Source organism: Pipistrellus kuhlii, unplaced genomic scaffold (assembly GCF_014108245.1).
Source record: "Pipistrellus kuhlii isolate mPipKuh1 unplaced genomic scaffold, mPipKuh1.p scaffold_m20_p_3, whole genome shotgun sequence".
Taxonomy (NCBI): domain Eukaryota; kingdom Metazoa; phylum Chordata; class Mammalia; order Chiroptera; family Vespertilionidae; genus Pipistrellus; species Pipistrellus kuhlii.
In genome coordinates this window covers 29,365,162-29,509,340 of record NW_023425529.1, presented here as the reverse complement: position 1 = coordinate 29,509,340, position 144,179 = coordinate 29,365,162, and the positions used below count along the sequence as shown (strand labels likewise).

The 144,179-nt window shown below is 38.7% G+C and overlaps 4 protein-coding genes and 3 non-coding genes across 15 annotated transcripts; 3 read left to right on the top strand and 4 right to left on the bottom strand.

Moving 5' to 3' along the window:
* Positions 1-31,971: 31,971 nt before the first annotated feature.
* On the bottom strand, positions 31,972-32,078 carry LOC118730949. Its single transcript, XR_004991676.1, has one exon. It is a non-coding gene; the product is annotated as a U6 spliceosomal RNA (small nuclear RNA).
* Positions 32,079-40,358: 8,280 nt separating this feature from the next.
* On the bottom strand, positions 40,359-46,725 carry MED21 (mediator complex subunit 21). The gene is made up of 4 exons (XM_036459188.2): positions 46,611-46,725; positions 42,501-42,615; positions 41,609-41,709; positions 40,359-40,836 (listed from the first exon to the last, which is right to left on the bottom strand). Exons 1-4 carry the CDS (start codon positions 46,650-46,652, stop codon positions 40,660-40,662), a joined length of 435 nt encoding a protein of 144 aa, XP_036315081.1. The 5' UTR covers positions 46,653-46,725; the 3' UTR covers positions 40,359-40,659.
* Positions 46,726-51,913: 5,188 nt separating this feature from the next.
* Positions 51,914-79,556, top strand: TM7SF3 (transmembrane 7 superfamily member 3). Of its 5 annotated transcripts, none has more exons than XM_036459174.2 (12): positions 51,914-52,043; positions 59,715-59,873; positions 63,092-63,242; positions 64,874-64,994; positions 65,522-65,693; positions 70,140-70,317; positions 71,649-71,735; positions 73,086-73,166; positions 73,820-73,972; positions 76,561-76,658; positions 77,485-77,647; positions 79,106-79,556. In XM_036459174.2, exons 1-12 carry the CDS (start codon positions 51,957-51,959, stop codon positions 79,366-79,368), a joined length of 1,713 nt encoding a protein of 570 aa, XP_036315067.1. In that variant the 5' UTR covers positions 51,914-51,956; the 3' UTR covers positions 79,369-79,556. The 5 variants fall into 5 exon arrangements, with proteins under 5 accessions (XP_036315067.1, XP_045443824.1, XP_045443823.1 ...); XM_045587868.1 differs by having other exon boundaries at positions 51,921-52,050; positions 59,719-59,873; positions 73,101-73,166; XM_045587867.1 differs by having other exon boundaries at positions 51,921-52,050; positions 59,719-59,873.
* Positions 79,557-80,651: 1,095 nt separating this feature from the next.
* On the bottom strand, positions 80,652-103,361 carry FGFR1OP2 (FGFR1 oncogene partner 2). 3 transcript variants are annotated; one of them, XR_006742811.1, is made up of 8 exons: positions 103,109-103,361; positions 97,531-97,679; positions 94,999-95,116; positions 93,386-93,528; positions 90,807-90,920; positions 89,134-89,164; positions 88,138-88,251; positions 84,708-84,768 (listed from the first exon to the last, which is right to left on the bottom strand). XR_006742811.1 is itself a non-coding variant. In XM_036459185.2 (7 exons), exons 2-7 carry the CDS (start codon positions 97,663-97,665, stop codon positions 84,631-84,633), a joined length of 762 nt encoding a protein of 253 aa, XP_036315078.1. In that variant the 5' UTR covers positions 97,666-97,679; positions 103,109-103,360; the 3' UTR covers positions 80,652-84,630. The 3 variants fall into 3 exon arrangements, 2 of the variants coding, with proteins under 2 accessions (XP_036315078.1, XP_036315079.1); XM_036459185.2 differs by lacking the exon at positions 89,134-89,164 and having other exon boundaries at positions 80,652-84,768; positions 103,109-103,360; XM_036459186.2 differs by lacking the exons at positions 89,134-89,164; positions 90,807-90,920 and having other exon boundaries at positions 80,652-84,768; positions 103,109-103,359.
* On the bottom strand, positions 87,867-87,973 carry LOC118730943. The gene has a single exon (XR_004991670.1). It is a non-coding gene; the product is annotated as a U6 spliceosomal RNA (small nuclear RNA).
* A 180-nt stretch (positions 103,362-103,541) lies between the features above and the next one.
* INTS13 (integrator complex subunit 13) lies at positions 103,542-130,530 on the top strand. 3 transcript variants are annotated; one of them, XM_045587866.1, is made up of 17 exons: positions 103,542-104,108; positions 105,114-105,349; positions 107,164-107,238; positions 107,841-108,043; positions 108,388-108,468; positions 111,632-111,722; positions 114,305-114,433; positions 115,971-116,055; positions 122,695-122,769; positions 122,920-123,027; positions 124,568-124,746; positions 125,572-125,742; positions 125,990-126,144; positions 126,433-126,663; positions 128,140-128,279; positions 129,311-129,446; positions 130,186-130,530. In XM_045587866.1, exons 2-17 carry the CDS (start codon positions 105,125-105,127, stop codon positions 130,223-130,225), a joined length of 2,124 nt encoding a protein of 707 aa, XP_045443822.1. In that variant the 5' UTR covers positions 103,542-104,108; positions 105,114-105,124; the 3' UTR covers positions 130,226-130,530. The 3 variants fall into 3 exon arrangements, with proteins under 3 accessions (XP_045443822.1, XP_045443821.1, XP_045443820.1); XM_045587865.1 differs by lacking the exon at positions 103,542-104,108 and adding an exon at positions 114,557-114,580 and having other exon boundaries at positions 122,938-123,027; XM_045587864.1 differs by lacking the exon at positions 103,542-104,108 and adding an exon at positions 114,557-114,580.
* A 6,498-nt stretch (positions 130,531-137,028) lies between these two features.
* LOC118730944 lies at positions 137,029-137,136 on the top strand. The gene has a single exon (XR_004991671.1). It is a non-coding gene; the product is annotated as a U6 spliceosomal RNA (small nuclear RNA).
* Positions 137,137-144,179: the final 7,043 nt, after the last annotated feature.

The following is a 144,179-nucleotide window of genomic DNA, read 5'->3' as shown; positions in this document are numbered from 1 at the left end:
CTGGCAAAGATTTTTTTAAATTGCTCAAACTCACACATTGACAAGTTTGGGAGAACTGTCTACTTTGTGTTCTTCCTGAGGACACTGTAAAATAATGCAACTTTTCCAGAGGGTGATCTGACAAGAACTACTAAGACATAAGATGTACATACTCTTTGTGGCAACAATTCTATTTGTAGAACTTTACTTCAAGGAGATACTACACAAATTTGAAAGGATGTATTCACACTTGTTCATAATTTTGGAAAAATAGGAGACAGTATGCCCAGGTAGTGAGTGGTTACGTACATGTGGGTCAGCATCCATGAAATACTATACAGCCCTTAAAAAGAATAATGTAACTCTATACAGATGCAGAAGCATGGCTTCAACTATTGGTTCTTTGAAGTCCATGCCAGGCAATTGGATCTTGCCTTCTCAGCAACATTTGACTCTGCAGATTAGTTTCACCCTTGAGCTTCCATGATATCTAATTATTTTAGGTTTTCTCTTTCTTTCTGGCTACTTCCCCTCAGTGTCTGTATTTGTCTCTTAAACACTGCTGTCCTCAGCTCTCCAATATTCTCCATCAGTTGTCCCATTAACTTCCACACTTCTAATTACCATGCCATGATGGAGGACTCCTAGATCTACAGAAAAAGCCCAGATTTCTCTGCTGAGCTCCAGACCTAAAAATGCATTTGCTTAATGCAGACACTCAATTCTGTCAGTTTGGCCAAGTAAACTTTCCTTAACCTTTGTTGAGATGAGATGTTGGCAGATGGAGGGAGAGTCAGAGTGGTGAGGCTTATCTAACAGTAATTCCAATAAAAACAACCGCTGTCTGTAGCAAAGAGGAAGGGCTTTCTCAATCCAGCACCTTTTTTGGGAATCTCTCACGTCACTCCACAAGGCCAGTTACCCACTCCACCCAACTGATGTCTGCTGGATTCTGCCTCATATCATTGGCACATCCTGTGCTTGCTGGAAGAGCCAGGAAACCATTTTGACTAGCTTGTCTGCTCCTCAGTTACAGTGTGTGGTGATATTTGTCTTAAGAAAGTAATCAGTGCCGAAACCAGTTTGGCTCAGTGGATAGAGCGTCAGCCTGCGGACTAAAAGGTCCCAGGTTTGATTCTGGTCAAGGGCATGTGCCTTGGTTGTGGGCACATCCCCAGTATCAGGTGTGCAAGAGGCAGCTGATCAATGATTCTTTCTCATTGATGTTTCCAACTCTCTATCCCCCTCTCTTCCTCTCTGTAAAAAATCAATAAAATATATATATATATATATATATATATATATATATATATATATATTTAAATGTTTTTATTAAATTATTATCTTTGTACATATACCATTGCCCCCCCATACATGCCCTCCCTCCCTAGAGTTTTGTGTCCATTAATCATATATATATATATATATATATATATATATATATATATTTTTTTTTTTTTTTTTTTTTTTTTTTAAAGAAAGTAATCAGTCCTAGGGCATGATTTCAAAATTCTGCTCAATTGTAATTGCTCTTGATAGATAGGTAATAGTTCTCTTTGCTCCATAATTATGATAGTCAATAGGAGAACTCTGAAACTGAAAAGAAAGGCAAAACACAGAAGAAAGAGTGAAACTGCATGACAATTATACATAGTTCATGGCTATAGCCACCCCACATAAAATGTGTAGTATGGTGGTGGTGGTGGTGTGTATGTGTGTTTACCACCAAGCTTTTATTTCTATTAGGAGGAGACATAAGGGACTATTCATCCAACAGTGATTCATGTTATTATTACAATAGGTTTTAATCAGAGCAAAAGTCAAATTTGTGTTGCCTTAAATAGTATGGTTAAAGTCTCTGAAGTGAGAAACATTAGCTTGGAATCTTTGTGTCAACAATGAGCAACTTGTGTTGTCTAGCCTGCAAGCCTCAAAGAGCAATTATTTGATTTCCAAGCCTCAAACTCATTTATCAGTTGTAGTTTATAAACTTGGTGATGCAATTTGTGAAACTGAGGTCATGCTTCCAGCAGGGTGGCTTGGAAACGATCCAGCCATATGGGGATTCATGCTCAGTGGAGAGAGTGAAAGGCATAGAATTAAAGCAATACCTGAGCTCCTTCATCTGGGGAGATCTGGGTGTTTGAAAGTTCATTGTGTCTTGAGTGGAGGACTTCATTGATCTCATATCAGAGTGAGTTTGATTTTAAAGATTCATATTTGCAGGGAGCACACACAGCATGGAAATGTTTATGACGGGGATCTTGCTTTGTCACCTGGTTTTTCCTCGGTGCTCAGAATAGTGGCTGGCACATGCGAGCTTTCAGAAAATTTTTGTTGACTAAATTGTCAGTACTTAAACTGTGTGCAAAGGAGAAAGAAGAAATCAATAAGTATTCAATTGTCAATAATTCCAGGGCAGTCTGGGTAATAATGTCACAACTCAGACTTAGTCACACAGTCTACTTGATCACAGCAAAATAAAAGAGAGACTGGGAGAAAACAGGAATCAGGAGAATAAGGACAGAGGGGACAACCTACTTAGCTCTGGAAACTATCCATGGTCCAGGCCCAGTGTGGGTTGGTCTAATCTGAAGGGTGGGGCATGACAGTGGGAGTCCCGGCGACAGGCTAGACTCAAAGTTAGGTGGATAGAGAGCAGTCCAGTCCTAGCAGAATTCAGTCAATGACTGAAGCTAACAAGAGAAAGGATTTGGTCTTATAGGAGAGGGACTGGGTAAAAACTAATCAGGGTAAAAAGGTCCAAATACCAGCAAAGAACTAGAACACATGACAATGCAACTAAGAGCAAAGCCCAAACTTACTAGACTAACATGGTATGAAGAAAGAAAGAAGCAGGGCCTCCCCATGGAAGAGGCTTGAGAAAGAAGAGATTGGTCCTGTGACTAACCTTGCTTATATCCCAACAGTATTTCTCACCCTCTACTTCTTATTTCCTTACAACGGTCAGAACTCGCATAGGGGAGAAGGGAAGCAGAGCAGGGTCATGACCTTCCTTGAAGAGCAAGCTCAAGGGGACAGCTTTGCCATGCTGACACTTTTACCCTTGACCAACACCAGATATTCTGCTGCAATTATTAATTTTACTCTTTGAATAGTGTGTTTTCATGGTAGCACTGTCCTCTACACCAGTGTTTCCCAAACTTTTGACATATGTGTACCCCTTGTACTCATGAGAACGTAGAATTAGGAGCAGCTAAGCACGGTGCAGTGCATATCCCCACGAAACTCCAGTGCAATGCGTATCCCCATTAAACTCTTCCCATACCCCTGGGGGTACGCTTCCACACTTTGGGAAACACTGCTCTACACCAAAGAAGAAAGCTACTGAAGCAGGGTGAGTTTCAGGTAGAGGAAAAGTGAGGAATAGAGAAAGGAAAAGAAGAAAAGTAAAACATCCAATTACCATTTGTGTCAGGACTGGATTTGAGTTTCTAATTGCCCCACTTCCAAGTCACTGCTCCCACCTCCCCTTCTGACTTCCACTCTCTTACCTGCCTGCGGCAGCTGTGACAAACCAAAACCCCGGGAGAGCCATCCTAAAGAAGGGAACCTGCCCACCACATGCCCACCACAGGCCAGCACAACAGCCACCTTGTTCTGATGTCCTGACTTCCATGCCCCGTACAATAAAGTTCTGTTGTGGTTGCTGACCTTTTAGAGCTTTTTTCTCTATTGCCTGAGCATCCTAGCCAAGCTGAGAGGTCTTACACTCTAGAGTAGGGGTGTCGAACTCAATCAGAGAAGGGGCCGGGCCAAATGGTTTACTGAACAGTCATAAACTGTCATTGTGATGGAAACGCAGCGGAGTGCAGTGATGACAGCGCGGTGCGGGCCACATTGCAAGGCCTGGCGGGACGGATTTGGCCCGCGGGCCTTGTGTTTGACACATGTGCTCTAGAGCAGCGTTTTTCAACCGCTGTTCCGCGGCACACTCGTGTGCCGCGAGATGTTGCCTGGTGTGCCGTAGGTGCAGACAAGACAAGAATTTTATAATTTTTCACTATTTTGTTTACTTAATATTTCATAATAAAGTAATTATAAAATACTTTCTTTGTGTTTATTTGATTCCTATTCAAGAGAATTACTTTATATATAGTCAATATAGGCACAGAGTTACATTTTTTAACATTTTCTAATGGTGGTGTGCCTCGTGATTTTTTTCATGAAACAAGTGTGCCTTTGCCCAAAAAAGGTTGAAAAACACTGCTCTAGAGGGTCTCTTGAACCAACACTAATATACAACCGCAAGAGGGTGGATGGTAGAGAGAAAGAAAGACTCTCTGTGTATATGTGTATTTTTAAACTAATGGGAAAAAGATTATAAATAGAATTCCAACAGGACAAAGTCCCACCCATCAGGATATGGTAAGTGGTTCTAAAAAATACCAAAGAACGTAAGCTGTCTACTGAAAAACCAAGGAATGACATCATCACCTCTAAAAAGACTTGGCATCTAAAAAAAAAGAATACACTGGCCCATGAAGCAAACAGATGACCGGAGCATATCTGGAATGTGGAATTCTTTGCCCCATATTTTTACATCAAATAAAAATAAAGGATTTCAAGCAAAATTCTAAGATGGGAGGGGAAAAACTAGCAGAAGAAATTTCCAGAAGGGGAAACTCTAACATATATGGAAAGGACAAGAATATCAGTACCTCATTCAGATGTATTGGTCTCTTAGAAAGGACAGGGTTTTGATTTTTCCTCATACATAGCATCTTCTTCTGGTAAAGTTAGTGTTCCCTGGCCCCCATATGGGAAGCAAAGCAGTTAGAACTTCCAGCAAGGTCCACTCAGTGAGACAAGTGGTCTTAGAGTCAAGCTCTGGGCTCTGTTACCAGTTACTCTTTCAGGAAAAATAATGCTGGTTAGAGGATCTGGCATAGAGAAGAGAGATAAAGTACCAGTGGGTTGAAATACACTTTGAGAACTTCATCGATACAGTAATTACCCTCATGATACGCTGTTGGGTAAGGGACATAATTTCTCTTTGAATGATATTTATACAGAAATATCTAATTGTTGTACAAAGGAGGTATGAACACATGCCCCTTAGGGCTACACAACACAAATGCAAAATATAGTTTAGGGGGGGAACCTTATAAGCATAGAAGTAGCAGAGTTCACAATCCCCCAAATATCTCCCCCTAGGAAAGCATTCTTAGGCTGAGACCAGACAGATCTATTCACAGGGACCTGCTGTACATTATTCTGTATACTTACAGAGAAGGTGATTGTGTAACGATGGAAGCTTCCAGTTCATGCTGTTAGGAGGGTAGCTGTCCCTCATCTCTAAGAAAAGATAACAATAGTATCTATCTCATAAGACTATTAGGAAGATTAAGATAATTAATACTTAGCTGACACTGGTTTGGCTCAGTGGATAGAGCATCGGTGTGTGAACTGAAGGGTCCCAGGTTCGATTCCGGTCAAGGGCATGTACCTTGGTTGCGGGCACATCCCCAGTGGGGGGGCGTGCAAGAGGCAGCTGATCGATGTTTCTCATTGATGTTTCTAACTCTTTGTCCCTCTCTCTTCCTCTCTGTAAAAAATCAATAAAAAATATATATATTTTTAAAAAAGATAATTAATACTTATAAACCAAGTAGAACACGACTTAACCAAAACCCCAGGACAGCCATCTTAGAGCAGGGAGCCTGCCCACCACATGCCACCACAGGCCAGCACAGCAGCCACCTTGTTCTGACCTCCTGACTTCCGTGCCCCCTACATTAACGTTCTGTTGTGGTTGCTGACTTTTCAGGGCTTCTTTCTTTGTTGCCAGAGCATCCTAACCAAGCTGAGAAGTCTTACACTCTACAATGTCTCTGGAACCAAAGCCAATACACAACTGAAATAGGGAGGATGGTAGGGAGAAAGGAAGACACTCTGGGTATATGTGCATTTTTAAACTAATGGGAAAACCATAAGAAGCTTTTTATTTTTATTTTTTTATTATTTTTATTTTTTCTCCATTTTTAAATTAAGGTATTATATGTGTACATATCTTATCATTGCCTCCCCCCCCAAGCTTTTTATTTTTAAATTAAAAGGCATGTATCAAGTGCCAACTATGAACCAAATGCTGTTTTAGGTGTTTAAAGTATAATGGTGAACATGGAACTTCTATCCCGGTGGAATAAGAGATAATAAGCCAGTAAACAACACAGCCTATAATACAATGGTATGCAAAAATAAGCACTCCAAAGAAAATAAAGTGACAAGAATGCCTTTGTTATGTGGGGCGGGAAGGAAAGGCCTCTATGAGGAACTGATACTTGACAAAGATCTGCAAGGGGTGAGGACACAAATCACAGGTTATCTAGTGGGAAGAGTATTCTCTGCAAAGGAAATAGCATATACAACGGTATAGAGGCAGAGTCATACTGGGGTGTTCACAAGAAAGCAAGAAGGCGTGTGTGGTTCGAGAGGTGTAAAGGGGATATGGTAGGAAATGAAATCACAGAAGTAGGCAGGAGCCAGATCACAGAGTCTTGCAGGCAATGGTTTTGTTTAGATTACTTGTAAGTCATTGAGGAGGAAAGTGGCATTATCTGAATCATCTGTAGAAGAATTGTGAGGGTAAGAAAGAAAGCTAGGCCAAAACCGGTTTGGCTCAGTGGTAGAGTGTCGGTCTGCAGACTGAAAGGTCCCGGGTTCGATTCCGGTCAAGGGCATGAACATTGGTTGCGGGCACATCCCCAGTGGGGGGTGTGCAAGAGGCGGCTGGTTGATGTTTCTCTCTCATTGACGTTTCTGGCTCTCTGTCTCCCTCCCTTCATCTCGGTAAAAATCAATAAAATATATTAAAAAAAAAAAAAAAAGAAAGAAAGTTAGGAGAGATTCTTGGAGGCAATACTCCAGATGTGAGATGCTGGAGCCTTAGACAGTGTCAGTAGAGACGGTGAGAAGAAGTTGGATTTGAAGGAAGAAGTTGTAAGTCTTGTTGTCAGGTTGAACACAAGGTGTTAGAGAAAGAGGAATCACTAAAGTTGTTTGAACAACTTGGGAGAATGGCGTCACCATTCACTGAGAGAAGCGTCACTCAGCGAGGAGCTGTTGGGGTGAGGGTGGGTACATGAAAAGTTTGGTCTTGGACATGTTGATTTTGAAATACAAATTAGACATCCAAATCCACTGGGCAGAAACAATGAGAATTTGTAGTGGGACATTAACTGTGACTGCAGCAAGCACTTCCGGAGACATTTGAGTAGTCGGAGAGAAGGTAGGAGCCACTTTGGCAAAGAAGAGGACTGAAGGCTCAGAGTCCCTCCTGGACTGATGTGGAGGACTGTACTAGCGAAGTGACAGTGGCAGCATTTGGGCAGAGAGAGGAAGGGGGTTTCTTAACAAGACTTAAATAGCTCCAGTGTCTCAGTTGTTGTTCCCCCATCTACAGATTCTGAGGTCAAGGGTACGGGGCAAAGATAATTTATTTACATTTCTAAGCCTCTTGTTTTTATCTGTACAGTAAGGAAGTAGACTGCTAATACTTATTCTTTTTCTAGATGCCAGGCCCTGTACTCATCACTTCATAAGCATTGTCTCATTTAGCTGTCACAAGAACTCTAGGGTGACAGATGTCATTTTGCACAGGATTCTAGATTTAGAAAGATCAAGTAACTTCCCCAGGGTCATATGATTTGTAAGTGGTTAAAGGACAGAGACCAGGATTGAAATCAAGACAGTCTGACTCTAGAGCCTGCTAAATGGTCTGCTTCCAGCTCTCATGCTCTATTACTGTAGAATAAAAATTCCACCTCAAATATGGAGTCTGTTACAAAGCAGGCTTGAGAAGCACTGGCATGTTGACTTAGGGAACTTTAGGGCAGTAGCAGCTGGCGAACATAAAGAGGAATGGTTGGCTACATGGCCCGCCTCTGCCCCACTCTAGTGGACATTAGGATGTCCGCATCCTCATCTCTGGAACCTGTGACTGTTACATTTGATGGCAAAGGGATTTTGCAGATGTGACTTCATTGGGGATCTTAAGATTGGAAGATGGTCCTGGATTAGCCCTCTGGGCCCGATACAATCTCAAGGATTCTTATAACAGAGAAGATAAAGTAAAGATGGAAGTAGAGATTGAAGTTTGAAGAAAGGTTCATGGGCTAAAAAATACATTCCTAGAAGCTCCAGGCAAGATTTTTCCCTACAGTTTCCAGAAAAAAAGCAGTCCTGCTGACACCTTGCTTTAGTCCAATGAAATTTTGCATGTCTGGCCTCCAGAATTATAAGAGAATAAATCTGGATTGTTTTTGAAATGGTCAGGTTTATGGCAGTTTGTTACAGTTGCAACAGGAAATTAATACGAACAGGGTAAAGTGGCAAGCATAGCAGCTAACGGACAAAGACCCGAGAGAGATCTAGAATCGGGGAGGTGTTGAACGTTCCTGGGTATCATCAAGGGTAGGATAGTCTGTGAGAAAAATGCTACAAAGTGGCCTCAAGCTGGGGATGACTGTAATTTCCAACACAACCCATGGAGGACCGGGCTAGCAGAAGATCAGGACCTGATTCCAGGCTATTAAAAGGTGTGTTGAATTAAAGCAATCTCTGTTGGTCTGACCAGGCTTCTTTCCAGGTTGTAGGCTGACACTTCCACCAGGTGAGATGGGATCCCAGACTTTGGGGGCCAAGGAATGGCACTTTGGCTCAGCACCTGGCACAGTGCCTTGTACGTACAGGGCTCCAGTAAAGTTGTTCCCTTGCTTTGTCTTGGATAATGTGGCTCATAAACAAGAAACATATGCTTATCCATATATAATTAACACATGGTTTCTCACTTTATATTTCCAAACGAAATAAAATTCTAGGTAAAAATGTCTACCCAAATTTAAAGGATTAAGGAAAATAATAAGACACAGGGAGTGGCTGTGATTCTAAGGAAATTCAGGCCATTTTTCACAGATATCCAGACTCCTAAGCACCCATAGAAGTAAAAAATGTCAGCACCCTATATAATACTAATAAAAGGCTAATATGCAAATTGTCCCCTCAGGAGTTTGACCGACCAGAAGTTTGACCGCTTGCTATGATGTGCATGGACCACTAGGGTGCAGCGTTGAACAAAGGAAGGCCCGGGTTGGCATCCAGAAGGCTCCAATCGGCCCTGATCACTGGCCAGGCCTAGGGACCCTACCCATGCATGAATTTTTATTTTTATTTTATTTTTTTAAATAAGTTTTTATTGTTCATATTATTACAAATGTTCCCCCCCCCCACATCATGCATGAATTTTGTGCACCAGGCCCCTAGTTTTCAATAATAAGTTACCGCCACACCTGATTTATCTCTGGTTTTGAGGTAACTGCAAACATATGTAATAATGATTTCATTTTAATTGACCATGGTATATATAACTAATTGAAATACCAATGCCTTACCATTTTTAATCAGGACAATCTAAATTTCCTAAAGTTGGCCCCTATAAAGGCTGTTTGCCAAATGCTTGGACAGAGACCAGGATTGAAATCAAGTTTGGGCCGGGACCGGTTTGGCTCAGTGGATAGAGCGTCGGCTTGGGGACTGAAGGGTCCCGGGTTCGATTCCGGTCAAGGGCATGTACCTTGGTTGCGGGCATATCCCCAGTTGGGGATGTGCAGGAGGCAGCTGATCGATGACACTCTCTCATCGATGTTTCTAACTCTCTATCTCTCTCCCTTCCTCTCTGTATAAAATCAATAAAATATATTAAAAAAAAAAAAAGAAATCAAGTTTGGAGTATGGCTTGAATTGCTCTCAAGGAAAGCATTAATCACAGAATGACACTATAGCCTCTCAGATCTTTGAGGATCTTTAAAAGGCTTCAAAGACTATTGTTTGAGTGACAATAAGTCAGATTTCAATAGGTTTGGGCCTATAGTCATCAGAATTTACAAATGAGACACCAGATACAGTATCGTTTTTATTATTAACATTTTTTTTACTATTAAAATTCATGCATGTCATTGTAAGAAAATTTAAGAATATAGAAAACTGAACAAGAAAATACAAATGACCCATAATATAACTACGTAGATATAGCAATAGCATCTTACTGTATTATTAAATGTATTTTATTTCCAGAAAATTTTAAATATATACCATATTAATGTGTGTGTGTGCTTCCTTTTTACAAAATTCAGATCACACTGAAAAAAACACAGCCTGAATTTCTATTATACCATAAACATTATTACAAGTTATTAAATATTGTTGAAAAATATGAGTTCACTGGCTATAGCATATAGATTTACCATACCTTATTAATAAGTCTACATTAGTAGATATTTTTTAATTTAATAAATCGTTATTCAGATTATTACAATTGTTCCTCTTTCCCCCCCCCATAGCTCCCCTCTACCCAGTTCCCACCCCATCCTCTGCCCTTATTCCCTCCCCACACCCCCACAGTCCTCATCATAGGTGTATGATTTCATTAGTAGATATTTTGATTGTTTCTCCAAGATTCAATAGAATATTGTACTTAAATGTTTGTGAAGTTTTGTAATTATTTCACTAGCTTAATTCTTAGAATTGTTACTTTAAAGAATTGTAATTTTAAAGGTTCCGATACAGAAGGGCTCTAACAATTTACATTATCTTGTTTAAATTAAAACGATGAATTATCTGAGCCACTAGCCAGGTGGAAGGAAGGAGATCCTTAAAAATCAACTTCATTACCGAAACCGGTTTGGCTCGGTGGATAGAGCGTCAGCCTGAGGACTGAAAGTTCCCGGGTCCAATTCCGGTCAAGGGCATGTACCTTGGTTGCAGGCACATCCCCATTGGGGGATGTGCAGGAGGCAGCTGATCAATGTTTCTCTCATTGATGTTTCTATCTTTCACCCTTCCTCTCTGTAAAAAAAATCAATAAAATATATATATTTTTTAAAATCAACTTTATTCACCATGTGTTGGTAGAAAGACATCTTTCTGAGTCCTCATTTCGTAGCCTATTAAACAAACACTCCCCACTACCAGTACTGTGTTCCCTTTCTAGGAGAAATGTCTGTAGAGTTTCTTTCCAGAGTGAAGATCTCCTCTCTATACTGGAAACTGACATTACTATGCTGTTTTGACAATGTTATTCATTCATTTAGTCAATAAAAATTTTTTGAACACTTGCTATGTTTCAGACATTGTCCTGGGAACTTCGGATTTAGCCATGAACCAAAGAAACAAGACAAGCTCTCATGGACCTTAAATTTTTAAAGAAGGAATGATTCAGTGAATAAAAAAATGAGTGAACAAGGTAATTTCAGGTATTGCTATGAAAAATATATAACCCTGTAATATCCTAAAGAATGCCTGGGGGCTACTGTAGTCTTGATGCCACTCCTCTCCTGGTCTGACAAGGAGGGGTTGCGAAAACAAGTAGGACGTTTCTATGTAATATGCTAAAGCCTTCTTCGATGGGAGGAGGGATGGGAAATAACCTGAGAGAGATCCTTTGGATGTGAACTGATGTTTCCCCCCATTCCTTTTGATTGGAGCCAAGAGAGATGTCAGTACCCCGGATATCAGGAAGCAGGCAGCCACCATAGCAAATTACCTCAAACTGAGTGGCTTGAAACGGAAACTTATTCTCTCACAGTTCTAGAGGCTAAATGTTCAAAATTAAGGTGCTGGCAGGGTCACGTTCCCTCTGTCCTAGTGAAGAATTCTTCTTTGCCACTTCATAGCTCTGGGGGTTGCCAGTGATTGTGGGTGTGCCTGGACTTGTGGCGACATAACTTAAATCCCTGTCTCAGTCTTCGTACATCTTCTCCCCTGTGTTTCCTCTCTGTCTCTGTGTCCAAATTTCCGTCTTTTTTATGAAGACACTTGTCATTGGATTTAGGATCTACCCTAATCATATATAACCTCATCTTAACTTGACTGCATCTGTAAAACCTTATTCCAAATAATGTCTGGGTAGACATGAATTTTGGAGAGGGTACTAGTCAACCCACAAAAGACAGAGTCAACTGGAACTCTCATCAGTGGGAGGAAATATACCCCAGCAAGCTGCTGCCATCCAGGAGCTAAAGAGATCATAGTAGCTGAGAGAAGCAATGGCTACCCAGCAAAGATTGATCACCAGTCTTGATTTGAGATGACAGTGAAAACCAGGACTACCTGGGTGTCCTCAGAAATGCCTGGAGACAGAATCTTTAATACTGCAGGGTTCATTCACTCACCTGACAACATTCATCGAACACCTGTCATATGCCAAGTACCTTGTTAGTGTGGGGGATAAAATGCTGAACAAAAGGAAACTGGCCTCTGCTCTTGAGAATTTCCTTGTCATCAAGGAGGATGAGGATTTGAAGGGTATTATTTGGATATAAAGTAAAATGCGATCCCAGAGAGCTGAGTTGAAGACACATGGCTTACACTGAGTATAGAGTGATTGATAGTGCAACAAATGTTTGTGGATTGCCTTCCACATGCCACTGTGCTAGGTACTGGCATTCAGGAGCAGCATTCTCCTTGAGCCCTCTCCATCACTTTTCCCTTCCCTGTTCCATGGAATCTTTAGACACAACAAATCTACAAGGTACTGATATCCCTATGACCTTTCCAAATAATAGTTTATTTGATTGGTGTACTTCATTTGGAAATAGCCCCATAATAATATCAAATATCAGACACTTGGTTATTTTCCAGCATGAAAAAACCAAGTCAGTGTCTCACTGTCCCTCTCCTTAACTTCTGTTTAAATCCTATACCACTACACAAAAACACACAGCAAAACATTCACTAATTCACAGTTACTGAACATCTACCGTTTCTTTCCTAAATAAGTATTGCATATTTGCTTGCTGATCAAATGAATTTAGTATAAAATAAATAGAATTCTGATATGGGCTCTCATTATAATTTAGCCAAAGAAACAATCAGCCGAAACCAGCTTGGCTCAGTGGATAGAGCGTCGGCCTGCGGACTGAAGGGTCCTGGGTTTGATTCCGGTCAAGGGCATGTACCTTGGTTGTGAGCACATACCCGGTAGCGGGTGTGCAGGAGGCAGCTGGTCGATGTTTCTCTCTCATCGATGTTGCTAGCTCTTTATCCCTCTTCCTTTCTCTCTGTGAAAAATCAATAAAAAATATATATTTTTAAAAAGAAACAATCATTACAGTTCAAAATTTCAGAAAAGTTATGCTTTCTCAAGATCTTATAAGAACCTACCTCAAGCTCTTCTTTTAAGTTTCAATTTCCCTTCAGACATTGTTCCTGCTATACAATGCTCCTTTGTTCTTTCCTTTTTGACCTTTTTCTCTGAGCACTCATCAAGGGTAAAGAATCACTTACTATTAAGTTTAGTTGACCACATGCAATGTTTAATATGTAACTCTAAATATAAGTTAGATGAGTCATTTATATCTATCTTATAAGAGCTTCTAAAAACGAAAGTCTAGGCCATGCCTTGTGAATATACCTAATATGACTTGGTTCACCTTTCTTTTACAATTATGGCCCCAGGATATTTTGGAGATGACAGCATAATATGGTTAAAGACCACAGGCTTTGAGGGCAAGTGTGGTTTTTGAGTCCCTACTCTTCCATTTGCTGCCTGAGTGAACATAAGCAAATTACTTTTTTTTTTTTTTTCATATAGACACCATAGCTACATTTTTGGGCTACAGTGAGAAATAGAAATAATATTTGAAAATTGGCAAACACTAGGCACTTGATTCATAGAAGTTGTTACCATTAATCTAGTCATGCTCAGGAATCTACATAATCTCTTGGATCTATTTATGGTTGCTTTTGACATTTCCACTTTGGGCTTTTTTATATCATCTATGCATGTCCTTATAAATATATAGGCCTAATGTTTTCCCATTGTGAAAGGGGGAAAACCCAATTAAGATTAATTGCATTAAAGTGAGTGTGCTGAAATTCAAGTGGTGAGATATTAAACACATTAACTACCATGGGCTGGGGGTGAGGTCATAAGCCTAAAATAATTTGGCAGAGCTAAACCAGACTAGCACAGACAGACTTCTGAATTGGCACATACCACAAAAGGTAATTCTCCTTATGCCCAAATATAGATGTTGACTCATGCAGTCTGGGTAAAACATCTGAGGAACAAAGTGATATCATCCAAGAAGGCAGGATGACATCATTCTGCAAATGTTTCTCATCTGTCTGGTTTTTGGCATTACATTTTTTTTATCTCCTAATTCTCACAGTTTCCAGCAGCTGCTCTTAAAAACTACCCTCCTTGAGGGAGGCAACATCAACTCCTGCCTATCTTTAAATTTCCTATACATTATAAACATTTTTCCATGTCTGACACAGTCTCTGGCTCCCACTCTGCTTATTCTATTGAAACCGGCCTCAAAGAGTCACTAAAAATAGTCTAGTTGCCCAATCCAATGGGTTCTTTTTCGTTTCCTTCCCACTGGAACTGTGTGCAGTGGTTGACACTGCTGATGAATGCCTCATCCTTGCCCCACTCTTTCTGGGCTTCCTTATACTTGTCTCATGATTCTCTTAATTCTGAGGATCACTTCTTACCAGCCTCCTCCACTTGTTTCTCTTCTATACCTAACCCTTAGGTGTTCTCCAGAGCTCTCATTCTAGCTTCCTCCAGGCCACAGCCCTCCTTGGCAAGCTCATCCCCTAGCTCCTCACTCTCAGTCACTGCTTCTGCAATGGCCATCTCAAAACCAAATGTGTTCAGGTCACAGCCCCAACTAAGAATCATTTTCACTGCTGCTTTCACATTCTAGGAAGACTGTTAACCTTTCATACCCTGGACCTCCCAAATCTTTTCAGCTTCATCTCCCCACACTGAGCTTCTCTTCCTCTATGCATGCTATTTCTTTATTTCTCTACTCTCTGCCTTTAAATATCTTAGAGATCCTTTAAAATCCAATTCAAATCTCACTTCTGGGATGGGGGGGAATGTCTCTTCTGCAAAGTCTTTCTTAGCACCTTCATCCCTGCAACCCTGGGAGAATTAGTGGCTTCCTAAGAATTTCTATAACATAGTTTGTATACTACTATAGAAGTTACCACATTTTATTACTGATCATCTGTTTCCTTAGTGGTGAGTTCCAAAGAGCAGTGACAGAACATTCTTTGCCTCATTATTCACACCACCCAGCATAGTGCCTTGCAGATAATTACATTCTCAATAAATAGTTCTCCATTTAAACTAAATCTATTTTTCAAAGATGGTCTGATAATCAGGTTCAGTTGAGAGAGAGAGAGAGAGAGAGAGAGAGAGAGAGAGAGAGAGAGAATCTCTGCCATATATTTAATGTATTTTAGGCCATAGTAGGCTTTCATGGCAAAACTCCCACTCTTCTATATAATTAAACTGTGGTCAAAAGATAAGTGTCCCATGTTTTATATGCACAGTCAACTCTCAGGTCAGCTAGATTTCAATGCAGAATCACCAGAAAGAACCAGAATGCCAATTCTACTCTATGCAAGTAACGAACCTACTGAATTAAGTTGAGTAAGCTCTTCTAGGACACCAGTGGGTCATTTAGTAAATTTCTTCTCTCAGAAGATTAAATAAGGCCTGGTTATATGTTATAATAAATACCCATGAGCTCTAATTTTGTTCAGGGGCAAAAAAAGGTTACTTAAAACTAAGCCTGGATCAACTCAAATGTATCATGTGGCCAACCCAGACAGAAATAAGGCTCATTATAATAGCTGTGAAGAGCACTGTTTTTCTTCTTTCACCTGCTCTATTCAGTCAAGATCTACTTCACCAATGCTGTCTCAGTTGGAATATATAGTGGTGTTCTTTGGCTCAGATTTCCTAAAGGCAACAGAAAATTTATTATAAATAACTGAATGGCCACTGCTCAATAAGGGTGCGTACAATTTACAATATGTATTTCTATAAAAAATAATGGACAACATACATTAAGCATGTATATGCCAAACGCTGGTTGTATAACTTATATGGATTATGTGATTTCCCTAAAATCACCCTATGAGGTAAGAACTATTATTATCTCCATTTTATAGATGAGGAACTGAAGTTCAAAAAGGTCAAGTAACTTCCTAATGTCACAGAGTTACTGAGCAGCGAGAGAGAAATCAAAGACTAAGTGTGACGCTTGTGAATTTAGAGCACGTAGGATATTTTTAATGTCAGTTACTGGTACCTGTTCATGAAGGGAATGATGACAACCCATAAGCAATGTGGATAAGGAAATGCGAGCAGTTCAGTCTTAATCTTCTTGCACTTTCTTCTAGCCCAGTCTTAAGGACTGAGGAATGGAGAAGGGAGGAGTGCCAAAGAAGTTAAATTGCAAGAATACACAGTTTCCTGCTCAAACTTCAGCTCACTAGTATACCCATGTGTGGATAAGTGGAGGCTGTGTTCAAAATCCCTTAAGTCCTTCACAGCAGGTCTGACTGCACCTTAGCAGACCATTCGACCATTACCTGGATCTCTCCACCTTCCCAGGGAGCTCTGTAGCATGGAGCCCAGGGCACTCTAGTTCACGATTGTCAAGCACTGTGGCACAATCACTGAATTTATATGGACAAAGCTTTTGTAAACCAACATTTCTCTTTCACTTTTTCCAGTATCTATTGGAAAAAATACCCCCATATTCCTTTGGAATTGGAAGAGCCAAAATTAGTTACCTAACTAATTCCATTCTCAGCAGAAATCTTATAAACAATTCTGTGACCTCCCACTTCCATGGTAGGCTATCTGCAAATGTTTCTTTTCAGTTGCTAGTTTTTATGCTCCTGGCATGATCAGTCTGCTCCTGAGAAAGGTGGCTTCCTACATTGTATCTCCAAGAATAACTGTAACTGTTGCTCAAAACAGTCACTTAGAGGCTATCATTTAAAATAAATTATAATAATAATTATTAAATGTAATAATAAATTCTATTGGCTAAAATTGCATTTAAAGATCTTAACAGTCATTAACAATGATGGTATGTCAAAACAAAGCATTTGATAACACTATACTGCTAAGGGTGTGAGAAAACAGACATTCTTACATATTGCTAGTAGGAGTATCAATTGATGGAACTTTTCTTAGGCAGCAATTTGGCAATAACTATTGAAATTACAAATACATTTACACATGATTCATAGGTGACTCATTGTAGCATTGTTTTGTAGCAGCAAAAGACTGCTGTTTAAACATCCATCAGTAAAGTACATACAAGGCAAACCTAAAAAAAGATTGAGAAAGCTCTACTGGTGATATTGATGATATCTGAACTGTGTGTGTGTGTGTGTGTGTGTGTGTGTGTGTGTATACTGTAGTGTGCTGGTCAAAGTTCAAGGATCAGCTCCCCAAATTATAGTTCCAGGACTGATTATTGACAAGTAAGATGAAAATAAAACACTGAAGATATATTGGGGAGCTTCACTGGTTCATCAACGATGTGAGTAACTTCTACATTGAGTGGCCAGATTATTATGATCTCTGAACACATAATAATCTGGCAAATCAGAATATATATTAGAGGCCCAGTGCATGAATTCGTGCATGGGTGGGGTCCGGCCAGTCTGGCCAGGGGAAGGGGACATGGGCGGTTGGCCAGCCTGCCTGCTGGTTGAACTCCTGGTCAAGAGGACAATTTGCATATTAACCTTTTATTACATAGGATATACACTGAGTGGCCAGATTATTATGCATTCAGAGATCATAATAATCTGGCCACTCAAAGTATATTGAACTGGATAATGATTTTAAATACTGGAAGAGCATTTCCTTATTTTTGTTGTTGTTATATTCACAATGATAAACTTTTAGGTTTAACAAATATTAACATTTTTACCATTATTTTTATCCAAATATATATCTTTTTTCTTTCAGAAAGAAAGGGAGAGAGAAGAGAGAGAGAGAGAGAGAAACATCAATGATGAGAGAGAATTATTGATTGGCTGCCTCCTGCATGCCTCCCCACTGGAGATCCAGGCCAGGAATCAAACCATGACCTCCTGGTTCATAGGTCAACACTCAACCATGGAACCATGCTAGTCGGGCAGATAATTTTCTTAAGTCTAGACAATTAATGAAACAAAAAGTTAAGTCCTGATTTGTATCATTGCTGATTTCTTTGGTGGAAATATTCCTATAGCAGTTTCAAGATACTAATGTGACGCCACTGAATACAGAGTTGGGAAGAAATGCACTCTTCTATATGCACATTGTTATACGGTATTTCCACCATACAGATACAGCAGACACACATAATCTCAAGATATATAGATAACAGCAAAATATAGTAAAATAATTAAAAAATAATCATTTTTAGTATTTATTACCTTTTTTATAATTTATTGAATTTTAGCAACATCTAAAAGCAGCCTTGCTGCTCGGGTCCTACAACCCAGCAGATCCCATGGTAGCAGGGGTACCTGCAGAAGAAAAAATGCCATATGGGTTCTTTGGCAAGTCCCAAAGGGAGGATTGCAATGCAGACCTTTAGGGCTCTCAAAACAAGGCGGTGACATCTGCTGCAGAAAACTATACTTCGTTGCAAATGCAGCTCCTGGCAGGCCCTGATATAGCCTAAGGACTTCATCACAGACATCATGTGATCCTGTGTCCAAAACTGCTCAGCAAGAGCTGGATGCTCTCAGATCCCCAAGTGATAAGGATAGGTGGGCCCAGCAACAATCTACTGTAAGCACACTGGAGAATCTACTGTAAGCACACTGGAGAATCTACTGTAAGCACACTGGAGCATGTGCTTGAGCAGGTGCAGAAGGCAAAAAGAAGCTGCAGGAAAAATGACTCAAGACCCTGGGATCCCCCTGCTATTACACTGACTGGCATATTTTCCTCAGTTCACACCTATGACCTCATGGTAGTTTCCTATGACCAGCTAACAGGAAGAAAAACCCAAGCTTGGTTCAGTTGATCACTGAAAAAACCCAAGATAGATCAGCTTGGCAAAGTTGATCATAAAAGGAAGGGCATGTCTCTGATAGCATCTGCTTTCCCCAAAAGCCACAGGGCTGGGATCTGCCTTACATCTGGCTGTTGCTGGTACCTAGTACCACTTAATAAAATGTTTGCTGAATAATTGATTGAATGAATGAATGAGTGGAAGGATAAATTTACTTTTTTTTCATTTTACAAAGTAACAGCAATAAAAGCATCTTTGAAAATATCTGTTTAAAGCCCTTCATGACTTCTTCCCATATGTGGGTTCCAGTTTGCCAGTTCTCACAATGGGTTTTCTGTCAGTTTTTGAGACTACCTGTGGAGTAAATCTAGGTCAATGGTCAGAATATGCTGCTTCAACTGTTTTAGTGTTAAAGAGACAATCCCCAAATAGTGACACGAAGCAATGACACCTTCACAGGTTCTCCAAGCTTGTCTCATAGTCATGTTTACCATGTAATCAAACTATGCCTTTGGGTGGGCAGAAGTGAAACTATGCCACCCATGTATGTTACATTGATCATTAAATCTGATCATTTAGAGGTTTCTCAGCTGAGACTGTCATCACTTGGTTCTTTACATTAAGCTTGCTGAACTGTATGGTCAATGAGGACAGCTTTAAGGTAGAATAGAGAGAAATTGCCAGTGGAGATAAGTTTCTGTGGGAGAGGAACCCCTTTCTGGCTCCTTCTCCGTGTGCAATGGAGAGTCAAACCCCCCTCGGATGCTCAGCAGAAAAGTAAAGTTCTAGAACCATCCTCTTGAGTGATCAAAAGGGAATGTGATGAGGTATTATGGAAACCAAGTCTTCCCCCTAAACAAAACTTCCAATGAAATCTAGCAAAATAATGTGTTCAGTTTGGCAAATGTAATGTCCCTGTAGTTGCCTCTGATTTAGTATAAGTGGTCTGAACGAACTCTAAAATATGATACAATATGATATAATTTGAAATATGATATGATATGATATGATATGATATGATATATAAACTATGAGATGCTTTACTCCTGTTGGTCATTTATTTTGTTTGTGCTCCCTCACCTATTCCATTGCCTGGTTAAATTCCTCTCTTTCTCTTGATTCACCATGGTCTGGCTTTATTAACTTTAAACTTTACATTTTGTGCTGATAATTTTAAACAGCATTGAGAACTCTAGGCCCTATAAATAAAACAGGTTAAAAAAAAAAAAAAAAAAAAAGCTATAGCAAACTTCCCCACAGAAGGGCAGCCTCGGTGAGGATTAGAAGGGGCCTTTATTCTTTCTCAGAACCATTTTTTTGCTAACTTTGCCTTCCATGCAATCCCAGAGACTTCCAAAGAGCTTTGTTCTTGAAACTCTTTAGTTGCTCCTAAACTTGTTTCCTGTCACAGGGAGCCAGGTCTTTTGCTGATTTTAGTTGCCTGTTTTAAGGTTGCTTTTAAGGTAGACTGGTCCCCCCCAACCCCTTACCTCCGATTGCAATTTACATTCAATATCGTTTTTATTAGTTTCAGGTGTTCAGATAGTGGTTACACTATCATATACTTTATAAAATGTCCCTCCTAATATTACCAGTATCCACCTGGCACCACACCTAGTTATTACAATACTAAAGGTCGGGTGCACGGATTCATGCCCTGGTGGGGTCCCTGGGCCTGGCCTGTGGGGATCAGGCTGAAACCGGCTTTCCAACATCTACAAGTCACCGCAGCTCACAGCTTCTGCATTGAATGTCTGCCCCCTGGTGGTCATTGTAATCATAGCTACAGTTAGACAGTCAGATGGTCGGACGGTTGCTTAGGTTTTTATATGTATAGATTAATAACTATATTCCCTATGCTGTACTTACAAGACTATTTTGTAACTACCAATCTGTATTTCTTAATCCCTTCACCTTTTTCACCCAATCCTTCAAACCCCCTTCCCTCTAGCAACCTCAGTCTGTTCTCTGTATCTATGAGTCTGTTTCAATTTATCCAATAGTTTGTAGGATAAGCTATTTTTTAATTAATCTTCATATTCACTAACTTTGATGGAAACAAGTGGTAGTATACTGTCATTTCTTTATGAGATCTGTATTAGAATAGGATTTCTTAGAATTAATTATTTTAAAACCCAGATAGCAAACTTTTGGGGCATTTAAGAGAGCACGTCTCTTTTATGAAGAAAATTATATTTACTTCACAGTAATATGGTGAAAGGAAGAAGGAAAAAAAATCACATTCTGCATAATATTTATGTTTTGGAACGCTTCATTATAAATTCATGGAAGATTTGAAGAGTTGGTGATACAGATTTCTTTAGATAAAGCTTTGCATTGTTGCTCCTAACAAAATAATGGATGCCTGGCATTCTGTTCCTGATCTAAAAACTTCAAGGTTTCTTTAATTTCAAAAATATTGAGTAAGACTTATCCCATTCCCAGTTTTCCTCAGTGAAAAAAATCTTCCAGCATTTCCCCCAAAAGCTATAAGATGGTAGGGGGAAAGAGTATACATTTTTTTCTCATTTAGTATTGAGTAAAAGACATAAAAGATGTCAAAAATGTTACTTAGAAAATCTACCAACCCAGAATCAGTAGAGAAAGCCCAGAAAACTACAAAAAGGTTTTTAAAAAGAAAAAAAAATTAAGGCAAGGCCTCTTTTTCCTATAATCAAATTTCTCTATTTACTGAAAGGTTCAATGAGTCTTTCTTGTTGCAAAACAAAGACAGTTTCTTAACCAGTGATACTAAGTTAGGAAAATATTTATTTAAGAAATCAGACAGCCCTTTAATGCCATTTAAAAAGACAATGAGCCCTAACCGGTTTGGCTCAGTGGATAGAATGTTGGCCTGCAGATTGAAAGGTCCCAGGTTCAATTCCGGTCAAGGGCATGTACCTTGGTTGCGGGCACATTCCCAATAGTGGGTGTTCAGGAGGCAGCTGATCAATGTTTCTAATTCTCTATCCCTCTCCCTTCCTCTCTGTAGAAAATTAATAAAACATATTTTCTTAAAAATAAAAAGACAATGATATTTTAGAAAAACACTAATTGAGCTCAGAATAGAAAGTATTAAACTCTTCATATCTATATAAAGAATTTATGAGATATTTCTGGGAAGTTGAGATTTTCTATTCTTTCTCATATGCTGTTTTCCTTTAACTTATTGGTATTTTCTCTCCTGCTGCCAAATCTACAAGAAAGATGTTAAAGCTATTCTTTCATAGTACCTAAAAAGTTAACTCCAAATTTCTTTCTACTGCCCCCTCCCTACTCCTATGAATCTATTCTAATTACTTCCATGTAAAATTTTTCATTCACTATTTATTTATTCAACCAATACTTTGAGTGCTCACTATGCTCCAGTCAGTGGGTTAGGTTCTGGGGATGCTATGGAGAACATAAGCAGACATAAGCCCTACATTTTTGGAGCTGATCATTAAAAAGGCATGCCGATGCCCTAGCTGGTTTGGCTCAGTGGATAGAGCGTTAACCTGCGAACTGAAGGGTCCCGGGTTCGATTCCAGCCAAGGACACATGCCTGGGTTGCAGACTCCATCCCCAGTGAGGGGCATGCAGGTCGCGTGGGGCAACCAGGCCGGCAGAGGGGTTAGTGAGGGTCTACAGAACCACTGGAAAGCAGGCTGTGTGGACTTCTTGTTAAACTGTGACAATAGGGGGCGCTAGAGAGAGGCTGAAGGGCTGGCTGGAGGAGGAAGAAGGGACTGGCTACTTTATCTATCTATCTATCTATCTATCTATCTATCTATCTATCTACAGTATATTGTTTATTGTTTAACATATTACATGAGTCTCCCTTTCCCCCATTGACCTCTCTCCAGCCGCCCCCAACCCCAGCACATACCCTCACCCTGCTACTGTCTGGGTCCATTAGTTATGCTCAGATGCATGCAAACAGGGACTGGCTCCTTCTGAGCTTCGGTTCCGCTGTAGTTCTTGCCAGTGACAGCCGTTTAACATTTTTACACCGGAACAGCAAGTCCCCGTTTGCAGTTTCCCCAGTCCTTGCAGTTTCCTTCAACAGCACCAGGTCCCAGACCCTTCCTCCGAGGTGGGTCACCACCCAATGATGCACCTTTTCCAAACTAGGAGATGCCAACTCTAGCTGAACCACACGCAGCTCCTCAGACCGCTGAGTTTCAGCCCCGCCGGGCACCTTCTCCAAGGCTCTACGTTTTCATTATTCCACCTCTTGACTTTGTTCCCTCAACCCTGGAGGTCATTAAGTTTCCCACAGTTGCTATCGCTGTGATATTTTTCTCTCTCTCTTTTAAAAAAAAAATATATATATATATTTTATTGATTTTTTTTACAGAGAGGAAGGGAAGGGATAGAGAGTTTAGAAATATCCACGAGAAAGAAACATTCATCAGCTGCCTCCTGCACCCCCCACTGGGGATGTGCCCGCAACCAAGGTACATGCCCTTGACCGGAATCGAACCTGGGACCCTTCAGTCCGCAGGACGACGCTCTATCCACTGAGCCAAACCAGTCAACGATATTTCTCTTTTTATCTTTAGTGGGTGGGTGGGGAGTAGAAATTGAGTAAACTGATAATAATAAAGTTCTACATGTGGTAAGAACCATGGGTCCTTTGTCTTGAGGTTTTATCTCTTTCAGGAGGGTTTCAGCAGAATAGTCACCAGTCTTCTGTGCTCCTTCAGGGTCATAATGTCGGGTCAGGGGTCCTTAGTCATTGCAGCTGGTCTTGGTGTCCCCCATCTGGTTTTGTTGCTTTTCTGGGTCAGGAGCTGACGTATAACTGAGGGCGAGATGTTATCTCTAGGGGGGGGCGGGGGGAGGGTGACCTATACCTACTGCAAATTGCTCAGCCAGCTTATCAGCTATCTGTCTCAGTTTCCCTATTCCACTTGTCCTGGCTTGCTGGCCTGTCTCAGTAGTGGCAAGACAATTACCAGCTACAACAACAGCAATCGCAGCAAAACTATCCGTGAAAACGGGGCTGTGGCTTCGAGAAACTGGAACCATCACCGGGACTCTGTGCAGCTTCCTGCCAAGCAGCAGCTGCGGTGGTTCTAACGGCAGCAATGACAACAGTGGAGTTCGGAAGCCTCAGCAGGATGGTGGGCTGGGCAACACCCTTTTCCCTTTTGCTCCTCCAGGCTCAGGGGTTGGCAGCTGCCTATAATTACTGATATCTGGATAGCGTCCTTTCACATCTTTGCCTGTTCAGGCCTTCTAACGCTTTTGCAAGCAAGTCTCTGTATTAAAGGCTAAAGATTAGAAATACCGAGGGAGGGTATGTATGGGGAGGGGGGCAATGTTAAAATATGTACACAGATAATAATTAAAAAAAAAAAAAGAAATACCTAGAGTTGTTGCTATTGTTCTGACTAGCCCCCAGAAGATACAAACATGGCATTACCCTCCTCCTACAGAAAACATAAAATCTTTCATGGCTGCAGTATTCTGCATGACATAGTTTAGGAAATGCAGACAGCCCAAAACCTATCTACCTTTCTTCTATTTTCTAATTGTTGTTTATTCTTCAAATGGACACTTGACTAATTACAGTACTTATTAATTAAAATGTAATTGTTCCTTACATCTTATTATATATTATGACCTATTACTTAAAACCTAAGTATTATACCTATCAGATCAAGTACAAAGCTAATTTTGTTTACCATCATTCTGTGCACTAATATAGAAATATAACTATCAACCAACTTATTTATTTATTTTGGAGATAACTTACATGCAGTAAAATGTACAAATCTTAAGCATACAGCTTAATGAACTTTTCATATAAATGTAATATATTGTAGTTTACACATGCATGCATTATACTACCCATTGTATAAGCATCAGCTAAAGATATACAATACTAGAGGCCCAGTGCACAAAATTTGGGTCCCAAGACCTGGCCTTTGATGGAGCAACTGGAGGGGTGATTGGGGGCCCCCTCTGGCATATGCCTTGGCCAGCTTAACACCGCCCACTCACCAGTGTGCCGCGCGCCCCCCCCCCCCCCCCCCCCCCCCGCCTGCCAGTCCTCTCTCTGTGGGACAATCAGCAGAACGACCAGTGGGGTGATCAGGAGGCCCCCACTGGCACCCACCTTTGCTGGCCTGGGGCCTACGGGCTGTGGGCAGCTCCTGTGTTGAGCGTCTGCTCCCTGGTGGTCAGTACATGTCATATTGACTGGCCGTTCAGCTGGTTGTTCCTCGGTCCAGTCAATTTGCATAGTAGTCTTTTATTATATATCGTAGGATTTCCAGCATCCCAGAAACTTTCCTCATGCCACTCTGCCAATACTCCATTAAAGTTAGTGAGTATTTTTCTGTTTTCTTGAGTAATCTATTTGACCAAAGATTCATGTCTTTGATAATCTCAAATGAATTAATTAGGTAGGGATGAGGGTTAATTTTTTTCATATGGGAATTCATTGGACTTGACACCATTTATTGAAACAAGCATCCTTTTTTTTCTGTTGAACTGCAGGGATCTCTTTGTAAATCATGCGACTATATATACATAGATCAGCATCCTATTTGTCTATTCTTGCACTAATATTTACACTGTCTTAGTTATTGTAGCTTTCAAGTTTAGTTCTGACATGTGATCATTTAAATTAGTCCAGTTTTTTCCTCTCCATGATTTCCTTCTTTATTCTTGGCCCTTTGCCTTTCCATATATACTTTTTAAAGAGAGTCTTTAGCCCAATTTAATGTAATTATTGAAGTGCTAGGATTTCCAAGAACAACTATATGCCAACAAACTTGACAACCTGGATAAAATGGAAATTTTCCTGGAAATATATAATTTTCCAAAACTGAATCAGAAAATCTGAATAGGCCAATAACAACTGATGAAATTGAAGCAGTAATCAAAATACCCCCCAGCAAACAAAAGCCCTGGTCTGTTGGCTTCACAGGGGAGTTTAACCAAACATTCAAAGAACTAACACTTATCCTCCTCAAGCTATTTCAAAAACTCCAATAGGAAAGAACACTTCTAATAAGATATTTTACAAGTCGAGCATTATCCTAAATCCAAAATCAGATAAAGATACTACAAAGAAAATTATAGGCTGATATCACTAATCATCAGAGAGATGCAAATTAAAACGACAATGAGGTACCACCTCACACCTGCCAGAATGCCTACCATCAATAAATCAACAAACAAGTGCTGGAGAGGATGTGAAGAAAAAGGAACACCAGTACATTGCTGTTGGGAATGCAAGCTGGTGCAGCCACTATAGAAAAGAGTGTGGAGTCATTTCCTGAAAAAGAAAACCCACACCCTTTAGTCATCACCCTCTCATCCCTCATATCCCAGCCCTGGGCAACCACTAATCTATCGATACTTTCTGTTTCTATAGATTTGCCTATGTTGGACACTTCATATAAATGTTTGAAAAAATGCTCTCAGTATGAGTGTGGTATTGTGTGTGTGTGTGTGTGTGTGTGTGTGTGTGTGTGTGTGTGTAAGAAAGGAAAAGAAGGAAAAGAGCAAGTTGTGAATAATACATTGAGTTAGAGAAAATGGGAAGAAATTAAAAGTAGAGAGAGGATGGGATTTTATATTTTCTTGGTAATTGACAATCATGTGTGCTTAAAGATCAGATTTACAAATAAGGACACAGAATTATAGGTCCTAGGTGAAGTTTACGAGAAACTAATATTTCACAGATGAACTAATGATCCTAAGTAAACAAGTTTTGGTTCTCAAATATCTGCTGCAGAAAGATTATGCATATTTTAGTACTGCAAAAAGGGACAACAAGCTGAAACCAGTTTTTTCCTTCAAAGTACTTCAAAGGAAAGGTGTACCTCAGCCACTCCTATCCTTATTTCTAAAAGGTAAATAATGGTGACTAATACAATTGGTGAGCCAAAGCTTGTATTTTTCTTAAATGGACAAAAAGGACCTTATGAGAATTTTGGGTTTCATTACTTATAACAAATCCTTTTTACTCCTATAGCATGCCAAGCTTGTTCCCCCCTTGAATTTTTTGAACTTTCTGTTTCCACTGCCTGAGCCTTGGCTCATGGCTCAGCTGGTTCTCTCCAATGATCAAAGTCTCAGCTCAAATACCACAGACAGGCCTTCCCAGACAACTTACCTGAGATTTCCCGCCTCTCCTCACTGTCTCTCCCCATCAGTCTGTATTGACTTCTCAGTTCTCACTTATGCTATCTAAATTACGTTTTTAATGTATTTATTTGTCAATTGCTCATCTCCTTCTCCATAATGTAATCTCTATAAGAGCAAAGACCTGGTCTGGTGTATTCATTGCTGTATCCCATGGAAGTAAATGCCTACAGTGGGGGTGCAATAAATATTTGCTGGGTGAATAAATAAATAAATGAACTCCTATAGTATGCTCAGTTCTTCAGGCCACTATGCTAGATTCTCTGCAATGTAAAGCTAGTCTCTGCCCTCTAGAACTTTGAGAAACTACCATGTCAAGCGTGAGCCAATGTTCCTAAGTGTAAAAAAAATGTGGTCCATAAATGTGATATCTACTGAAGAAAAATATATTTTAATATCATGTCAAGGAAATAAAATACACTCAACAGAAAATTGAATAAACCCAATAATTAAATAATATAAGCTTTGTTCACAGTTCAAAGTTCAAGTTTATTTACTTATCTAAACTCTATAAATCCTTTGAACTTATTAATGAGGCCTAAGACTATGTAAGTATGATTCCTATGCTTGTAAAAAATGAATACAATATATATATTTAGGATGGAGTGTGGGGGAATGCCCTGAGTTTGGAATCAAAGGGCCTTCCATAGGGTGAACAATTAACTTCTGAGTCTCAGTTTACCCTCAGAGTTAGCAATATCTACTCCCACAATAATCACAGGGATGTTGTGAGGCCCAAGGAGAAAAAGGAAACCAACTGTAGATAACATTTATTGGCCATTTTATATCAGACTAAATACTTTACATTTATTATTCCTATCAACCACATAATCCTATCAGTAGGGCATTATTACTATCTTACAAATACAGCATCTGAGCCTTGGAGTGGTGATGTGACTTAGTCACATGGCTTGTAAGGGGGATAGCCAGGATTCAAATCCAGAGCCTGTGCTCTAAAGTCTAAACCATTTTGTCATGTCCTTCAAAGAGCAGAGAGTTGTTCAAAGCTGTTGCATCAATACTCTTTCAACCAAGAAGTTCTTACAGCAATATTCAGGAGACTACATAATGAGTCCCGCGGCTATAATCAGGAGACTATAGGCTAAGTGTCTGCCTTTCCTAAACTCAGCTTGTGCCTCCTGAGCCTAAACCCAATGCCCCTGGTATCTTCAGTGGCTGCATCTAATTTCCAGCAAAATCATGGGAGTCACATTCAATCCTGAGTCACCATATAAGTCCTGGATTCTGCCTAGCATGCTTTAGTTGGCAACTATTCCTTTGTTTTCATTTAACCAAACTGAAAAAAAAAAGAAAAAAGGATGACATTGAATTTGCATCTCAAAAATGGTAAAGCCTTTGTGAATTCCTACACATCAACCATTGTTAGAAAGAATTAGTACAGATGAAGGGAATTAAGTTTAATCCCTCTGGTAAATAAAGAGAACCTCAGCCAGGGTGAGGGAGAAATCTCTTCCAGCGCCTCTCTGCGCTTACAGGATGGGGATTTACTGGTACTGTTTTGTGTTCTTTGCTGAAGCATTTAGAATAAGCCGCTGTCCACTGTCCAAGAGAGCGCATGGTATGCCAGGATGGAACTTAACCCTTTTAATATTACAGTCCATATTCAATCTTTATTGGATTTTTCCCTTTGGAAAAAGACTTGTTTTTATTTCCTTAATGTGAGTTGAGAACAATAATGTCAAGATCATAAATATGACCAGGATGTCTAAGGATGTTCTGAAATTTTAAACTCTGGTAGAAAAATATTTGTAATTTAAGAAGAAAAAAATCTTCCAATATTAGCCAATCATTGTAAATAGTCTGGATTAGGGGTGTCGAACTCAATCAGAGAAGGGGCCAAAACCTAAAATCCAGCCTAAATCGCGGGCCGAATGGTTTACTGAACAGTCATAAACTGTCATTGTGATGGAAACGCAGCGGAGTGCAGTGATGACAGCGCTGTGCGGGCCACATTGCAAGGCCTGGCGGGGCGGATTTGGCCCGCGCGCGGGCCTTGTGTTTGACACATGTGGTCTGGATAATTGTATGATCATTGTAAAATAAATATGATCATTGTAAATAGTCTGGATAACTATAAGAACATGCTTCACTTTAACCGTCAGCAGGGTTATGTGACTTACATGGGTCATGTATGTTGTCAAAATTTTTCTTGCCAAGATAAAATATGAGCCTTGGGCCACATGCTTGCTCAGTGGTTAGAGCATCAGACTGCGCACCGAGGGTCATGTGCTTAATTCCAACCAAGGACATGTACCTGGGTTGCAGGTTTGGTCCCTGTCCTGCCTGGGTCAGGGTGAGTGTGGAAGGCAACCAATTGATGTTTCTCTTTTTTTCATCTCTGTCTCTCTCTCCCTCTCCCCCTCCCCCTTCGTATTCTCTCTAAAAAAATTCAATGGAAAAAATAGCCTCATTTCTCAGATCAGGATTGAAAACTACATACGTAGTGCTATATATTTGACACACTACAAGTCATGCCTACAAAGATAGAAATTTTGAAAAGATGAGATAGAAATTAAACAATATTCTTAAATATAATATTTAATTTTACGATCAATAAAACATTTCTCTGTCTTCACAGGGGAAAAAAATGTTAGTGACAGAAATGTAATTGAGTATGTTTGTTTTTATAAAATTTGTTTTGATACCATGGAGTCAAGTGTTATGAAGTTCTGGTTACAAATTTAGTTTATTTCAATATTTGGTATTAATGGTTCTCACATCTAAAGAAGAAAATCCTGCAAAAAATTAGCTCTTTTGTCTTGGCCGCCAACGTGCCATCCAGACTGAGGAAGACCCGGAAACTTTGCGACCCCTGAGCCACAGCCACAGCCGCATCAGCAGCACAGTGGGCACTGGGAGGCGGAGGCAATGCTGGTGGCACACACGTATCATCGCAGAATCAACATCGACAAATCTCACCCATGTTCCTTTGGGAATGCTGGTATGAGGATTATCTCTTCAAGAGGAACCAGAGCTTCCACCCAACTGTCAACCTTGATAAACTGTGGGCCTTGTCAGTGAGCAGACACAGGTAAATGCTGCCAAAACCAGAACCCAAAAACCAGACTGGTGCTGCTCCCATCATTGACATGGTGCAATGGGGCTACTGCAAAGAACTCCCAAAGCAGCCTGCTTCAGGAAGGCCAGTTCTTCAGCAGGAGCGCTGAGGAGAAGATTAAGGCTGTTGGGGAGGCCTGTGTTGGAGCTGCCCATTGCCTTCCCTAGCAGGGAGGATTGGACAGGAGTTCAGAAGGCTGGTCAACCTTGAGGCTCTGGCAAGGATCAGAGCCATACACCCACTGTCTGGCTGAGACAAAGGGAGCTGTAGCCACTTCCACCTTTTAGTCTCATGTAAATCCTTGCTGATAGGCTATCACCCAGCTCTTACTTGAATTGCCTGCCTAAGGGCAATGGGTATATCCCAAACCTGAATAAAAGGGATGGCAAGGCCAGAGCAAAGTGGAATCCTTCTTTTGGCTTACCCCTGGCCCCTAATTTCAAAATTATTATTTCTTGTCTTGTCTCTTTCATTTGTACACGGCCTCCTCCAGGGCTTGAACCTGAACCCTGACCGTGAACCCTGAACCCTGAACCATGTAGGACGTGGGACCCTCACAGGCTTGTGTCCTGGTAGCTTGAGGCCACATGGAGGGAAGTTCATCAAATGCTCACAAGTGCTTTTCAAAAGTGAAAAAAGTGTGGATTTACTTGAAGAGTTAGCAGCATACAAAATCAGAGTACTAATTTTTCAGTACATCCACCAATTATTTAAAAAATCTTTAAATTTAAAGCAGCAAATGTCCATTTCCCCAAAGGTCAACAATTGTTCTTGCATTTTCATCTTTTAAACAAATGAGTTCAAAAGTAACTTTTCAGAAGATTTAAAAATAGGACAGATAGTTTTTAGAAATATAATAAGTGTTTTGATGGAAGACTTTTAAAGCTGACATACATAATTTTTGGCAACAAAATCCTATAAGGATGGAAATACTAGTATTTCCAAACATCTATTGTCAAAATGCCTTACATTAAAGGTGTTTCTTTCAAAATAGATACATATTTTCTCAGTCATTGTTAAGTGTTCCCTTTCCCTTGAAATGAAAAATGTGTTTGTTTTATTTTGTATCTTATTTCCTAGAGAACAGCTTTGCAGATTTTAAAAAGTTAAATATACACTTATCAAAGACCCAGCCGTTCTACTCCTAGATAGTTACTCAAGAGAAATAAAAGTCTATGTTCATATAAACCCTTGTACATAACTGTTCCCAGCAGTTTCATTTTTGTTGGATAAATATTTACAACAATCTAAATATCCACACAATTAATAAGGGGTAGTCCTCAGGCAGGTAGCACAGGAGCCTACACTATTCATCACTAACGGCACTGCCTGTCATACAAGGCTGCCCTCCAGCTAGGAAGTAGTGGAGTTCTGTTGTGTGGCCCATCCAGCTCACACACACACCCACACACACACACAGCCGTGTATGAATGTGCACATAAAAGATAACTTACCATCCAGAGAAAGTACTCACTCCCTTCCTTGTGGCTTACCCAGTACTTAACTTCCCTATGATGAACCTAAACATCTTCTACCAATGGGGTTGCGTCACTGTGCTTCTGTTTTCAGAAGAAAATAAACATTTGATCATCACATTTGAGTTATTGGCCCCAGGATGATACTAGTTCAAATCAGAATCATAATACTAGCTTTAAGTGAACTCCAGGGGAATCTTAACTCTTGGCTGCTGCTACCAAGCTAGCTAATCCCCAGGTACCTTTGGAGTCACAAAACACCCTATCCAACCACTTCTTTAAAAAAAAAAAATATATATATATATATATATATATATATATATATATATATGTGTGTGTGTGTGTGTGTGTGTGTGTGTGTGTGTGTGTGTGTATATATGTGTGTGTGTGTGTATATATATATATATATATATAGAGAGAGAGAGAGAGAGAGAGAGAGAGAGAGAGAGAGAGCTTCACAAATTTGCGTGTCATCCTTACGCAGGGGCCATGCTAATCCTCTCGGTATCGTTCCAATTTTAGTATATGTGCTGCCCAAGCGAGCACACAACCACTTCTTAAACAGAACCAAAGTTCAGGGTCAAACTGCCCTCTTGTGGTAAAACACTGATATCTGTTTGTACTCCGAAGCCACAACCTGCAGCAGCAGTACCTTAAGGGAGTTTTCCCACCACTATCTGAGGCCTTTCTTGGGCAGCCAGAGGCGGGGAAATATAACTCTAAGTAGGCAGGGACAAGGAGGAGAAGCAGGGGCACAGGGGCAAGCAGGTCATCTTTTGAAGTTCTAGTTACTGTTGACCTGTTCAGAAGGACTACAAGAGACAGAGTGTGTGGGTCAGTCCTGAGGAGGAAGATCTTCCAGCAATATCTACAATGGGTACTAGCAAGCCAGTTCTGCTGAATTCAAACAGATAAAACATTATATTATGCTGCCCTGACCTGTGTGTCTCAGTGGATAGAGCATCGGCCTGTGGACTGAAGGGTCCCAGGTTGATTCTGGTCAAGGGCGTTTACCTTGGTTGTGGGCACATCCCCAGAAGGGGGCATGCAGGAGGCAGCTGATCGATGTTTCTCTCTCATTGATGTTTCTAGCTCTCTATCCTTCTCCCTTCCTCTCTGCAAAAAATCAATGAAAAATATATTTTAAAAAACATTATATTATGCTGCTTAAAAATGTGCTGCCTTATGCTTTATAGGAACCATGATTTTAAATATAGTTTGCCTTAAATATTAAGTTTTATTAAATGCCTACCTCGCAGTTTAAGAAAAATATTATTATTCTACTTTAAAAGGCCCGCATTGATCTTCCCTGATGGCATCCCCTTCTCCCCTCCAGAGGAAATAACTACCCTGAAAGTTGTCTTTGGAATATCCCTGTTTATATAAATACATGTTATATAAACATGTATTTATAGGCCTGCCCTAAACACATGCAGTCCTGGTCAAGAATATAAGGAAGCCCAGGGACCACATAGCCAAATGTATAAAATGTATCTATCAAGCTAGTATGTTAATGTTTTTTGTTTTTTTTTTAAGTATGCTTTGTCCTCCTGTCTTAAAGAGTGAGCCTTCCTGAAGATGTGGAAGGCCAGTCAAATATTCCTGATTTCCAAAGAGGTTGAGCATTTTTGCATCTTTACTGGCAATTCCTCTCCCATGGAATAATTATTTTGTGATTTTTTCTTTTATTTTTAAATTGCATAATTGTTTTTTGTTTGTTTGTTTGTTTTTTTGGTATTTAAAAAAATATATTTTTATTGGTTTTTCACAGAGAGGAAGAGAGAGAGATAGTTAGAAACATCGATGAGAATCATCGATCAGCTGCTTCTTGCACACCCCTTATTGGGGATGTGCCCGCAACCATGCCCTTGACCAGAATCGAACCCGGGACCTTTCAGTCCGCAGGCCGATGCTCTATCCACTGAGCCAAACCGGTCCTGGCTTGTTTTTCTTTTTTATTGAGTTTATTAAGGTGCCACTTGTTAAAAAGTTAGTTTTCAAGTGCACAATCCCAAACACTGTACACTGTGTTGTGTGTTCACCATCCCAGTCAAGTCCCATCATTACCATTTATTCCCACTATCCCCTTCACCTCCACCCACCTGCCCCCCCTCCACCACAATCACCTCACTGTTGTCCATGTCCATGAGTGTTTTTCTTCTTTTCTTCCTCAATCCCTCTGCCCTCTCCCAGCCACTCAACACCCTCCTCATATGATTTTTCTAATGGATTATTTTTTTTCTTTTTGATTCATCGGAGGGTTTTACATTTCCAGATAGTAACCCTTTGTCCAATTACAAGTATTGCAAATACCCACTCCCAGGTGGAGCTTGCATTTCCACTCTTTGGAGTACTTTGATGAACAGAGATCTACATTTAAAAAAAAAAATAAATATATATTTTTATTGATTTCAGAGAGGTAGGGAGAGAAACTTTAATGATAAGAAGTAATCATTGCCGAGACCGGTTTAGCTCAATGGATAGAGCGTCCGTCGGCTTGGGGACTGAAGGGACCCAGGTTCGATTCCGGTCAAGGGCATGTACCTTGGTTGCGGGCACATCCCCAATAAGGGGTGTGCAAGAAGCAGCTGATCGATGATTCTCATCGATGTTTCTAACTATCTCTCTCTCTATCTCTCTCCCTTCCTCTCTGTACAAAATCAATAAAATATATTAAAAAAAAAAAAAAAAAAAAGAGGTAATCATTGCCGAAACCGGTTTGGCTCAGTGCTAGTGTCGGTTTGTGGACTGAAAGGTCCTGGGTTCGATTCCAGTCAAGGGCATGTACCTTGGTTGCGGGCACATCCCCGGTAGGGGGTGTGCAAGAGGCAACTGGTCGATGTTTCTCTCTCATCGACGTTTCTAGCTCTCTCTCTCCCTTCCTCTCTGTAAAAAAATCAATTATATCTATATCTATATCTATATCTATATCTATATCTATATCTATATATATGAAGTAATCATTGATTGTGGCCTCCTGCACACCCCCTACACCCCTACAGGGGATCAAGCCCGAAACCTGAGCATGTGCCCTTGATTGGAATCAAACCCAGAATCCTTCAGTCTGCACTGCAGGCTGCCGCTCTATCCACTGAGCTAAACCAGCCAGGGCTAAATTGTAATACAGTTGAGCCTATTAACTTTTTCTAAATTAGTATGTGTAAAATTTTGAAACCATGTCTCACAAATATTGTCTATTATAACATATTTTCCTTTATGATATGAACTTTTTGCATCTATTTAATGGACAGAGACTTGACTTGGAATAGTGAACACTCAATACAGTGTACAGATGATATGTTGTAGATTGTGCATCTGAAACCTGTATAATTTTAACAAGTGTCACCCAATAGATTTTAAAAATACAAAAATAAAATTAAAAATTAAAAAATCTTTTCCTACCCCAAAGTCATGTTTTCCTGCTTAAAATTTTTTTTTTTTTTTGACATTTGCCCTTAACATATATTTTTAATCTACCTGGCATGGATTTTTTGTGTGTGTGTAATGGCTTTATTGAGATACAATTCACATACCATAAAATTCATCCTTTTAAAGCACACAATTCAGTGTTTTAGTATATTCACAGTTTTTCACCCCTATCTAATTCCAGAACATTTTCCTCACCCCCAAAAGAAATCCCACAGGCATTAACTTTAATAATGGCACGCATATAACCAATGTCCCAGCACCAATTCTATTCTATTCCATCCTCAATGATTTGCAACAGCACTGTCACAAATCAGGTTTTTATTATATATCACTATGATTTCTGTTCTCTTCCACTGGACTATTTGTTTATTCCTGCACTGATATGTGCTATCATAATTACCATTAAAGGCAAGCTCTATCGTTTTTTCCTCAGGAGTATCTTGGTTTCTATTGAAACTTAGTATTTCTGAATAAATTTTAGAAGCAACTTGCCAATTTCCATAGAAGTCCTATTTGGAAATTTAAAATTATGTTAAATCTATGCACCTATTGAGGAAAACTAACACATTTTAAAATATTGACTCTTCTTTCCATAAAATGGCTATAACTTGCTAATAATTTTTGCATGTTCATGAGATTGTAATCTTAAATTTTGATGAGTTTTATCAATTTTGTGTAAAATTGGAATTTTTTCTGAAAATTCAGTAAAACTACTAAACTTATCTAGGCTTGGCACTTTATTTGGGAAGAATTTTCACTATTGATTGAATTTCTTTAAAGGTTAAAGAAGGATCATGATTTATATATATTCTATTTTTTAAAATATATTTTATTGATTTTTCACACAGAGGAAGGGAGAAGGACAGAGAGCCAGAAACATCGATGAGAGAGAAACATCGACCAGCTGCCTCCTGCACACCCCACACCGGGGATGTGCCCGCAACCAAGGTACATGCCCTTGACTGGAATCGAACCTGGGACTCTTCAGTCTGCAGGCCGACGCTCTATCCACTGAGCCAAACCGGTTTCAGCTATATTCTATTCTTGATCCTATTTGTTATTTCTAGAAATACCTATATCCTTTTGATCAAAATTTTCAAATATTGGCAAAAAGTTTATTTTAAAATCATGCATATGACATTTTAATTCTTCATATTGTTTATTTATGCCATCTTTCTTTTATGCTTGATTAAGCTTGTCTAAGTGGTCAATTTTATTACTCATTTTGAATCCCCAACTTCAGGCTTTCCTAATTCTTTCACAGTAAGGTTTTCTTCTTAATTTCTTTTGTTAGCTTTATTTCCTTCCTTCCTTCTTTCAGTTGAAAATTTAAACTTCATTTTTTCTAATATAAACAAGAGAATACTTGCATTTTCTGCTATGCTGTCTTAGCGCAATGCCAGCAGTTTTATTTTCATTAGGTTATGAATTTTATCCAAGACTATTAGAGAAACTATTGCAATTGGGAGAAAGGAACTATTGAAATAGGGGCAGGAAGACTATAACAATAGAAAGAATGCTCTGATCATAGGATTTTGCAAGCATCTCAAATCTCAAAGATGAGGTGGAAAGAGACTTTTTAAAAAATCCTTACCCGAGGATATGTTTTTCATTAATCCCAGAGAGGAGAGGGAGAACATTGACAAGAGAAAGAAACATTAATTGGTTGCCTCCCATAAGCTCCCCAACTGGGAACCAACCTGTGAACCCTTTGGTGCACAAGACAACGCTCTCACCAATAGAGCCTACCAGCCAGAGTGGGATATTTCTAAGAAGTAAACAAGGCCAGAAAAATCTGAGTGTGAAGATGAGCAGATGGCATAGTGGCACAACTGATAGGGAAATGTCTTTTTATTTGTAGTACATTTTCAAGAGAGGTCATTGAAGGGGAACTATTCCACATTCCACTATAAGGGTCTATGGGGAAGCCTAAAGTTTGGTCAAGTTAGAGGACATTTTATCCAGACCGGTCTGTGGGACAGTAAATTATTTATGAGATAAAGAGTGGGATTTGGAGGGTCTGGGTCTGTAAAGAAAGGGGTAATGCACAGATATTTTAGTCACAGAGGGAAGGGTAGTTTGCCGTAGAGTAGGTTGGAGGGTTTAACTGTTAGTTTTCCAGGAACACAGGGTTCAAGTAAGTTGTCAGGGGCCAGGCACTCCATATGCAATGGACAGGGAGATGGGTAGGGGATTGTTTATGTCACACTACTACCTCTCAGCATTACGTTCTGAGTGGGAATGTGCTCGCTGGCATTTGTGTGGGGGAGAATTACAATTGTACAGGAGGTCTATCCCAATAATATAGTCACAGTAGAAGCCATGGCCACAGTGCATCAGATAAGCCTCAAGGACCTGGCCATAATGTTATATTTATCTCCCTCCCTCCCGCGTCATTTTGCCTAGATCTCGAGTTGAACTCAGGTGCCCCTTCTCCCCACTGGACCAAGTATAATAGTAACTAAGGTATCTACATCCAGCAAAGCCATAGTTTGTACCCCTTGTTTCCCTGAGGGCTCCACAAAGTTCCAACAGGGCACAGGGTCTGTGGTCCTTTGGGAAGACAGAGACAATGGCCCCACCTCTAAGATTTTTCCTCCCTCATACCCTTGCAGAACATTTGGTCCTGTCCAAAGGTCCATAGAGACATCTGGTCTACGCCCAAAGTTCTTTGATATATGGTAGTGTCCAAAATGTCCATGGTGATATTTGGTCCATCCAATCCATCTACCTAATGCCTGTTCCATTACTAGCTTCTGAAGCAAGAGAGCTATTATTGGCAAAGCAGACAAAATTATTGGCTCAATAAAACAATGGTATTTTTTAATATGTTAATCCTGAAGCAAAAAGTACAAATAACTGTTATGGGCCATTTAAACCCAGGGAACTTTTCTAAGTATGGATGTTTGGACAGGACCAATTATTAAGGATCATTCAGCACAGACCAAATATGCTCATGGATGTTCTGAATAATACCAAACATCAAGGGACTGTTGGCATGGATCAAATGTCTCTGTGGATCTTCTGGGCAGGACCAAATGTCTATTAATTTTTTTTAATCCTCACCTAAGGATATTTCCTACTGATTATATCTATCTTTAAATGTGTGTTTTTTTTTTCAAATTTATTTTTAATGATTTCAGAGAGGAAGGGAGAGGAATATCAATGAGAGAGAATCACTGATGGGCTGCCTCCTGTACACCTCCCACTGGGGATTGAGCTCACAACTTGGACACTTGCCCCTGACTGGAATCGAACCAGGGACTCTTCAGTCCGCAGGCTAATGCTCTATCCACTTAGTCAGACAGGCTGGGCCTAATTTTTTTTATTTTATTGATATAGATACATTGATAAGAAAGGAACATCAACATCGATGGGCTATCTCCCGCACCTCCCCCTACCCCACAACTGGAGATCAAGCCACAACCCCAGGCAAGTGCCCTCATTGGCAATCAAACTTGTGACCTCCTGGTGCATAGGTTAACATTCACCACTGAGCCATACTGTCCAGGCTTTTCTACCGATTTTAGAGAGAAGAGGGAGAAAAACATTGATATGAGAGAGAAACATCGATCGGTTGCCTCCTATACACACCCCGACTGGGGATCAAACCCACAACCTAGGTATGTGCCCTGACTGGGGATCAAACCCCCAAACTTTTGGTGTATGGGATAACGCTCCAAACAATTGAGCTACCCAGCCTGTCTGCTAATTCTCAAAACAATTTAGATCTGGGTAAAAGGGAAGAGAGAGGTAAATCAGGGCATGAAAGATAAGAACATTTTTTTGGTCTTCCCAAAGCTGTTTCCTAGGCAGTAAGATCATCATTGCCTATACATATGTTTTTAGCTTTGAGAATCTCTTGATCCAATAAACATGTCCACAAGACTGTGGATACCAGAAGCTGTTGTATATAACCTTTATGGGTTTTGTTCTAGAATACCTGAAACTGAGGGGACAATATCAAATATAAAAAATTTCTTTCAGGTAGGGGTAATATTTTAACAGTAGCCAAGCTACCAGCTTAAGGCTACGACTTTTGCTACTTATCTCTTGGGGCTAATTGTATTGAATAGAGCTCAGTATTTTGAAGATTACTTTCTTTTGTGGTTCTTTATCTAGAAACTTCATGCCAGTGTTTAAAAATAAAATGCATTTTAAGTGATGTCAAAGAGAATAAGCCATACATTTTAAGTATCTATTAGTATAGATAACATTTTAAGTGATGTCAAAGAGAATAAGCCATACATTTTAAGTATCTATTAGTATAGATAACATTTTACATAATTTTAAAAGTCAATGATTCTATAAATTATATTATAGAAGTTAAAAGTTCCTCTAACCAACATTTTTCAAGAACTGTGGCAGAGCTTGATGATGATAGGAATAACAGAGAGAATCTCTAATGTTCTTGTTCTTTCTTAAACTCTGGATAAGTAACAGACTATAGGAAATGTATCTCAGAATATCCTAAAAAAATGCAGCCTCGGGAGATAGAAGCTGTTAATTTTAAAAATATATATATTTTATTGATTTTTTACAGAGGAAGAAAGAGGGATAGAGAGTTAGAAACATCGATGAGAGAGAAACATCAACCAGCCGCCCCCTGCACACACCCCACCGGGGACGTGCCCGCAACCAAGGCACATGCCCTTGACCGGAATCGAACCTGAGACCCCTCAGTCCGCAGACCAACGCTCTACCCACTGAGCCAAACCGGTTTCAGCAAAGCTGTTAAATTTTAACTCGAGCTTTCTATGGAATCAGTAGATTTAAGAAGACCCAAGAGCTGGATGAGTAATCATACTTGATAATGCTGACACAAATGTTAGCAATAACAAACTAAGGTGCAATAGAGAAAGTCATATTGAAGTAATCGATGGAGTGGAAGCGTGTTCTGGTTAGATTACAATGCAGCAATAAAGGCTGAGAATTTACCAAGATCAGAAGATAGAATTTACCTTCAGGTAAATAAAAAGAATAGGAATTAATCGATGACTCAGGAAACATACTTCACGGCTGAAATGAAGGGAAAGAATGAAAAGAAGCAGGTGAAAAGTTACAGGAAAAAAGTAGTTCAGAATGAAGAAAAAATTTCACAATAGCATGGGAATTCCATAGAGAAACAAGTATGATCAACTAGTGTGTGTGTATGAGGTTCTGGAAAAAGAGGCGTTTCCACAAAAGTGACCAGCCACACCTTGTCCAGCCACAATAATCCTGTGTTTCTTAAAAGCTATGGAGTTTCACACGTTCCTTGCTCAAGCTCCAAATTTCTACAATGTGGCCTCTAAAGAGGCAGAAGGACACGCATCTAAATTGAAATGTCCCATATGCTGCACTTTGGCTTGAGGGATGTTTTTATTTATTTAAAGATAAAAATAAAGATAGACATTATGTCACAACAGAATTTCATAGGACAGCTGTTTAATTAAATTATAATCATCAATGCAATAGCTGCCTAAATTTCACTTAGAAAGTAAAAAATGATATGATGGTTTAAAGCTGATTCAATCACAATTTTACAAGCTAATTTATCAAGAGTGAAAATAGAAGACTATTAAAAATAGCGAAAAAGATAACATGGTATAGTGCTTAATGTTTTTGTAACTGTTGGTAAGGATTACATCTAAATCTGATACAGAATTCTTAATGGCACTGAAACAGTTCTTTCGCAGCCACATGGCATACATGGGCACTATGAGTCTGGAAGAGACTGGCTGTGGGTACCACTTCTTGTCTTCAGCTGTGACTGCGCAATGTCAGCAAGTGCACTTTGTATCTTTTCTAGAAGCATGTCCCCTCGATAAACAACATCCTCCAGACATGTAGCCGCCTCGTGGTTTTCTTCTTCTAGCTTATACAAGCTTGCAGCCTTTAGAAGACACAAATTGAAAAATCTTTTGAGAAATTAAAAATTTGGAGATTATTAAGAGCTGAGAAAGAAATTGCAGAAATATTTACTTTTAAATCTGAATGACTATGCAGGCATTGTAATGGAGCTTTCAATGGCAAAAATTCTAAAATCAGGGAACTATTAAAAGTTTTCCTTGTGTGAATTATTTAAAACAATAAACTTTGATTAGAGATCTCTGGATGTCTATATGACTCCCTTCCACACTGTTTTTGAACACTACTATTCTATTTCACATCCAGAATGCCATCCTCCTCTCATTCTTTGCTAGGTATAGTAAAGAGCCAAACTGAGAAAATAAGAAGAGTACTTATAACTCAAAATTGGAAAACTATATATACACTAGAGGCCCAGCGCACAAAATTCGTGCATGGGTAAGGTCCCACAGGGCTGATCTGTGGGGCGACCAGAGGGGCAATTGGAGGCACCCACTTTGGCTGGCCTGAGGCCTGCAGGGTTGGGGCTGCTCCTGCATTAAGCATTTGCCCCCTGGTGGAGAGTGCAGGTCATAGCAACTGGTCATTCTGCTGTTCAGTCAATTTGCATGTTAGGCTTTTATTATATAGGGTATTGAGTGAAGTCTTTAACAGACTACACTAATCTACAATGAATGAAACTCCCACTTTAAAATTCAATCTTAAACTTTAAATATTACAACAAATGATATTAAATCTATCTCATTTAATTCAGAATTCCCTATTAGCAAAGTACTCAAAGGAAAAGAGATTTTTACCTGTAAAGCAGCTGTAGATTCTTCACTTGGCAAGGAATCTATCAAAACATCAATGTCTTTTGCTGTTCGTGCAATCAGTGCAGCAAAAAGCTGGGCATATTCTAGGGAAAGACACTACTAATTTAGGATATTAGAGAAACTTAAGTTTTCAGAAACAGAAACTAAATATTAAGTTAATGAGACCAGAAAACTTAATATATTAACTTTTCTATACTAGGCTTCTAATGACTAAAGTGTAATTTTAACACATCAGAACTATTACATGTTTAAGAATTACTCAATATTAACTCTAATTGGGAATTAACCATAATATAGATTCCTTATTAGGGCAATATGGTGGTCACTTGAATAAAGAAATCTGTAAGTGGGATGCCTTCCTAAGATCCCAGAAGTGCCCTTGCAGATTGGCTCATTGGATAGAGCATCAGCACCCCTCTGGACTGAAGGATTTGGGATTCAATTCTGGTCAAGGGCACGTACTTTGGTTGCAAACTCAATCCCCGGCTCTGATTGGGGTGCGTACAGGAGCAAACCAATTGATGTGTCTCTCCCCCTCCCTTCTATTTTCTCTAAATTCCTCAGGTGAGGATCAACAAAAATACAAACAAAAATAAAGTTGACCTCTAAAAAAACCCCAAAAACCCAGAAGTAAAATTCAGTTCAATTCATGCAACTTTTCCTCTAATGACAATGTTATTTGACATAAACAGAATTATGTGGTATGTCAAATTGATTATAACAAACTAATTTCCTTTATGACAAGCTTACAATATTCTCACACAACAATATTTTTGAAAGCCACAAATAAGCCACATTTCTCAATAAAACTAATTTTAAAAGATTATAAGTAATATGAGATTCAAACTTAAGAGAAGCCAAGAAAACGACGTACCTTCTGTAGGATTCGCTGGCTGATCTTTATTAATCGCCGTCTGAATGTTACTGAAAGAGGCCGGAGGACCACACTGCTGCAACACTCCAATGGCATTACAAAACTGATCTGCAAGCTTGAAGCCAAAGGTAGCACGTCAAAGTTAGGAAGGACTGATCAAACTTAAGGATTTTATAGAAACAATAAGTTTCTATAATAATGTTCTCCGAGCAAGGGAATAAAATGACAGAAGTAATTTTGGATGAAATTAGCCAGTTATTAACAGCAATTAAATGTTTTGACCATTCAAAGAAATTATGTTTAGTAGCAATCTACTTGAAACAGCTAAAAAGAAATACAAAATAATTTTTCTTTTCTTCCCAAGGTAATAAAATGGTAAGAGAAATACATGCCAATACTTGTTACAAGAAACAACTTTTTTGGGGGAGTAGTGGGAAAAAGCAAATGTGACTGGCAAATATCGAAGTATAGCTCCAAGGTAAATAAAATAGTATGTGCAACTCATGGACAAGTATTGATCCTTTTTTTGAGATCAGTGTAGTTACAAATCTAAAGAAATGGTGAGGAAAAGCTAGTACCTAAATATTTGGAACTGTTTTTCTTCATGACTCCAGTTTTCAAACTCCTGGTGCCCTAAAACTATTCCATAAGCAGTTTTGAAGATTTAGAATACTAATTCTTTACCAGCTCAAACTCCTGCCTCCCCACCAACTTCTATTCAAAGTCCTGACCTCTCAAATCTCAATTCCTTATTTTCAATCTGTGAATAAGCATTTTCACTAAATTTCTCTGCCATTATTTGAATGACAGAACTCAATGTCAATTGCTTCCTTTAACATGTCATTTGTATTGCGATTCTCCTAGTCAACCAGTACAACTTCAGGTTCGTCCTATCCTTTCTTCATCTTCACATCCTGCTAATACTGCCAACCTTGCTCTTTTCTTCTCTCATCACTGCTGCTGTGTTAGTTCAACCAATTACCTCCCACCAGAATTGTTACAATAGCCTTCTTACTGCTTTCTAGTTCACCATGTAATTTTGCCCCGCTTAAGCATTTTGAGCTCACCCAGCATGGGCTTCAAGATAAATCTCCAATTCTTCAGGCTGTTTCAAAGCTTTCAATAATCCAAGTCAATTATACTTATTCATTTCTCTACTGCTCCTTCATATAGACCTGACTACGCTGCTTCTGCTCACATTATTACATATTACAAATGTAATAGAGCAGTAGTAAGTGCTCAGAAACTGTACAAACATGGATTCTAATTCTGGTTCTAGCAATTTGGTTAGTGTTTTTTAAAATTTTTTAATCTGGCCGGGACCGGTTTGGCTCAGTGGATAGAGCGTCGGCTTGGGGACTGAGGGGCCCCGGGTTCGATTCCGGTCAAGGGCATGTACCTTGGTTGCCGGCGTATCCCCAGTAGGGGGTGTGCAAGAGGCAGCTGATCGATGACTCTCTCTCATTGATGTTTCTGACTCTATATCTCTCTCCCTTCCTCTCTGTACAAAAATCAATAAAATATATTAAAAAAAAAATTTAATCTGTAACATTATCACATTACAGCATTGTTATGAGTAATAGAGAAAACACAAAAAATATTCAACACAGTGGCTATCTGTTCTGTGCTTCAAAAGCTCTCAGATCTATTTATTCAACAATGTTATCATAGATAAATTTTATGACATGTACTGTATATGTATAAACATGACAAAGATACAAAGAACTAGTATCTTTGAGAGTTTCTGCCCTTAAAGAGTTCTTAGAGTGTAAAGCAAATGTTATCTTGGTGGGATTATGAATGAATTTTTGAAATAACAAGCTTAACATTTTTATAAAATTACAGACATATAAAACTCATTAAAAAATAAAAATATTTTAATAATTTTACAAATAATTACAATTCAGATGAATGCTAAGAAGATTCCCTCTATTTTAGGGAATTTACTCTATATTCCAATTTACTTCAGCACTTACAGCTAAAGCACTCCATTCATTATACCTCCCTAACCGCATACTGCTTTTGCATTATTTAAAATGTCTCTTGCGTATACATCTTTCTAACCAGACTGTAAACTCCTTAAGGAGCATCTCTCTGTAAATATAAGTGCTTATATATATTATAGGCACTCAATACTACTAAACCTAAAGGTTTCTCTCCAAAATCCAATAACCAGCATGGCAACCCTGGAGTTAAGGCCATATTAACTTTGTTTTCGCTCTCCTTCTGGCTACAAGACAGGTATAAATATGGAACATTTCCCTAAATATCATTGCTATCCAAAGCATCTTTATGACTGGATTTTGTAAAACCTCAAAGGAGTATCTCCTGGAGGGAGGCTGTCTGGCCAGGAAGGTCACCACTAGGGAGAATTTATCTTGGTGAATTCATCAACATTTAAGGGCTGGTCCTCTCCACCTCAAAGGGTCTTCCTTTACACACACACACACACACACACACACACACACACACGGAGTAGATGAGTCTCTCACAAGCAGATGCACAAAAGCTGATGCAACAAGAATGTCAACTTCTTAGCAACGTATATGAAAACACTGGCAAGGGACCAGGTACTTGCGCTTTCCAATCAACACATTCTCTCTCTTTCCATAGAATCTGACCTGGGACATCCAATTATAAACAGAACGACAATGAGAAATATAACTGTCAATAGAAAACTAACGATTAATGGTAATAAGTACATGAGTCCTATGGTTTGCACAGATGTTCCACTTGGGCGTAACAGGAACAATAATCAGAAGGATGAAAGTAAGGGGAAGGGGGGCTCTCTGCAAGATAAGATATGCCCTTCAATAGGAGGTCAACTTTTTGGGAGATACTAAAGAAAACTTAAATGAATGGAAATATACGAGGAATAGAAAAATTCTACTTTAAGATGTCATTTCCGCCCTGGCCGGTTTGGCTCAGTGGGCAGAGCATCCACTGTGGACTGAAAGGTCCCAGGTTCGATTCTGGTCAAGGGCACAGGCCTGGGTTGCGAGCTTGACACACACACCCCCTCCCGCAGTGGGGGGCGTGCAGGAGGCAGGCAATCAATGATTCTCATCATTGATGTTTCTCTCTCTCCCTCTCCCTTCCTCTCTGAAATCAATAAAAATGTATTTTAAAATATTAAAAAAAGATGTCACTTTCCCCAAAAACTGTTTTATGCTTGGAGAGAGGCCAAGACATGGGGTGAGATCCTTGGTCTATATATAGGCACCAACTAAGATGAAACAAAACTTCTCACCTCCCCATCACTCCCGCCCAACATGAACGTTGTGGCAAAGGATGAACTGGGCTATCGGCTACTGATCCCATCACCAAAAGCACAGGTTCTCATTGATTGGCCGGGGGAAGAGCTGCTGCCACTCCTCCTCTCCTACCGAACCAGAAGAGTTCCTACCGTGTTTCCCCGAAAATAAGACCTACTTACAGGTTTCCTTCTGAGTGAAATATAAGCCCCCCCGCCCCAGGCTAAACATGAGAGATTTGGTCCACTGATTCTGAAAGAAATGGAGTCACAAGAAATTCACCAGGAAATTCAGGAATTGGATTGTTAGGATAATGTTCCAGAAGATGATGACATGATTGTCATTGAATAAATGAGTAAATTCTTGATACTGTAGGATTCACAGTTTGTCTGGTTTGTGTTGACAACTACCGTACCGTATACAGGTAATAAATTTCCTTTATTTTCATTTAACAATAAATGTGTACCGTATTCTCCTTCATGGAAAAATAAGACATCCCCTGAAAATAAGACCTGGCGCATCTTTGGGAGCAAAAATTAATATAAGACACGGTCTTACTTTCGGGGAAACAGGGTATGAGCATCACCGACAAAATCATCTGTTCCCAGAGACTGGGACGGACCGGGAAGTCCGAGAGGCCGGTACGGAGACCACCCCCTTCCCAGCGGGAAGGGACCGCGCCGCCCACCCCCACCCCCACCCCCACCCCCACCCCCGCCCCCACCCCGCCGCGGAGACCGCCGCCGCCCGCCGCTTTCGGCAGGAGCCGTCCCAGTGCCGCGTCTCGAGCCCCTTCCCCTCCCTCGCTTTGCCTGGAAAAGGGGAAGACGGAGATGAACCGAGTGAAATCGCTCACCGAGTTGACGGCGTCCTGCAGCTGCGTGAGCCGGTCCGCCATGTTTCTCTCCTCAGCGAGAGGACGCCGCGGCAGCGGGTACGCGATTGGCCAGCGCTGGGACGCGTCATGGCCAATCACAGGGCCGCGTTCTGGGAAGGGGCGGGGTCAAGCACAGCTTCCCAGGTAGGAGTGGGCTGCGGCTGAGCTCCATCCTTCAGACCAGCTCCACCTGGGAACGGCCTCTGCAGCCTCTGTTTACAATAACTTGGGGGGCTCTCTGGGGCCCCCTGGCTTTGGGAGCTAACATACTTTACTGTTTTCCAGGCTACTAGGTAGTAAACACTTTATGGAGATTAAGTTCTGCGGTTTTTCAACGTTAAGTTTCCCTACCCTCCCATGTATTCCTTTTTAATATATATGTAATTGATTTCAAAGAAAATGTTCTCCCATCCCCAGTTGAGCGTTGCCTTATTTATTGATTGCCTGCCATGTGCCAGAAGTCTGTTAGGTGCTAGATTTGCAAACACAAATAAGCTAGATTCACCAGGAAGGTTTTGCAGTTATCCAAGAATGTGTAGGTGTTGACCCTGATAATAGAAGATAAGGCTATTTAAAAAATTATATATATATATATATATATATATATATATATATATATAATCGATTTCAGAGAGGAAGGGAGAAGGAGAGAGAAATAGAAACAGCAATGATGAGAAAGAACCATCCATCGGCTGCCTCCTGCATGTCCCCTACTGGGGACTGAGCCCGCAACCCAGGCATGTGTCCTGACTAGGAATCAAACCATGACCTGCAGGTTCATAGGTTGATGCTCAACCACTGAACCATCCTGGCAGGGCAAGAAAGGCTAATTTAAAAAAAAATTATATATATTTTCCAGAGAGGAAGAGAGAAGGATAGAGAGTTAGAAACATTGATGAGAGAGAATCATCGATCAGCTGCCTCCTGCACACCCTCTACTGGGGATGTGCCCGCAACCAAGATACATGCCCTTGACTGGAATCAAACCCGGGACTTTCAGTCCACAGGCCAACACTCCATCCACCAAGCCAAACCGGTTATGGCAAGAAAGGCTAATTTTGAAGGAAAAATTAACGTGGATTGATGACTGCTTGGATATAGAGGGATGAATGAGAAAATCCACTAAAGGAGAATACTGAGTTTTGTAACCTAATTGAAAAGAACTGAGGTGTCTGGGGTAGAGCAGCCATTTCAAGACCACTCATGTTATGACACAGCTTTTGTTCTGCCATTCATTATCTTCCTTGCAGGCTTTCAGTAGCTCCACAGAGACCTCAGGTTCATGTCCAGCCATCTCTGACTGGTTTTCAGGTTCAGTCTTCTTGGATGAAAAAACAAACAAACAAAAGAACATATGGTTGGTATTTGCTTATTAGATTACTTGCAACCTCTGACTATACTGTTTCACACTTCTTTTTTTTTTTAAACATATTTTATTGATTTTTTACAGAGAGGAAGAGAGAAGGATAGAGAGTTAGAAACATCGATGAGAGAGAATCATCGATCAACTGCCTCTTGCACACCCCCCACTGGGGATGTGCCCGCAACCAGGCACATGCACTTGCCTGGAATCGAACCCGGGACCCCTCAGTCCGCAGGCCGACGCTCTATCCACTGAGCCAAACCGGTCCCGGCTGTTTCACACTTCTAAGCACACTGTACTAGTATAGACACATATAATTCTCCCTTCCTTGTATGAAATGCCCACACTTCCATCCTTATCTCCATGTTGTCCCTTTGTTGGTCACTCAACTTTCAAACTGTATTTTAAATATCTTCTTTATAAAACTTTCTCTTGAACTCTAGTTAATTGCTCCCAATGTTTATCACAACTGTTCCTTAGCATGCTGAGGTCTAAGTCATACATTACTCTGATTCACTCAGCACTATGAAATACTTGGGGGCAGGTAATGTATTTTAATTGTTTCCATATTTCTAATACTTAGCATCAAGCTTATAGCCTGGCATACAGAAACCACTGAATAGTATTATTTATGGGCTAAATGAATGAACTGCCCAGCATAATGATTTCCAAATAACAGTTAGGAAATAAACATTTATTGAAATTAATAAAAACAGTCAAAGTAATGTAAATTGCTTCCCACAAGAAAAACATGAATTTCAAAATACAGAGCGAATAGAGTGGAATAGGCTAAATGGGCAAGCTTCATAGCGGTTTTTTCCTGCCTTACCCCCGCTGTCATCTCCATCCAAGATGTGTTGAGTTCTTCTCTCTCCATCCCTCCCTCCTTCCTTCCTCTCTTTTCTAGCCCTTAAGCAGATTTAAAAAATATATATTTTATTGATTTTTTTTTACAGAGAGGAGGAGAGAGGGATAGAAAGCTAGAAACATCAATGAGAGAGAAACATCGACCAGCTGCCTCCTGCACCCCCTATCCCCCACCGGTGATGTGCCTGCAACCAATGTACATGCCCCTGACCGGAATCGAACCTGGGACCTTTCAGTCCGCAGATAGACGCTCTACCACTGAGCCAAAACAGCCTCGGCCTGAAAGCAGATTTTAAGGCTGTAGTTATTTATATCTTGGATTAGGGAAACTTCTCAGTTTTCGAGTTTCCTTTAAATTCACAGAAATAACAAACTCATCTGCAAAGCTGCTGAGCCCTTTTGCTCAGGTGTCCACTGGAACTGAGCAAGGGGCCCCAGGCAATCATCTTCCCAAACTCTCACAGTCTTTCAGAAACAAGATAACAAGAACCTCTTATTATTGCTGATATACTGCTGTCATCAGCTGTCCTCTGCAGGCATGGGACACTGCAATGCGAAGGAATAGAGGAGAGAGACTAGGGTTAGTTCAGGGAACTGAAATTAACTCAGTGTGGCCAGCATAGAAGAGTTTCCGTTTATTTGCAGCAGAACCCGCACAGATAGACAGAGCTATCATGAAAGCATTGTGTAATACTCAGGAATATGGACTGTTATCCTGAATGCTTTTATAAGAAAACTTTTAAAACTATACATATCTTCTCAAAAATAATATTTTTTTTATTCAAAAGCAATACATGTTCAAAGTACATTTTTTTTTACAAAGAAGACATGTGCAAAGAAAATCATCCTTAATCCAATCAATCACCTTTATAATTTTTAACATTTTGACACATTTTTTTCAACCTTTCTTTAATGAATGTAAGCATGAATGCACATTTAAATGAAAACAAGTAAGGCTTATACTCTATATATTTATTACTTTGTAACTTGACTTTTTATAAACACTTCACAATCAGTTGCCTTTAAAATGTGATTTTTGAAGGGTACATAGTATTTTATTATATGCATGTATTACAGGTTATTTAATTAATTCCTTGTTGTTGGGCATTTAGGGTGTTTTTGCTTTTTCTACTATAAATAACATCTTCACGAACAGTTTTGTACAATAATTTTAAACATCTAATTTTTGGTACATATTTATAGGCTTAAATCTAAAAGTGGAATTATCATACCAAAGCTATGAATATTTTAAAGATTTTTGATGCAGATGATGCTTTAAAAAGTTGTTTCAAGTTACACTCCTTCTAGTCCTATGGTAGAATGTCTATTTCTCAGCTCTTTCATCCTCACTGAAAGTTCTCATTCTTTTAAAATATTTACAGCTTATTTTCTTAATTTGATTTCTTTCTTACTAGTAAGTTTGAACTTCTTCCATGTTTTTATTAGCCACTTATATTTCTTTCTTTGTTTGTGTGTGAAATTTGCTATTCATGTCCTTTGCTAATTTTTATCTTTTTTCATCAGCTTGACTTTACAAATTGTTTAGGCTTTTTTTTTTTAATTTTTAATTTTTTACTTTCATAAAATCTAAATTTTTAAATAGCCAGACCTACCAATCTTTCTCTTATGGTTTCCTTCTTTGCTTTTTTTGTTTACAAAGTTTCTCCCAGACTCCAAATGATTTTGCTCAAGTAAATTCTTAAAATTAAAAAAATGAGATAGACCATTCTGAGATCAGTTTTCTTAAAAAACAAACGAACATATTTCTTGTAGTTGTTATGATTTTATTTATTATTCTGGGCTTGAATTTTGACAGTGTGAGAGTTCTAAGCCTCTCTCTCCACTATCAGAACACAATTTATTGTGTAATCCATCGCTGATTTAAATACTGCCTTTATCCTAATAGCTCCAGTCATCTTCCTGGGATTCACCTCCTGACAGTTGTTACAGGAATGGGGTGGCATGTGGGAGAGGGAACAAATATCCTAGGGAATAGACAGTGCTACCAAGGTGTGAAAATTTAGATCAGGCAGACCGAGAACATACGGTGTTTGCTATAGATTTTTAGATTAGTAGTGGATTAAGAACATACGTATGTAATTTTCAAGATAGTTGCTCATGGAAATAGATAAATGAAAATTTTTAATGGCAGGAAAAGGAAATAACTTGTCTGTAAATCCAGTTCCACGCGCGAGCCACCTGTCACAGGGACGACTGCCCTTTCGACAGCAACACTCAGGTATGAGACCTGAGAGAGGAAGTTCAGAGGGAGGTCTTGAGTCTTCCAGAATATTTTGCTTAGAGAAAACGAAACTTTATTGTAAAACACGGTGCTCCTCATCAGCGCAGCAACCACTGCAGAAGCAGCATGACCCGCTCATTTTTATACTGACATCGGCCTGGGCGATCTCCGGCGGGGGGTGGGGGTGGGGGACACGACGACGACGGAGGGCTGGGCAAGGGGGAGTTATTTTTGCATTTTGAGCACCAGATTCCTCCTTTTTATTATTATTATTATTATTATTATTATTATTTTGCAAAAAGACCGTTAAGGAGGCCAGGAACGTTAGGCCGCAACCCAGTTGCTTGTACTGTAACGGTGGTTTTCGTAAATGGAAAAGATAAAAAAGGGAGAAGTGCAGGTTACACCACACAACTTCCTGGGGTCTCCCCTGGCCCCCGGGGGGCGGAGATCCTGGGAACGCCGGCGGCTGCGAGGCCGCCTCGCGCCACTAGGGGGCGCGCCCTCCTTGGAAACCTCCCTCCCGCCCCGCCCGGGGCCCCGGGGCGGTGACGTAAAGGGGCGGGGCGGGGCGGGGCGGGGCGGGGACGCGCTGCCCGGCGGCGGCGGCGGAGGGCGGGCGCCTGCGGAGGGAACCTCTGGCGGCGGCGGCGGCGGCGGCGGCGGCGGCGGCGGGGGAGTGCGGCCGAGGTCGCTGGCCAGCCCCGCGGCCCTGGCTGGTGTGCAGCACGAGCCCCTGGCGGGCGATGGCGCGGAGCGCGAGCGCCCCGGGGTAGCGAGGCCGAGGCCCCGGGGCCCCCAGCGCGCCGCTCGCCGGCATCGGCGCTGGCTCCGCCGCCGGGCCCGGGCGGCGATGGGGCTCCTGCGGCTGATGGCGCTGGCGGCGCTGGCATCGCAGCCCGGCGTGGCTGGGGGCGCCGAGGCCGCGGGGAACGCCAGCGGCGCGGGTAAGGTCGGGCGCCTCCCTTCTTCTGCACCCCAGGGGCGTCCGCATTGCTTTGCAAGGCCGAGGTCCACCCCCGGGTCCGTGCGCCCAGCGGCCGAGGCGGCGGGCTCAGAGCCGGCAGGAAGGGGTCAGGGTCCCTTCGTGCAGAAGGAAATGAATTAATTCCCTTTGCTAAGGGGGCGTCCTCACTCGGGCTGTGGACATGGGGAGAGATGCATGACGCTCTCTGGTTCACACACATTCCTCGGGGAGCAGCCATGTTTGCGGGTTTAATTTGACACTTGGCAGCACCTCCTGGCACCCGAGCGGCGGGGCCGAGCTGGGGGGTTAGGGGGGTGGGGGTGGGGGATGGGGAGGGGTGTCTGCTGTCAGGGGTGCAGGACCGAGGGAGGGGTTTTCCTATTGGCGAGCTCCACGGATTTGGAGAGGAAAAGCGAACTCAGATCGGGCTTTTTAGATAGGAGGTCATGTGCATGGCTGAATGGGTTTTATAAGTAATTCGTGGTCTGTTCACATAGACCCTGTGAACAGCGCAAACTGTGCCAGGCTGGTGAATCACGTGCTTTCCCCGTGAGGCTGGGCACATTCTTAGTTTTTTGTGGAGCGTTTAAGAGACTACTATAGACAGTTCTGAAACACATTTCCTGAATAATGTGATTGTGCGTCTAAATACTTCTCTTGTGCAGACTGGGTTCTAGAATCTTTGCATAGGACTTGAGGCCAGAGCTGAAAAGGGCAAGTTGTATTTTTGCAGAAAAAAAGCCTTTTTTTTTTTTTAAATGGAGCAGTGACATTCACTGTAATGCAGACTGTGCCAGGAGCTTTTCATGGCAGTGTGTGTGTGTGTGTGTGTGTGTGTGTGTGTGTGTGTTTAAAATACATTTTATTGGTTTCAGAGAGGAAGGAAGAGGGAGAGATAGGAACATCAATGATGAGAGTCATTGATCAGCTGCCTCCTGCATGCCTCCTACTGGGGATCAAGCCGGCAACCCCAGCATATGCCCTTGACCGGAATTGAACCTGGGACCCTTCAGTCCACAGGTGGAGGCTCTGTCCACTGAGCCAAATCGGCCAGGGCAGCGTGTTGTTTTTTGTTTTTAATCCTCAGCCGAGGATATTTTCCCACGGATTTTTAGAGAGCATGGAAGAAAGAGGGAAAGTCAGAGAGAAATATCAACGTGAGAGAAATACATCTGTGGGTTCGAGCACCATGCCTTTGACTGGAATCAGACCCAGGACCCTTCAGTAGGCAGGCGGACGAGGCTCTGTCCACTGAGCCAAACCGGCGAGGGCATGGCAGTGTTCTTCTCCTCACGACCCTGGAATCACAGTCCTCCCTCGGCAGAGGAGGGAGCTGAGGCCCCGAAGAGTGATGATGCCCACCACACAAGCATACAGCTCTAGGGCCACAGGCAGCTTCTGAACCCAAGTTTGTCTTGCGGCAAATTCCCTGGTCCTTCCACTTCAACACAGCTGCCCCGAAGAAGAGTATTTTACTCAGTTTGGTGCTTTGCACTTAGTTCTGCCAGGAATCCTCATTTCTCAGAACAGCTTTCTGACGCAGGTGATGGAGATGCTTCATCAACAGGTGAAGCATTTGAGAGACTGAGTTTGCAGTTGACCCGGGAGGGCTGTGACCCAGAACTAGTTTCATTTCTAGTTCTGTGCCTTCGTATCTAATAACATCTAGACCTTTTTACACAGAAGTTGAGAAACCTGAGTAATCGAGAAATGACTGTTCTTCAGTAGGAGTCATCTCTTGACTCCTCCGTGACGTCAGCGCTGATATTTCCTCTGCCGAGAGACTCTTGCCTTGCAGTAGCACTGTTGTTCCGTGTGAAAGGACAACCTGTGGGAGCTTAACTGCTGGGTGATAATAAAAGCTGATGTGCCCAAGCCGGTTCGGTTCGTGGATACAGCCTCTGCCGATGGACTGGAGGGTCCCGGGTTCGATTCCGGTCAAGGGCATGTACTAAGTAAGGTTGCAGCCTCAGTCCCTGGGAGGCAGTCAATCAAGGTGTCTCTCTTACATTGGTGTTTCTCTCTGCCTCTCCCCCTCCCTTCCCCGCTCTCTAAAATTCAATGGAAAAAATATCCTCCAGGGCCGGTTTGGCTCGGTGGATAGAGCGTCAACCTGTGGACTGGGGGTCTCGGGTTCAGTTCCGGTCAAGGGCACATGCCCAGGTTGCGGGCTTGATCCCCAGTGGGGAGCGCGCAGGAGGCAGCCAATCAATGATTCTCTCATCATTGATATTTCTCTCTCTCTCCCTCTTCCTTCCTCTCCGAAATCAATAAAAAAATGTTTAAAAAATATCTATGGGTGAAGATTAACAAAACTATTATAAAACAAGCTGATGTTCTCCACATCTGTCAGATAGAAACTTACAAAGACTTAGTTAAGACTTTGCAGTCTCCTCATTTGTTTCTATTTGAGGACTCCCTGAAGGAATTAAGCAACTGCTCTAACTTAAGAGGACTTCCCCATCTTTCCCAGGAAAAGCTAACTTGCACCCCAGGAGTAGTGGCTCGAAAGCCAAATAAACCTTTGAAGGTGGCAGATAAAGTTTCCAGAATGAGTGAGGTGCTTTTAGACAGTGTTTAAACACGTTTAAACAGTGTTCCCTTGTTTTGAAGTTCCAGTTCTCTGCTGCCTTTAATGTCCGTTGTTATTGTTTGTTTCACATCCATTCACTCACATAGAATTACATAGCAATTGGAGGTGAGCACAATGTCATTTGAACTTCCTAATACTTGTGCTAATGATAATGCTGTAAGTAAGGCAGCAGGTCATTTTTGTAGGTCAGTTTTAAGTGGTCCCTTTTCTCTTGAAAGCATGTGAAAGGTGCCCTGGCTGGTGTGGCTCAGTTGGTTAAGCATATCCCAGGCATCGAGAGGTCGCAGGGTTGCAGGCTCAATCCCCAGTAGGGTGCATGCAGGAGGCAACCGATCAATGTTCCTCTCTCACCCTTCCTCTCTTTCTAAATATGTCAGTAAAAACATATTTAAAAAAAAAATATGTGAAGAGTAGTATGCACATTTTGTGTTTCCTTTTAGCGCTAATGAAAATTCATAAGATATATGGCAGCATAGTATTCCATTGTGTAGATGTACCACAGTTTTTGGATCCAATCATCTGCTGACGGGCACCTAGGCTGTTTCCAGATTCTAGCTATTGTAGATTGTGCTGCTATGAACATAGGGGTGCATATAACCTTTCTGATTGGTATTTCTAGTTTCTTGGGATATATTCAACATCATGCTGAGTGAAATAAGCCAGTCAATGAAAGAGAAATACCACATGGCCTCCCTCATTTATGGATATTAAAGAACATTATAAACTGACAAACCAAAAGTCAGATATGAAGACAGTAAAGCAATAAGCAGACTGTAAAATTACAGCAGGGAGAGTAGGGAGATCTGGGGGAGATAAGAGATCAACCGAAGGACTTGTATACATGCATATAAGTACAACCAATGGACACAAAACTCTGGGGGAGGGTGGGTACCCATGGGAGGGGGGGGCAATGTTAAAATATATACACAGATAATAATTTAATAAAAAAAAGAAAAAAGAAAAGAAAAATAAATAAATGCACAGATTAAAAAAAATAAATTTTTTTCAAAAAAAAATTCATAAATTCATAAGATATAAATGAGAAATTGGGCCTAGCCGGCAGGGCTCAGTGGTTGAGTTTTGACTATGAACTAGGAGGTCACCGTTCAATTCCCTGGGTTGTGATCTTGATCCCCAGTGTGGGGCATGCAGAAGGGAGCCCATCAATGATTCTTTCTCATCATCGATGTTTCTATCTCCTCCTCTCTTCCTCTCTAAAATCAATAAATATATTTAAAAAAAATAAGTGAGAAATTGGGAGGGGCTGTTGACCAGTTCAAGTAGCTAAATTAACTGCTTTTGTTTTTAATATTTAAATATATATTTTATTGATTTTTTACAGAGAGGAAGAGAGAGGGAACATTGGTGAGAGAGAATCATCGATCAGCTGCCTCCTGCACACCCCCCACCATGGATGTGCCCGCAACCAAGGCACATGCCCTTGACCAGAATCGAACCCAGGACCCTTCAGTCCTCAGGCTGATGCTCTATCCACTGAGCCAAACCGGTTTTGGCTTGTTTTTAATATTTAATCTGAAGAGAATTATAAAGACAGCTTTCACAAATCTCTTCAGGAATTTGGTTGTTGTATACAAGCACAAACAATGCTTTCATTTTAGTAAAATAGAGGTCAACTTCAGTAAAGTAGTAAAGGATGAGTTGAACAATTTTAAGTTTGCAAGTTTAGGATTGATTGGGTAGCTCTTGGTAAAATAGAATTCTTGGAAAGAAAAAGTGACTGAGGAGTATGAAAAAAAGAAAAGAGTTCCCTGTTACGGGTCAGATGGAAAAAAAAAAAAAAGTGTGTGTGTGTGTGTGTGTGTGTGTGTGTGTGTGTATTTGGCAGAAAAAACAGAGGCACTTCTTTTTAGAGGAGCACTCCAGCATAAGTGCTCTGTCTCCATGTTGGCTGTGTGCTCTGTAATATCATTTGATGTACTGTTTCCCTCCCACGCCCAAAGTCATAAGATCTAATGATGCCTCGTAAAATGTTTCTCACGAATCCCTTTCCAGATGGCTCCGAGGTGAATTAAGTTTCTGTTAACCTCTTCGGGACATATTTTGGTTATACGCCTTTCTTTGCCATGGGTGCTTTTGTGAGAAGAAGCTAAATGCAGATTCTGCTAGACTGTACTTTCATTGTCTTGGTTTTCAGTATTTTTCCTCCTCGCTTTAAGGAAGTCTCCTTCTCTCCTTGATGTATTTGATGGGTGTGCCAAGCACTTATACCTGTTAGTCCTCTTCTTCCCACTCACTTATTTGTAGGACCACACTGAATGCCTGACTTAAAAAAAATAAGCAAGAGGAGCCTCTGAAACACTGGAAAAAGCTCACGGAAGTTCATCACGACATTTTGTCATTGTTTGTTTCACACCCATTAACTTACATAGAATTACGTAGTAATTTGTCATGTAGTATTGGACTGTTTTCAGACATTTCCCCGTTTATTTGATAATTTCAGCAGCCAAGTGATTTATGTAGCACAGTTTCCTCCATTCTACCGTGAGGGAACTGAGGCCCTGAAGAAAGAGATTACTTCCCTGAGGTTACAGACGGGAACTCTCATTTACTAAACAGTTACTATGTGCCAACGAGGTGACCAGTACGGTACTGGGCTTTGGAATGTCAAACGTGACAAAGCCCTGTGGAGCCAGGAGTCACACTATAACTGATTTTGTTCACACGCAATCTTCTGTAAAAATTGTGAAATGGCTGTCCGACTGCAGGGGTAACACATCCCAAAGGATTTTCACACAGACGTTAGGTTAAAGATAAGGAGGAATAGGAAAAATATACTTATCCTTCCCTAACTCATCAGACGTTGAGTTAGGAGTTCTCAAACCTGGCTGACCATTAGAAGTCAGCTGGGAAACTTTGTTTAAAAAGGCATATTGGTGAAGAGTCAACTAGAAATTGAAATTTAAAAGAAAAAGTAACAATAGTATCAAGAAACATTATTTAGGGACAATTATAATGGGATACGGGAAGACCACTACAGAGAAAACTATACAACAATCTTTTTTTTCTTTTTTTTTTAAAGTATGTTTTTATTGATTTTAGGGAGAGAGGAAGGGAGAGGGATAGAGATATAGAAACATCATCCATGAGAGAAGAAATGTCCATTGGCTGCTTCCTGCATGGCCACTACTGGGGATGGAGCCTGCAACCTGATCATGTGCCCTGACCGGGAATCCTTATGGTGCCCCTGCATTATAAATTTCAGATGAAGAGTTGAGATAGACCTGTATTCTGAGTGCCATTAAGGTTTCTTTCTGAAAAGAATACCTCACTATACTGTAGAATTTTATAAACAATAAAATGTGTAAAGAAGCCCTAACTGGTTTGACTCAGTGGATAGAGCGTCAGCCTGCGGACTGAAAGGTCCCGGGTTCGATTCCGGTCAAGGCATGTACGTTGGTTGCGGGCACATCCCCAGTAGGAGGTGTGCAGGAGGCAGCTGATCGATGTTTCTCTCTCTTTTATTGATGTTTCTAACTCTCTCTCCCTCTCCCTTCCTCTCTGTAAAAAAATCAATAAAATATATTTTAAAAAATGTGTAAAGAAAAGAGAAATCACCTAAAATATATTCCCAGGGATACCTGTGTTTAATGCTTATACTTATTTATTCAGGTTACTAATTGTTTAATAATGCATTTTAATTTTCTTGGTTCTATCTTTCCTTACTCTCTTTGAAAGCAATGGACATTTCAGTTCTCCAAGTATTTCTTTTTTTTTTTTTTAATATATTTTATTGATTTTGTACAGAGAGGAAGGGAGAGAGATAGAGAGTTAGAAACATCGATGAGAGAGAGTCATCGATCAGCTGCCTCTTGCACACCCCCTACTGGGGATATGCCCGCAACCAAGGTACATGCCCTTGACCGGAATCGAACCCAGGACCCTTCAGTCCCCAAGCCGACACTCTATCCATTGAGCCAAACTGGTCTCAGCTCTCCAAGTATTTCTTGTGATTTATCTTCACCCTGGTTTACCTGTTTAGTGGATTATTTGATAATTTACTTGGACAAAGAAAGAACTGGTGTGCAGCTAGGAGAAAGATACACAGAAAACCATGGGTAGAGTGAGTGAGTTAATAAACAAAACCAGAAATGGATGGGAAAGGCCTAGATGAGGTGTTGGAAAACTGTTGTTACAACCTGTCTTTTATGTGGACTCTGAACTTGGTCCTTAAACAAAAAGCTCATTTTCCCAGACTACCCGTGGCTCATTACTATAGATGAAGTAAGTATCTGAGATGGGTGTTCAATCAACATTTTTGCCAGTATTGATGGCACCTTCTTTTGCAAGCTAGGTAATACAGTCCTGTCTAACAGATGAAGAAAATGAGGTTTAAGAGAACTGAGACTCTTGCCTAAGTTCACAAAGCTAGTACATGGTGGCATAAAAATTGTAGCCGCCTTGTGTCTCCAGGGTGACTTCAGAATTCTTAGTTCCTACTGTTCTTTAAATCAGTGCATTCATAGTTGTCAGTAGCTTCTTAGGGTTGTTAATTCTTAAATTCAGGGGCTCTGTTCAGAATAGAATTGTTATGGTTGCTACCAGGTGGGGAGTTTTTCTGGGTTCTGGGCACCTTGAGCATCCTCAGCCACTTTAAGAATTTTTCTCATCTTTGGAAATACCTTTTCCCCACTTTAGTTCTTAGTTCTGCCACTCACGAGACAAGTCACATTTTTAAAAAAATATATTTTATTGATTTTTTTTACAGAGAGGAAGGGAGAAGGATAGAGAGCTAGAAAGATTGATGAGAGAGAAACATCGATCAGCTGCCTTGTACATGTATGTGCCCTTGACCAGAATCGAACCTGGGACCTTTGAGTCCGCAGACCGATGCTCTATGCACTGAGCCAAACTGGTTTCAGCTGCTTCACCTCTTTAAGCTTAATTGTTCTCATCAGTGACCTAGGGGCAGTAATAAAATTTATCAACCAGTGTTTCTTTCTGAGGATTAAATTAATCTCTGTGTTTATATTTGTGATTTCTACAAACTGATATTAGAGGTTCATATATTACAATGAAATGTTTCTCTTGTTGTAGGTCTTATTGAATTTTCTGTGGGGAAATTCAGATACTTCAAGCTCAATAGACCCTTTCCAGAGGAAGCTGTTTTGCGTAATATTTCCAGCAATTCGACTTTTCTTATTTTCCAAATACACTCACAGTATCTGAATACAACCGTTTCTTTTTCTAAGGTAAGTACAAAGGATTATTTCTGTAAAAACTGTTTCTGCAGTTTGTGTTATTCTATTTAGCAAAAGCATTAGAATTATTGGATGCTTCTTTATGTTTAGCTTTGTCTTAAAATTAAAAAAAAAATTAAAGTTGGTTTCAGTAAAATTAGTGGCTTAGACCAGCTAAGAGGTGAATATCTCAGGCCTTTCTTGAATGTGGTGACCTCTGACTTAATGAGGAGGTGATAAGGTGTTGAGTCTGAGGGAAGGGTGAGCTATGCCATTGTTTCCTGTCTGAATGTAGTTAAAGCTTTCCCCATGATTTTTCCCATTTTCCCCCCCTTACTCTCCTGATCCTTAATGACTTTTACCTGTGAATACATTTTAATGGGTTTCTATTTTTATTTAGCCATTTAGTGTGGTGTTAAAATTGACTAAGATCTATCCTATATAATAAAAGGCTAATATGCAAATCAATTGAATGGCAGAACAACCAGTTGCTATGATGCACACTGACCACCTGGGGCAGACATTCAATGCCGGAGCTGCCCCCTGGTGGTCAGTGTGCTCCCCCAGGGGGAGCACCGCTCAGTCAGAAGCCAGACTCACAGGGGTGGTGGGAGCCTTGCCCACCTCTGTAGCAGCACTAAAGATGTCTGACTGATTGCTAGGCCTGCTCCCCGTGGGCTCCCAGACTACGAGAGGGTGCAAGCTGGGCTGAGGGACTCCCCCACCTCCTGAGTGCACGAATTTCATGCATCGGGCCTCTAGTTTAATGAGATCCTATAGGATTAACTTTATTCTTTGATGCCTCTTGGAAACAAAAATATGCTAATACTGAGTTCATCCTCTAAACAGGGGTCCTCAAACTTTTTAAAGTGGGGGCCAGATCACGGTCCCTCAGAGAGCTGGAGGGCCGGACTATATGAACTACTAATTCCTACTGTAACACCTCGGCTTCGCTCACTGCCCTAAAAACCTGGCGGGCCAGATCAGACTCCTCTGCGGGCCGCATGTGGCCCGCGGGCCGTAGTTTGAAGACCCCTGCGAGTCTAACAGCACCTCTAACAGCATTCAGAACTCTTGCAGAAATCATCACTAACCCCTTAACCTCAGCTTCGGCTTTGGGAAGTTTTTCAAATGCCCTGGCTCAGCCTAAGCGATTAAGGACCTGCCATATTGATAACCTTTTGCAAATCTATTTCTATTTAGCCTATATGACTTCATACAAATTCCACTATGTATGTTGTGTGTTTTTTTTATTATTTGTTCTAAGCCTATATTCTAATATCCTAGATTTTGTTAAACAAAGTTCTTTTAGTCCGATTCATACATGTTTTGTAGGCATTGGTCATATAATCTCTCAGACTAAGCATTTTGTATATTTTTACCCTGATATGCTGCTTCTGTCATGAAGGTTTTGAAGTTACATGCCTGTGTGTGATAGTTTAATCAACTAGAAATGAAAGAGTCTGATCATGGAAAACAAGAAGGAATAAATTGTTAATTGAAAGAGATGACAGAGCCTGTGACCCATTTATGCTGACTTTGCTTTAATTCATGGCAGCCAGAGCAAAAATCAAATCATGTTAAATTTCCTAACTTCCTTAGAAGTAAGAACATGCTAGTTACTCAGGAGAAGCCGCGTTTTTTTTTCTGGCACTATATTCAAAAGGAATCTCCCTACTCAGGCCCTGATAGGAGACATAGTAAAATGGCTCGTGCATAATTTCCTTCTTAATAACATCGCAACACAGACAACATTTGAAGAAAGGGAAAGGGCAGAGAAAAAGGCATTTATATTTATTTCATGCCTACTGTGTGCTGGTAGTCTTAGCTCCTGGGGTCGTAGACTTTAAATCTGATGAAATTTATGGACTCTCTATCTGGCAGAATGTATAGGTACATATGTGTGATTTCATGGGCATCTCCGGGGCTCCTAGTTAGGAACCCCTGTGCCTGGTTTTCCATATAATTAATTTAATTCTCGCAATAGCTCAACCAAGCTTGTTTTTACCTCTGAGGAAATGGAAGTGGCCTGGATGAATAACATATGCCAGTCACAGCCCTCCAACTCAGTTTCCTGCAGGAAGGGTCTTTGTTATCTTTAATTATAACAAGCTTCCTCACTGTGATGCTTTTAGTTCACTCTGTCTATGCCACTGGGAGGCTAACAGACTGGATGTAGCTCTGGGAGTGAGCAGTCTGTGGGAAGAGAATTGTTTCTGTGTCCTCTGCCCTTCCCGAAGAAGTGTTGCACGTAAGATTGTTAGGCTCATCATGGCAGCTGGTTCTTTAAAACTGTCAACTATCGTTTGTCAGTTAGTATTTATTTGGATCATTCTCCCTTTTGATTGACAAATTGAAGCCCACCTATCACTTATGGAAAAATCAACCTGCAAGTCAGTCTGCAGTTACGGGAAACCTGTCCAGGATACTTCACATGTGCCAGTCACAGTCCTCCCACTCAGTTTCAGCCAGCTTACCTTACCCTGCAAAAAGGACCTGCTGGTATCCTGAGAACTTTCCGACCTCCTAGCCCCTTGGTTGGCAAACTGCGGCTCGCGAGCCACATGCGGCTCTTTGACCCCTTGAGTGTTGCTCTTCCACAAAATACCACGGCCTGGGCAAGTCTGTTTTGAAGAAGTGGCGTTAGAAGAAGTATACGTTTAAAAAACTTGGCTCTCAAAAAAAATCTCAATTGTTGTACTGTTGATATTTGGCTCTGTTGACCAATGAGTTTGCCGACCACTGTGACCTGGCCCATCCTGCCCTGTTTCTGCATGGCTGTTTCTAGTGCTCTCTAGAGCTCGCCCTTGCCCCAGATCCCTCAGAAACAATATTCCACAGCATGTGAGGCATTGAACTCCCCCAGCCATTGGTTGTTTCCCCCTGAATAAAGGATATCAAACTTGGGATGAAGTTATTTTAGTTTCATCAGGCGGCAGTAGTGTTAGTACCTGACCTAGTACATCTTAATTTGGGGGATAGAAAAGCTTGGGAATTTTATTGCCTCTGATCAAAGATCACGTATTTTAAATAGTTCTGCCATGTGCATGTGTGGGCAAATGCACATAAAGGTGACAAGAGCTCTTTAATTTTCTAAGGAAGGTCTGTTTTTATTCTTTTTCTTTTGGGGAGATTTGGAATAGGTCATGCATAGTAAGTAGACCATCTCTGGAATTTTAATATTTTGCTCAAATCCCTGTTCATGATGACTCTTTTGTTCCTTATTGCAGACGCTCCTTCCCAGCACCTCGGGGACAGGCACCGACAAAGGACTGGTTTTCATTCTTAGACCGGAGCAAAGCATGTGCTCTTGGTATTTGGAGACTTTAGAAGCTGAGCCTGTCCAAAATTTGGCCATTCCACTCTCCTACTCAGAAAGAGGTGGTGACCTTTCTGTCTTCAACTTCTACTGTCTAGCATATGAGACTTGTTCCTGAACATTTAGGGAAAACTGTAATCTTATTAAAAGTGTTTATTGTAAGTACAATATATTTAATCAGAAAGGTTTTAATAGTAAGGGAGCCAGAGAATTGTCAAGATGTTGAAAGTCTAGATAGGAGCTAGGAGAATACATTTAAGGAGCTGTTGGAAAAGTAGTAACAAAAGGACAAGACACACTCCTTAGCACTTTAGTGGGTTATTCTAGGCAGAGGAGGGGACTTTAAAAAAATGGAATGTTAGAAGAATGGCATATGGTGGGTGTGGCTGGAGGCAGAGTGGGAGGGCCTTGCATATAATTTGAGGTTCACATTCTATTCTGAGATCCGGGGAAGCATAGCGAGTGTTTATAAGCAGAGGAATGATGTGAAGCACTTCATCTCTTAGAAAGTTAACTCTAGAAGCAGTGTGGGAAGTGGGTTGGAGAGATCCACTGCAGCACTAAGGATGTCCGCTCCCCTATGGCCTAAGCCCGTGGTTGGCAAACTGTGGCTCTCGAGCCACATGCAGCTCTTTGGCCCCTTGAGTGTGGCTCTTCCACAAAACACCATGGCCTGGGCAAGTCTATTTTGAAGAAGTAGCATTAGAAGAAGTTTAAAAAATTTGGCTCAACTTTTGTTGAGTACAACTATTGATATTTGGCTCTGTTGACTAATGAATTTGCCGACCACTGGCCTAAGCCAGCTATCAGACATCCCCCGAGGGCTCCTGGATTGCAAGAGGGTGCAGGCCGGGCTGAGGGACTCCCCTGAGTGCAGGAATTTCATGCACCGGGCCTCTAGTTATTAATAAAATGGAATGCCACAAATTTGTGTTTAATTAAATATTTAAATACTATTCTGATACATGGTCTTGGAGGTCTTTTGAGGTCTTTTTTTTTTTTTATATATACACAAAGACTCTTGCAAAATTGATATGACACTGTCTTTCTCCCTATTCCTCATGGAGTTCCTTTTCTCTTTGGCAGTGTTTTTTCCCCTCCATCCCTGGGTTCTTATGTTCTTGTTGTAGGTTCATAGTCCCCAAAATCTAACAAAGACCTCTTTCCCTAGGAAATAAACACTTTCAACATACAATTTCAGGGTGTTCATGGAGCCCCTAAACTCCATTCTTGGATCTCAGCTTAAGAATCTCTTTTCTCTTCTGACCATTTCAACTCTAGAGCAAAGTTGACAAACTACAGACTGAGCCAGATCTAACTCGCTTCCCATTTTGTACATGAAGTCGTATTGGAATGCAGCCATGTTGATTCACTTAGGAGTTGTCTACGTCTGCTCTCGTGCCATGAGGGCAGGGTTGTGTAATTGTCACAGAGACCATTCCGCCCTTGAAGCCCCAAATCGGCACTATCTGATCCTTTGCGGAAGAGATTTGCTGACCCTTGTTTCAGGGCCCTTAACCTCAGTTAATTTTACCCTCTTAACCTCAGTTAATGAGGTGGTACAAAACTAGAAGCTCTGTATTTAAGTTATATAATATATGGAAAGTTCTTGAAAGAGTAGAGTTTTGTTTTTTGAGTGTTATTTGAATATATAAAAATTCTGTGTTGAGTGACTTCCTTATTTTTCATCCAGATCCTATTCCTGGAGGCTGTAATTTAGAGTTTGATTTAGATGTTGACCCCAACATTTACTTGGAGTATGATTTCTTTGAAACAACTATCAAATTTGCCCCAGCAAACCTAGGCTATGCAAGGTATGTCTGCCTCTTATAATTACTTGTAGAACACGCATGACAAGGTTCAATGAACTCTCTCAAAAGCCATCATTCTCTTTAGCAAAATGGAATCCTTTAATTTTTTAAATTAAAACTCTGCATTAGTTTCTAGTTTAACAATAAGGATAGCTAATGTTTGAGTAACATTTGAATGCTCTCTGTGTATCATCCACAGTGCTGAGTGCCCTATGTTCTTTGTCATTTAATTCTAGCACTTTTATTTAGAAAGGGTAATTGTTCTTATTTTATGGAAAGATTCCCTAAGGGAGAGTAATGACTTGCCAATGTACAGCTAACAACTGGCAAAGCTAGCATTTGACTCTAGGCCTGACTGACATTAACGCCTGGTTACATAACCATACGGCCTGTCAGTGTGTTATTTTTCTTCAGAATGCCAAAACTGGGATCCTTGTCTCAGGAGCTTGAAATGTGAGCTTTTGGTTCCTTTTTATAGATGGGACTTCATCCACAAGAGATTGATGTTCGGTTTTGTTGGTTGACTTTAGAGGCGCGGATTCTCCGCCGTGTGACACCAAGACAGGGCAGGACTCCAGGTGGAGGTTGCAGTACGACATCTATCAGTATTTTCTGCCCGAGAATGACCTCACCGAGGAGGGGTTGCTGAAGCATCTGCAGAGGATGGCCGAAGTGCCTCAGGTGATGGCCAGTGCTATGAAGGTAAATCTGATCCTTGTGCTTTGAGCGGCCAGATTGCTACACCTTTGTAAGAGCTGAGTAGCAGAGAAGCTACCAGGATCTTATTTCTTTATTGTTCCCTTGGTCTTTCTGGGGTTTGGACTTTATTCTCTTATGTCTTTATTATCTTGGGAGTCTTTGCTAGTGATATCTCAAAGAAATGTTGTCCTTTAAAGAGATGCGTGTAAATTACATTATATTTTAGTTGCAGCCACACATATGACCTTGAGATGTAGATGGAAGTGGGTGGTGATTTTTATGTATTCCTATACCTATTCGGTTAAAACTTTTGGCAAATACGAAGGTTATAGTGTTGTGAGAAACTGTTTAAAGATATATTCGCTGGCATGAATATTTAAACCCAAACTTCAAATCTCTTACTTGGAGAAAAATTTTCTCTGAGCTGTTGCCAGAAGGTTGAGATTACCAGATTACATAGAAAGAGGTGATTGAAATAGGGCATACATGGTTAATCTAGGGGCTCAGTCTGTTATAGAACAAGATCTCAATGTGTTACTCTGTCTCCTAGGATGTCATTGCCCCATGCTAAGAGAGAGCCTTATACAAGAACACTTATTTGGCTTATTCACAAATTAGGAAGCTCTTTGGAAAAAGTTTTTTCTTTGAAATAGGAAATTTTGAAGACCATGTTTATGTATTTATTTATTTGTTAATCCTCACTCAGTTGATTCTTAGAGAGAGTAGAAGGGATGGGGGGAGATGAAGAGAGAAAAAAAGAAAGGAAGAAAGAAACATCATTGTGAGAGAGACACATTGGTTGGTTGCCTCTCGCACATACCCAACCAGGGCTGGGGATCGAGTCTGCAACCGAGGCACATGCCCTTCACTGGAATCGAACCCAAGGCTCTATAGTCCGCAGGCCAGCACTCTTTATCTACTGAGCCAAACTGGCTAGGGCTATTCTTATGAAAAATATAAGAACTCACCGAACAGGACCTTTTAAGCTACTTTTAACTTCCAGTTAAGAGTTAGAATATTGTATGCTAAAATTCAAGGAAACCCTCAGTGACTAATGAGGACATGTTAAAAAGACTCGAACCTGTTTGAAGAGACTCACACTGGTCAACTTTGGGACAATTCAGTGATCAAAAAATAAAATGATTGATTATATGTCCTGAATGAGTAAAAACAAGATCTATACTGATACCAAAAAAAGAAGAAAAAAAATAAGAAAAAAGAAAAAGAAAAAAATCTCCCTAGTTGCTACCATTGGAAAAGGCTCTTACACCAAATTACCCTGAAAATTTGTTAAAAGGGAAGGAATTTGTCTTGCCTTTTTAAAGGGACGAGCAGTTATTCATTCTCAATTGATGAGAGAAACCGAGCAACCAATAAATGATGAAGGAATCATTTAAATTAGAAAGTCACCATTTTGAGGTCCTCAAGGGTCATTAAGTGAGAGATTATTGGGGGACAGGATATTTCCAGGATGCCTAACTAGCCTGCCCAGATTCTAATTGTAAAGGGTCAACTGTTTTTAGAATGGAGTAACCTGATTGACTCCTTCTTACGCTGTGGTCAGCACAGCCTCAGTGATTGTGGGTTCACCTACATGGGGTGCTCACATGAAGGCAGTCTGACATTGTCACCATTATCACCACCCAGGAAGGATACTATTGTAGCAAAGCATAGCCTGAATCCAGACCTTGGAGTTCCTGCTTACAGGAAACATAGGGAGTGAAAGTACAAATTGGACACCTTGAGCATGATGTAAAAAATGCAGATTGTGGAATATTCTATAAAGTGACTGCCCTTAATCTTTTCAGAAGTTATTGGGTGAGCTGAAACCAGTTTTGCTCAGTGGATAGAGCGTCAGCCTGCGGACTGAAAGGTCCCAGGTTCGATTCCGGTCAAGGGCATGTACCTTGGTTGCGGGCACATCCCTAGTAGAGGGTGTGCAAGAGGCAGCTGATCGATGTTCCTCTCTCATCAATGTTTCTAGCTTTCTATCCCTCTCTCTTTCTCTCTGTAAAAACTCAATAAAATATATATATTAAAAAAAAAGAAAAGTTATTGGGTGAGTGGGAGTAGGGTGGTGGGAAGGACTGTTCTGGATCACAGAGGCTAGAGATAAGTACTGTGCATGCAGCTTGGTTGGATATTAGTTAAAGGGGAGAAAAGCTATAAAGGATGTTTAGAAAAACCTGAATATGGAATTTGCAGTAGGTAAGAATTTATTGCCAAAACCGGTTTGGCTCAATGGATAGAGCGTCGGCGTGGGGACTGAAAGGTCCCGGGTTTGATTCCGGTCAAGGGCATGTACCTTGGTTGCGGGCACATCCCCAGTAGGGGGTGTGCAAGAGGCAGCTGATCGATGACTCTCTCATCAATGTTTCTAACACTCTATTTCTCTCCCTTCCTCTCAGTACAAAATCAATAAAATATATTTAAAAAAAAATATATATATATAAAGAATTTATTAAACTTCTTAGGTGAGCTAAGGTATTGTGGGTATTTAGGAGATCCTTTATACATCAGACCTTGCTACTCAGAGAGTGGAAGATGGATACATAGCATTGACGTCACCAGAGAGATTGTTAGAAAAGCAGAATGTCAGATACCCCCTCTGACCAACAAAATCCGAATCCGAATTTTAACAAACTATCCAGTGATTCCTAGACACATTAAGTTTGAGAAACACTGTTTTCGGATATGCATACTGAGTTATTTAGAAGTGAAATATCATGATATCTGTGCCTCACTTTAAAATGGTTCCACAGAAGAAAATAGAAGGATGAAGAGAAGGAGGAAGGGATAGATAAGCAAATGTGGTAAAGTATTAACAGTGGTTAAATCTAATTGGTGCAATATAGTTTATTAATTGTAGTGTTCTTTTCGTATTTCTGTAAAGAAGGTTTCATAATAAAAATGTGGGTGACTAGGAAGTACTTGTTGAACTTGACCAAATACTTTGCCCAGGAAACATATTTGTGAAGGCTAAGCAATATTTTTGAGCTGTGGAAGTCCTCTAAGAGACTAAAAATTATTCCTGAAAACTCTAATTTTCTCACCAGTATTAATAAGAACATAGCTATATAGGTTTTTGTTTCTTCTGTGACATGTATTACCTATTTTTAAAAACAACCTTTCAAAGGGGATTTTTGAAGTTAAGGAGTATTGCATAACACAACTACATGTAATGTCTTCTTATATCAAAGCCTGTTAAACAAAAATAAGTAGGTACTCTATGAGGTGTTAACAAACACTGTTAGCACTGTAACTAGGAGTGCTAACACTTGTTGAACACTCACTCTTATACCATGCATTGTGCTAAATATTGAAGAAAGAATAGTGAGCAAAATAATTATGGTTCCTGCCCTTAGGTTGTTTACAGCCTAGCAGATGAAAAAAAATTTTTTTTTTACTTTGTCCTAATTAGTCTTTACATGTTACTTATATCTTATTTAATTATTAACATTTAATACTATACAAAAACTTTTAAAACATGTTGTGTAAGAGCTTATATTAGTGCATACAAATTGTGTATGATAATTTTTTAATAAAACTAAACGGTGTATTTTTAAAAAAAGAAATGTTTTAATATTATAATTTGATATTACATGTAGGTGGATTATAACAGAATAGCCTTTAAAAAAAATCTAGCTGACAGAATTTGGAAACAGCCTAGGTGCCCGTCAGCAGATGATTGGATCCAAAAACTTTGGTACCTCTACACAATGGAATACTATGCTGCCATAAAAAAGAAGGAATTCTCATCATTTGCAGCAACCTGGATGGAATTGGAGAACATCATGCTGAGTGAAATAAGCCAATCAATGAAAGAGAAACACCACATGACCTCACTCATTTGTGGATAATAAAGAGCATTATAAACTGATGAACCAAAAGATAGATATAGAGACAGTAAAGAAACAAGCAGATTGTCAAATTACAGCGGGGAGGGGAGGAGGATCTGGGCGAGATAATAGATCAACCGAAGGACTTGTATACATGCATATAAGTACAAGCAATGGACATAAAACTATGGGGAGGGAGGGGACATGGGAGAGGGAGGGAGGGGGGCAAAAAAATCATTAAAATATGTAAAAAAAATAAATTAATTAAATAAAAAAATAAAATAAAATAAAACAGCAAAAAAATAAAAAAATAAAAAAAATAAAAAAAATAAAAAAAATCTAGCTGAAACCGGTTTGGCTCAGTGGTAGAGCGTCGGTCTGCAGACTGAAAGGTCCCAGGTTTGATTCTGGTCAAGGGCATGTACATTGGTTGCGGACACATCTTTGGTGGGGGGTATGCAGGAGGCAGCTGGTCGATGTTTCTCTCTCATCAATGTTTCTAGCTCCCTTCCTCTCTGTAAAAAAAATCAATAAAATATATTAAAAAATAAAATAAAATAAAATAAATAAAAAAATCTAAACACTAATCATGCATTATGTTTGGCTCCAGGTGGTTACTCTGACAGCTAATGATAAGACAAGTGTTTCCTTCTCCTCCCTCCGGGGGCAAGGCGTCATTTATAATGTCATTGTTTGGGACCCAGTTCTCAATACATCTGCAGCTTATGTTCCTGCTCACACATACGCCTGCAGCTTTGACGCAACGGAGGGTAATTGTTCTTCTCTTGGTGAGTGTATGGATTTAAACTTTGCGAACTCTTTTTTGACTTTGAAGATCTTTATCAACTAATATAGAAGTTAAGAATATTGAAAATGCTTTTGTGTAGTATTTACTCATTCATTGTACTGATGCCTCTTAAGCCCCTACACTATTCCACTCTCTGCTCTCTGTTCCCAGCACTGGAAGACAGCAGTGTGTGCATGTACTTAACATTTTATTTTGAAATAGTTTCATGGAAAAGATGAAAAAAATAGTAACAATGTCTGTATAATCTTCACTTAGATTCTTCAAATGCTGGTTAATATATTTTGCTGTTTATTCTATTTATAGCTCTATTTAGCATTCTTCTATTAAGAGCTTCCGGTCATCAACTGTGGATGAGTTATAGTTCCTCCTTTAAAAGAGATAGCAGGCTAAATTCCTTCCCTTTACCAGTTTCTAACCACAGGTCTTAAAATAAGCAGAATGTGGCATTGTCTTTCATTTCATCTTTCATTTGGGTTCTTCATTCTCAGCAAAGCTGCTGTGAAGGTATATATTGTACCCTACAAATTCTGGTCTTCTCTCTTGTATTTCTCATTTAAAAGTAGGTCTTTGAGTATTTTTATCTGAGTCTTAGTGTTTTGGTTGGTAGTGGTTTTTTTTTTTTTTTTTTATATGAGTTTATATAGGTGTTTTGTATTTTGGTTTTAGTTTAGGAATTATTTTCTTCTGTTTATCTCAAAGGAGTCATGATGGTGATGAATTTTGAGCATATTTTTTTTCTTGTAGTTTATTTATTATACTATTTAAAATGTTTTTATTGATTTCAGAGAGAGAAAGGGAGAGGGAGAGATAGAAACATCAATGATGAAAGAGAATCATCCATCGGCTGCTTCCTGCACGTCCCCCTCCTGGGGATTGAGCACACAACCCAGGCATATGCCCTGACTGGGAAGTGGAACCATAATCTCCTGGTTCATAGGTTGACACTCAACTGTTGAGCCACATCTTCCAGGTTGTAGTTTATTTTTGAAGAAACAGAATTATTTGTTTTAGGTACAATCTCTCCTCCTCCTTGCCCACTTCCTCCCTCCCCTTCCCCCAAGAATATGTTGCATACTTCTATCATATATATAAAATATATATATATATATTTATTTTTTGTTGTACCAGCAGCCATTGCCTACATACAATAATTCATTTAAGGGTGAGAAGGATATGTTTAAGACAAATTATACATGTATGGAATAAATTGTTATCAGTTGACTTTGCTTTTTTTCATGAAGCTTTGTTCAATTGATTAAATACAAAGTATCAAATTGCATGTATTATTCACTAAATTTTCATTATTTTTAGGAAGAGTATCTACCAAAGTGTTTTTCACTCTGTTTGCCCTGCTTGGTCTCTTTATTTGTTTCTTCGGACACAGATTCTGGAAAACAGGTATGATGTAGTTGCTATTGCATGCCTCATGGTCTTTTTTCTTAAATGCTGTGGAGAATTTGTGACCTGTAAGGAAAGTAGGCAACTATTTACCTCCACTGTCTTCATAAACTTGTGGTTGGGTTGTTTTAGTAAAGATTCTACCGAGTTGCTCTGCGTTTTTATTTTTTCTCTTTTTCCCAATAATGGTGTTTAAGACCTCCTCTTGTTAGTGGAATAAAATTTGATTTGTGCAGCAAACTTCTTCACTTGCTAAATTTGCTAGTTGGTTAAAGATAACTGGTTAGGAATCAGGATGTCATTCTAAAAAAATATATGTGTGGATTTCATTGTTGATGGTCAACATGGTTTCATATAAGTCAGGCTGTAGGACTCCATATATAATTCATTAACCAGGAGTATAAATGGAGCATCAGGGGGAGAGATAATCTCATAAACCTCTTTAAACTTGCTTAAACAAATTGTTTGAAATAGCAATTCTGTTTCCTCCATCACTATACCTTTTTTTCTTGATTGAGAAGAGATGATTGTGAAAAATATTTAATTCCACAAAATGTAGAATGATTGTGTAACAAAGAACTTAATTTCTAAGCTACATGTAAGATCCCAAAGATATTACTAGGTATTTTAACGAATGAAGATAATGGTTGGATTGTCCATTCTAAAAAGGAAAGGATGAATTAAAAGGAGACATAAAAGTCACATTTTGCTTTGGAATATTTTGTGTGGCTTTCTTTTTACCTTTTAAATTTTCTTTTAAGTTGAAATTTAGTGTGCAATTTCAGATCAGACACAATGACAGAAGTCCTGTTCTTTTTTTAAAAAATACTTTTTATTGATTTTTCACAGAGAGGAAGAGAGAGGGATAGAGATTAGAAACATCGATGAGAGAGAATCATCGATCAGCTGCCTCTTGCACACCCCCCACTGGGGATGTGCCCGCAACCAAAGTACATGCCCTTGACCGGAATCGAACCCGGGACCTTCCAGTCCGCAGGCCGACGCTCTATCCACTGAGCCAAACCGGTCCCGGCAGAAGTCCTATTCTTGTTTTAAGAAGGAAGTATATTAAAACGAGCTCTGAAATTAACAACTTATCAATTGAAATTGACCTAAATATAAGAAGGTATAACTTATGGTTAATATTTTAATATTATACCCATTTAATATTTAATCCCCATGAGTTCTACATTTCTCCTGCCTTTTAAGATAATTATTTCTCTCCTCCAAATACCCTACTGTGGAAGTATGAATTTGTACATTATATACTTAATTGCATTGTAAAAAGAATACCTAACCATAGCTTGTGTTTTGTTTTTTGTTTTTCCTTTCCTGATGGTTTGCTACTAGAATTATTCTTCATAGGCTTTATCTTCATGGGATTCTTCTTTTATATACTGATTACCAGACTGACACCCATTAAGTATGATGGTAAGTAAAAATAATATAGTTTAATTGGGTGTTCAAAAAGGAAGATGCTGTGTTTACACTCCACCTTTGCTTCTACAGTTTGTCCAGTATTGTGTATGATATCCTATTTTGTGTGTAAAATAATGTAAAACTTGTATTCTAAATGTCTTTTCTAAACTGCTTGTTCAGACCTTCTCTTCCAAGTTTTTGGTACTTGGTTAAATTACTTGGTATTTAGGGAAATGAAAGGTCCCTATGGATTATAAACCTGTGTTTCAGCCATGTGGTATGCTGAAATACGAGATTTACAACAGTGAAAATGTTAAGATTTTCTTCACCTTGAAGCAAACACAACCCCTCTGTCCTCTTCATATTTAACAGAATGCTTGTCATTCCATCTTCCTCCGCTCCAGTGTGTAAGTTGTGCCAAGTCATGCCTGTCACCAGTCTGGGGAGGTTCAGCCCTCCAGCTAGGGTTCATGTCTCAGACTGGCCCCTCCTGAGAAGGAGCGCCCATGCTGGTCTCATGGTGCCACAGAAGAGCCCACCAACCTCTGTTGGTGCTTGACCAACAGGAAGGCTAAGGGCTGCCCTGGCAGTGGTCTATTGCAGCTAAAGCACGCAGCCAGAGAAGCCACCTCTGGTCACACAGTTCCTCTTCTGTCTTTGTGCAGTTCGTCTGGTCCTGACAGCCATCGCCGGAAGCCTTGGTGGGATTTTCTTGGTTGCTGCTTGGTGGCGATTTGGCATCCTCACGCTCTGCATGCTGTGTGTGGGACTAGTGCTGGGCTTCCTCGTCTCTTCAGTGAGTTTCTTCACTCCATTAGGTAAGAGATGCGTAATTCAATGTTGCGTGTGTTCAGTTTATTGTTTGAAAGGTTTTATTTGGGCTCTCTAGGTACAAGAAGGATATGGGATCTTCTACAGAGTTCTGGAAATTTGCACTTGATGATGTGGCATTTTAGGGAGGGCCAGTATAAGTAAGAATCCCACTTTCCTCAAAGATACCTGTACTAGATGACTTATAGAAGGCCTTTAGAGATAGCTTTGTTCCTATTTGTGTGATAAGGTGTGTGTCTAAGTATGTTTCTGTTAGGGTTAATGGAGGTAAAAGGCATTCTTAATATATAGCAAAACAGTGGGTTTTTGTTTTGTTTTTTAAACCCTGGAGATCTTTCTTCAGATGACTCTTAAGTAGAAGCCCAATATAGCCTGCAGGTAAATTTGGTGCTGCTTTGATGGCAGCTGATTTGGGGAACTTAGTGCTTTTTCTCAGTCTTCTCTTTTACCCCTAACCTCCATTACCACCCTTTGCCAAACTTTGTGTTCCTAAGGTACCTACTGGTAGTCATCTTAGGGCTGCATCACAGGGATGGTTGTGTGTGTGTGTGTGTGTGTGTGTTTACATTCAGTTTCGATCCATGTAAAAGATTTTGTTAACTTGTAAGTTAACTTTCTCTGCAGTTGTGCAATAACTTACATTTCCTGATTGTTGTCAAACATGGAAAAAGAGTATCTACATTTCAAGGTACTCTATTAGGCTATTTCTTTTCTATTTATTTATTTATTTATTACCATTTTAAAAATTAAATTATTATCTGTGTACATATCTTATCATTGCCCCCCCCCCCCATTCATGCCCTCCCTCCCCAGAGTTTTGTGTCCATTGGTTGTACTTATATGCATACACACAGGCTATTTCTTTTTTATGTTAGTTTTTGTATTGTAATATCAGATTAAAGTTGATGGAAATAATTTAGTTGTCTTTTGAGGCTATCAACTTTTGAGAATACAGGGTATAACAGAATGTACTTGGTGCTCTATAAAGATTTTTTTTAAGACTAGAGAAAATTGACAACCGTTACTGACCATTAAGAGGCCCTTTTGTTTTAATTTTAGCAAACCTAAAGCCAGGTTCATTCCTATAATTCCTCCCTACCCCTTGCACGTAGCTTTTTTACTTTTTATTTTTCAGTTAGTGTTAATGGGAATGCAGATTGGTATAGCCATGATGGAAAACAGTATGGAGGTTCCTCAAAAAATTGAAAATGGAACTGCTTTATAACCCAGTGATTCCACTTCTGGGAATACATCAGAAGGAACTCAAAGCACTAATTCAAAAGAATATATGCATTCCTATGTTCATAGCAGTGTTATTTACAGTAGCCAAGATATGGAAGCAACCGAAATGCCCATCAATAGATAAAAAATCTGTGGTACTCTTATGCAATGGAATATTACTCAACCATAAAAAAAAAGAAAAAAGAAAAAGAAATCTTACCATTTGCTACAGCATGGGCAGACCTAAAGGTATTGTGTTGAGTGAATTAAGTCAGAGAATGACAAATACCACATGATTTTACTTATATGAGGGATTTATAGAACTGCTACTCTTCCAGGATACATGGGTCTCAAGATGTGGGGCCACTTCCAGGTGGACTGAGTGATGGTGCCACTGTCAGTATTAAACAATTCTCAGCCCTAACTGGTTTGGTTCAGTAGATAGAGTGTTAGCCTGCAGACCAAAGGTCCTGGGTTCGATTCCGGACAAGAGTGTACACCTAGATTGCAGGCTTCTCCCCCATCCAGGCGTTGGTCAGGGCATATGCAGGAAGAAGTCAATCCATGCATTTGTCTAACATCAGTATTTCTCTCTGTCTTTCCCTCTCTCTTCCACTCTCTCTAAAAATATCAATGGAAAAATGTCCTTGGGTGAAATAATTGTCAGGCTTAAATTCTCACGTTTATATTTATTTATAAATAGGAGTTCTATTATGTTCATCTTGAGTCACCCACAGTGTGCCACATTTTGGAAAAATTCAATAGGAACAGATAAGTGGCTAGCTCCTGTCTTTCCTGACAAATTAGGAGATCACATCTTCCAGTATGCAGTGGCTGGGCAGTACATGATTGATGGCAAAAATCTAAAGGGATTTTGTTGTTTCAATTGGGTGGGAGTTCATATCATTAGCTCTAAACCCCATTTCCTTGTACTTTTTACTTTGCAGTACAAAATCATGGAATCATAAAAATGTAGAGCTAGGATGGATGGCTTGGAGTTTGGAGATGAAGTGGTTCAGTTTTCTCATTTTATGGGTTAGGAAACTGAGGCCTAGCCTCACAGCCTGTGATGGAAAGACATGGATTAGTCAGGCCTCTAGTAAATCATCCTGGGAATAAATGCAGAGCATTTACCTGCTTGATTTTACTCCCATTCTTCTATCTGCTGGGACACAGCTTTCAAAGGTGATTGTATGGACAGCTAGCTGAAGAAAATGAGAACTATTTCTAAGCACCCACACATTTCCTGGTTGTTATACATTAAACTTTCTATGTATGTCCATGTTCAGATGTTGAGAAAATGAAATTTAACGTAGTGAACATGTCTACTCTTTATTTCTTTTTGCTTTTTCAGGAAACCTAACAATATTTAGTAATGATGCTGTGTTCTGGGTGACCTTCTCTTGTATAGTTGTTCTCATTCCAGTAATATTCATTGGCTGCCAAAGAATAGTAAGTGTTTCATCAAACGTTAGATTTATTTATTATATTGTCCTGGGCCTTCAGTTGCTCACTTATTGTATCAGTTTGCATGTTTTATTCACAAGTACCGTATGATTTCACTTATATGTGGACTCCAGTGAACAAAATAAACTTAACAAAGTGGAAACATACTCATGGATATAGAAAACAGACTGACGGTTGTCAGAGGGGAGGGGGTTGGGGGCTGGGTGAGAAGGGTAAAGGGATTAAGCAAAGACTCATGGACACAGGCAACAATATGGTGATTGCCAGAGAGGAGTGTGTGTGTGGGGGGAGGTAGAAGAGAGTAAAGGCAGGGGGGTAAATGGTGAGGGAAGGAGACTTGACTTGGGTGGTAAACACACAATACAATATATACAGATGATATATTGTAGAATTGTGTGCCTGAAACCTATATAATTTATCAACCAACGTCAGCCCAATAAATTCAATAAAAGATAAAAATTTAAAATACGCTTTTAACAGTGGGAGCAGAGAAGGTTGAACTCTCTGTAATGCAACAACCTGATGGATCATTAGCCATCTCTGCAAAAGAGTGGTTCTTCGTTTAATTAAACCTTATTGCTGAAGTTCTTTCACAGGGAAGATACCTTTTATATAAGGTAAACTGTGTTTTAACAGCTCACTATGGGTGTCAAAGGTTGTCCTTAGTTTATAGGTAACCTTTATTCGGTTCTAAGACTTGGTCCTTTTCATGTGAGCAGAGTGATTCCCTGTGTTTGAGGCCAGTGATAAGAGTTAGCAACTATTCTTGTTTTACCAGAAGTAAAGCCTGAAATGTCCCTCTCTTCCACAGCTGAACATCCTGACTTGTGGATTCATTGGCTCCTATTCGGTGGTCTTGGCCATTGACAGTTACATGTACACAAGTCTTTCTTACATCGCTTTGAATGTACTCAAGAGAGCACTCAGCCCTCACTTCCGCAGAGCTTTCACAAATGTGCCTTTTCAAACTAATGGTAAGACCCTAAATCCAAGAATCGGAGTGGTATTAATAGTTAAGAACATTGGCTCACCTATGCTAACAGAAGCACCTGGTAACAGAATGAAAGGTTAGCTGGAGGAAAGAAAGTTAAACTGGACACAAGGACGAAACAAACACCATTCAAATGCTGTTAATAACTTACGGTCATAGAAGCAAAGAATTTAAATTTGTTAGGTGGTTAAAGTTCATACTTCTAAAAACCTACTAAATGAACTTTGTTAAGAAATTTCTAAGTCAGGATTACTTAGGCTTACCTGGTCAATTCCTAGATGTGAAGAAAATGCTGAGAATAAAAATGGATTGGGTTGGGATGAAGGATGAGAATGGCAACCTGTTTTTTTTTTTTTAGGTTATTCCGTTTCCCTCTTTTAAAAAAGCATGTAATTTGCAAATAGAAAGTGAAAGTGGTTTTTAGTCAGTAAGTATATTTCCTTAGTTGTAGGATTTCTACCCATTACAGATTTTCCATTTATTTTTTGAAGGAAAAAAGACCATTAAATTAAATAGTCACAAAGATTGTAAGATAGGTTGGTTTCAGAAATGTTAAAACATGGTGGATGGAAAAGTATGTCTTAGAACTAAAGGTATATAAGCACAAATATTTCCTTCTACTGTCCTGAGACTGCCCCCTCATTGGATAAGAGGTTGATGGTAGAGACCTTAAAATCCACATGTCTTGGAAGTTTTACGTACCAGACACTATTTTGCCACGCCTTTGTTGCATCTCTTCGTGCATTTCTTTTTTTTTTAAAATATATTTTATTGATTTTTGTACAGAGTGGAAGGGAGAGAGATAGAGAGTTCGAAACATCAATGAGAGAGAGTCATTGATCAGCTGCCTCTTGCACACCTCCTACTGGGGATATGCCCACAACCAAGGTACATGCCCTTGACCGGAATCGAACCCGGGGCCCTTCAGTCCCCAAGCCGACGCTCTATCCATTGAGCCAAACCGGTCCCTGCATCTTCATGCATTTCTACTTGCCCTCTATGTGAGTGGGTGACGAATGGGGAAGAGAGAGAGCAAGCATGGCGGCATGCAGTGTTCCACGATGTACATTTGTGAGGTTTACCTAGAATGCTGCCTTCTTCCCCCACCCCTTTGTGGAAGACACAACCAACAACTGTGCCTGTGGCCACTGGTCATAGCTATTGGAATGTGAAGGACCCAAACTATTGGTTCCTTTATAAGCTGTCTGGACTTTGATAAGACTGTAATGGAAAATTCCTATTTTCAAATATAAGATTATAATTTCTTCACTCATTCCTTGGTTTGTAAGTAAGGAAATAACATATGTTTGGACAAACTCACCAAAGACTAATATTTACTAAAAAAAAAAAAAGATGACATAGATTTAGGCTATGAAAGGTTACATGTTAGATCTGCTTGGGTTTTCAATACAAATTCCAACAGTGCTCTCCTGTTTTTTAGACTTTATCATCCTGGCGGTATGGGGCATGCTGGCCGTAAGTGGAATTACGTTGCAGATTCGGAGAGAAAGGGGGCGACCGTGTTTCCCTCCCCACCCGTACAAGTTATGGAAGCGAGAGAGGGAACGCAGAGTGACCAACATTCTGGATCCCAGCTACCACATCCCTCCGTTGAGAGAGAGGCTCTATGGCCGATTAACCCAGATCCGAGAGCTCTTCCAGAAGGAGCAGCCGGCCGGAGAGAGAACACCCCTGCTGCTGTAGATGCCAGCGGGCTTGGTCAGTGTGGTCCTGAAGGACACAGGCACTGCCTCAGCGTTGGTGTCTGTGCTCAGCGTGCTTCAGCAGTCTCCAGAGCAAGTCTAGTAAGAAAACAGGCTTGTGTGTCTATGTGCGATGTCCTTACCGATGCATGGCAAGGATGTGCCAAGGAGATTATAATTCTAAGTCATTGTTTCCCAAAGTGTGGTATGCGTACCCCCAGGGGTACGGGAAGAGTTTGGTGGGGATATGCACTGCACCGTGCTTAGCTGCACCTAATTCTACGTTCTCATAAGTACGAGGGTTACTCAGCGTTACTAAAAGCATAGAAGGGGTACACATATGTCAAAAGTTTGGGAAACACTGTTCTAAGTGATGAAAAAGATGACCAAAAAATTGGTGATAGGGAAGCTTTTCCTTATTCCAAAATACTTGAGAAATTACCTCTTTGTTTACATGATCGATTTATTCCATTAAAGAGATATACACACAAATTTAAAAAAAACCCTGATTATCGTGTAAAGCCGTGGTGTTTTCTTTTCACAAGTCTTTGAAAATTTCTCACACTTTAGTCCATCTAAACCTGGGGGGGGAGGGGAGGCTGAGGCACAGAGGGTGGTTTAAATGTTAGAGTGATTTTTTTTTTTTTGCTATTGTTTAGATTTAGGGATTTAATACTGGATCTTTGAACTTCTGAGTACAAAAGAAGGAGAACTAATTTAAAAACAGTCTGATTACTTAATTGCATCTTTCATAGTATATAGTAACAAAAGGTGTCATTCTTTTGCTTATTTTTGTGATAAAAAACACATTTACCATATCATTTTAAATGTATAGTTTAGTCGATACCGTTGTTTTGTGTTTAAAATGGTAATATAAGTAGCTAAGTTATTTCAATTTGAAAACAGATCAAATTTATATAGATAACAGAACTCTTATATGGATGATTTATATTCCAAATAATGGCCTATTTTTTTCTGGCCCTTTAAAAATAGCTAATCTCTAATTTAAACTATATTGTGACATTTTTGTTTCATTAATCTTTACCTGCATTTTGTAGTTCTGCTAAATTAGTTATTTGCATTGATGTAAAAATACAATTTAAAAAAAATCTCTATATGAAGCCCTGTGTACATCTGTGTTTTAAAGTGATGAGGAAGTCAAAGCACTCAGTGTTTAATGGATCTACTTTTGAAATAGAGACTTGGCATTTCTAAGGAAAGTCCCTTTAGTTTTAACCATCGCGCTCCCCCCCCCCCCCCCCCCCCCCCCCCCCCGCCTGCCTCCATCATGAGAATGTAACCTGGCTGCCCTGGGCTGCATACCTGTGCCTCATGGCCTTTTAATTGCCAGAGCCTCTGCCACTGGCTGTGCCTGGGACTCTTGACATACCTGAGTGACAGGGTGGTTGTGTGCATATTTGTGAGTTAGCCACCATTTGAAATGATGCTGCTTTAAAGAGATTTTTCAAAGCACAATTGATTTTTGAAATTTCAGATAGCTGGAAAATTTTCAACTTTTACTTTTGAAAGTATCTTGGAAATGATTTATTCTGAAATCCACACTATTTATATAAATGCAGTAACACTTAAACTGGAATTTTTTTTTTTTTTTTTTTTTTTTTTTATAATTCACCGTAGGGATTCTGACTTCTGCCATATTTTGGTACATTCTATGAAATGTGTTTGTTATTTTCTATACCAGTGTTTGGCAAACCGCGGCTCACGAGCCACATGTGGCTCTTTGGCCCCTTGAGTGTTCTAATGCCACTTCTTCAAAAGACTTGCCCAGGCTGAAAACCGACTTCTGGGCCATAAAGTTTTAATCGCAATCTACCTGTGTGCCTGCATGTGGTATTTTGTGGAAGAGCCACACTCAAGGGGCCAAAGAGCTGCAGTGGCTTGTGAGCCGCGGTTTGCTGACCAGTGTTCTATACCATCAAAACACACTGCCAGTGAAGATTGTAAAGACACCACAGACTTTTTTGGAGGGGGATGCAAATTGTTAAAATTTATGTTAATTTGTAATAAAAAGCTCGTTTGTACAATTTTTTAATAATAAATTCCTATTTTGAAAAATTGCTTAAGTTTCATTATTATAAAATGTTTTTGCCAACTATCTTTGTACCATAGTAACAAGACATAGGACAGTTTCATAACTATAAAAACAACTAATTAAAAAATTATTTAAAGAATCGGTTTAAGCACAAATGAAAAATGAAGGAAATCTGGGGCAAGCTAATGTCTTTAGTGGATCAGTTCATTAGAACTTCAGGTATGTCAAACTGAAGGAAAGAAATAATATTGGAAAAGTATACTGTCCTTTAGTGTTTTGTTTCTGATAGCCTGTTATAGGCTACCTACCATGTTTCTAAACCACAAAAGCTCACTAGTGCTACAGATCAGTTGAGTTCCATAGAAGATGATAGTAAACTGATTCTAACAAAGAAATTTCTGAATATTAAACCACAAATGGACATTATTTTTTTTTAAAGGATATTTTTATTTCAGAGAGGAAGGAGAATAGAGAAACATCAATGAGAAAGAATCATTGACCGGCTGTCTCCTACACGCCCCCTACTGGGGATCAAGCTGGCAACCCAGGCACGTGCCCTGACCAGGAATCCAACAGTGATCTCCGTTTTTTAAATTTATTTTATTTTTAGAAAAATCTCTATTGTTCAAAATATTACATAAGTCCTCCTTTTCCTCACATTCTCTTCCAGCCCGCTCCCGTTCTCCACCCCCCTCCAGGCCCTCACCACGGGTTATGCATATATGTATAAGTTCATTGCAAATTGATCTTTTGGTTCATAGGTCGATGCTCAACCACTGAGTCACACTGGCTGGGCAGGAATGAACTTCAGAAATCACGTTATCTGAACCCTTTATTTTATCGTATCATAATTATTTTGATTTTGTGGTGAGAATAATTAGTTAAGTCCTTGACGAAGGAGCCAATTATATGAAGTTATGAAATAGTGCCCAGACCAAAATTTGGGATGCCTGACTCCCTTTCCAAATGTGCTGTTGCTCTATCATAAAATGTAATCATTGATTACTTCCCATTTTTCTCTGGTGAACTGGTAGGAGGCTTCTAATATTAATATTGCAATGATCTCCTTTTTTTGGGGGGTGGGGGTTATAATTTTACACAGTGAAAACATTTTTTTCTTTCCAAGCTAATGCTCTGAGGTCCTATGTTGTTATTCACTTCAAAGAAAGTTACACTAAAAAACAAAATTTAATACCCATACTTATCTCCACAGTAGCATTTGTATAGAATGTTTTCGTATAAAGTTCACTCCTTGATGATGTATTTGATACCTGTTATTAAATATCATTAAAACCCCAAGAAGAGATAAAAAGCCCTACAAATAAATGTAAGCATTATTTTCAAATTAACTTGGAGAGCACAGCAATTTTAATCACATCTTTATTGATAAAATAGGCTCCTATGCACTACATACCTTCAGAATAAATGAAAGGTTCGGCTTAACAAAAAAGTATGGGGTGGAAAACTTTCTATATAACAAAGTAAATGTCTTTAAATAGCAAGATCTTAGAATTATATCCAAGTAAGAAGACTAAGAATAAATTAATTCAACTTATTGGTTTACAAAAATAATTATCAAGTAATGTTTTATAATAGAGCTGCCTCAATAAACTGCCTCAGACAATCTGAACTATGTAGCTTATTTTCTTTAATTCTAACTTGGGATAAAAACTATATGAATGGAAGTGTCATCAAATTAAGGAATACTTTCCCAAAAAACAAATAGAAAAGTTAAAAAATAAAAACTGTCATTTATTTATAAAACATTAAGGCCTCTGAATGAGAACAAAAAATCAATTTAATGTTTGGGTCAATAGCCCTTTTCCACCAGCCCCATCAATCCCACTTACCCCAAACTTAAGATAGAAAAATTCTGAAAAGTAGTTTTAACTTTACCAATATATGAAATTATAGATAAAAATTATCATGTAAATTTTTAACAAATTTATACTCAAAAGTAAGTTGTCTATTTTGCTAATTTTTATATGTATTTAATATAAATGAGCATAATATATATCTGACACTTCTTTGATCCTTTTATTCTGTAATCACCAAAAATAAGAAAAAAATTACATTTCAATTGATAATGCACATTCTATTTTTGATGGCTTTTAAAATTTACATACTGGATATATATTTTATTAAAAAAATAAAACAAATACTCCTAACTCCACCATTTTTTTTGTCCCTCTTTAATTGGAAAGTTATAAGAAAAATCTCTTAGGTTATGAGGACCACATGGTGCTTTAAGAACAGATCCAGAAATTATTTTTTTAATTTTAATTTACTTTTTCTATCTCTCTTAACAGTTACTTTTAAAAAAGGACTCAATGAGGCAGAAGATGTCCCAACTTACTTTGAAATAACCATACATAGCTTGCTTTACCAAACATTTCAACTTTTAGCTAAATGAGCTACCTAGTATCCTTAATATCAACCACATAAGAGAAAAATCTCATTAATGATTTAAAACCAAAACTTATTCTTTCAGAGTAGTTTAACCTACTAAATATGTCTCTTATAAGATCTTCTTTCTTAGAAAGTAGTATTTCTTTTCTTTCATTCCTGAAATGCTATCTCATATGCTTAGCAATTATGGACAATTGTTTGCTGAATATTATGGTAAGTTAGCTAAAATTAAATTACCTCTTGTTTATGGTGTATATAAGACATTCCTACAGCCTTTCAAACTGATTTTTTTTTTTTTGGACAAGAATTTAAATTAATGGGAAGGTAGATAGGCAATCATTAAAGACTCATGGTACATAAGCTATTTGTTAACTTTGACACCAAACAGAGAGGATAAAACTTAGTATGATGATCTTCCATTCACCAAATTGTGGCAAAATGTGTATTTTAAAATTGGGATAACTTCTTGAATTCCCACACATTTACTGGGAATATTCCTGTTTTTCCAAGTATCATCTGGAAAGCCAACAGCACTACTGGAAGCTCTTGATATGTTCAGCAGTCACGTAAAAATCTTCAATTTGTTCAGCAATTAACAAACTCAAGTTTCTACTTTTCAATGGTATTTTGGAATAAAGTCTATAACCATGAACTATGCATTTTTTGTTACTACCTCTTAAAAATGTCATTTACATACTAAAGGGGAAAAAAGAGTAGCATGAAATTGATTTTCCTGTTAATTCATTAGCGCCAGTCCCAGCCCCAGGGATCACGTGGAGCCGTGCAAGAAACTCAGACTCTTCAGTTCTTCCTCAGACTCAGGTCGCTATTGGTCACTAATGCTGACAAAGAAGTACTTTCTGATACATCGTCTTTTCTAAGGTTCAGAAATGACTCTCGGGTTATTTGAAGGATCTCTCTCAAGCCTTTGTTTTCTTGCTGTAAGAAAACAAAGACAAAGATCAGCCACTAAGTTAGCTAGCTAGAGCACAAACACATAACAAATACGAAGCAAGTTCTGTAACAGACAGAAATACACTAAATGATATATATGCAGTTAAAGTTGACAATCTGAATCCAGAGAACACTTTTTCAAAAAGGTAGGAATCATGTGTTCAATGGCTTCTACCTCTGCAAAGTCTTCTTATTTAAGCAGCTATAATTGTAGACAGAACCTCAGAAACGTATTTTTAGCATCTAGATTTATATTTATACACATTCAGAAAGTTTGTGAGTAATATCCTTGGATTAGAACCTCTTAATACTTTACTACTTTTATTACCTTCCATGATAGCATGGGATACAAGACAAGCCATCTGGTTTCTTACCTTACAAGAATTTGATAACAGGGCTGGTTAAGTAAATCATGTTTTTCTAAAAGGAAAGTGACCAAATCTAGCACTGGTGAACAACTGCCCTTTTTTTTTTTTTTTTTTTTTTTTTTTTGCAGTTACTATAAGAAATGTGCACACATTTAAAAATAATTTTCAGAAAAAAGAAACCAAGATGGCGGCATAGGGTAGACACCCGAATGCAGCCTACCACAACAAATTTGAATTTAGAACTGAAAAACAGGGGAGGCATTGCCCTGAAGCGCCAGACGGCTGGCTAAGAGGAGGCTCTGCCATCTGGGAAGGAGAGAGAAGGCACGCTGAACCTCAGGAACTGTGAAGGTACGGAGAACTGTGTGCACGAAAAGGCGCTGGCTTAATCCCGGAGAGGAAGGGCAGGACCGAGATTGCTGCTGGTTTACTCCCTGCACGCAGAGAGGGCGGGCCAGGCTGAGTTCGCTACTGGCTTACTCCTGGCGCAGAGAGGGCGAACAGCTAACGCGGCTGGCTTTCTTGTCCGAGAGGAAAACAGAATCAGCCTATTGCTCTGATAAACGGCCCCAGACAGGGAGAGGCCAGACTGTCAGGCAGTGGGCAGAGATCTCTTGGAGGTGTGCGAAGCCAGAGGCCATTACTGCGGGACTTGGGGAGGAAACAAAATTTGTCTGCACCAACCCGAGACTCCGCCCTACCTGTGGCTGAGCACAGAAGCTCTCCCAGAGGCTGGCTTTCTCTAAGGAGGGACTTGCAGGAATCCAAAGCTTGTCTGTGCCTTTACCAAAGAGGTGCGCGCACGCGCGCCTGCAACCAATCTTCCAAAACTCTCCACGAACAGGACTTTTCTAAGGCGAGACTGTCAGGGAACCAAAGATTGTCTGCGCCACCCCGAGACCCCACCCTGTTCAAGCAGAGTACGGAAACCCTCCTAGCTGAGACACTGCTGATCCTCACAGCCAATTGGCTTGGAGATCAACGCTTCCCAGTGATACCAACAATAAGCAAGGCTTAACAACAAGACTGCACACACAGCCCACAAAGGGCTACACCAAGACTGTTCACCACAGGTAACTGGGAAGGCTGTGCTACTGGGCTCTACCAGAACACCTATCACACAAAGCTATTCCATCAAATCAGGGAAACAACTAAAATGCAGACAAGAAGAAGGACACAAAGGAAGGAGATGGAGGAAAAGAAAAGATTGGACATTGAGTTCAAAACTACAGTTATAAGGTTATTCAACAATATCCTAAAAAAGGCCGATAAAATAAATGAGACGTATGAGAATATGAAAAGGGAGCAACTAGAAATAATAAGGGATCAACAAGAAATGAAGAAAACATTGTCTGAAATAAAAAATATTATACAAAGTCCTAAAAACAGACTGGAAGATCGCAAGAATCAAGACAAAGATTTAGAACACAAAGAGCCAGAGGACACTCCTCTGCAGAAGGGAGAAGATAAGAGAATCCAGAAAGTTGAAGATAGTGTAAGAAACCTCTGGGACAATTTCAAGCGAACCAACATCAGAATTATGGGGATTCCAGAAGAGAGAGAGCAAGATACCGAAAGAGTACTAGACGAAATAGTGACAGAAAACTTCCCCCACCTGGGGAAAGAAATAGACTTACAAGTCCAGGAAGCCCACAGAACCCCAAACAAAAGGAATCCAAGGAGGACCACACCAAGACATATCATAATTAAAATTCCAAGAGCAAAAGACAAAGAGAGAATATTAAAAGCAGCAAGAGAAAAGCAGGTAGTGACCTATAAAGGAGCACCCATAAGATTGTCAGCTGATTTCTCAACAGAAACCATGCAGGCCAGACGGGAATGGCAAGAAATATTCAAGGTGATGAATAACAAGAACCTACAGCCAAAAATAATCTACCCAGCAAAGCTATCACTCAGAATCAAAGGACAGATAAAGAGCTTCACAAATAAAAAAAAGCTAAGAGTTCATCACCACCAAACCAGAATTATATGAATTGCTGAAGGAGGTTATTTAGGAAGAGGAAGAAGATAAAGATAAAAATTATGATCAACAAATACGTAGCTATCAACAAGTGAATCTAAAAACCAAGGGAATTTAAAAATCTGATGAACAATATTAACTGAGGAATATAACAGAATCAGAGGTATGAAAGGGGAGTGGACTGACGATTCTCAGGGAAAAGGGGGGTGGAGGTGCGGGAAGAGACTGAACAAAAACTGTGCACCTATGGATGAGGACAATGGGGGATGGGGAAAGGACAGAGGGTGGGGTGGGAACCTGGTGAAGGGGAGCAATTGAGGGGGGGAAGAGGATCACATTTGTAATAATCTGAACAATAAAGATTTATTAAAAAATAAATAAATAAAATAAAAATAATTTTCATAATTTATTCTCTATCACCTGAGTTTGGTTTTACTTTCTAAGTTCAATGGTAAAAGGCAAGGATCAGCAAACTACAGCCTGGCTTGGGGCCTGTTATTGTAAATTAAATTTTATTGTAAATTTTGCATTACAATGGCAGAGTTGAGTAGTTGCAACAAAGTGTCTGGTTTGTAAAACCTAAAAAATTTACTATCTGGTCCTTTCCTGGAAAAGTTTGAATCTTGTATGCTTAGAGAGAGAAGTAATTTTGGCCCCGTTTAACCAATTTCTCCACCATAATTTCAAAATGAAGCTTTTATTTATTTATTTATTTATTTATTTATTTATTTATTTTTTATATGGAACGCTTCCCGAATTTGCGTGTCATCCTTGCGCAGGGGCCATGCTAATCTTCTCTGTATCGTTCCAATTTTAGTATATGTGCTGCCGAAGCGAGCACTCAAAATGAAGCTTTTAAAGTACAAAAGTCTATTTGACTGATTCGGACTATTCAACAATGGTTTATGTTTTCACTACACAAAATAAAGGACAATGACTTATGGGATATATTTCCTGACAGAGTTCTTTGAGCTGTTGCACCGACTTTTACAACTTAAAACTTACTTCAAGCTGAAATATTCTTTCCTGTTCCTTACAGCCCTGTTGCTCATCAATTTCAATGGCTTTCTTCATTACTGCCGCCATTTCGGTTATCTGGTCAATATGTGCTTGTAATTCCTGAAAAAGAGAGATGGGAGTTGCAAATTAGTGAAATACTATCTTATTGTTATTTTTGGATCCTCTCCTTTTCATAAAATCTGTACTGCCACTTAATATGAATGTAATATTCACCTACTGCCATTTAACATGAATGTAATTAATATAACAAACAGATATTTACAAGAAAGCTGACAGACCATGACTGTGCTTTTAAAATCAGATTTTAGGACTAGAATTAAGACTAAGCAGCATAATTTAAGTAAACCCACCCGTAAAAAGAGGACTCATATTTCACGTTCCTTTCACCACAAATGATCAGCAACCTTTCTTTTTAGCACCTACCTATCAATATATTACTGGTCAAAGTAATGGGAAAGATAAGACTTTCTGACATATTCCATCTCTTTTCCCTGAAGTTTTCACGATCTATAAATCTTTTCTGTACTACCCATACCTAAAAATCAATCTCAATCCAATCTAGAAACTTTCTAGATTATAATCCTCTTTGACAGCAGAAACTGTATCTTGTTTATATTTGCCTATTAGTGTTCAGTACATAATAGATAATACTGAGTAAAATGAACATAGTTCTGCTTTTAAGTATTAAAATATTAAATGGCCTTCTTTGCAAACTGTTCAAAATATAATTTCAGTATAAAATAGACATCCCTTCTTTGGTACAACAAGTAACACAAATTTCTTCCAATCCCTTTCATTTTTTTTTTTTTGTACACTTTTTTTGCACATTTTTTTTTTGTACTAGACAACAGAAATATGAATTGTTAAGACATGTTCCCTGATGTCAAGGAGCTTACAGTCAAGTGAAAGATACAGACAAAACATTTAAAATCAACATAAAGTGAAGAATAATAATTTTTTAAATGAAAACCTTCTACAAACCATTGTTCACTGGCAATTGAGGGGTCTTTTACTATATTAAGGCTAAAAGTAAATATAAAAGTTAATGGCTCCCCAAATAAACATTAAGTCTCTTAAGTAGTTGTATATTCTCTAATTGTAGAAAGGATTTGAGTAGGGCTCCCCACTCCTACCCCCGCAAAACTAGAAAACTATGGAGGAAATAAGATGGAGAACAAATAGGAATATCTTTAGCAATCACATTTAATACTTTCTTAACCAATAAAAATGTAGGTCCTTACATTAATGGGAAAATTTGTACAATTCTAGTACACAGAAAAGGCAAAATATAGATCTGACACTGTCCAATATGGTGCTATTTAAATTTACATGAATTAAAATCAAATACATTTGAAGAAATTAGCAGTTTAGATTCTCAGTTGCAGTAGTGACACTTTAAGTACTGAAAAGCCACATGTGGCTAGAAGGTTCTATATTGGGCAGTGCAGCTAAAGAACATTTCCATCATTTCAGAAAGTTCTATTGGATGTCCCCAAATTAGATTATGGTAGCAAGAATGATATCAAGACAAACATCTGTCATATTCCTAAAAATGATTAAATCCCTCCCAATATAAAAGCATGTAATGTTTAAAAGTAAGTTAAATACAGATAACTGCAGGGACAAATTGAATAAGGGTAATGGGTAAAAATTTCGCATACAAACAGCTATCTCAGTTTATGATTTGATACCCTATGGGACTGACCTAGGTTAAATGGCTACACAGGAAGCAAATAATTCCTTGCCTTTAAACTGGAAGAAAACAAGATACTTCCTTTTTTTTTCTTTTTTCTTTAGGATAGAGTCTAGTCTAATAAAATCATCATAAAAACACAACACCCCAATTCTTCAATCAGAGCAGTATTTTTATAGGCCAAGTTCATGAATGATTTACTTTTTATAATAAAATCTTTGGCGAACTATCATAGATCTTTTATTGGGCACAAGAGGCCAGCCAGACCTGTGTTTTCAAAACTGAAGGCAAAAAGTATCAGCAAAATAATTTTTGAACTGTCTTGACATGCCTTTCACTTGTAACTTTTTGCTTAGGTTTATTTCAAGTAGGCTCAATAAAGACCAGCTACAAGTAAGATAAAAACAAAACAAAACAAAACAAAAAAACAGTTAAAACACAGTGGAGAGGATACACTTAATAAATAACACCTAAACAAAGGCTTTTTAATTTTATTATAAACTCAAACTAAAGGACAATAAACTGTCAAAAATCCAAGTAAAAACAGTTCATTTAATAATTTAAACAATTTTTTGTGTGAAATCAGATTAAAATGACTGCCAAGAACAATATCTTTGATGTCCAGAAAGAGAATAATTGATGTCCAGAAAGAGAATAATTGTTTGAAGGTTACTAAATTTGCAGCAGCAGTGAATAAGAGCAACAAAATGAAAAGTTGGCCTGAACAACCTTTAAGGCCTGCCTTTATCTAACAGGTTGTGTATGATACAATACACAGAAAATCAATGACAGATTTAAAGTTTCTACACTGAACATTTTTGCATGGCTAGCACAGCATTTTAAAACTTAATTTCATTTGTGTGCTGATTTAATCTGGAATAAAATTCAATGTAAAGAAACTCTTTAAATGGAGCCCCCCTTCCATCCGCAACCCCAAAATTGACTGTTTTATATAGTGTACATTCTGATTTGCTTCCAAGTGCCTCCTCTCCAGTCCATGTTGAGGTGCTTCAAGGATGTGTCGAGATGCATCAAGGAAGAATCCTTCGGAGCTGTTACGATGAACCATGTCAATCTGTAGTACAGAGTCATTATAATGTTAATACGGATATTATCCGTAATTTAAAAACTGAATGAGTGTTAGTTCATGCGTGTTAGCCAACTGTTTGAAATGTTTGCTTTTTTAAGATTTCCAAAAAGGCATCTGTTAAAAAATAATGAATAAAATGAATATTTGGATGAAAATGAGTTCTCATTTTGATTTTTAAATGTGTGCTCAAAAACTTGTAGGTTGAGGACAAAATTCCATATTACAGTAGTCTCAAAAGGGTCTCTTACTTCAAAATGCTGTGTGACTCTATTAGTCCTAAATGTGTTATAAAATTATTTTTGTGTTTAGGTATGCCAGAGCACTATTACCTAAACATGTTTTAGAATCTCCTATTTCTGCACCTTAACCATACCAGTTTCTCTGCTCACCCACCTCTGCTTGTTGACGCCCAACCCCCAGTAATTAATTCAAAACTGAATTTAGTTGTATTTCTTTCTTTCTTTACTCCTTCCCAGATGCTCTTCATGAGAACTAATCTTGCTTCCTTTAGTATTCCAGTAATAATTCACATCTCTATTTTAAGATTCATCACATCTGACCTTATATCAGATAGTTATGTTTGTATCTGCATCTCCCATTATACTGTAAGCTCCTATGATAGAATAATGGAAGTTATTCATTCATCCTATTATTAATAACTAAGCCAGTGCAAGTGTTAATAGATGTTTGTTTAATTGAGTCAAACTGTCTCCTTTTTGGGGAAAATCAAAATCACAAACATTAATATGTATTAGTTAGAATTAATAACAAGTAACTGAATAGTCATTTTTATGGAAGGTAAGGATCAGCACATATGATGACAAACTTAATTTATATAATAAAAAAAGATGGTTTACAACTATCTTAAGAAATATTTCACTTTGTTAATGAATAAAACAGCTCTCTGGTGGATGGTAAAACTTCATGTGTTTCAGAATACATTCACTTCTGTCATAGCTACTACCAGATGGGAAAAGCAAGCTGCTGTATCTTACTCTAAGCGCTTTTTTTGGGTCAAAGTATTCTTCTCTTTAGATCTTAAAAAATTTATTTCTTAGATTATTTTTATATTTTAATAATGTATTTTTATTGATGTCAGAGAGGAAGGGAGAAGGGGATAGAGTCATCAATGATGAGAGATAATTATTGGTCAGCTGCTTCCGGCACAACCCCCACTGGGGATCAAGCCTGCAACCCGGGCATGTACCCTTGACAGGAATCAGACCCAGGACCCTTCAGTCCGCAGGCCGACGCTCTACTTAGTGAGCAAAACCAGCCAAGGCTATTTGTTAGATTAATAAACAGAAGGACTTCTACAATAAATTTCTCAAGATTACATTTTTTTAACCAATAATTTTAAGTCAATTCATCTTTGTACCTTTAAAAACCTCTTAAGTTATACATTTAAATATAAGTATTTTCATAATAATCTCATTATCAATAGATATATTTTACACTCAAAAGATTGCCACTTAAATATCCAACATTTTCCTTTTGGTTAGGAGATGAATACAGCATAACTAACTAACATTCAATTCATATTTATTAATTTACTACTTTACTATTTGACAAAGATTACTAACTTCCTCAAATATGCAAAGTTGTCACACAAAGATCTACTTACTAGGTATTTAATTTTAATGAATTAATAATCCATTAAATAATTAATAATTCTACAGGCTCAAAGATGAAAGAAAAGTTTCAAAGAATCTAAAGTGTGTTTCAATAGTTGAGGAAGATAAAAATCAATATTTCTTAAATAATATTAGTTATAACTACTAATAACCATTACAGAAAATGGCCTCATAATTACAATCTACCCTAATATTTTTATTCCACATCAGCAGTTAAAATTCAGTTTATAATAAAAGGTAAATGGTAAAGATTATTCTATTTGTCTTCTTTATAGCAGTTGTTAGCAAACACAAGGGACATATGAAAGGAACAAACACAGGAATGACAAATGAACAGAAGGAAAAAACACTAATTTTAAAACAGTTCAGTTATCTCTAAAAATTATGTACCTAATGTGATTTGTGGAGAGAAGAGTAAATTTTTAATATGTTGGTTCCTCTCCCTGCCCCCATGTTCTTTCCATTATAATCAAGATGATAGTTTGGATGAATCAGCCTTATTCAGAAAATAGTTTTAAGAAAAATCTATCTTTATCTGTGTTCAATTCCAATTTTTGCTTTTGTAACAGATGTCAATACAGAAATCTACTTAAAGAAATATTTCTTAAAAGCAGATAACCTTATAAAAATAAATTTGAATTGGATACTTACCTTTATTTCCCAAATAAAGTTTACTTTTTAATATACATTAAAGTTACTAGGAACAATAGTAGAAGAGTAAATTAAATAAAATGATCTATAACAAGAAATGAAAAAAAAAAAGTTAACCAATTTTCCTTCTATTCCATTTCTAATTATATTTATAGAATGGATTACCTTTGAATGCTGCTCTTTTAACTTCAATATTATACCCGGGTCATCTTTTTTGCTAGCCATTAGCAATCTAAACATTTGTTCACGATACTTGCTCATTATAAGTTCCAAGGCAGATTGATGTTCTTCCAAGGACGTACGTAATTCTATCAAGAACAACAGTATATTTTATTGAAACATGAGTTAAAGATGCATGAAGTATTCTCTTCCATATTACTTTATTAAAAAATTTATAAAGAGGGTATTAAACCCAATGAATAAAAATCTAGCTATATAGGATAGTATAGAAATAAAAGATACCAAATGGAGTCCTTCATTAGTTTTTAAATTATCATTTAAAACTCATTTTTTGAGAACCATTTCAATACCCATTCACTGAATAGCAAATAGGTATCAGATGATGCTTTATATTAGGAATACCAAAAGGCCATGGAGCTTAGAGTATAGTTGAGAAAACGAATACATAAATAATTGTAATACAATGTGGTAAGTACTGAGAGGTGCTCTACTCAAATATTTATGGGAAGTCTGTGAGGAGAAATTGGTGAAAACTTCATAAAAGTGTGGTATTGAGGTGAACCTGCATTCCTTGAGCTGAAAAATAAAAAATATTCTAAGTAGGGAGGCATGAAAGTGAACAGTACATTTAGGAACTAGTTTGGGATGGCAAAAGCAAAGGTTTCATGGAGAAGAGAGGTATGGAAAGAAGAAGAAAGAAAAGAAAGCTTGAAGTTGACTTTGAAGGCCATTGGATAAGAAAATAAGTAAATAAGGAAACTGGTAGGTTCTGTGACTTTAAGCAAAATGACATATAACAAAATCAATTTTACCAAAGTCTAAATGACATAAAAAAGAATTAACTTCCTACATCATTTCATCAACAATATAAGGAAATTATAAACAAATTGACATCATTTGAAGACCTGTTGTTGTACAAGGAGGGTTCTTAAGCAAAATAATATGATCAGATAATTTTAAAAAACAATCAATGTGATGCCAGTGTTGAAGATGGATTGCATGGGATGGAATCAGGAAGACCAATTAGGATAGTTCAGGAAGAGAATATGAACACCTAAGCTGGGACACAAAGTGGTGGGATTGCAGAGAATAAAATTGAGTTATTTTATAGGTAACAACAATGGCACAAACTGAATATTTATAGTCAGAATCTAAATGACTCCAAGCAAGGCAGATATTCAAATGTAGAAAAGGAAAAGGGCAATAATTATGATTTAGACCTATGAAGTTGAATGAAATTAACATCAAAAAGTAAATTTAGTTGACTATTTCCCCATGTTTGACAATATAAATTGATCCCAAGTTGACAGTACAATTGTAAAGTTCTCTCTCTTTAAAAAATATATATTTTTATTGATTTCAGAGAGGAAGGGAGGAGAGAGAGACAGAAATATCATAATGAGAGAGAATCATTGACAGGTTTCCCCCTGCATGACCCACACTGGGGAGGGAGCCTGCACTCCATCGGGGCATGTGCCCTGACTAGGAATTGAACCATGACTTCCTGGTTCATAAGTCAAGGCTCAACCATTTGAGTCATGCCAGCCAGGACTAAAGTTCTCTTTTGATTTGCTATATGTAGTAATAATATATCTTGCCTTTGTTTTCTTGTTGCAATTCTCTGATTTGTCTGTTTTCTTGCTGGATTCCCATAACTAATGTAGACCGTGGTCGATGTCTTGCAACTTCATTAAGTTCTTGAATTTCTTCCTGATACTAATGAAAATATTAAAAAAGAATATGTGGGAAGAAAATATATGAAAATATAAATCTGAGTCATATATCTGTTAAGGGTCTAGTATCCAGAATATATAAACAACTCTCACAACTAAATGAACGGTAAGAAAACCCAATTAAAAAATTGGCAAATAAGATAAGTTCTGTGGATGTAAGGTATAGCTTGGTGACTAATAACTAACAATATTTGGTACTTATTTGGTACAACATTTGTTACAGGTTTGTTTATTGTATTGTGTGTTTGAAAGTTGCTAATAGGGTACATCTTAAATGTTCTTAATGACACATGAAAAAGGTAATTATGTCAGGTGAGGGAAATGCTAACTAATCTTATTATGGCGATCACTTCACAATATATGTGTATCAAATCATCACACTGTATACTTTAAACATATGTCAATTATCCTATTTAATAAAGAGGTAATATGCAAATTGACCATCACTCCAACAAATAAGGTGGCTGCCACAAGATGGCCAGCAGGGGAGGGCAGTTGGGAGGGACCAGGCCTGTAAGGAAGGGCAGTTGGGGGGAACCAGGCCAGCAGGGGAGGGCAGTTGTGGGCAATCAGGCTGGCAGGAGAGCAGTGAGGTGTCAATCAGGCTGCCAGGAGAGTGGTTAGGGGGCAATCAGGCTGGCAGGCAGGCAAGCAGTTAGGAGCCAGCGGTCCCAGATTGTGAGAGGGATGTGCGACTGCCGGTTTAGGCCCGATCCTCTTAGGATCGGGCCTAAACCGGCAGTTGCATATCCCCCAAGGGGTCCCAGATTGGAGAGGGTGTAGGCTGGGCTGAGGGACACCCCCCCATACACGAATTACGTGCACTGGGCCTCTAGTATGATAATGAAAGGCTAATATGCAAATCGACTGAATGGCAGAATGACTGGTCACTGTGATGCACACTGACCACCAGGGAGCAGATGCTCAACGCAGGAGTTTCCCTGTGGAGGTCAGTGAGCTCCCACAGGGGGAGCACCTCTTGCAATCCAGGGACCCCTCAGACTGCATGAATTTCATGAGGGGACCCCCTCCCCCCCAGACTGCACGAATTCCATGCACTGGGCCTCTAGTTTGATAATAAAAAGGAATGAAGCACTGATACCTGCTACAATATGGATAGACCTTAAAAGCATTGTTAAATCAGTCACAAAAAGCACCACACTGCAAGATTCTATTCTTATGAAATGTCTAAAATAGGCAAATCCATTGAGATAGAAAAATCAGTGATGGCTTGGGGAAAGTAGAATGGAGATTTGGGGAGTTGAGAATATTCTGGAATTAGTGATTATGGGTACACAATCTGTGAATATTCTAAAATCCAATAAACTATACCCTTCAAAAGAATACACTTTATGGTATGCAAGTTATACCTCAATAATATGTGCAAAACTATTATCTTTTTTTAAAAACTAGGAATCCAATTTTATTTTCAAGGCATTTTTATGAGCCACTTAGTAGTAACACAGTCACTATAACATTCCAGGTTCTAAATTTAGCTATCGAATTCTTTCACAGCTCAATATATCAGATATATGTTCGCTGCAATGCATAAGACAAGCTATACAGTTAAGGTATTTAATCTTTTTAGGGCAACAGAGTTGCAAAACAAACTAAGTAAACTTGTTCCAATATTTCCAGTAGTTTTGATAAAAGCTGGGTCCCAGGATTGCTTCCTTTTAAAAAATGAATTTCATGAGTAGGCTATGAATATATTGATACATTTTCCCCTACTGACTTCATCATAGTATCAGAACTTTTATAATTCTCTTAGAGTTAAAATTTTTTATCAGAAGAGGGCTTTAAATAGTAGCTAAACTCCATGGCCATTGGAAAGTCCTTACACACAACACTAAGGATAACAAGAAGTGAAGCCCTTTTTCATTTCTTCTTTAACTGGCAGCATTAATGAAAAATAAGGTAGCAAATATAAATGCAATAACTGCAAAAGGTATAAACTAGATATTACTCTGCCTTATTTAAAGAATATTGTTAAATAACATCATCTAGCTAGTTTTATAAAGAAAAACAAACATTTCCACATTAAAAAACTATGACAGCAAAATGTGTCTATACAGGTAAATGACATTATCTGGTCTTTGCCAAATGTATCTGGATTGAATAGATTCATGTATTTTATAAACTCAGATATGTATCTGTCAGCAAAATTGTGATCAAGTCTACAGATTTTAGAATATATATAAAAAAACATATCTCACCTGAACAAAACAAAAAATTAAGTAAAATTGAAACATACAAGTCAAGCTACCTTTAAATTTTAAAAAGAACATTAAAAATAGTAAGTAACAATTAAGCAGAAGTTAGTGATTCAAACAATACATAAATATCAATGACTGCTTCTTTAAAAAATGAAATCAACAAAAAAGAAAAAAAACAAACCTGCTTCATTGCTTCTACTCGCTTGTTGAGAGCCGTGGTCTGCTCAATCAGAGATTCTGCTGCATCATCATGATCCCTCAGCCTCTCAACCAGAGCTTTGGCATCAGCAAGTGCCTTCTCAATTGTGCAACTCATTTCTAAAAGAATACCTAAAATAAAAATAAAAATTAAGACTCAAAACAAAGGTGGCATATCATCCTATTTTAGTTTCATGTTCACACAGATATGCTTCTGCAGCAACATTTGTTACAGGTTTGTTTATTGTATGGACAGAGAAAAACATTTAAGAACACCTGCAGCTTTGTTTTATTAGGATGGAACAAAACTGAAAGTGAATTTATAATATTTGAAAAAAATAGTATATATACAATTTGCAGACATAATAAAAAGGCACGTAAAATACCATGAATTTATGATGGGGGGAAAAAGTAAACATACAATGGATACATTTTTTATCGTACAGAAATATTTTTCATTTATGAGGCCATTCCCTATCTTGTCATTTGTGAAAGATGTTATTTTATTACCTGTATTCTGTGGTCAATCTGACTAAAAGATCCTTCCTAGCTTTTGCTTGGTCAGATGACCTCAGATAATGTTCACACACACTACTGAAGAGCCAAAGTGGCCTCTGTGTGTCATGCTACATCAGTGTCAACCTTCTTCTGGAGAAACTCTGCTTCTTATATAGTTTCTTAAGAGTCTGCCCCCTAGTAGTCACTGCACATCATGGTTGGACGGTGGCTTAGCCTTTTATATATATAGATACACACACACAAACACAGACACACACACACACACCATGAGGTATATTATATCCACTAGTCTATTGTTAGACATCTAGGTTGCTTCCATATTTTGGCTTTTACTAGTAATGCTGCAATGAACATACAATGAATATATCTTTCTAGTCAATGTTTTGTTTTGTTTTTGGATAAATTCCCCAGAGGTATTAACTGCTGGATTGTATAGCAGTTCTACTTTTAATTAAAAAAAAATATATATTTTATTGATTTTTGTAGAGAGGAAGGGAGAGAGATAGAGAGTTAGAAACATCAATGAGAGTCATTGATCAGCTGCCTCTTGCACACCCCCTACTGGGGATATGCCCGCAACCAAGGTACATGCCCTTGACCAGAATCGAACCCGGGACCCTTTAGTCCCCAAGCCGACGCTCTATCCATTGAGCCAAACCAGTCCCGGGTCTACTTTTAATTTTTTAAAGAACCTCCAGTTTTTCCTAGGGGCTGTATTAGTTTACAATTCCAACAATAGTGTATGAGGGTTTCCTTTTCTTCAAATCCTTATTATTTGTTGATTTATTGAAGATTATCATTCCGACAAGGGTGATATTTCATTTTGGTTTACCATATTTTTCGGACCATAAGACGCACTTTTCCCCCCCCCCCCAGAAGTGGGGGGAAATAGTCCCTGCGTCTTATGGTCCAAATATAGCCTACACATATACTTTAAAAAAAAAGTTTTTTTACTTGCCCCGCTCTGTGTGGTCTCTGTGTGCTTGCCCAGCTCTAAAATGGTTCTAAATGCTGCTGTTTACTTTACAGGGTTGTTTATGACTGTGATGTTGGGTTTTAATGCACATAAAATATTTTAGGACACTATTTGTTTCAGAATCTTTTTTTCTTCATTTCCCTTCTCTAAAAACTGGTGCGTCTTATGGTCCGGTGCGTCTTATGGTCCAAAAAATACGGTACCTAGTCTTAGCCTTCTCTCTAACCTAAGTCAATCCAAATAGACCCCAATAGCACTGTAGAATAAAATAAAACTGCTAAATAATCATTTTAATTAATTCAAACTGTTAGTAGCTTTCTGACCCTGAGGACAACTACCTAATAATGTCTTTTGGTCAACAGGACAAGTGTTATTCCCATTTATCAGTTAGGAAATATGTAGACTCAGGGATTCCAAATGAAAGGAAATGAATGACAGCACCATGCAGCAAGGAAGGAGTAAAGCTAGTACCAGAAATAGAATTTCCAATCCCCATGCTATTGCTGTACTCAGGAGCCAAGGTGGCTCTCAGGACCCTATTTGCTTTTAGATAAATAAGAACTATCTCAGTCTCCCTGGCTGGAAAAACAGAGCAAATTCTCTGATGCTATTTCACCAACAGGTCTTGCAAAATATTATAAAAATTGCATTTCAAGCCAGCACTAGAAAGTAAATGGGGTTGTAAATGAAGAATGAAATAACAAATTTTCAAATATTTTTTCTTATAACTAGTAACAGCCTAGCTAGCATCCATTTTTATTAGACATTATAGTTAATTATAAGACCAATGGATGTGTACTGATAGGCTTTCTCAATTACAATTAACATTAACTTTAAAAAATATTCTCTAGACTGCTAAAAATACTATTATCTAAATAAACTATATTTAAAGTTTGCCTTGTAACTATAAAAGTAATGCTATTCAGAGAAATGAACTTTAAACATCAGATGATTCAAAGCATAATTTTATTAGCATTTCAGAAAAACAGTGACATGGAGTTCCTAAGAATCTGCATGTTCATTTCCTGTATGTGAAACCACAGAAAAGTTTAGAATGTTTTATAATATGCATGAACTTTGCTACCTTTCTTGAAAAACATTGTTTCCCCTCTCCCCTCTCTTTCTGGGTTGGTAAGTGGAGTGGGAGGAAGATTATTTCCAAACTCTCTAACAAGTTTTAAAAATATATTCCAGTTAAATAAAAATTAAAAAAGGGGTATTCCTAACTTATCTACCTATTTTTATCATGCTTTAATTATTACTTACATTATCTCCTATAGGTGGCAAAATTTTTCTAAAGCAGGTTTTCCCCCTGCATTAGCTATATACTCGCCTACTTTATCACCCAAAGACACTGACAGACTCCTGGCAGCAGGTTCAGAACATTCTGCTGCTGATAAAAGAGAAACTACCACCCACCTATGACAGCAACTGACAGCTGTTAAGTTTAGAGTTTGGTTAACAAAGTTTTAAAGAAATTTAAGTCACTCTTCTTTCTCTTTTACCCCCAAATTTAGTATCCTATAGTTGGACATACAGAAATACTATGACTACAAATGTCAACAATCTAGTTTAATGAAAACTTTTTATTGGGTTGTTCAGGCAGGTACCTCTAATGTCAATTCGTAGATAACAGACAGGGAATAGAAAAATAAAAAGGTGTAGTGTGGTTTTCTCATAAACTTATACTCTAAAAAAAAAAAAAAAAATCAAGCAAAAGATGCATGTAAATTACATATAAAAATAATCACCTTAAACAGACACATCAGGGTATTTGAAAGCACAGAAAATTTTCATTTCTTGAAAATGATGAAATGAATATGCCTGAGGGTTTATGAAGCACATGCAGGTGAATTTTTAAAGTTGAAAGGAACAGAATAATTTCTTAAAAATCACGTTACTTTAGAATTGTGGCTAAATATAAGTTGCAAATACAACATCTTCAAAAAGATATGACAAATCGAGAAGGAAATAACCTAATCTAAACCAGTGATTTCTAACCAATGGGCCAAGGAGCCAGTGGAAGAGTTGCATGGGATGTGCATACACCAAACACAGTCTGTAGTCTAAAATGTTTCTCTCACACATATAGCCCACTATTTTTCTTTTTTTCCTATTTTTTTTCTTTTAAATAGCCCGCTATTTTTAAAATATAAACACATACTAGAATACGAAATTATTTAAAAGCATAGTTTTTGTCATTATGCATAATCTCAATTAACAAATACAACTACTTGTGTGTTCCTCATATTCAAACAGGTCAGTCGCCCGGCCAGCATGGCTTAGTAGTTGAGCATCAACCTATGAACCAGGAGGTCATGGTTCGATTCCAGGTTAGAGGATATGCCTGGGTTGCATGCTTGATCCCCAGTGTAGGGAATGCAAGAGACAGTCAATCAGCCGAAACCGGTTTGGCTCAGTGGTAGAGCGTCGGTCTGTGGACTGAAAGGTCCCAGGTTCGATTCCGGTCAAGGGCATGTACCTGAGTTGCGGGCACATCCCCAGTAGGGGGTGTGCAAGAGGCAGCTGGTCAATGTTTCTCTCTCATCGACGTTTCTATCTCTCTATATCTCTCCCTTCCTCTCTGTGAAAAATCAATAAAATATATTAAAAAATAAGACTTCTTTAAAAAAAAAAAAGAGTCAATCAATGATTCTCATCATTGATTTTTTTCTATCTTTCTCTCCCTCTCTTCTGAAATCAATAAGAATAAAAATTTAAAATAAACCCCCCAAAACAGGTCACCTAGCTAATATGCAATTCTCCTTCTTGCTCTAAAAATTCTATGATTTTTAAGAGCACTAAGGAGTCCTATTACGTTATCCTATATAATAAAAGGCTAATATGCAAATCGACTGAATGGTGGAAAGACCAGTCGCTATGATGCGCAATGACCACCAAGGGACAGACACTCAATGCAGGAGCTGCCCCCCGATCGTCAGTGCACTCCCACAGGGAGAGCACAGCTCAGCCAGAAGCTGGGCTCATGCTGGTGAGCACAGCAGAGGTGGCGGGAGCTTCTCCCACCTCCACAACAGCATTAAGGATGTCCCACTGTGGCTTAGACATCTCCGGGAGGGTTCCCGGCCTGCAAGAAAGCACAGGCCGCGCTGAGTGACCCCTCTCACCGAGTGCACGAATTTCGTGCATTGGGCCTCTAAAAAAAAAAAAAAAAAAAAAAAAAAATATATATATATATATATATATATATATATATATATATATATATATATAGTCAAAGGCACACAGCTGTGAAAGTGTACAACATGTTTGGGGAAACAACCAGCTGTCTGGCATGGTTGGATAGTAAGGTATCTGGAGAAGCAAGATGAGACGAAAAAGGTAAGCTAGATCGGGACTGATAGTACAGGATCCTGCTTAACCATTAGGAAATAGTTCTGTCAGCAAAAACGGTGACTAACAAAGTTTAGGGAGTGACAGAAACAGATCTGTATTTCAGAACAGTAACTCATTGGGGAGGATGATGGCGGGGAAGCTCAGCTGGGGGAGGGCACCTGCACCATCGTGGGGCAAGAAATAACAGTGCAGTGCGAGTGGACATGCAGAGTCAAGGACGAAGGTTTCCAGCTTGGCCAGCAGGATTGGATGGATGCAGCTACCACTTACTATCAAACACGGGATGCAGAATAAAGGCAGGAAGAAAACCAGGAGAAGAGGAGCAATCCTTGGAGGGCAGTTTCAAGAAGGAGAAAAGAGTTCTCCATGTGCAATGCTGCAAAGAGGTAAACTGAAAACAGAAAGGGTCCCCTTTCTCTCCCCTCCACGGTGAGCTCCCAGGTGGGCTCGGTAGCAAGAAAACAGCCGGAAGGTGTGTCCCCAGGGCCAGGGCCAAAGCTTTTCATTAAACTTTCCGTACCTCAGTCCCAGAGAGAGGAGCTCAGAGCTGAGGCCGGGGAGAGGAAGTTCGGATCCCAGGAGGGGCTGTCGGCGGAGGGGAAACGCCTACGGTTCCGCGGGCGACCGGAGGAGCAGAGCCCCGGAGCCCCAGGGAAAGGAAGCGAACGCTCCCTCCGCCTTGTCGGGTCCCTGGATTCAGTCCACTTACTCTGGTCTCAGTCCCTCGCAGCCGTCGGGCGATTAGGACTCGGGAGCCTCTGCCGACAGGGTCCTAGGCAACCAGGGGAAGAGAGTCCTTTCGCCTGTTCAGCTTCTTCAGCGAGCAGCGGCCGAACAAGGCTGAGGTAGTCGGCGGGCAACGGGGGGATCGGCAGGGCTCGGCCCCATCCCTGAACCGGGAACCGCGTCCCACCAGCGCTCCCCACAGCACTCCGACCTCGCGAGACTTCCTGCCTAGCGTCACCGTGGGGGCAGACCCGAGAGATTTCCTTGCAGCTTCTCCCTGACATGCGCGAGACGTAGGGGCGGGTCCAGTCTAAGCCCCGCCCCGTTAACCTACGCATTTTTTTTTTTTTTTTTTTGGCTTGGCTTGGCTTGGCTTGGCTTATCACAAAGTCTCGCGAGTTTTGCCAAGGGACCCGGCCTCGGTACAGAGACCGAGAAAGGGAGACCGGGTGGGAGGGCCTTTGCGCGCCTTAAGAGCCCGTGGCTGGTCCAGCCGGCGTTGTGGTTGGTACTTCGCCGATGGGGAGGCTCTCAGGTGGCCCGGAACATCCTTCCCAATGGGTGGTTGGGAAAATTAGCGGGTAGAAAAAATCGTGAGGGTCGGACGCATTTTTTTTTTTTTTTTTCTTCTTCTTCTTCTTGGCTCCGCCCTCTTCCCCCGTTCGGCGACCTGGGCGCCTGGCCCACCGCGGGGGAAGGGCAGCCGGGCCGGGCCGTCGGAGAGCGCCGTGCGCACGCGCGCAGCCCCCGGTGTGTGTGTGAGTGTTTGTGTCCGCGCGCACGCGCGCGCGCGCTCCCGCACTTAGGAAGCTCGGGGCGGACCGGTGTGCTCGGAGATGAGCGGGCCCAGCGCAGCCCCCTCTCCGGGGCGCCGGGCACCCCCGGCTGGGCGCTGACCCTCCGCACCCAACCTGCAGCCTTTCTGCCCGAGAGGCCGTGGTCCGCAGCCTCTGTGCGTGTTCGCTTCAGGACCCGGCTCGAAAGTAAGCGAACCTCAGTGCTGAGGTCTTCCTCATCCGCTCACCTTGTACTTTCCACCCCACACCCTCCGGCGGAGTGTGTGTGCCTGGACGCCTCCAAGAAGAGTTTTGTGCATGAAAGGGGGAAACGCGTTTGAAAGCAGAGGAAGAAGGTAGCTGGATCGTAAAAAAGTCAGCTCGTTTTTAATGAGCACTTGTGCTTACCATGTGCTGTTTGAATGTGGATTGTCTAGGAAGCATAAGATTTTTTATTAGCGAAGCAAGGGAGGTTTTTTTTTTTTTTTTTTTTTTTTTTTTTAAATAAAAAGTTTTAAGAGTTCCTCCTCCCCCCCACCAAGGCGATGGCAGCACCTGAGCTTTACTGTTCTACATGGTAGATGACTGTGGTGGCTCGAAAGCTAAAGGGGGAACATTGTGAATTTGGGTCCTTAATCCTCATGCGAAGACCCGATATACAGTTATGTTAGATGTCTGTCATGTTTTGGTCTTTCCTGTTGCTGTCACTTTTGTTTCCTGTTCATTCTAGCCCCTTCCCTTTTTACAGAAGTCTTGGGACTTTTTGGAGGGAGGCTCAAAACGGCTGGCTTGGGTTAGTTTGGGGATTTAGATGTGATGGCTGTCAGTCAGCGAGGATCATCAAAAGTGTGTTTGAAAAAGTATTTGTCGTTTATGTTTGGTATTATGTAAGGGGATCGAATACAATTATTTGTAAAAGTATTTTTTTTGTGCCCATTTTAAATTCATTCAACAAGCAAAAAAAAAAAAAAAAATTGGACTGTAGTTTTGCATGTGACTGAGTGACAGCTTAATGTGATGTAGCTCATCCCTTGAATGGATACTTTGTGGTCAGGACCTCATTAAGTCTTGTCCTTTGTTGAATACATTTGCTTGGATACTGATTATGCATGTTTCCTACCAAATCTTCTTGAAGAAAAGACACATTAGAAATAATGTAATATTTAAATGTTATGTATAAGATCTTTGGCTAATATATTTTATCCCTTACAGGTTAAAACAAAATGAAGATTTTTTCTGAATCTCATAAAACAGTATTTGTTGTGGATCACTGCCCTTACATGGCAGAATCATGCAGACAACATGTTGAGTTTGATATGCTGGTGAAGAATAGGACCCAAGGAATCATCCCATTAGCCCCTATATCTAAATCATTGTGGACTTGCTCAGTAGAATCTTCCATGGAATATTGTAGAATAATGTATGATATATTTCCTTTCAAAAAACTGGTGAGTGTGAAGTACAAGCGAATGTACTTACTGCCAATAACATTTTTTAATATATGAATTTGCTGTAAATTTAGAACTGTTTTTTTACCACTTTAAAAATGTGATATGTAGAACTCTCCTTTGGGATTAAATGTCATGTGTATTTAGTTGGGATCAACAGTAACAACTAATAATTAAGAAGCACTTACGGGCACCAGGGCTTCATGTATATTAACTCTAATTCTCACAACAACCCTATAAAGTAGCTACTGTAATTACTAGGATAATATTCAAAGTATATAGTCACCAAAATGGAACAGGCACTGACCATTGATTATTGCTAGCCTAAGCAGCAGGTATATTGTCTGTAAGCAATTTGTCAGACTGTGCTGGTTTGTGCCATCTGAATAACAACCTTTTTTCTCACTTCCATGTTGAAGATAAGCTGAGGTGGTGATATATTAGAAAATATATAAATGATGACTATGTTTCCTTTTGGGAGAAGGGTGTGATCATTTCATTTTATCTTTCTTGATACTATTTTTTAAAGATATTTTTATTGATTCAGAGAGGGAGAGAGAAATAGAAACATCAATGATGAGAAAGAATCATTGATCAGCTGCCTCCTACAAGCCCCTCACTGGGGATTGAGCCCTCAACCTGGGCAAGTGTCCTGATGGGGAATTGAACCTCCTGGTTCATAGGTCAATATTTAACCACTTAGCTATGCTGGCCCAGTGATACTATTTTTGTTTAATAAAGTCCAAATTTATTATTTTGACTTTCAGTGCCCTATGTCAGTGTTTTTCAACCTTTTTTGGGCAAAGGCACACTTGTTTCATGAAAAAAAATCACGAGGCACACCACCATTAGAAAATGTTAAAAAATTTAACTCTGTGCCTGTATTGACTATATATAAAATAATTCTCTTGAATAGGAATCAAATAAACACAAAGAAACAGTGGTTGAAAAACGCTGCCCTATGTGATATGGCCACTGCCTTTTTTTTTTTTTTTTTTTTAAGAGTTTATCTCTTGCCCTTCGGTCTGCTCAGAACTTCATTCTTTTGAGGGTACTCACTTAAAGGTCTTTGTGTTTTCTGTTCACTATACCTGGAATTCTCTATCCCCAACTCTTCCCATGGCTGATTTCTTTTGGTCATTTTGAATTTCCTTCAGTTGCCACTTGAGAGAGCTCTTCTCTGTCCAACCAACCTAAAGTAACTAACCATCTTTTTCTTTACATTTATCACTCTGAAATGATCTTGTTTGTTTATTTGTTGGTTCCCTGCACTGCTCTCTTATCTTACCACACCTGCTAAACCTCTGGTTTCCCCCACATTGTGACAGAACTGTTTCATTCTTCACTATATTCCCATACTCCAGTGCTGAGAATAGCACCTGACATGTACTAGGCATTGTATACCTATAAAATGGATGAATGACTCAACCAACTAATCAGTGCTAGAGGCCTTATATTATTTTATTTTAATTCTTTTTACTATTAACTATGTTTTATTTTTTATTTATTTTTTTAAAATATATTTTTATTGATTTTTTACAGAGAGGAAGGGAGAGAGAGAGAGAGCTAGAAACGTCAATGAGAGAGAAACACGGACCAGCTGCCTCTTGCACACCCCCTACCGGGAATGTGCCCGCAACCAACGTACATACCCCTGACCGGAATTGAACCTGGGACCTTTCAGTCCGCAGACTGATGCTCTACCACTGAGCCAAACTGGTTTCGGCTACTATTAACTATGTTTTAAATTTTAAATATGATGTGACCAGATGGAATTAGAGTTGAATACTAATTATTTCTTTGAAATCTATTAGGTGAATTTCATTGTGAGTGACTCTGGAGCACATGTTTTAAATTCCTGGACTCAAGAAGACCAAAATTTGCAAGAGGTATAATTCAGGTTTTGAAATGTGGCCTTTTTGAAAATTTCTCATCATGTTTCAGTAATACTTTCATAAAAAATAAATTTAAAATTTTTGATCAATATAGGATAATATATGCACATTATTTAAGAACATCACCTAATAATAAAAGTAAAACAGCTATCTCTAGTTCAGTCTTTCCCCACTTAAAAGCAAATTTACAACTCTTGCTCATTTAGTATATACTTCCATATTTAAAAAAAAATTTTTTTTGCTGCCATTTATCTACTTAAAAAAGTTTCCTTTTATTTCTAGTTTGTTGGAAAGTTCTTAGATTTTTGTCAAATGCGTATTTTTGGAGATAATGTAATTTAAAAGTTTTTTCTGTTAATATGATAGGCACTAATTTTTGGATTTTAAATCAGCTTTTGCATTCTTGGGATAGGCTCCTTGGTCATGATGTATAATTATTTTTATATGTTGCTCAATTTGGTTTGCTAGTAGTCATTTGTTGAGGATATTTGTGTCCATATTTATAAGAAATAGTGGTTTATAATTTACTTTTCTTATGATGTCATTGTCTGACTTGTGCATACTCTTGTCACCATAATTGTTTTCCCATTATTTAGCTGATGGCAGCGTTAGCTGCTGTTGGGCCCCCTAATCCACGGGCAGATCCAGAATGCTGCAGTATTCTCCATGGCCTTGTTGCAGCAGTGGAAACCCTCTGTAAAATCACGGAATACCAACATGAGGCCCGCACTCTACTAATGGAGAATGCAGAGCGTGTTGGAAATAGAGGGAGAATAATTTGCATTACTAATGCAAAAAGGTGAGACAATAACAGTAAATCTTTTTACTCTTCCACAGCTTTTATTTTAAAAAGTAAGGATGATATATTAGCATTTAAACACATCACAAATGACCTTTCTAATATTGAAACTTGTTTATCGAATTCTAAAATAAAGACTCATCTCATTGAAAACTTTAGATTGTCATCATGTAGGTTAATTTGACTTCTCACTAGTTTTTCAGTTGGTTATTTGGTGGTGTGAATGAGCACTTAAAAACAATCTTTACTAAAGTAATTTTAATGCCTGTAGCTGGATAGAGTGTGTTTAATTTTTTCTCTTACTGTTTATTCCTTTAAGTTTGTTGTATCTTTTATGCCACTAGTGATAGTCATGTGCGAATGCTTGAGGACTGTGTTCAGGAAACGATTCATGAGCATAACAAGCTTGCTGCAAATTCCGATCAGTGAGTATAATCCACATATGAAATATATATTCAATTTTATAGTCATATATTTCATTTTAATTATTTCAATAATTTTAATAAAAACTGGTAAAATTTTCTTGAATTCTCTTATGACTATAAATTAGTCAAAAGATATGTTTGATCAGAAATTTTATTCCCTATTTTCCCTTTCACTTTAAGATTTTACTTTTTTCCCATAGGAAAAGTGATCAGAACTATAACATAATGTGTAAATTTATAATGCATATTTGTTTTGATAGCTTGCTCTCATATTCTTTCAAATTTATACAATGAATAAATTGCCAATGGCATTATTCTTTATGGACCAATTAAAACATAATAAATTTCAGTATATGATTTTTTTTTAAAGCAAAAAGCTATTAAAAATACGTTTTGGGCTGTTGCAATGTGATGTCTAAATTAGATTGAGCTATTATTAATCTCTTTAAGTGGAGTACTGGTATTATTGTTAATAAGTAAGATTATTCCACTAGGAGAAGCATGATGAGGTATTTAGGAATGAAGTATTTCCTTTGCAATTTACTGTCTAATGGCATAATAAAAAAAAAGTGTATGTCTATTTACATACATAGAACAAGTATAGCTATCACTTAGTAAATCTAGTTAAAGGATATATTAGTATTCATTGAATAGAAAGGTTTGGAAATTTTAAAATAAAAAATTGGAAACTTTTTAGCATTATATATTCTGTATTCTTCAAATAACTAATTATAGGTCAAGGTTAATATTGCCTGGTTTTGTCCTTAAAAAACATTAGTAAAAAGGAAACTAATGCACAATACATTAATTTTCTCTGTGATGGTTACATATTGAAAACTAGAGGCCTGGTGCATGAAATTAGTGCATGAGAGGGAGATATCCCTCAGCCCAACCTGCACCCGCTCCAATCTGGGACCCCTTAGGGGATGTCTGACAAACGGGTAGTTGGACATCCCTCTCACAATGTAGGACTGCTGGCTTCCAACTGCTCGCCTTCCTGCCTTTTTGATTGCCCCTAACCGCTTATGCCTGCCAGACTGATCACACCCTAACCACTCCACCACCAGTCTGATTGATGCCTAACTGCTCCTCTGCCAGCCTGCTTGCCCCTAACTGCCCTCCCTTACAGGCCTGGTCACCCACAACTGCCCTCCCCTGCAGGCCAGGTCTCCCCAAGCTCTCCCCTGCAGGCCTGGATCCCCCCAACTGCCCTTCCCTGCAGGCCTGTACACCCCCAACTTCCCTTCTCTGCCGGCCTGGTCACCCCTAACTGCCTTCCCCTGCAGGCTTGATCACCCACAATGGCCTTCCCTTGCAGTCCTGGTCCCTTTCAACTTCCCTCCCCTGCTGGTCATCTTGTGGTGGCCATCTTGTGTCTACATGGGGGCAGGATCTTTAACCACATGGGGGCAGCCATCTTGTGTGTTGGAGCGATGGTCAATCTGCATATTACTCTTTTATTAGATAGGATAGAAGCCTGGTGCATGGGTGGGGGCAAGCTGGTTTGCCCTGAAGGGTGTCCCGGATCAGGGTGGGGGTTCCCTTGGGGCAAGGGGCGGCCTGGGAGAGGGGCCTGTGGTGGTTTGTCGGCTGACTACACCTTCTGGCGACCCAAGCTAAGACCCTGATATCTAGGGTTTATTTATCTTCTACAATTGAAACTTTGTAGCCTGGAGCGGAGCCAAGCCATCTGCTTGCTCTGTAGCAGCAGCCATTTCTTTTGGAATTTATTTATCTTCGATAATTGAAACGATAATTGAAACGTTGTAGCCTTAAGCAGAGGCTGAGAACTGGGCCAGCTAGGACTGCAGAAACTTTGCCAGGACTGCAGAAACTTTGCTTCCTCCATTGTCTGGAGCAACCCTAGCCGCCTGTTCTCTGAAGCTCTGTGGCTGCTGCCATTTCTGTTGGAATTTATTTATCTTCTGTGATTGAAACTTTGTAGCCTTGAATGGAGGCCGGGCCTGCCAGCGTGTGTGGAAAGCTTGGCTTCCTCCATTGCCATGGAAACCCAAACCTTCCTCCTGCTCTCTCTGTGGCTGCAGCCATCTTAGTTGGGGTTAATTTGCATACTCACTCTGATTGGCTAGTGGGCGTGGCTTGTGAGTATATTGGAGTGATGGTTAATTTGAATATTACTCTTTTATTAGATAAGGTTATACCTGATTATAAGAATTTTCTTTTTATCCTTTAAACACAAAAATTATTTTTGCATTTGAATTTAATTCATTTAATGTTCATACAAGTACAATAATTACACAGTTTTTCTAAATATGTAGCTTTTGTGTTAACAGTAGTATCTGATTATAGAGATATGCTGTTTTGGTAAATTAAACTCTCAGTAGTTTACCTGCCTAGAATCTTTACATTGAATGCGCATAGTTTAAAAACATCTTTTTTTTTTTTTTTTTAAATATGTTTTATTGGTATTTTACAGAGAGGAAAGGAGAGAGATAGAGAGCTAGAAATGTCGATGAGAGAGAAACATCGACCAGCTGCCTCTTGCACACCCCGTACCGGTGATGTGCCTGCAACCAATGTACAATACATACCCTTGACTGGAATCGAACTTGGGACCTTTCAGTCCGCAGACCGACGCTCTACCACTGAGCCAAACCGGTTTCGGCTAAAAACATCTCTTAATACTAAAAGCAAAACAACTATCTCTATTCCAGTCTTTCCCCACTTTCTAGAAGCAAACTTTCAACTCTTGCTCATTTAAAAACATTTTTTAAAAACAGTTCTTTTACTGCCATTTATCTACTTAAAGACATTTCCTACTATTTCTAGTTTGTTGAAAAGATCTTAGATTTTGTCAAATGTGTTTTCTTGTATTTTTGGAGATTATTGGATTTAAAATTTTTTCTGTTGATATGATATGCACATTAGTTAATTTTTGGATTTTAAATTAACTTTGCATTCCTGGGATCATCCACTTGGTCATGATATATAATTATTTTTATATGTTGCTCAATTTGGTTTACTAGTAGTAATTTGTTGAGGATATTTGTGTCCATACTTTAAAAAAAATATATATATTTTTATTGATTTCAGAGAGGAAGTAAAAGAGAGAGATAGAAACATCAATGATATGAGAGAATTGTGTCCATATTTATAAGAATAGTATGAATTCTTATGTCCTAAGTGAAAGTTTTCCTTTAAGTCTCATGCAGATTCAGAAGTGTGAGTTGGTTTTGATCCATACCTACCCTGTTGGTGAAGACAGCCTTGTATCTGATCGTTCTAAAAAAGAGGTATGTGCAGAAGTAATAGAGAAAAGATAATTTTTAGTTATTAATAATAAATGCTGACAAGGGTTAGTATTATTATGATCACATTGCCAACATTTTCTGCTAAGAAAATGCAAGGTGGGGTAAAGCAGGTTTATAGTTGTAAGTACATGAAACACATAGCTTATTTATTATTTTGCATTATCATTCATTATTGTATTATTATTATTTATTATTTTATTTTTTTCATCAAAATCGAGTTTTGTCCCACCCCATATTTACAGTTTTCAAAGAACCTGTATAGCAAAACACCTAGGTTGGTTCTTTGTGTTATAATTGTACATTTTATTTTATTTTATTTTATTTTTTAAAATATATTTTATTGATTTTACACAGAGAAGAATTGAGAGGGACAGAGAGTTAGAAACGTCGATGAGAGAGGAACATCAACCAGCTGCCTCTTGCACACCCCCCACTGGGGATGTGCCCACAACCAAGGTACATGCCCTTGAATGGAATCGAACCTGGGACCTTTCAGTCCACAGGCCGACGCTCTATCGACTGAGCCAAACCAGTCCCGGCTAATTGTACATTTTTAAAAGTGTTTTCTGTTTAACCTTGTCTGAGTGGCTCAGTTGTTTGAAGTGTCATCCTGTACCAAAAGGCTTTAGTTTCAATTCCTGGTCAGGGCACATACCTAAGAAACACAAGCAATGGCTCAATGTCTCTCTCTCTCTATCTCTCTCCCCCCTCCCTCTCTCCCCCTCTCTCCCTCTCTCTCCCCCTCTCTCCCTCCCTCTCCCTCGCCCTCGCCCTCGCCCTCGCCCTCTCCCTCTCCCTCTCCCTCTCCCTCTCCCTCTCCCTCTCCCTCTCCCTCTCCCTCTCTCTCTCTCTCCCTCTCTCCCTCCCTCCCTCCCCCTAAAATATATAAAAACATACCCTCAGGTGAAGATTTAAAAACAAAAAACTGTTTTCTGTTTTGCTTGTCTTTTGACATTTAATTAAATGTGTTGTATAATAAAACCATACGTAGTTTGCGTTGTTCCTAAAATTTCAATTATTGGAATGGGTTTCAATTGCTTTAATGATGTTTTATTCCTTAAAAAGCTTCTTTTTCCTCATTAGAGGAAATGGAGGAAGCCAAGCTTTCCATACACCCTGGCAGGCCCAGGCCTTCATTCAAGGCTACAAAGTTACAATCAGATGGGAGAAAAACTAATTTCCAACCTTGGTTTTCCTTTTTAAATAGATTTGAACATTTTTGAAGGAAATGATAAATCTGTTGATTGTTAAAAGGATTTGCATCACATAATATTATCTGTCAGTGGTCTATGTATTTACATAATTGTATTAAATGTATATGTTCATATGTTCAGGTTTTTCTCTTAGCCTTATTTAATATAAACATGTGAAGTATTACCTTAGTCTATGAATGCTTGGTAGTTATGTGATATTTTTAGGTCATTAGTTTTATTGTTGTGTTTTTAGGTGATTTCCAGTATAAGCTCCCTTTTTACTAACTTTTATCTGCATCTTTTGATAATGTGGCAATATGTTGGCTTTACTTTGTGATAGTAAAAGTAAAAAGCTCATTTACAATAAATATTGTTACCCTGGAATGAGTAAACTTTTGTATTACCTTGTTGTAAGTAAAGTTTGGCTGCCTTATCATATTTATTGGTGATAAAATATGATGTTTGTAGTGATTCCCACATTCCTTATAGGTAGTTCTATCTTTCGGGGATTGTCCTCTTCTCAAAATGAATTATTTTTCTACAGTATTTCTGTGCGCTACTTCAAATCCATTTTTCATATAGATAAGTAGAAGTAAAATTATAAATGAAAATATATATTTAAATCAACAACTCTTAAGTTTCAAGAGGACAGTGAATTTATCTGTTCACTGCTGTATCCTCCAATAGTTCACACAGTTTCTGGCATATAATGTAGTAAGTTCTGCTTGGTACTTATTTATTTAACGAATGAATATCTGAACATTTATTGCTAAAATAATGATCATTAGTGCCTTCCCAGTTTGGCTCAGTAGTTAGAGCATCGGCCTGCAGACTGAAGGGTCCTGGGTTCGATTCCAGTCAAGGGCACATTCCTGGGTTGCAGGCTCGATCCCCATTATTGGGCATGCAGGAGACATCTGATCAATGATTCTAATCACCAATGTTTCTATTTTTCCCTCTCCCTTATTGAAATAAATATATTTTAAAAAATAATGACCAGCCCTAACCGGTTTGGCTCAGTGGATAGAGCATTGGCCTGCAGACTGAAGAGTCCCAGATTTGATTCCAGTCAAGGGCATGTTCCTTGGTTGTGGGCACATCCCCAGTAGGAGGTGTGCAGGATGCAGTTGATCGATGTTTCTCTGTCATCGATGTTTCTAACTCTATCTTGTCCCTTCTTATCTTTAAAAAAATCAATAAAATATATTTAAAAATTAATAATAATGACTATAGTTATGGACCTTTGTATTTTTCCAAATTCTATAAAATGAAAACACTCACTTTTTATGGGTGGAAGTAAACTATTTAGCACTTGGTTACAGTGTATTAATATTTTATGTGTTTTTTTTTTTCTTTTCATACTTTCTGTAGTTGTCCCCTGTTTTAACCAGTGAAGTTCATAGTGTTCGTGCAGGACGGCATCTTGCTACCAAATTAAATATTTTAGTACAGCAACATTTTGACTTGGCTTCAACTACTATTACAAATATTCCAATGAAGGTAGGCAACTCCTTTTCCTGCTATTTCGAAAGCTCTGTTTTACTTTTTAAACATTTGTTTGACATATTTATTTTAATTAAACCTTAATTTTTTTCTCCCATATCATATTTTCTGTTTTGCTAGCCCACATTCAGTGTCTTTGACCAGGTCAGTAAGTACTAAAAAGCAACAAGAAAGGATCACAGAACAAAATGCTATATTTTTCTTTCTAATAAGAACACTCTATATCAGCTTTTTTTGTTTTTAATTATGTTCTCATTATTTTCATTAAAGTATAATCTCTATCTTAAATGACCATTTTTTCTGTGATTCTTTTTCTGAGTTGTGCTATTAGATTTTCCTTACATTGTGTATTATAGTTGGTCTTTTGTTTTCTGTATTTTTGTTTTTGCCCAACAAGTATAAAGGTGTTTATAACTAATAAATCGAAGTAGGGAAAAATAGCTCATAGTTTTAAATAAGTTTATAACCTTACCTGAAAAACCAAAGATGTGAATCTTACGATTTTATTAATGGATATTTTTAGGAACCTGTTGCCACCTGTTCCTTTTCATCGTATTATCATTAGCTTGTCTAGAACTAGCACAATGCCTGACCCGTAGTAAGCTTTAAATGAATTTTTACTAAGTGGAGTTATTTTTAATTTTATTGATTATGTTTACAAGTAAAGTAACCATCGTATCTAAAAATGCAAAGAGACTTTCTGATAAGTCCCAATTAAATTTTTTTGCCACCAAATGATGAACACTAAATTGCATAGAAATATCTTTGATTATTAATTTTCTCCTTATACCACGGGCCGGCTCTTTAATAGAAATTGTAACTTTAACCCATAGAATGGGTGCAGAAGCAATTAACAAGTAAAGTAGCATAATAGGTGTACTTTATTATATATAATTTCATGGATGATAAGGAAAAATACTCTAAAGGTGACAGATACCTTGCTCTTAGAATTTGATTATATTTGTGTGCTGCTGGTGTGATTCGTTCTTCAATCTTTTTTCCCCCTTGTAAATAGATAATATAAAAATTCCTGTTGACTATTAGTGAAAACTAATAAACTTTTTTGTTAGTCAGTATTTGCTATTTTATATAATTGACATTTGTTAATTTATTGTAGGTATTTAAAGATGCTGCTCCCTCCTTTAAATGATGATTTCACTTTCAATATATACAAACTATTTCAAATACCTTATATTTGTTTATAGACAATTTGTATATTTGCGCAAGACAGTGCATTCAGAGTAAATTTGTAAAATTTCTGGATTAATCTATGTTAATTCATGACATAACATAAGAAAAATAATTAGATACTGTATTACTAATATATAGCAAGTAGTTTTTTAATAGTTTATATTTCAGTGGAAAACTGTTGCATCTTTAAATAGATTAATTACTGAGCAAACTATACCGTTATTGTAGATAATTTTTGTCCAGTGTATTTCATTTCATTCTAAGCAAAGCGCAAAATTAATAGTTAATAAATAACTTCATTATTTGGAAAACAAAACCAAGTTATTTTAAATTTTGCTTCAAGGAAGAACAACATGCTAACACATCTGCCAATTATGATGTGGAGTTACTTCATCATAAAGATGCACATGTAGATTTCCTGAAAAGTGGTGAGTAAGAGACATTGGAAAGTTAATTTGTGAGTCTAACATATAGAAGCTTATGAACACCTTTGAGATGCTCTTCAGTAAACAAACCTGATTGACTTTAGTTCATTCCTTTCCAAACTTATTTGACAATGTCACATATTAATGGTCATGGAAGTAGTGTTCATTCTTACTTTGGGAAAGACTAAGCTATTGTGAAAGAGAGCCATTGAAGTCATGTCATAGTTTTTCTTTTCTAGGCAAACTGCCTTGGGAAAGGCAAAAGAATAGGAGCCACATTGAAAGAGTGATGGACTTACAGCTTATAAGCCTGGGTATAAATCAGTTGTTTTGAAATTTAGTGATATTTTTTTCCTCTAAAAGGTATTTGACTCAGTAAGTTTTTTTTTTCCAAAACTGTGATTTCTGCAGCTGTATCAGCATGGTTTAGGACTCTGGAATTAAGAGATAACAGTTTTAGCCAAAGCTTTATCACCAACTAGCAAATCCTATGTGTTTCTACACTTCAGTTTATATATAAAATACTAGAGATCTGGTTCATAGAATTCATGCACAGTGGGGGCTGCACCTTCTCATAATCTGGGACCCCTCGGGAGATATCCGATTGCCAGTTTAGTCCTGTCGGACATCCCTCTCACAATCTAGGACCGCAGGCTCATAATCGCTCACCTGTGTGCCTGATTGCCCTTAAATGACCCTGCCTGCCTGAGTGCCCCTAACTATCTCTGCCTTGGCTCCTGCTGTGGTGACCTCATCCAGAAAGACATCTGGAATGATGTCCTGAAGGTCGTTCGGCTGTCCAGTCTAGTTAGCATATTATGCTTTTATTATTATATTAGGTCTAGTAATAATTAATGTCGTTTTCTAATACTTTTTAAAATCGAATTTATTTAAACAATACAACAAAGTTTAATCAACAATATAGTTGCCGTTGTTTTCTACTACTTGTGCCCAACGCTCAGGAAGCATTTTATTCCCTCTGTTGTAAAATTCTTGTGATTTTGATGCAAAAAATTCGGTCAATACATTTTTGAGGCATTCTTCATTATTAAATTTTTTTCCAAGAAGAAAGTTTTGCAAAGAACGAAACAAATGGCAATCAGAAGGGGCAATATCAGGAGAATATGCAGGTTGAGGGAGAACTTCCCATTCCAACTGGCGCAGTTTTTCAGCAGTGATTCTTGCAGTATGCAGTTGTGCGTTATCGTGGTGAAGAATTACGCCCTTCCGATTAATCAGCGCGGGTTCTTTTTTTCTTAAAGCTTGGGCTAACCTTTCCAATTGGGCACTATACACTGCACTTGTAATGGTTTGGTTAGATGGTAAAAGTTCATAATGAAGAATTCCTTTAAAATTCCACCAAACACACAACATCACTTTTTTCGCATGCAAGTCAGGTTTTGGTGTGGGCTGCGGAGCCTCATTTTTGTCCAACCATTGAGGCCGCCATTTCAAATTAACATACAGCACCCATTCTTCATCTCCGGTAACAATTTGCTCTCAAAACGGCAAACGGTTTTGACGAGAGAGGATCGAACTGCAAATTGTGACTCTTTGATTACGGTTGTTGTTGGTCAACTCATGAGGAACCCATTTTCGAAACTTTTGGACTTTGCCAAGTGCACGCAATTGATTGGAAATTGTTTTTTGTGAACAATTTAAAGTTGTTGCAAGCTCTTGTTGGGTAATTTGAGGATTTTGCACCAAAAGAGCTTGAAGAGCTTCTTGATCAAAATTGGACACACGGCCTCGACCACTCTTGTCATCTAACGAAAAATTTCCCTCGTGAAATTTCTCAAACCAACGCTGGCATTTTCTGGCGCTAACTGCATCTTGACCAAGAGCACTACAGATGTTTTTTGCAGCCTCACTTGCTTTTCTTCCTAATTGGAACTCGTAAAGCATGCAGTGCCGAATATGCTCTTCATCCACCATCATCTTAGCCCTAGTTTTGCAACAAAAACCAAACCAAACACAAACTTTTTCAAGCAAAACTTGTTAATTGCACTTCACACGTTCTGTAGATACCACGTATTTGAAGGTTATGTCAATACAAGTCAAAGCCAAGCAAGATTTTAAATGAATGTTTAAAAACGACATTAATTATTACTAGACTCGATAGATGTTAGCCTAGCCAGTGAATAGGGTGTTGGCCTGCGGCCTGAAGGGTTCCAGGTTTGATTCTGGTCAAGGGCATGTACCTCAGTTACAGGCTCAATCCCTGGCTCTGGTCAGGGTGTGTACTGGTGGCAACCCATTGATGTGTCTCTCTCACATCAAAGTTTCTCTCTCTGCTCCCTTCCACTCTCTCTGAAAGTCAATAGAAAAATATCCATGGGTGAGGATTAACAAAAAAAAAAAATAAGTAAATAAATAAAGCTAGATTAGTTGAGCTGTACTATTCCACCCATTTCTAAACAAGAATTTTTAACAGGAGAAAAACTATTAAGGTAAATGGATATATTCATGTTTAACAAAATAATTTTATTGATTTTTTACAGAGAGGAAGGGAGAGGGATAGAGAGCTAGAAACGTCGATGAGAGAGAAACATCGACCAGCTGCCTCCTGCACACCCCCTATGAGGATGTACCTGCAACCAATGTTCATGCCCTTGACCGGAATCGAACCCGGGACCTTTCAGTTTGCAGGCGGAGGCTCTATCCACTAAGCCAAACCGGTTTCGGCGAGTAGGCCTATACTTTAGCCCAGATATCTTCTCAAAGCTTCAGGTCTGTACAGAGGGTTCACAACTTACAATGGTTTGACTTAATGATTTTTATATTTTCTAACTTTATGATGGTGAGAAAGTGATACTCATTCACTTTGAACTTTGATCTTCTTGATGTGTAGTATGAAATTCATATGATGCTGGGCAGCGGCAACAAGTTATAGCTCCCAGTTTGCCTCTTGATCTTGAGGTTAAACAATGGATATTGTACAGAGTACTGTGTTGCCAGCATTTTTTTGATATTGCATTCTGAGCACATGTAGGCGAGGCTAAGCTATGATGCTCAGTAAGTTAGGTGTATTAAAATATGTCTCTTAAGCACCTATTACTCCAAAAACAACTTATGAACTTTGCCCTCTGAACTGGTTTTCTAATTTTCCCATTTTCAGTGAATGACCCTCTTGGATATCCATTTATATAAGGTAGAAATTTCAGAGTCATCTTTAAGATGTCTCTCTGTCATACTTCATATCCAATCTATCACCACATTTTCTCTTTTTTCTTTTGGCTTAAACTAATTTTATTTTCTCTTCTGGAGGCTAGAAATGAAAGATCAAGGTGACTATGCAGTTCATTTCTTCTGAAATCTCACTCATTGTTTTGTAGATGGCTGTTTTGTCTTCACATGGTTCTTTATATTCGCATATGATCACATTTACTTGATTTTATCTACCAAAGTATCTCTCATACATTTACATCTGCATCTCCACTACTATTACATCTCCCTATTAATAGCCCAACCTAATATTTTCTTACCTAGAATCCTATAATAGCCTCTTTAATGGTGTGTATAGCTACTGGACCTGCTAACTAGAATATCTTTCACAGTGATACTCAGGACATATTCTCCTTATCTTAAAAACCTCTAATGCTTTTCTGTTGCCCTTAAGATGATAACAGATTTTTCAATGTCTTAAAAGGCCCTGTAACTCTTAATGCTTTCACCTGCCACAGTATTTGGATATCTGCTGTTTTCCTTCCCTGAATACTCTTTCCTTCATTTTAGTTATTTTCACTTCACCCTTTTAGAATTCAAATTAGTTTTACTTATCAAAGAAGCTTTCCCTGTTGTCTCAACATAGGTCAAATCTCTCTTGAAAGTCCCTCATAGCACTGAATATATCTCCTTCAGAGCTTTGTCAATTTTATGGTTTGCATTTTTTCATTATTATCCTAACATATAAAAACCCTGGGTCCGTCACAACCGGAGGCTCAACCAACTGGAAGTCAGTCCTGCATTCAGTGTTGGGTTGCTGTGGCGACCTAGCGCTGACTGCTGCAGCTGCAGGCACAGTGACCCAGCACTGACTGCTGAGGGAACTGTGAATCATGCCCAGAGAGAGACTTGAAGAGAGAAGCAGGGTTTGATCCATAGCCTTTGTGGCAGCTGTTGATCAGCACTTGCCTCTCTCTTCTCTCAGGTGTTGGCCAGCAGCTGCACTTCCATTTCTCTCCAGGACTTGACTGGGGTTGCTGATCAGCCCCTCCTTTCTGATCAGGCCCCGTTGATAGGCCCAGAGACACTGACTGGCATAGAAACTGACCCATCAGAACCAAATCTGGGTGAAGTGTGAGGAGCCAGTGGCTGCCTAGGAGGTGGAGCTTTTGATGCTGACTGGCATAGAAACTGACCAATCAGAACCAAATTGGCTGGCAGAAGAGGACAGTTGGGGGTGAGATCAGGCCTGCAGGGGAGGGCAATTGGGGGTGAGATAAGGTTGACAGGGGAGGGCCGTTGGGGGCAATCAGACTGGGAGGGGAGAGCATTTGGGGACAAGATCAGGCCGACAGGGGAGGGTAGTTGGGGGCGAGATCAGGCTGGCAGGGGAGGACCATTGGGGGGGGGAGATCAGGCCAGCAGGGGAGGGCACTTAGGGACAACCAGGCATGCAGGCAGAGGCAGTTAGGGGTGATCAGGCAGGCAGGCAGAGAGATTAGGGGCGACCAGGCAGGCAGGCAGAGGGGCTAGGGGCAATCAGGCAGGCAAGAATAGGCAGTAGGGGCGATCAGGCATGCAGGCAGGTGAGCAGTTAGGAGCCAGAGGTCCCAGATTGCAAGAGGGATGTCCAACTGCTGGTAATGGGGTCGGGCCTAAACTGACATTTGGACATCCCCCAAGGGATCCCCAATTGGAGAGGGTGCAGGCTGGGCTGAGGGAACCCTGCTCTGTGTACAAATTTTGTGTACCGGGCCACTGGTCTATAATAATAAAAGCATAATAATGCTAATTAGACCAGATGGCCTTTCGGATGAAGCAGGGGCTAGGAGGGAAGCCTGGGTCCCAGGTGCCAGAGGGAAGCTGGTGTCGGCAGCCAGGGGAAGGAAGGACTACTCTTGCATGAATTTTGTGCATACAGGCCTCTAGTTTTACTTATATCTGTTTACTGTAGACTGCACTGGCAAAAAATGCTTTCTGTTCAATGTTATATATTTGTAATTTCCTAAGTTCTCATTTTATATTACTTCTCATACATTCATTAGTATTTACTATAACTAGTTGTGCATTTTAGACTCCTGAAAGATTTTTCCAAGTACTTATTTTATTTAACTAGAGACCCAGTGCATGAAATTAGTGCACTCAGGAAGTACCTCGGCTCAGCCTGCACCCTCTTGCAGTCTGGGAGTCCTTGTAGGATGTCTGACTGACAGCCAATGAGCGGGCCTAAACTGTCAGTCTGACATCCTTAGCGCTGCCTCAGAGGGTGAGAGAGGCTCCCACCATGGCTGCTGCTCTCCATGAGCCCGGCTTTTGGCTGAGTAGTGCTTCACCCATGGTAGTGCACTGACCACCAGGGGGCAGCTCCTGCATTGAGTGTCTACCCCCTAGTAGTCAGTGCACGTCATAGAGACCAGTTTCTCCACTGTTTGGTCTATTTGAATATTATCCTTTTGTTATATAGAACTAGAGGCTTGGTTCATAAATTCGTGCACTTGTGGGTTCTGGCAGGCCTACCCCAAGGGGGGCCAGTAGGGCCGGGCTGGTGGTGGGGAGGGGACGCAGGAGGTTGGCCAGCCATGCTCCCAATCAGTTTGGGGGTGCACTTGGGGGCGGGGCCAGCTGAGGGAGGGGCTGCAAGTGGTTGGAGGGCCTGATCAGGGTCTGATCAGGCTGGTTGGCTGCCACAGTGCACATCATAGCAACCAGTCGTTCAGTTGTTCTGATCGTTCCAGCTTTCCTGTTGCTTGGCTTTTATATATATAGACTAGAGGCCTGGTGCACAAAATTCATGTGCTGGAGGAGGGGTCTTAGCCTTCACCCAGCCTTCACCCTCTCCAATCTGGGACCCCTTGGGGGATGTCCAACTGCCGGTTTAGGCCCGATCCCTCTCACAATCTGGGACTGCTGGCTCCTAACCACTCGCCTGCCCGGCTGCCTGATTGCCCCTAACCACTTTGCCTACCAGCCCGATAGTCCCCCTAACCACTCCCCTGCCTGCATAATTGACACCTAACTCTCCCCTGTCCCCCTGTCTGCGTGATCACCCCCAGCTGCCCTCCTCTGCAGACCTTGTTGCCCCCAACTACCTTCCCCATTTTGTGATGACGTGAGGGTGGCCATCTTGTGATGCAAGGGTGTGAGTGCCATTTTTCATATTACCTCTTTATTATATAAGATGGTGACAGAAGGGAGTAATTATAGAGTCTTGAAATTTCAAAAAGTTTTGTTATTGGCTTTCAAGTGCAGTGATTGGGATGATTAAATTAATGAGAAATTTGAAGGGAAATAAAATATTTATTTTAATCATAGCTAATATCCAAACTCTATTTGGTATTTTTCTAGGAGACTTCATAAAAAATGTTCTCCCAGAGGTATTTTATAAAATTTATTCTTTCAGAAATCTGGTGTAAACAATTTGAAATTTGTGGTCTTAATGTAATGTTACTATTATATTTCTCTGATTTATTTTTAAAGGTGATAGCAGTAGAGAAGGCTCGTTTAAAGAAACAATAACATTAAAGTGGTGCACACCAAGGACCAATAACATTGGTAGGTATTTTAAAATCTTCTTAAAATGTTACAAAGGGCTAATTAATTTGCTTTTTTGGGAGTTTTTGTTTCTCATTGTTTTATGGCTTTAAGAAACAAGTGGGGTTTTTCTCTTTTGTGGAAATATTCCTTTATATTCTTTCAAATCAGTATTTTCTTCTGTTTCAGAATTACACTATTGCACTGGCGCTTACCGAATTTCACCTGTAGATGTAAATAGTAGACCTTCTTCCTGCCTTACTAATTTTCTTCTAAATGGTAACTTTCATCATTTAATTGTTTTGACTGAGATTATTACAAGTGAAATCATGAACTCTGGAAAAGCCATTTTTTCAACATAGTTTAACCATTTTATTTCCCAGAACTGCTTTAAAGTTATATAATTATAAATACCCTTAATTAGTTTACTAATGTTAAAAATTAAGATGACTATGTCTTTCAGACTATTGTATCCAAGTAAATTTTATTTAATATATTTTTTTGGTATTTTTAATTTAAAAATTTGACCATTAAAGTCTGCATATTTTGTTTTGTTTTTAAGATAGTGAAGTTCAGACCATTTATCTTGGCCTATTGAATTTTAAATTGTACAGTATATATGGTAAAACACTATACCTTTATCATAAACATTTTTTATTTTATTTTATTTTATTTTTTAAATATATTTTATTGATTATTTTATTTTATTTTATTTATTTATTTTTTTTTTTCAGAGAGGAAGGAAGAGGGATAGAGAGTTAGAAACATCGATGAGAGAGAATCATCGATCAGCTGCCTCTTGCACACTCCCTACTGGGGATGTGCCCACAACCAAGGTACATGCCTTTGACCGGAATCAAACCTGGGACCTTTCAGACCACAGGCCGACGCTCTATCCATTGAGCCAAACCGGTTTTGGCATCATAAACATTTTAAATATTTTACTATATTATTCTTAAACACATGACCTTAAATCTCTGGTTTCCTTATATAAAAACATTTATTTTTAAAATATTATTGATTTTAGAGAGAGAGGAATGGAGAGAAAGAGAGAGACATCAATTTGTTGTTCCACTCATTTATGTATTATTGGTTGACTGTTGTATGTTCCCTGACCGGGGATCAAACCCGCAACCTTGGCGTATCAAGGTTGTGCTAACCAACCAGGGCCTGGAAAATTTCTTTAGAAAACTAAGTTATTGGATTTCATTTACTAAATCTAAACTCTAATAGCTTCTTTTAATAGACTCTTATGATCAACTTGGTTTTTGAATCACTGATAAGACGAGTTGGTCAGCCTTTATCATAAGATTAATTTCATAGTTATATTAAGCACAATTTGATTATCAGACTATGTAAAGTCTAGGTTAAATAACATTTGGTCGTGTGAAATAGAAAGTACTTAACAATAATAATGCTGATAAGCAGGTATTATGGAAGTGAATTTAGACTTTGTTTTCTCCTCCGTATGTTTTATTGCTTTGACAACTTGAGGGTTATCCAACACTTGTCTCACTTTTCTTCATAATGTCCAAGAGAAAATTTTATATGAACTTGTAATTGAATGAAGAATATAACCAAACATTATACTGGAGACCACTATAATTATGTTGGAAAAACCACCTGTATAACTATGTAAGATTGGAGTGACCAAGAGAAAGCTAAGGCTAGAATTCAGACTTTTTGGACTTGAAACACAGGAAAAACTAAATTAGCATTGCTGGTTAAAATAGGAGGTTCATAAATAAAATGAAAAAATCTAGACATAAACCTTAAGGGAAAAAATAAGAGCCCATTTGAATTTCATTACTTTTGACAGGTCGTTCTGTTTTATTGGAACAACCACGAAAGTCAGGTTCCAAAGTCATCAGTCATATGCTTAGTAGCCATGGAGGAGAGATATTTTTGCACGTCCTTAGTAGTTCTCGATCCATTCTAGAAGATCCGCCTTCAATTAGTGAAGGATGCGGAGGAAGAGTTACAGACTACCGGATCACAGTAAGACTCTAATATCTATAAATTTTATGACTTGAGTGTAATCTCATTCAGCAAGTAGTCATTGAATGCCTATTATATGATAAGATCTGGGACAAAAAGGAGTTTTGGAAGTTGGTTATTTTAATTAGCAGTAGTTGCTTGAAAGAGCTATTTATCAATCTGTAGTCTTCCTTATGTATTCAGTGTATACGTAGATGTAACTTAAATGGCAAACAAAACATTTCAGTAGTTAGATTGCTGCTAATTAGAAGTAAAACTAAATCTTTGTATTATTTAAAGGTGCCTACAAAAAAATTGGTTTCTATTTTTGGTAGAAATTCCATTATTCTGATTTTAATTTTTCACTCCTCCTCCCTTAATTTATTATAGTTGGTATTTTATCGCTGTCTTCTTTTTGAGGTGGTTGTGAAAATTAAATGTGATTGATGTGTATGAGTGCATACTTTGTAAACCAAAGTGTTATATGCTGTAAGTAATTGTTTTTGATTAGGCTTTTTTTATTATTTAAAAAATTTTAATAAGGAGAAAACTAATAAATATTTATTGTAGAAAATTTAGAGATATAGATATCTTTAAAAGAAAGACTATAAATTACTTATAATTCCATCATTTAAAGAATGTGATTCACTAATTCTTTTTTCTGTATATGATATAAAAGAGTTAAATTATTGGAGTGAAGAAAAGTGGGTGGTAGGGGGAGTTGTAGGAGAAAATGCTTTGTTGCATATCACAGGACAGAAGACATCAGGGAAACAGTGTTACATGTAATCCATACTGAAACATTAGAAAATAGTTTCTAATTTTATCTTATTTGGTTATCATTAGGATTTTGGTGAATTTATGAGGGAAAACAGATTAACTCCTTTTCTAGACCCCAGATATAAAATCGATGGAAGTCTTGAGATCCCTTTGGAACGAGCAAAAGATCAGTTAGAAAAACACACCCGTTACTGGCCTATGATTATTTCACAAACCACCATTTTTAACATGCAAGCGGTAAGTGTTAAATAGTTTCAACTTTTCTTCTATATTATTTATATATTCTTTTCAGAGACCATTTCTGAAGCAAAGAATAAAATATCTGCTTTTGCTACAGTTAAATAGTAACAGAAAATTGAAGTGAAAGTTATATATGATCTTGCCACAGTGATGTTTAAAATCGATTGAAGTTCTGCCTACATGCTTTGATATTTGTTTTTCAAGACAGATTTTGTTTTATATTTTTTTGTTTTAAACGTGACAGGTAGTTCCATTAGCCAGTGTTATTGTGAAAGAATCTTTGACAGAAGAAGATGTGTTAAATTGTCAGAAAACAATATACAACTTAGTTGATATGGAAAGAAAAAATGATCCTCTACCTATTTCCACAGTTGGTACAAGAGGAAAAGGCCCTAAAAGGTAATTTTTTCTTTACATGTCATATTGACTTGATATATAGTTTATTTTAAGTTAACTTATTCCATATGTAAATTATGTTTGCAGGTGTATATATACATATATAATTGAGATGAAGTGCTATAGAATAGCAGAATTGGATACATTATAACTGAAAATTGTACCCTTATGTTTAGGAAGAGAAAATAAGTCCATGTTTAATGATTTCCTTTTACTTTGCTAGTAGAAAGAGAAACTTTAATATTACTTAAAGAGTATTTCTAAGATTGTTATTTTAAATCTTTACTTCAGAGATGAACAATACCGTATCATGTGGAACGAATTAGAAACCCTTGTAAGAGCCCATATCAATAACTCGGAGAAACATCAAAGGGTATTGGAATGTCTGATGGCCTGCAGGAGCAAACCCCCAGAAGAAGAAGAACGAAAGAAACGAGGAAGAAAGAGGGAGGACAAAGAGGACAAATCAGAGAAAGCAGTAAAAGATTATGAACAGGAGAAGTTTTGGCAAGATTCAGAGAGGTGATTGTTGATATTAGCCCCGTGGTGCCTTTTGGTGTATCACATTCTGCATTTGGATCAACCCTCATTTAATAGAAGTTCATTTAATATGTATTTCATTTATAACTAAGATTTTGTCATACTTAAAATAAAAAAGATTGTAGACTTAATGATTTTATTTTACTATTAGGGACAAAGATAGTGTTTCATTTTTATCCTAGTTAACTTCTGAAAATTATAATTTAGGACATTTTGGTGTCAGTATTTATGTTTTATGAATATCAAAGACATAGTTTTATTTCTTTGTCAGTAAATATTGAATACCGGTGATATGGCAGGCATTTAACATAAGATTCCTGCCTTGGAAGAACATACAGTGTTGCGCTAGAAATAGACAAGTAAGTCAGTGATGACAACAAAATGTGGAAGATGCTGTTACAAAAAAGGCAAAGATGCCCTTGATAGCACAGTGAAAGAGCGTAGTCTTAATTCTGAAAACCTTCCTCAATAGTACATCTTTTTCCTTAGTTTGTGATTTGTAAATAAAACTAGCATAACATATTAACTGGCTTTGTCTTCTAACTTCTTGCCAGAAATCAGGTAAGGAACCAGGTAAATATTATAATGGTAATGTGGTATGTCCCTTAAAAACAAATCAGAATTTATTATGAAAAACTTCAAACATTTATTCTACTGTGGAATACACATGTATCCATCATCTACTTTGAACAATTATCAATTCATGGCATATTTCACATCCACTCCCCTCACCACTACCACTGTCCAACTCCCACATGGAATATTTTGAAGCTAATTCAAGAAATATTAGTGCATCCAAAAATAAGTAGAATGTAGAACATTTTTATTCTCTTGGCCTTAGAAATGCACTTCTTTCTTAGAGCCACCAAGCTTCTGAAACAGAATTGGCTCATGTTAAGAGGAGGTGAAAAAAGAAGAGTGGGGGAGTGTTCTCATTCAGATCCCCGTTATTCAAGTGTATGTCTATGTATTTTGAAAGTGTTTTTGTTCCTTTGGGAAATTCAAAATAAGCCTGGAATCAAGTTTCTAACTTGTGCAATGTAAATACATATCCACAGTACATACACTAGGGAACAAATAATAGTATATTACTCTTTATAATTTGAAGTGCTTTTTGGCCAATATCTTTAAATATTAAATTGTGATATTTCTTCCAAATATCAGTTTTATTTTTAATATTAGCTTCTTAAATTTTCTCCCATTTTTTTTTATATTTTTTAGCAAAGTTCGTTACTGAATTATTACACTGTTATGATGAAGAAAAGGGAATATTTGTGTTTAATTCATTAAGTTCTCTTACCTGACTTTAGATTGGCATTTAGCTTCTAATTAGTTTCTAGATTTACTTTGTAAGAACAACTATCTTTTATTAAGACTGATATGCAAAGTCTAGTTTATAGAACCATTTTGATTTCTAAATATTTAAACTTTAAATTTTATCGTTTGTCCCTCTAAAAGATTAAAAGGCATCTTAGAACGTGGAAAAGAAGAATTGGCTGAAGCTGAAATTATAAAAGATTCTCCTGACTCCCCAGAACCTCCAAACAAAAAGCCCCTTGTTGAGATGGATGAAACTCCACCAGTAGAAAAATCAAAAGGTAAGGTAGAACTGTGGTAATTATGTTTGTAAAAAGCTTAGTTCTATTTTGTACAGTGTTACTTAATACTAGAGGCCCCTTGTGCACCGGTGGGTTCCCTCAGTGTAGTCTGTGGGGTTTGGGCTGAAACCGGCAGTCTATCACTACCTGCCCTCCTGCTCATCCCGGCCCTGCTGCGTCTGCTGCCACTGCTCGGGAGGCTTGTTGCCACTCCACTGTGATCACCAGGCTGCAGTGGCCAGCTGTGAGCCCTGCATCTGGTGCCCATCAGTCAGCTGAGTGGTGCTCCTGCTGTGAGAGTGCACTTACCACCAGGGGACAGCTCCTGCATTGACAGTCTGCCACCTGGTGGTCAGTGCACATCATAGCAAGCAGTTGAGCAACCTTAGCATATCATTAGCATATTATGCTTTGATTGGTTGACCTGACGAACGGACACTTGGCATATTAGGCTTTTATTATATAGGATTTGGGGGAATGGGAAGGCTTGGCTTTTAAAACATTCCCTAAATGTTCAGAACTTCGTCTTTCATGTGAATTGAACACCTGCTTTCCTTCTGGGATCTGTAATTTTGGTAGTTGTAGTTTGGCAGAGAATGACTTTGTGAGCAGCAGCTAATAAAAACCTTCGACTCTCAGTCCCAAATGGGCTTTTCTGGAATAGTATTGTACACATGGTGGGATTAGGCACTTTGTGTGAACCCTCACTGGAGGGAGAGAGCACAGAGAAAGCCTGCAAATAGATTCCTCTCATCTTTGGCTTCCTAATCTGCTACGTATACTTACTATGTTGCTCTAATGATTCTTAGCTGTGGCTTTAACTTTATGTAAGTCATTTGAGACCTTCCAGCAAATCACCAAACTAGTAGGTGATCTTGGGACCCCCTAAACACATACATTTTTTTAATAAAGTGAAGATGATATTGCTTTAATTGTATAAAACAATAGAATTAAAGGTAAATTTTAAAAATTTATAAATTTCAAAGTAATGAACTATTCTACCTTTTTCTCCTCTTCCCAATATAACACAGGACCAGTGTCTTTATTAACCTTGTGGAGTAATAGGATCAATACTGCCAATTCGAGAAAACATCAGGAGTTTGCTGGACGTTTAAATTCTGTTAATAATAGAGCTGAGTTATATCAACATCTTAAAGAAGAAAATGGGTTTGTATTATTTATTGTAGAAATTAGTTTTGTTAGTTGCCTTATAAGTTAACATATAATGAATACTGTTATGTTCAGCAATTTTTGTTAGAAATATTATGAACCAATACATATTACCTATAAAGAGAAAAAAATTAACATCTTTGATTCTTAGTACATGAAAAAGGCATGATTACTAGTATATTAATTGTAACTCTGAAAGTTTTTACTTCTTAGCGCATTTCTTTCATCGCTCAGTAAACATTATAAAGGGAAAAAAATCAGAGGAAACAATATGTAACACTGACTATAAAATAATGGAGGAAAATATTTTTTGATTAAGTAATGCAATATTAGGAATATTTGTTTCAATTGAATAAATCTCAGTTTTGATTATTTTAATCTTTTTAGAAGAACTTTTGATGATGGATGGCGAAGGAACTTCTTTAGTGAAAAAAGAAATATCAGAAGTATTTTCCTTAATTTTGCTTGCAGAAGTATAGTAAAAAACATGGCCTTTGAAAGGAAACTGGGAAGGTCACTTAATCTCTCTGGGCCTCAATTTTCAATATTCTGCAAAATGAGGCAGTGAGACCAATTAGAGGAACCCTAACCTTCGTTCTTTTCTAAGGTGCTGATATTCTGCTTGATGAGTATATAGGAGTTTAATTTCATATAAAAGGGATATGTAAGGAGAAAAAAATATGTGGATGGTTAATGTTTTATTTTACCTATTCATTTTCCCCCTTCTGTTTTTCAGAATGGAGACAACGGAAAATGGAAAAGCCAGCCGGCAGTGAAGGGTGACTTGAGGAATTAAATTTACTATATTGCATAAATATTTTGGGCAGAATTTGATATAAGTACTTTTACAGCAAGATTGTATAGTTATGATGGCTGGACTGATTTTTACATTTTTAAGATATTTCAGCTAACTTTATCTTTTTTGTATTAATTGTAAGATTGGCACATATGTCAAAAAAATACATTGAGATTTGCCCTCCCAAATCACACAAATTTATTTTATGGTAAAAGGTTTTCCCTCTGAAAATGTTTTTTAAAAAATTCTTAGGCTTCTCTTTGCCAAATAAAAATATTAAAAATATCTGAAATGCAAAATATTGGAGTATTCTTTAGAAAAATGTATTTATTTAATGACTGACAACTTTTAGAAATTAAAATTTATTAGAATTTAGGAGACATGTACAATATTTAGTATAAAATTTTGCTGGTTAGTCTATAACATATATAGTACTTTAAAAAAAGAATGCTGTTTTTTATTTTAAATTATTTTTGTTTATGTTGCCCATTTAAAAGCAAAATTTTCAGGTAGTTGGTGTACATTTATATTTTCCCATATTGGACAATGTTACTTTTTTTTCTGCTAAAAATTTACTGTCCGTTGACTTTTCTTATTGAAATAGAAGCATAAAGGACATTACAGACTTAGAAGAAAGGAAAGTCACTAGGTTATTTGGTTTGAAACTTGAATAGAACCTTGGTCTGCTCATCTCTCAGAAATATCATGGTTATACTGTGAATGCTTGGTGACTTCTTGTGCTTCTGTATCTGGAAGCTCATAACATGTTGCGAGAAACATGTTATTTAAATGTTGAATGCTAGGTTTGTCTCTTTTTCTTGAGTGTTTAATAGAGGAGGAGAAAACTCTTTGTTTAAATATAGATTTATTATTTTCTGTGAAAAAACAACGTGTTTATTTTTTTAAAATTTGAATTTCTAGATTAACATTGGTTAGTAATATAATATAGGTTTCAAGTATACGTTTCTATAATACATCATCTGTATATTTTGTGTTCACCACTCAAAGTCAAGTCTCCTTTCATCACCACATATATTCCCTTTACCATATTCTACCTCCCCCCACCTACCTTTCTCTTTGGTAATCACCATACTGTTGTCTGTGACCATGGATTTTATTTTTTTATTTATAATTTTTTTTGCTTAACACATTAAGAGCCCAGTCAGTCACCGGTGGCTGACATACTTTCTGTCTGGAAGACAAAACAGGCTGGGCGCTTAATATGTTAATCCCTTTACCTTTTTCACCCAGACCCTCTATCCCCTCCCACTGACAACTATCAGTTAGTTCTCTGTATCTGTGATTCTGCTTCTATTTTGTTTGGTAGTTTATTTTGTTCATTAGATTCCACATGTAAGTGAAATCATATGGCACTTGTCTTTCTCTGACTGGCTTGTTTCACTTAGCATAATACTCTCCAGATCCAGCCATACACAAGGTAAGATTTCCTTCTTTATTAAAAGTTGAGTATTATTTCATTGTGTGAATGTATCATATCTTTTTTACCCACTTATCTACTGATGGGCATTTGGGCTGCTTCCAAATTTTGGCTATAATAAACAAAGCTGCAATGAACATAGGAGTGAACTCAAGGGGAAAATGGGAGACTACTAATTTCTTCTTTGCTGACGCTGAAGGTATCAAGAGACTATTAGATGACTGTGCAGGTCTTTCCAGGTAGATGGAACAGAGCCACTTCATTTGCTGAGAAATGTTGACATTGAAGATAGTCTTTCTTAAGGTTTGGCTATATCCTCTATTACTTCCTCAGAGATTGAGGATCCAAGAAAATTAGAGTACTTGCTAGGCAAGAAGGGCTTTGTGAATACTAAACTTGGCTAATTGATTCTGAGACAAGGTCAGATACAACAGGATGCTTTGGTATTTTTGTTCTGTGGTTTAGGGATTTATTTCCCACTTTGTGGAGTCCAATTTTTTTTCTAGTAACATTAATACTGTAGAAGTTCTCTGAAAGTCAAAATCTGTGAATGAAGTAGCTATTAATAGCAAAGAAGGAATGATCTCGGGGAAAACAAAAGAATATTCAAGGTTTGTTGTCAGGGACATTTCCTTTAATGGATTCTGTGATACTACTGTATACAGTGACTTGTAATCTTCATGCACTTTAGTGTGTTTGGAGTAAAGTCAGGATCAGGAATAGGAGTGATATATTTTAAGGTAGCAAATAAGCTGGGGATCGATGATGCCTCATCTTTAGAGATCCAATGAGTCATGAAGGTGGTTAATGAAACAGAATGGATTGCGTAGTTTTGTTGACTAAGTCATTTCAATGACTTCATTGTTGTGACTGGGATATCCCTTAACTATATAAGTTGTCTTTGAGATTTTTGAAGTAATCTCCAACCTTCATTCTGATATCCTAAGATTTGAATAAGAAACTTAGAGGGAGCATGCTATTGAAAAACTTGAATTAGCTCTGGAAGTAGTGTAGAAACATCATATTCCATAGGCTAGTGGAATTGTACAGCCAACACTGGAAGATCCCACAGTTGCTTATCTTGCTTCTGAATGGCTCATAGTCACCAAAGAAGCATCCAAGTGAAATAGTGTGTCAGAGGGTATGGCACAAAGAGATGCTTTTGACCACTAAGAGCATCTGATTTAAAAGTAGTTTCAGCTACAGTGGTGAAAAAGCCTCTTTTGAGCCTCCTTGGGCCATAACACTTAAGATTTAAAAGAAGAACACAGCATTTATTATTGCTGTATAGTGATCCCTTATTTTTATGTAGTCCTTAGTATGTATATAGTATTCTCATGTATATCATATCACTGCCACCTCCAATAAATAGGATGGAAAGGAGGACAATTATCCTAATCCCCAATATAGAGTTGCCAAAACGGATTCAAAATGGCTTGCCCTATCTGGTTTGGTTCAGTGGATAGGGTGTCAGCCTATGGACTGAAGGGTTACAGGTTCGATTTTGGTCAAGGATGTATGCTCAGGTTATGGGCTCAGTCTCCAGTGGGGGGCGTGCAGGAGACAGCCAATCAATGATTCTCTCTCATCATTGATGTTTCTATCTCTTCCTTCCTCTCTGAAATCAATTTAAAAAAAGTATTAAAAAACCCTAAAAAACCAAAGTGGCAAAGTAAATGCCCAAGGGCACAGAAGTATCTGATCCAAATCCAGTCTCTGACTTCAAATTGGAAGGTAGAGATTTCAATGGAAAAGTTGTGGGTTTTGGAGTTAGAATGTGTAAATCCAGTTTTCACTTAGGTTAGTTATGTGGTTTTGAGTTATTTAGCTGATCTAAGCCTCAGTTTCTTAAAATAGGAAGCAGGAACATAACACCTTGCAGAGAGAGATAATATTTTGAATATTAATGGATATGACGCACTTTGGAAGTTGCCTGGCACACAAATCTTTTATTCTACTGCACCTTTTTGTTTCTTTGTTTTTCCTTCCTGTGACCTTTCTTATCCTTCCCCTTCTGTTTTCTTCCCTGTGTCCTTCTCTTCATCTTTTGTCTTTTTGCTTGTCTCCTTACTGTCCTTTCATTCCTTCCTTTGCTCTGCTTTGTTATACTTCTCTATCACCTTTTGCATCTAGAACAGCGGTCAGCAAACCGAGGCTCACAAGCCACATGCAGCTCTTCCACAAAATACCACGTGAAGGTGCACACGTACAGTGCGATTGAAACTTCATGACCCATGCTCAGAGGTCAGTTTTCAGCCTGGGCAAGTCTATTTTGAAGAAGTGGTTCTAACGCCGAGCCACACTCAAGGGGCCAAAGAGCCACATGTGGCTCTTGAGCCGCTGTTTGCCAACCACTAATCCAGACCAACAGTGGATCTCCTAGTTAGTGGTCCCTGGAGTTACTAAAAGTATTCCTTTAAGTAACAGCCCATACCTAGCCTTCAGTTTAGAGTTGGAGTCTGGAAATTCAAGTAATAACTCTCACAGGACCAGAAAGGCTCTGAGGGTGGGATAACCCAAGTTTACTGTTGAAATGAGCAGGTATGCTCTACCAAAAAAATAAAACATAAAAAAAGTATTACAAATCTAGGTCTTTCAAGAAAAGAAAAGTGGATTTATTTGGGGGGGCAAAATAAATTATACTTTTAAAAAAAGTATTTTGATTTATTTCAGAGAGGACAGGAGAGGGAGAAAGATATACCGTGTTTCCCCGAAAATAAGACATCCTCCAAAAATAAGACCTAGCGCAACTTTGGGAGAAAAAAGTAATATAAGACACTGTCTTATTTTCGGAGAAACAGGGTAGAAACATCGATGATAAGAGAGTCATTTATTGGCTGTCTCCTGCATGCCCATACTGGGATGGAGCCTGCAACCTGGCCATGTGCCCTGACCAAGAATTGAACCGTTCATAGGCTGATGCTCAACCACTGAACCACATCGCTGGCTGGGCAAATTCTGTGTATTCAAATTTAATGTATCGTAAGGCTTCCATTTCTTCCCTCCATCTCCAAGACTTTATTTATTTTTAATATTTTTATTGATTTCAAAGAAGAAAGGAAAGAGAGAAAGAGATATAAACATCAATGATGAGAGAGAATCATTGATCTGCTGCTTCCTGCACTCCCCACACTGGGGAGCCCGCAACTTGGCCTTGACCGAAAATCAAACCATGACCTCCTGGTTCATTGAGCAACACTGGCTGGGAATCCCCCAAACTTTAAAATGCAGCAGCTGCCATGGAGTCTATAAGGCTTTTCAAGATTTAGGGTCTGCTAACCTCTGTCTTCAGCTCCATCTGCTGTTCCCCAACTTGCACTATGTTTAGTAGGACTAACCTTCTTGTGGCTTCCAAACATACCATGATGCCCTTTAATGTTTTTGTGACCATTAAAAAGGTCCTTTGTAAATCCTATAATGCCCTTTCTCCTTTTCTGGCTGGCTAACTTCAACTTTAAAAACACATTGTGACATGACCTTATCCAAAAAGATCTTACCAACATCCTCCCCCAAATTTCGTTAAGATACTGATTTTGTCTTACATGTGGTTTTGTTATTGCATTTACTTCACTATATTATAATTTTTATTTTTTACCTTTCTGTATACCCTGCTGAACTACTAGACTGAGTTCCTTGGCAGCAGTTTATTCATATTATCTTCTACTTCTAGCTCAGGAATCTGGAAGTAGGCATTCACCAAATCCTTGTTAAATGAATAAGTGAATAAATGAATGAAAGAATAGAAAAAGATGCAATATGTGAAAACATTTTGTATCACAGTGTAATACAAATAACTAAGTCCTCTTAGTTATTATTGACCTTATTATAATTTTCATAATTTTTTGAAAGTTAAAAGTAACTTACTAGAGAAAAACTTCAAAATTTTAGATTAAGAGGGATACTTAACAACATGATTATGTCCATAATTGGAAATTATCTGAGGAAAATAAAAAATACTAAAAATGTGAATTGCTAAAATATGTAGAACTACGGTACCTTTTATTTTAATAGATAGTGCATGTATACAATATAAAATTTACAAGGTACTGAAAAGGACATAATATAAAATACACAAGTTCATTTTTCATTTCCTCACCCTGGTTGCCCAATTTCCCAATTTCTTTCCCTTATTGTTACCATACTAATTAGATGCCTTCTATGCTTATAAGACAAAGGCGTACATGTATAAGGATGCTGCCTTTTGAAAGAGAAAAGAAAAAAGGCTGTTTTCAAGTAGTTCATGGTGAAATAAAATAGTATGAGAGATAAAAACATAGTTCTCAAGTTTTTATTTTGAGAGGTTGTTTTCTAGTTTGAGGAAATTACCATATTGAACTTTGTTTTCAGATCCTGTTGATTAGCAGCATTGTGAAATGTCTCTACCTGTCCCTTTTGATTTGGTCTCCTCTCTTTCTCTAATACATGTTTTACCCCTTCACATCCTGCCCTTGATTTGCACGCAGCTGCGCTGGCACTTTTAATAAGGATACTTATCCACTTGAAGAAGGGATCAGACTTGCTCCCCTCACTTCATTCCTCGCCAGCATATGAAGAGTACAGATGATGGAGGCTGTTTGTGTTTTCTGGAAACAAAAATCTCCAGATACTAGCACCATGATTTGGCAATTGCTTCCCTCATCTCCTCTAAGTGCAGTCCTTGCAAAGTCTTCATTGGATAATTCTATTCCTGCTATCTTGGCAGTTTGACATTATGAACCAGTGTAACCTGTTCAATGACACATGAAATAAAGTCTGAACTTGCCTTCAGGAAGATGTTTTAAGTTTGTTTACTCTATCCCTGTGGCAGAGCATTGATACCAAGAGTTAAAGAGCTCTATTATTTTTAATCATAAACCAGTTTTTTTTATTTATTTTAAACTCTAAAAACAGACATTCTTTCATTTCAGGCTTATAAAGGTAATACCTTTACGGAAAATATAAACTTTGAGTAGAAATCACAACAATAATCATTAAATTCATCAACATACTTGGATAAGTATTTCACTAAAAATTATTTACCAAAACCTAGCCACAACTTAATATGGCTGGACAATATTCTATTAAATTCATATATCGTATTGTTTTTCTTAGTCTTTAAAAATGTTTTCATTTCTTGGTTACTGCTTTGAGACACCTATATTTACAGGAAGCAACTTGGGAAATTTGAGCCCTATTTATTTTTAACATCTATAAGAACACAATGCTGAACAGATAGATTAGAGATACTTAGGTGTTTACCTGAAACAGGCTAGTATTCCCTTGGAAGGTAAGTGGTGAAATTGGATAATAGAATAATTTTCCAATCACAGCAGTTGTGTCTGATATGCCACAAAGAATTGTGTCTCGTGCTTGCTTCGGCAGCACATATAACTAAAATTGGAATGATACAGAGAAGATTAGCATGGCCCCTGCGGAAGGATGACACGCAAATTTGTGAAGCGTTCCATATTTTTTCAAAAGACATTGGGTAACAGATTGGATAAGAAAACAAGACCCATATATATCTGTTGCCTAAAAAAACCCACTTCAGAAAAAAAGACACACACAGACTGAGGATGAAGGGAAGGAAAAAGGTTTTCCAGGCGAATGGAAATGAAGAAAAAAGCTAGGGTAGCAATACTTACCGTATTTTTCGGACTATAAGATGCACTTTTTTCCCCCCAGAAGTGGGGGGAAAAAAGTCCCTGAGTCTTATGGTCCAAATATAGCCTACACATATACTTTAAAAAAAAAAGTTTTTTTACTTGCCCGGCTCTGTGTGGTCTCTGTGTGCTTGCCCGGCTCTAAAATGGTTCTAAATGCTGCTGTTTACAGGGTTGATTACATGTGTTTATGACTGTGATGTTGGGTTTTAATGCACATAAAATATTTTAGGACACTATTTGTTTCAGAATCTTTTTTTCTTCATTTCCCTTCTCTAAAAACTGGTGCGTCTTATGGTCCGGAGTGTCTTATGGTCCGAAAAATACGGTATATCTGACAAATTAGATCTCAGAGTGAAGGACATAACAAGAGATAATGAAGGCCACTTCATAATACTAAAAGGAGCAATCCAACAAGAAGCAATAACCCTGGTAAATATATATGCACCCAATACAGGAGCACCCAAATACATAAAAAAACAAAAAACAAAAAAACAACTTCTGGAGGACATTAAGGGAGAGATTAATAGCAATACAATCATAGTAGGAGATTTTAATACCCCACTGTTACCCTTGGACAAATCATCTAAACAAAAAATCAGCAAAGAAATATCAATCCTAAATGACTCACTAGACTAGATGGAATTAATCAACATCTTCAGAACATTGCACTCCAAAGCCACAGAATATACATTCTTCTCAAGTGCACATGGGGCAGTCTCAAAGATAGACCACATTTGGGGACATAGGAAAAGTCTCTTCAAATTCAGGAAGATAGAAATCATATCAAGTATCTTCTCAGATCATAGTGGCATAAAATGGAAATTAACTACAATAAAAATAGTCCAAAGAAATCAAACACATGGAGACTAAACAGCATGCTATTAAACAAGGACTGGGTTACCAGAGAAATCAAGGAAGAAATTAAAAACATCCTGGAAACAAATGACAATGAAAACACAACAATCCAAAATCTATGGGACATAGCAAAAGAAGTTTTGAGAGGGAAGTTCATATCCCTACAAGCCTATTGCATAAAACAAAAAATGGTAACAAATTATCTAATTCTACAACTCAAAGAGTTAGAAAAAGAGCAACAAGAATAGCCCAGTGTAAGCAGAAGGAAGGAAATAATGAAAATCAGAGCGGAGATAAACGACATAGAGACCAAAGAAACAATTCATAAGATCAACAAAACCAAGAGCTGGTTCTTTGAAAGGATAAATAAGATAGATGAACTCCTAGCCAGGCTAACCAAGAAACAGAGAGGACTCAAACAAAATCAGAAACAAAAGGTGAAATAACAACAGACTCTACCGAAATACAAAGGATTGTTACAAAATACTACGAACAACTCTATTCCAACAAACTGAACAACCTGGAGGAAATGGACATATTCCTAGAAAAATACAAACTTCCAAAACTCAATCAGGAAGAATCTAAAAATCTCAGTAAAGCAGTGACTTGGGAAGAAATTGAAACAGTCATCAAAAAGCTTCCAGCAAACAAAAGCCCAGGGCCAGATGGCTTCACAAGAGAGTTTTACCAAACATTCAAGGAAGAACTAAAACCTATCCTCCTCAGACTATTCCAAAAAATTCAAGAGGAAGAACACTTCCAAACTCCTTCTATGAAGCCAGCATCATCCTAATACCAAAACCAGATAAAGACAACTCAATGAAAGAGAATTACAGGCCAATATCCCTCATGAACATAGATGCCAAAATCCTCAACAAAATTCTAGCAAATCTGCTCCAGCAGAGCATCACAAAGATCATACACCATGACCAAGTAGGATTTATTCCAGGAATGCAAGGATGGTACAATATCCGCAAATCAATAAATGTGATACATCACATAAACTAATTGAAAGATAAAAATCATATAGTCATATCAATTGATGCAGAAAAAGCATTTGATAAAATCCAACACCCTTTCCTGATAAAAACTCTCAACAAGGTGGGAGTACAAGGATCATACCTCAACATAATAAAAGTTATATATGATAAACCCACAGCCAACATCATACTCAATGGGCAAAAACTAAAACCATTCCCTCTAAGAACAGGAACAAGACAGGGATGCCCACTATCGCCACTCCTCTTTGACATAGTACTGGAAGTACTAGCCATTGCAATTAGACAAGAAGAGGAAATAAAAGGCATCCAAATTGGAAAAGAAGAAGTAAAGATATCCTTATTTGCAGATGACATGATATTGTACATAAAAACCCAAAAGACTCCATTAAAAAACTAATTGACTTAATAAATGAATTTGGCAATGTAGCAGGATAGAAAATTAACACCAAGAAATCTATGGCATTTCTATACACCAACAGTGAACTTACAGAAACAGAGACTAAAAAAGCATTCCATTTACCACTGCACCAAAAAAATTAAGATACCTTGGAATAAACTTAACTAAGGAAGTAAAGGACCTATATATGGAAAACTACACAACACTGAAAAAAGAGAGGAAGATGTAAACAGATGGAAGAACATAACATGTTCATGGATTGGTAGAATCAACATAATCAAAATGTCCATACTTCCTAAAGCAATCTATAGGTTCAATGTACTCCCCGTTAAAATACCAATGGCATATTTCTCTGACCTAGGAAAAACTCTTGAAAAATTCATTTGGAACAATGAATAGACTCCAAATAGCCATAGCAATTCTGAGAATGAAGAATAAAGTAGGAGGGATCTCAATACCAGATTTCAAGCTGTATTACAAAGCCACTGTTCTCAAAATAGCCTGGTACTGGCATAAGAACAGACATATAGATCAATGGAATCGAATCGAGAACCCAGATATCAACCCAAATCACTATGCTCAATATTTGACAAAGGAGGCACAAATATACAATGGAGTCAAGACAGTCTCTTCAATAAATGGTGTTGGGAAAATTGGACAGATACATGCAAAAGAATGAAACTAGATCACCAACTTACACCATACACAAAAATAAACTCAAAATGGATACAGGACTTAAACATCAGACGGGAAAAAATACTAGAGGCATTCACAGGCAGCAAAATCTCAGACATAAGCCAAAAGAACTTCTTCACTGATACTGCCTCTAGGGCAATGGAAGCTAAAGAGAAAATAAACAAATGGGACTACATCAAAATAAAAAGCTTTTTTACAGCAAAAGAAACCATCAACAAAACAACAAGAAAGCCCATTGTATGGGAGAACATATTTGCAAATGTTATCACTAATAAAGGTTTAATCTCCAACATCTATAGACAGCTTATACAACCAAATAAAAGGAAAATGAATGATCCAATTAAAAAAATGGGCAATGGACCTAAATAGAATATTTTTAAAAGAAGACATAAGGAAGGCCAAGAGGCACATGAAAACATGCTCAGAGTCACTAATTATCCGAGTGATGCAAATCAAAACGACAATGCGGTACCATCTCACACCTGTCAGAATGGCCAGCATCAACAAGTCAACAAACAACAAGTGTTGACGAGGTTGCGGAGAAAAAGGAACCCTCTTGCACTGCTGGTGGGAATGCAGACTGGTGCAACCACTGTGGAGAACAGTATGGGGTTTCCTCAAAAAACTGAAAATGGAACTCCCATTGGACCCAGTAATCCCACTCCTAGGAATATATCCCAAGAAACTAGAAACACCAGTCAGAGAGGATATATGCACCCCTATGTTCATAGCAGCACAATCTACAATAGCTAGAATTTGGAAACAGCCTAGGTGCCCGTCAGCAGATGATTGGATCAAAAAACTATGGTATATCTATACAATGGAATACTATTGCCATAAAAAGAAGGAATTCTCATCATTTGCAGCAACCTGGATAGAATTGGAGAACATCATGCTGAGTGAAATAAGCCAGTCAATGAAAGAGAAATACCACATGACCTCACTCATTTATGGATAATAAAGAACATTATAAACTGATGAACCAAAAGATAGATATAGAGACAGTAAAGCAACAAGCAGACTCTCAAATTACAGCGGGGAGGGTAGGGAGATCTGGGGGAGATAAGAGATCAACCGAAGGACTTGTATACATCCATATAAGTACAACCAAGGGACACAAAACTCTGGGGAGGGAGGGTATGTATAGGAGGGTGGGGGCAATGTTAAAATATGTACACAGATAATTTAAAAAATAAATAAAAATAAAAATAGGAAAGCAAACCAGAAAAAAAAGAAAAGAAAAAAAGAACTCGGGTCTCTTCACATGAACAGTGAGTAGTCACAGCCAGCATATTTACGGAGACAGATATGAGCACCAGCAGATTTGGAATTGCTGAAACTCTTCTGATCCAGTTTAGGGACAAATGGATGCTGGCGATGCCCATTCCCCTGCATTTCTTACTGGTATCCATTGCCTCAGTATAGATAGTTCCACTCAGGTAACTGAATATCACTTTACTGAACCAAAAATGGCTTAAAAACAAAACATTAGGGCTCAACTTATTAGTACTTCTTGGGAAGGGGAAATAGATTTTATCTATCTTCAGAACCATATGTAAGGTTTAGAATCCTTTTTGTTTTCTTATATTATTATTCACATCAACTAATAGAGAATTAAATTAATAATTCCTACTCTGAAAACATTGTTACTGCACTGTAGTAACAAGTTGAGTAAGAGAGGGAAACCACTGATAGATTTTAGCAGCGTCTGCCTTGTGTTGCTTCCTTTAGTGATCTCCATCCAGCTCCACCTAGAGATGAATATGGGACTCTTAAAAGAATGGATTAATGTAATACAGTGAAGACAAACACAAAACAACAACAAAAAGCCTCCTCCAGAGTCAGCCTTATTCTCATTTTTATCTCTGTCCCTATATTAGACATCAAGGGGTCTACCTTTTCTGCTTCCCTGTTCTTTGTTGTAGCAATCTCTCTTTGGGAAAACCTCCCTCCTGTACCTCATAATGAGCTACTGTACTTTCCAATCACAGTCACCCTTCTCTCTGGTCACAGAAGTGAGCAAATGGCTTAGGTCTGGTCATTCATAATACTCCGTGCCTCTTGCTATGGGGAAAGATCAGGTTTGGGTAGGAGACTCCAGCTTGGCTTACTAGAGTCCTTTTCTGTTTTCTGGGATTTTCATATGGAAATGTTCCAGTTCCCTACTCTACTCTACCTCAGACCTCTTCTAGCACCCCAAATTTTTTCCCGACTTGTTATGGGAACAGCTCAGTCATATAAAGGCACTCTTGAAAATGTTGAATAATCAACCCACTATGTTATCCATTTATTCCTTTTCAGCTCCTGTACCTAATGGATTGGTCTTCATATCATTTCTTAATTACGGGGAGCACAGTGCCTGAAGAGGGCACAGGGGAGACTGCAGGAAGAAGGCTTCTGATTGCGGTGCACTCTTTTCCTTTTACCAGCTCCTGCTGTAAGGCTCATCAGTGTTGTATATGGAGAGGGGCATCCAGTGGCACTGTACCAGCTGCATGCATACTGTCCCTTGGTGACCTCCCAACCTGGCCCAGGCCCAGTTGACCACTTCACCGTCACTCTTCAGACATGGACACTGGCCTGTGTTCCTGACCTCATGTCATCAGTAGCACTTGGACTCTCAGTGCTACTCTCTGGACTCAGTAAGCGCCTGCCTACCAGCCTTGGCTTGTCTGTGCCCTGGTGGGTTGTCTCCTGTTGCCTGGTGACTGTAGACCAGCTTTGACTCAGGCAGTCCAGCAAACTTCCCTGCATCCTGGCGGTGGCAACCATTCTCTCTTTAATGTGGTCTGAACCCCACCTTTGAGGAATGGCCCACCTCCAAGTTTTCCCTTTCTTGGGCACTCTCCAACAGCCCTGGGTTATCCTGTAGAGTTCTCTCTACATCTTTTTCAGTGACTCTCCTATTGTAGTTAAATAATTGTTTGTATGCAACCTCCCCTGTTCAAATTATAGTGTATTGGACCCAGACTAATCCATCCTTTATTCTTAGCATTACTTTCAGATTCTGTGATTTGTTTAGCTCTTTTCTCACCACTGTGTGATTAATATTCTTCTTATTGTCCCACCTCAGAAGTCCATGTACATTGGGAGAAGCAATCACTCTCTTAGCTTTTTTCATGCATATATAAGAGAGTTTGTAAATTGTAAAATGATATTTTATGTTTGTTGATTTATTATCTAACAATGCTTCTTTATATCTTTAGCCTCGTCCTCTCTCTGAACATTTCCAAGAGGGTGGTTCTTACCTTTTGCCTTCTCTCTGTACCTTAACTTCCCTTATCTTTAGTTTTATCCTGACTTCTTTTGGAACTCTGTGCTCATGCCTCCATTGCTATCTTTAGTTTTTCTCTACTGTTTAGATGCTGGAAGATAATGTCCAAAATTTTTAATTTGACAGACAAGCTTTCATTAATTCAACACACATAAGGGCCTATATTGTGCAAGGCACTGTTCTAGGTGCTGGGCATACAGAAGTGTATTTTGCCTATACAGAACATAGGTAAAATCTTTGCTTTTATAGAGTTTTTATTCACTATTAAACCCTACTTTATCCTTCCACACTTATTGCCCTGCATTAACTTACGCTCCAGGGGAAAATGAACATTTCATTGTTATTTTCCTGTCTCTTTACCAATTATCATACCTCAAATGATCTTCATCCTCTCTGTCTAAATCTTATGGTTTCTCTACGACTCAGTTTAAATCCATCCATGAATCAGCAGACAAGTGTCAAAGCACTTCTTGTAGCAGCGATTCACAGCATTTTCTATAGCAACTTACCTAAGAGGTAAAATACGCCATTTTATAACAGTGACTCGATGTACATATATTTTCAATGGGTAAAAGGTAAATTTTTGCCAGAACCTCAAAATGTAGATGTGGAGGCATGTAGAACTTGA

Coding starts and splice junctions, on each gene's coding strand:
- MED21 (XM_036459188.2), bottom strand. CDS start 46,652: ATGGCGGACCGGCTCACGCAGCTGCAGGACGCCGTCAACTCG. Junction 42,616..46,610: donor TGCAGGACGCCGTCAACTCG/GTGAGCGATTTC, acceptor TTTGGCTTCAAG/CTTGCAGATCAGTTTTGTAA. Junction 41,710..42,500: donor GCCAGCGAATCCTACAGAAG/GTACGTCGTTTT, acceptor GTCTTTCCCTAG/AATATGCCCAGCTTTTTGCT.
- TM7SF3 (XM_045587867.1), top strand. CDS start 51,957: ATGGGGCTCCTGCGGCTGATGGCGCTGGCGGCGCTGGCATCGCAGCCC. Junction 64,995..65,521: donor GCAAACCTAGGCTATGCAAG/GTATGTCTGCCT, acceptor GGTTGACTTTAG/AGGCGCGGATTCTCCGCCGT. Junction 76,659..77,484: donor TCATTGGCTGCCAAAGAATA/GTAAGTGTTTCA, acceptor TCTCTTCCACAG/CTGAACATCCTGACTTGTGG.
- FGFR1OP2 (XM_036459185.2), bottom strand. CDS start 97,665: ATGAGTTGCACAATTGAGAAGGCACTTGCTGATGCCAAAGCTCTGGTT. Junction 93,529..94,998: donor ATTGCAACAAGAAAACAAAG/GCAAGATATATT, acceptor TGTTCTTGATAG/AATTACGTACGTCCTTGGAA. Junction 90,921..93,385: donor TAAAAGAGCAGCATTCAAAG/GTAATCCATTCT, acceptor TCTGTACTACAG/ATTGACATGGTTCATCGTAA.
- INTS13 (XM_045587864.1), top strand. CDS start 105,125: ATGAAGATTTTTTCTGAATCTCATAAAACAGTATTTGTTGTGGATCAC. Junction 108,469..111,631: donor CTTGCTGCAAATTCCGATCA/GTGAGTATAATC, acceptor TTTTCCTTTAAG/TCTCATGCAGATTCAGAAGT. Junction 126,145..126,432: donor AGAGGAAAAGGCCCTAAAAG/GTAATTTTTTCT, acceptor TCTTTACTTCAG/AGATGAACAATACCGTATCA.